Source organism: Syngnathus floridae, chromosome 7, assembly GCF_059516105.1.
Source record: "Syngnathus floridae isolate MCC-2025c chromosome 7, RoL_Sflo_1.0, whole genome shotgun sequence".
Lineage (NCBI taxonomy): Eukaryota > Metazoa > Chordata > Actinopteri > Syngnathiformes > Syngnathidae > Syngnathus > Syngnathus floridae.
Window position 1 is genome coordinate 8,622,690 of NC_142419.1, and position 126,403 is coordinate 8,749,092.

The 126,403-nt window shown below is 40.9% G+C and overlaps 4 protein-coding genes across 7 annotated transcripts in view; 3 read left to right on the forward strand and 1 right to left on the reverse strand.

Moving 5' to 3' along the window:
- The window catches only part of atm (ATM serine/threonine kinase), a 22,676-nt gene extending 11,724 nt beyond the window's left edge, over nucleotides 1-10,952 (forward strand). The window contains exons 35-63 of the mRNA XM_088381031.1: nucleotides 1-60; nucleotides 245-421; nucleotides 501-678; nucleotides 751-847; nucleotides 1,506-1,664; nucleotides 1,838-1,946; nucleotides 2,135-2,223; nucleotides 2,318-2,420; nucleotides 2,594-2,742; nucleotides 2,817-2,921; nucleotides 2,999-3,118; nucleotides 3,188-3,422; nucleotides 3,771-3,941; nucleotides 4,061-4,180; nucleotides 4,314-4,531; nucleotides 4,782-4,989; nucleotides 5,106-5,231; nucleotides 5,304-5,444; nucleotides 5,880-6,018; nucleotides 6,172-6,254; nucleotides 6,820-6,960; nucleotides 7,467-7,583; nucleotides 7,917-8,066; nucleotides 8,360-8,525; nucleotides 8,724-8,810; nucleotides 8,932-9,046; nucleotides 9,421-9,484; nucleotides 9,623-9,765; nucleotides 9,947-10,952. The exon at nucleotides 1-60 is cut by the window's left edge and continues 82 nt beyond it. Coding sequence (XP_088237157.1) covers nucleotides 1-60; nucleotides 245-421; nucleotides 501-678; nucleotides 751-847; nucleotides 1,506-1,664; nucleotides 1,838-1,946; nucleotides 2,135-2,223; nucleotides 2,318-2,420; nucleotides 2,594-2,742; nucleotides 2,817-2,921; nucleotides 2,999-3,118; nucleotides 3,188-3,422; nucleotides 3,771-3,941; nucleotides 4,061-4,180; nucleotides 4,314-4,531; nucleotides 4,782-4,989; nucleotides 5,106-5,231; nucleotides 5,304-5,444; nucleotides 5,880-6,018; nucleotides 6,172-6,254; nucleotides 6,820-6,960; nucleotides 7,467-7,583; nucleotides 7,917-8,066; nucleotides 8,360-8,525; nucleotides 8,724-8,810; nucleotides 8,932-9,046; nucleotides 9,421-9,484; nucleotides 9,623-9,765; nucleotides 9,947-10,127 — 3,951 coding nt within the window. The 3' untranslated portion in view covers nucleotides 10,128-10,952. The remainder of the gene's footprint in view (nucleotides 61-244; nucleotides 422-500; nucleotides 679-750; nucleotides 848-1,505; nucleotides 1,665-1,837; nucleotides 1,947-2,134; nucleotides 2,224-2,317; nucleotides 2,421-2,593; nucleotides 2,743-2,816; nucleotides 2,922-2,998; nucleotides 3,119-3,187; nucleotides 3,423-3,770; nucleotides 3,942-4,060; nucleotides 4,181-4,313; nucleotides 4,532-4,781; nucleotides 4,990-5,105; nucleotides 5,232-5,303; nucleotides 5,445-5,879; nucleotides 6,019-6,171; nucleotides 6,255-6,819; nucleotides 6,961-7,466; nucleotides 7,584-7,916; nucleotides 8,067-8,359; nucleotides 8,526-8,723; nucleotides 8,811-8,931; nucleotides 9,047-9,420; nucleotides 9,485-9,622; nucleotides 9,766-9,946) is intronic.
- Nucleotides 10,564-15,695, forward strand: LOC148395044 (transmembrane protease serine 2-like). Its single transcript, XM_088381046.1, has 13 exons — nucleotides 10,564-10,703; nucleotides 11,228-11,345; nucleotides 11,543-11,635; nucleotides 11,712-11,828; nucleotides 11,959-12,088; nucleotides 12,612-12,722; nucleotides 12,801-12,844; nucleotides 12,972-13,134; nucleotides 13,217-13,368; nucleotides 13,757-13,858; nucleotides 14,419-14,555; nucleotides 14,646-14,798; nucleotides 14,932-15,695. Exons 1-13 carry the CDS (start codon nucleotides 10,689-10,691, stop codon nucleotides 14,947-14,949), a joined length of 1,353 nt encoding a protein of 450 aa, XP_088237172.1. The 5' UTR covers nucleotides 10,564-10,688; the 3' UTR covers nucleotides 14,950-15,695.
- On the reverse strand, nucleotides 15,356-25,236 carry bace2 (beta-secretase 2). The gene is made up of 9 exons (XM_088381045.1): nucleotides 24,715-25,236; nucleotides 20,183-20,271; nucleotides 19,732-19,948; nucleotides 19,023-19,154; nucleotides 18,697-18,831; nucleotides 18,450-18,551; nucleotides 18,009-18,158; nucleotides 17,760-17,928; nucleotides 15,356-16,967 (listed from the first exon to the last, which is right to left on the reverse strand). The coding sequence occupies exons 1-9, from the start codon at nucleotides 25,009-25,011 to the stop codon at nucleotides 16,726-16,728; spliced, it is 1,533 nt and encodes a 510-aa protein (XP_088237171.1). The 5' UTR covers nucleotides 25,012-25,236; the 3' UTR covers nucleotides 15,356-16,725.
- Nucleotides 25,237-35,282: 10,046 nt separating this feature from the next.
- dscamb (Down syndrome cell adhesion molecule b) lies at nucleotides 35,283-118,530 on the forward strand. 4 transcript variants are annotated; one of them, XM_088381145.1, is made up of 33 exons: nucleotides 35,283-35,994; nucleotides 48,407-48,724; nucleotides 48,841-48,987; nucleotides 86,846-86,992; nucleotides 87,819-88,097; nucleotides 88,170-88,445; nucleotides 89,546-89,842; nucleotides 90,657-90,929; nucleotides 92,754-93,032; nucleotides 94,065-94,184; nucleotides 96,860-97,039; nucleotides 101,880-102,076; nucleotides 102,372-102,468; nucleotides 102,834-102,962; nucleotides 103,247-103,414; nucleotides 104,558-104,628; nucleotides 106,118-106,361; nucleotides 107,193-107,339; nucleotides 107,712-107,867; nucleotides 108,100-108,239; nucleotides 108,378-108,531; nucleotides 108,609-108,726; nucleotides 109,315-109,481; nucleotides 109,606-109,704; nucleotides 110,002-110,190; nucleotides 110,279-110,569; nucleotides 111,615-111,791; nucleotides 112,034-112,064; nucleotides 112,149-112,264; nucleotides 112,351-112,500; nucleotides 113,283-113,483; nucleotides 113,589-113,891; nucleotides 117,288-118,530. In XM_088381145.1, exons 1-33 carry the CDS (start codon nucleotides 35,952-35,954, stop codon nucleotides 117,764-117,766), a joined length of 6,183 nt encoding a protein of 2,060 aa, XP_088237271.1. In that variant the 5' UTR covers nucleotides 35,283-35,951; the 3' UTR covers nucleotides 117,767-118,530. The 4 variants fall into 4 exon arrangements, with proteins under 4 accessions (XP_088237271.1, XP_088237272.1, XP_088237268.1 ...); XM_088381146.1 differs by having other exon boundaries at nucleotides 108,100-108,233; XM_088381142.1 differs by having other exon boundaries at nucleotides 35,284-35,994; nucleotides 112,351-112,515.
- Nucleotides 118,531-126,403: the final 7,873 nt, after the last annotated feature.

Consider the following 126,403-nt stretch of genomic DNA (forward strand, 5'->3'; position numbering starts at 1 on the left):
AAACAAAGTAGAGACTCTATGTTGGCATACTTGAATCCATTTAGAAAAGCCAACAGGAAGGTGGGTTTGTGTAAACTGAAAACACAGATGGAATGTGCTCATTTGATGGCTTTAACAAGGTTGCATAAAGGACTATTTGAATCATGACAAATCTATTGCTTGTCATCCTTTGAATCCTTTGGTGTATATTTCAAACAGAAACATGTTGTAGTTATGGATTGGCCCTGTTTGTTCTCATTGTCAGGCGGCTGCTGTGAGTGCTGAGGAACGTTCGCAGGGCAGGGAGAAGCTAGAGAACCAAGACTTTTGGATCCCAAAGATGGGCAGCCACACAGTCTGGCTGAAGTCTCTATGTACCGCCCTGCTGGACAGCGGAGGAGTCAAGAGTGAGGCTCTCCTACTGTCCCGACCTCTTTGTCTGGTAAGCAGCCCGAGAAGCAACTTTTTCCAATACCATCTTTGTGTCATCATCGGTTGATGTGCTCCTTCTCTGCCCATAGGTGAACTTGGACTGTTGCCAGAGGCTGCTTCCGCTCATCATTCATTCTATCCTCCTAGATGACAATCAGGGCTCCTGGAGAGAGATGCTTTCTTCCCATATCCAGGACTTCTTCAGTTTTTGTTCCAGAAGTGCTCAGGCTGCGAGCCGCTCCACCACACCACTCAATGTTGACTCTGGTATAATGACTTGACAGTAGATAACAGTGATTTGTAATATTTTTGTGTCATTAGCATAAATTATTCTTGCAGAGACTGACTCCGCCAGCCAAGGCTTGTACGACAAGGCATCTCTGCGTACCATGCTGGCAGTTATTGACTATCTGAGACACCAGCAGAGGCCCTTGAGGTTTTGATTTATATATATTGTAAACTAAAACTGTATTAATTTAAAAGAGATATATTGTATATATTTTTTCCACAATTTAAAAAAGCTCCCATGCGATAAAAGTTCTCAAAAGTGACATTCTTTTCACACTGGTTGAAGTTGCTCATTGTGTTGGGTGATGATTAAGGATTAAACAAATGCACTGCGCTTAAGCGAAGCCTATAGTGGTGCAAACCTGGTGAATTTGTCACTATATTTATATGTTGAGCAACCAAAAATCAACCAGCCACTGGAAACTTTGAGACTCCCCACAGAGCAGGAAATGTTCACTCACTTGCTAGACTGTAAATGATTGATGCTTGCACAAAGCCCACTGTGTAGTCAAGCACCCATAAAGATCCGACTGAATTTTCCAATGTGGCGACAGCACTTGGTCACCAAACAGCTGACTAACACATCATTTGTAGTAGATCTATGCAGATTCATTGGAAAACACAAATAACTCCCTCCTCCCATGGTCATGTGGGCAAATTCAGAAACACTCGCTCACAGATACATTTTCAGATGATAGAAAATTAGACTTTATAGCTGGGCACAGACCCAATAATTTGTATCGAGTGCTTTAATGGTCTGTCAGTCTGCAGACACTTATTCCATTACTTGCATGTTTATCTTATAGCGAGTCTTGTGGCACAGTGTGTGATTCCAATTTCTGGCTGGACCTGAACTACCTGGAGGTGGCCAAATCTGCACAGTCATGCTCTGCTCACTTCACTGCTCTGCTCTACACTGAGATATATGTGGATAAGATTAAAGCTAATTTGGAGGACAGTAGCAGGTATGTACAGTACTCTAGATTAGTTATCATGAAGTCATTTGATAAAATCCCTGGAAATTGTGGGTTGATAAAGTTCATTATCAATGGCTTTAATAATTTTCTGAGAGATACTACATTGCTTGTTTTCACACTTATATTTTGGTTGTGTTCTGTGATCTCTACTGAATGAGCAGAACTAAAGGAAGAGCAACACGCAAGATCAACTTTGAAGAGAACAGCCAAAATGTCACCATCGCCAGCCTGACTGAGAAAAGTATGAAGGACTCCAATATCAGCTTGCAGGTCAGTCATGTGTCTGATACGGCACTTTCAAGGAACATTACTAGATTTCCTTTTTGCCACGTTTTTTTTTTTTTTTTTGCTGATTAAATTAATTCATCACATTAGAAGGCTGAATTAGATTTTTAGCAGGAGAAGTAAAGCTGTATTTATCTTAGCATGACATAACACATTTATTAACATAATCATAGGAGCTGCTAATCGATGTCTACCGTAGCATTGGAGAGCCTGACAGTCTTTATGGCTGTGGAGGAGAAACGATGACCAGTCCACTAACAAGGTATTAAAAATCATGTCATCAGGCATCCCTTTCAATGTGACATGTTCTCAGCTGGTAATCAGACTCATAGAAGTATGTCAAACTGATTTTGCAGGATTCGAACATATGAGCATGAAGCTATGTGGGGGAAAGCTCTGACCTCATATGACCTTCACTCAACCCTGCCAGATGTCACTCGACAAGTGGGAATTGTTGAGGCAAGTTAAATATACCAGCCCATGTCAAATTGCAGATCATCTGCACACTTGTTCACTCATCTTAAATGTAGATCAGCACACAGTTGGCGTTTAAATTGTTTCTGGCCCAACATGTGTGTCCATGCATTGTACTTATTTTATGTTTGTCTCTCACATATGTATGACTCTTACAGGGTCTGCGGAACTTTGGTCTGAGTAGCATCCTTACCACCTACATGAGGGGTCTGGAGAGTGAAGGGGTGGAGTGGGGAGCTGAACTGAGAGAGCTCCGTTTCCAGGCTGCCTGGAGGAACACCCAGTGGGACTGTGATCTGTCTGAGAGGTGAGGGGAGGGAGATGGGCCTTAATTGTATGTTATGAAGTGAAGTATAACTTGGTATTCTTCATGAATGTCAGTGGTGACAAACACAAGCCAGGATTCCACGAATCTGTGTTCTCTGCTTTGCAAGCTTTGAGGGACAAGGAGTTCTCTATGTTTGATGATACGCTCAAACGGGCGAGGTGAGTTGCCTTTTTAGGTACTGATGTGATGTCATAAAATAAGATGGTCAAAGAATTTGACTTTTTTCCCCCCTAAGGGGTAGAGAAGTAGAGGAGCTCTGCAGAGGCAGTCTGGAGGCAGTGTCGTCACTGTACCCAGCCCTCAGGAACCTGCAGAGCATCAGAGAGCTGGAGAGCATCAAACTGCTGTTCTCAAGGTAGTAGCGGAATATTAGTGTGTGTCTTAAAACTGTTAAAAGTGCAATTTTAATCCTTACCACCATCAGACCATTCTCAGAGCTGGCTGTGAAGAATGTGTGTAACCAGTGGCGGCAGCATTCCCAGCTGCTAGCCAACAGTGAGTTTGCTTTGGTGGAGCCCATCTTGGCCATTCGGTCTGTGTCCTACAACACTCTGATGTCCAAGGCGCTGGACCCCGAGATTGCTCAGTATCTCAGCTCGGTGCTTACCGACCACTTACTGGAGATGTGCCAGCTGGCTCGTAAAGCAGGGAACACGCAGGTAACGTCCACAGAAATTCACATTCGAGAATTGTAATTCACTATAGAATGTTTTGGATGATAAACCCTAATCTGGTTTGTGTAACCATGGGTGACATGATGCTGATGCATGATCATCTTTTCTGATAACCTCTTTGCCTTCTGAGTATTTATCCATTCATTCATTATTTTCAATGGCAAAAGTATCAATCATGTAGGTGTGGTTCAACTTCAATTTACCCAAAAATGCAATTTTAATTGGCATTCTCATTGCTCCACGACCCAGACTAACTCTTTGTAAGAAGGTTTCACATCGTATGAGTGACTGTAGCCCTCGCATTGTTGTCAACATGCCACCTCCTGAGTCCAGTTGGCAGAGCGAGCAGTGTTTCAGATGAAGCAGCATGGAGTTGAAAGACACCGACCAGCATCACCCGTATCACCGTGGCAACTGGAGGAAGCGCAAGTGTTCTGGGTGAAGGGAGAACAGGGTCTGGCTCTTGGCCTCCTGAGACAGATGGTACAGAGGCTTGAGGAAAAGGTAAGACAACTCAAAACTTTTCTTCACACCTTGAACTGTTGATTTCTGTAATTAGAGGAGAACAAGAACTTGAGCAAAAAAGTCGTCCTTATTTGTTGTCTTTTTGTGTCTGTTCACAGATTGACTTCAACCCTGCTCTGGCACCTATCTACACTGAGTGCCTCAGGCTCTGTGGTAACTGGCTGGCTGAAACATGCCAGGAAAGTCCTGGAGTCATTTTGGAGAAGTACTTAGAGAGGGTAGGAGCTTGCCTGCACTTTTGCCCACTTATCTGAACTCATGAAGCAAAAATAAAACCAAAACTACCTGTCCTATTTTATCCAAAACCTTTCACCAGTGCGGCAAATGTGTCTTTTTGTAATATTCTCTCAGGCTGTTGAGGTAATTGAGCGTGAGTCTGGAGTGCTGGACGCCCGGCTTCAGAATGAACGAATGGAGGCCTTCCTGTCGCTGGCTCGTTTTTCAGATGCCCAGTACCAGAGCATTGATAAATACATGACTTCATCTGAGTTTGAGAATAAGCAAGCCTTGCTGGAGAAGGCTAAACAAGAAGTGGATCTAATTAAAGAGCGTAACGTGATAAAAAACAGGTTTGCAACAATACATGTATTTCGATTTTCATTGTGTTTTATTTTGTGCTCTACATAGATAGGGAAAAGTGGTGAAAAATGAGTCAGTGATGCTCCCCAAATTGTTTATTGTTGCTTATGTACGTGTACATGCACATGCTGGGGAAGACTCTCCCTCACTCCACTAACAATTCAAGCTAATTTTAGATCCTCCCCAATTTACAAGCTTTTGAAATTGGTGGCAATGCACTTGTGTTTCTTCTGCAACCAGGTATACAGTAAAGGTTGAAAGAGAGCTGGAGCTGGATGAGAGGGCCCTTCATGACCTGCAGACAGACAGACAGCTCTACCTGTGTAAGGCAGTAGAGAACTACATACAATGTCTGGAGCAAGGGGAGGAGCACGACACCTGGGTGTTCCGCTTGGCGTCTCTCTGGCTGGAAAATGCTGACATTATGCCAGTCAATGACATGATGAAGGTTTGTCACTATAAATTTGATGTTTCTCTGCAGTTTTGGGCTTGTATGGTCTGGTGTACGTATCAATTTGACGAGTTTGCAGTTTGGACTCATCCTCATTCTGTCACATGTTGCAGAAAGGAGTGAAGACGATCCCCTCCTACAAGTTTTTACCCCTTATGTATCAGCTGGCTGCCCGTATGGGAACCAAGATGGCGTCTGGCATAGGGGACGATGTGGGCTTCCATGACATCCTTAGTGACGTGAGTGACGTGAACATGCATGACTTCTGTTGTGACCTTTACTGCTCTTACACTTACTTTGTCTCCTCACAGTTGATCTTCCGCTCCTGCCTTGAACATCCACATCATACACTGTTCATCATCTTTGCCCTGGTCAACGCCAACAAAGATGAACAATTTTGTACTCGTCGGCTAACTAAGAGTGTTCCACATCAGTCATCGCCATTTGATATGGTAGGGCGTTGCAGTTAGAAATGGGCTTTGCGTAGTTGTGTACACAGCCAACGGTTATCTTTCTGGCCCATGGAGGTGGTTCTTCTCATTCCCTTTATATTTGGTGAATGAGAGGCACACGGCGGAAGCAGAAACTGACAATATAACTAATTCATTGATGGCAGTTTTAGTACTTAATGTTTTTGTTCAATTTTAATGAGTAATTTAGTTGTAGAATGTGTCACAGCTTTTGAGTCAAGCTACCCATTACCCCAAATATATTATTTAAATTTAACCAATTGAAGTGGCTGCAAATTCTTACACAAAATTTTCTGGGTAGATTCCATAGGTTGGTTTTTATAGTGTAGTGTCTTTTCAGATTGAATTTGTTTGCAACTGTTTGACAAAAACAAATACATGGATTCAGCTCAACTTAAAGTATATTTTGACTTGTAGGAGCGTTCAGATATGGCCCGGAAGATCACCGATGCCATCAGGAAAAAGAGAGGCAAGATGATCCGGGATATCGAGCGACTATGTGATGCTTATATCACACTTGCTTATTTGGATGCCAGCAGGCACAAGACAGAGAAGAGTGAGTAAAATAGTCAAAGATAAACTGTAGTACAGATTTTCCACAAACAATTCAGGTGGACAGCATTTCACTGTACTGGACATTAGGAATACTTAAGTACAGTTAATGTCTAGTAACAGTGCACTAATTTCAATTCTGTTTCATTCATCACAGAGGCAATTCCCATTCCTGCAGATCAGCCCATTCATCAAATCAAAGACCTGGATGACGTTGCTATTCCCACTCTTGAGATCAAGGTGCTCAACGGCAATTGAACACGGGGGGGGGATAATTTTGAAATAATGAAATTTAATTGATTATTTTAATTGTAATTATTTTTTTAAATATTATTTTCATAAAACATACACAGTGAAGGAAATAAGTCCCCATTGAGTACCGTTAAGTTTTCCTATACATACTGCACTTATATTGTGACCTGCTTGGAAGACTTTATCAAACAAAAAAATACATGCCTGGAGTGAGGAATGTACAGAAACCCCTGCCTTTATTTTTTCTAAACTGGCCCTAATCCTCTTCCGTAGAAGTGAAATCAGCCATTCCCTGATGTCCAAACTTGCCCTACTTAAATGATTTTGTTTGTTTGTTTGTTTTACATTTCCATTTAGCTTTATAGTTTGAATTCCACTTTTTTAACCACAAAACCATCGAAGTTCTATGGGTCTACTGTACCCCATCTTTGACTCAAGAATTATTTTCAACAATAGTGTAACCACGTATATTGCATAAATGGCAACACCATATTTACCAGATTTGTTTAAATATTTTGGAAAAGTTATACCATTTGTTATACTGCTCTAATAGGTTGATCCTTCGGGTTGCTATGATGATGTGGTGACTGTCCGTTCGTTCATGCCTCATTATCACCTGGCTGGAGGAGCCAACCTGCCCAAGATCATAGACTGTGTCGGCTCTGATGGCAAGCTCAGAAGGCAGTTGGTAAAGGTGGGTGGATGTTTATTTGCTGCATTTGCTGGGTGTGTGTGTGTGTGTGTTTCCAGCTCATTTCAAAATCTGGCTTTGATGTTCTGGTTACACTGAGTGCCAGTCACAAAAGTGTTTTTTCTTTCTTTTTCTTAAATGTTTATTCTGGTTTAGTCCCAGGTACTCATCTGTTTGATTGGTGACGTCTCTCATTTTGCCCTCTGTCAATAATTAATGTTGTTTCTTTGTGCAGGCAAACACTAAGTTTGTAGATGACAAATAGTTTTTTGCACCTTTATCACCAATTGTGGAGTGTATGTTTTTAAATGTGTGTATGTGGAAGAACCTAAAAGCTAATCATTTACTATTTGACACAGTCATAATAGAATAGTGACTTATTTTCTCTTACAATTGTAAATTTCCATAACTATACAATGTTTAATTAGTGTTTGGTATTGTGAACAAATGAGAATAATTTCTAACAATGAAAACACGTGATCATCAGAATTGTCTCTCTTTGTGAACAGGGTAAAGACGACCTGCGGCAAGATGCGGTGATGCAGCAGGTGTTTGCCATGTGCTCCATGTTGCTGCAGCGCAACACCGATACTCGCAAGAGGAAGCTCAACATCAGAAGATACAAGGTCTCATACTTTCATAGCTCAGATTCATATTTTGAGCCACATTAGTGACAGATAATTCCTTTCTCTATGAGATGCAGAAAGTTATACATACTGTTTTTCATTTAGTTTATATCAATCAATCAATCAATCAATCAATCAATCAATCAATCAATCAATCAATCAATCACCACGAGGAAGATTCTTTTTTGTTTTGTTAGTGCATCTAAGTGAACAACTACGGCTTGTTGTGACTTTCAGGTTGCGTACAGACTGAAATCTGTCATAAGTGAAGTACCTGCTGTATTTCCTTTCATGATATTTATAAAGGAATGATAATTTTATGCTTGCTTCAAGGTGGTGCCGTTCTCTCAGTGCAGCGGGGTTCTGGAATGGTGCTCCGGTACGGTTCCCCTCGGAGAGTTCCTGGCGAACCCCATCAAAGGGGCCCACAAGCGATACCGACCACAGGACGCGTCCAACCTAGCCTGCCGCAAGAAGATGATGGTACCCTATAATCATTGCTCTGGGCAGTGTTTCCCAACCTTTGTTGAGCCAAGGCACATATTTTACAAAACTCCCACGGCCTACCAAACATTTCAAACAAAAATGAAATTGGACAACCTCTCGAAGCACACAAGATGATCTCTCACGCGACACAAAAGTGCTGCTGCCGAGTGGTTGGGAATCACCCCGTCATGGTTTATGAAATTATTTTTGGAAGACAGGGGCCATGACCATAATTCTTATGCATTGAAACGAAAATAAATCTCACTTTGTGAATTAATCTGTCATTGTAGGAAGCACAGCCACATGGGTTTGACGAGAAGCTGCATGCTTACATGGAGGTGTGCAAAAACTTCAAGCCTGTTTTCAGATATTTCTGCATGGAACGCTTTGTGGACCCCGCAGTGTGGATGGAAAAGCGGCTGGCCTACACCCGCAGTGTGGCCACTTCCTCCATTGGTACTCAAAAACAATTTAACCTTTAATTGATACACGCCAAGTCCAAACAGCTGTTTGGATGCTGAACAGTTTACGATCAGTAGCCCACATTTATGTGGGCGTAGCCTCAGTAAGATCTATGTTTTTATCATGACAATGGCGAAGATGTGATGTTTTGAAATGGCGAGTGAATAATATGGCTGTTTTTGTCACCAACAGTCGGCTACATCGTTGGCCTCGGTGACCGACACATTCAGAACATCCTGATTGATGAGCAGACCGCCGAACTGGTGCACATTGACTTAGGTATGTACATCATCATCAATTCTACAATGAGGATCATTAAATGGTATAAATCCAACACTATGAGTGACTATCATTACGACCACGACCTTTGACCATGATGCTGCGTTATGGTTCCGTGCAGGTGTGGCATTTGAGCAAGGCAAGATTCTGCCCACTCCAGAGACTGTCCCCTTCAGGCTCTCCAGGGACATTGTGGATGGGATGGGCATCACTGGAGTAGAGGGAGTTTTCAGAAGGTTAGGAGGAGGCACTGATGGAGGAAACTGTGACTGTTGTTTAAAATCTGACTGGTGGTGATTGTTCTAGGAGGTTCGTTTTTTGGGATAGAATGAAGTAGTGAAATACAATTTTTTATCTGTGCAGAATGAAATACCAATGTACATTTTTACAGCATGAGGTATTATGAGTCAAATAGCCAGTGGCAACTGTACATAATGACTACATGTGCATCTCAGTAAATTAAAATACCTTTGAAAACTTCAAATTCATTGGATTCATGATAAACTGATTCCAAATATCTATAAATCTAATATAAATAGCCAATCCACTTTTAATTTAGCTGTGAATTAATAATCAAACAACTGTTAACTGTAATTTTCCTCCTGTTCAGATGTTGTGAGAAGACCATGGGGGTCATGAGAGGCTCTCAAGAGGCTTTGCTAACCATTGTGGAGGTACCTCAAAAACTCCCTCACACCCAACTGATTGATTATTCACACTGACATAAAACGTGTCCAATGTTTCTTTTATTGAAATATAAGTCCAGTGAATGTTGTGCTTGTGTGTGACCCTATGTGGTTTCCGTCATGCAGGTTCTGCTCTATGACCCCTTGTTCGACTGGACCATGAGCCCCTTAAAAGCCTTTAACCTGCAACATGACGAGCAGCAGGAGCTCAACGCCATGCTCAGTTCAACCATGGGAGGGGACGACTTGGACAACCATCGTAAACACAGGTGCCACACCATTTGTTTTATTGCATGCTCAATGCAGTAACAGTCATAACAATATTATATATTTTGTACAATATATATTGTTTCGAGATATGATCTCATTTACATTACGGTGGACAGTCTAAGGCACACCTGGGCAATAAATGTGTTACACCATGTGGCACACATGCTCTTCCTCTCACAGTGACAGCCAGAGCTTCAACAAAGTGGCGGAGCGAGTGCTGCTGCGACTGCAGGAAAAACTGAAGGGAGTGGAGGGAGGCACAGTGCTCTCAGTGGGTGGGCAGGTTAATCTGCTCATCCAACAGGCCATGGACTCCAAAAACCTTAGCAGGCTCTACCCGGGCTGGCAGGCCTGGGTGTAGATGGCACACCAGAAGAGGTTCTTACATTATCTGCATCTTCATTTTTACATTCAAAATGGAAAGCTGTTCATTATGAAGTTTGCAAAGGTGCTGCTTGTTGCCATTTTTAAATTCTTTACTGCACTTTGAATGTTTTTAAGTTGACTTCCTTGCTAAATGTCATACATAGTGATGATCCTCTTACTTAGTAATTATATTACATACAGCTAAAATAAAGTTTAAAAAAAAATACACATTTGGAGTGTTTGGACTGTGCACTTGAGCGTGGCCCGGTGTTTAGACAAGTGAACAAAGCTCATTGTGCTTTCTGTAGGCTGAGGTGGAAAACTTTAGATGTCAGATAACAAGGCGTGTCCACGTAGCCTCACCATCATTCATTTGGTCACTCTGGTGACACAGCCCAGTGACATTCGTGAGAGACCTTTTTTAGAAGTAGCCGCTATTCAAGAACTTTCCATTGGGTAACAATAGTTAGTTTTGAACAGATTTGAATGTGGGGCATTTAATCTATCCTGACAGAAAAATATTCTTGAACTGACGGACATAGTACGAAAAATAGAAATGAGCACCAATCGGGTAAGTTGTTTTATTAATGACTTGTGTATGATTAAATCAAATAAATGCTTTTATTATGCCATTACAACTCGTAAGCTGTGTAACACCCTCCTTATTGACATGCCTTTTGTCCTTTTTTGTTCAGATGTCTGCCATTTAATACTTAATTGTGAATCAATTCTGTGTTACAACTGTCTTCAAACTCTTGTTTATAATTTATTCTGTTATGATTAATGAGCCAGGTAAATAAAACTAAACTTTAGAAATGCATCTAACAGTTTATTTTACTAATGTTTTATTTACTACTGTAAAAAAATAATTATTCATGTGATGTACTATTGGGCTAGTGTGTGGTATGTACCTGTATGTTGGATCCATCACCACTTCATTGCTTTCTTCCTTTTCTGATACTGAATCATCCTTAGTTGCCCTCCTGGTGATTCTTTCGACTCTAAAGAATGCTCGTGTTTAACATGAGGGTTGTGCCTTTGACAAAAAAAAAAAAAAAGATTCTCATGATTAAAGTTTTCCTCTGAACTACTTAGTGGGTGGCCATTGACGGGCAGCGTCCTCCTAATCGGTCAGAAATCAAGCCTCAGTATGTTCACCATTTGGCCCCAAAGTCCCTGCCTGAAATTACCCTCACGACTCCACAACGAAAAGGTACTTTAGATTTCAAACAAAGTATAAATACTGTAATGATGATTATCTCTTCTCAATTTACTCACAGATTTACTTATGTAATGAGAACGCAGGGTTTATTTAGTTGAACACACAAATTCCTTTCAAATGCGCTCATGATCTTTAATATTGTGATGGAAATTCTAAAACTTAATCATTATTTGTTTGTTTTGTGAGAGATTTCAAGCAGAGGTGTGTTAAGTGTAGTGTGGTTGCCGTCATCTGCTTGCTGCTGCTCCTGCTCCTAGTGGGTATCCTCCTGGCCTATTACTGTAAGTACGTCCTCCTCCCCAGTAGACTAAACACTCATCTTATGACTTCAAGTCTCTACGCTTTCCTTTCTTGCAGATTCCTCCACCTGTGTGCATGGAATACCATGCGGTAGTAATACAGGCTGTGTGTGGGAGTCTCAGTGGTGTGATGGCGTGGTGGACTGTCCAGGGGGCCAAGATGAAGCTCATTGTGGTAATAATTTAATATAATCGTGAAAACTGATTGTTGTAGGCTAACAAACTCAAAATGAGAGACTATTTCTAAAATGTTTTCATTCCATTATTTAAGATTCCACTCTGCTTTGTTTTCTTTCCGTGGCCAGTGAGGATTTATGGTTCCAGTTTCCTGCTTCAGATCTTCTCAACTCAGACCAAACAATGGAGGACTGTTTGTTCGCATGGCTGGACAGCCCAGCTGGGCCAAGCAAGCTGCCGGGACATTGGATACAGCGGGTAATGTTTTGTTACTTAAATGTTTTGTTTGTCCGTGGACCAATTGGGTGTAATATGGCTTGTCACCGTGGGATAGTAGGAAACGCAATTTCGATCTCTTTGTATGTCTTGACATGCGAAGAAATTGACAATAAAGCTGACTTTGACTTCGTAAAAAGCACAGCGTCATATATGATGGACTAACAATGCCGCTTACTCACTATAGAGAGAAGCGAAGCCACCGATGCTCATCTTGCGTTGCCACTCGCTAAGCACTTGCCTCGAATACATTGATTCATTTTCGGCCTTTTCATCTTTCTTTTTGTCTCACGGCAAAAATTCCACAATATGTGGTAAACTGTTTTACCGGTAAGTCTGGGATAAATGCTACATGCACAAACCAAACAAAAATTGTCAGTAACTGGCAACGTAAGATGGCTGCCCTCTGTTAGTACAGCCATATTATGGGAAGAAGGTATGTAGTGTTTTGCTCTCAAAGGATGCATTTGCATTATGTTGTGTTTCCTATAATGTATTTTGACAGGAGCACAAGTGTTACATCGGGCCTACATGAGGCACACTTGGATGATGCATTCGTGATGGTGAAATCCAACCCGAACCCTCATTTACCCTTAGTGCAGCAGCTTGCTGTCAGGTTGGTGGAATGCGTAACTTAAAAACATGCAGAATAAACTAACTGCATCTCAGTTCTTGTTTTCTTTACCTTCTGCAGCAACGTGTGCCCAAACAACACTGTGGTGACTCTGCGGTGTACAGGTATAGCTTCTCATATTTGGAATGTAGTTCTGATATATGTTGTAATATTTTTAACAAGATAGCTCGGCCTCAAGCCTAATGAGGACAAGCAGTATAGAAAAAGAATGTAAGGATGAAAATGTGTCAGATTGTACAGGTGGAGGAAATTCGAGCAATTCCTCTCGGGGCCAGCACGGCTCCCTCGGAGCATGGCCATGGCAGGTCAGCCTGCGACTTGCGGGCTCCCACCGCTGTGGTGGTGTTATCATTTCCCCCTACTGGATTGTCACAGCAGCCCATTGTGCAGTAAAGTGAGTCCCCAGCCGGAGCTGAAATCGAAATGGACGTCTTCCTGTGTACCCATGCTGTTGTGTTTGGTATCTCCTCTACTAGGGCTTCCAGTCCTAGAGACTGGTCAGTGTATGCAGGACTTGTGAAACCTTTGGGCATTGTGAGCCGTGTCATTGCTCATGAAGGCTTCGACAGAGTTACTTACAGGAATGACATTGCTCTGATGAGGCTGGGCAAACCTTTGGACTTCACAGGTAAGAGACAGCAAAGCTCATCCGAGTTTCTTATACGCCATCCACATGACAGTATTTGCCCAAATACTACATTAAACATGAGTGGCAATGTCTATGCAGAATAAATTATCTGAATTTATCCATCCATTAGCAACCTCAAGTAGCCCACAAAATCTTGGTCATCATTCCTAAGCAAGTGCAAAACTTTGATCAACCACGTTGAATTACCAAAAGGGAAATAGTAATTGAAAGTAACATGGAAGTAACAATTGAAGAAATCAACTGATCAATTGTTTTACCCATACACAAGCATTCAATATATCCTCTCAATAAAAACTGCACTACAATCAACTAGATTAATTTGCTCAATTATGTATTTTTGATGTACTGTATGGCTTTGCCTTGGCAGCCTCTGGTAATGTTGGTTCCGTGTGCCTTCCTAATGTTGGTCTAAACATCTCGGTCCCGCTAAATGGTTGGACAACAGGATATGGTGTTTCAGCCGATGGAGGTGAGAGTGGCTTTTTTGCTTAGTCAATGGAAAATGCACAAAATGTAGCTGTCTTAAAGGAGAAATAGGATGGTCAGTTTTCCCAAGAGTTACTACCATAAAGCAAGAATCATAAAACATCCACATGTTGACTTCGGTTACAATTCTTCTGTTTTGACGGGTAATTCTGTTTTATGAAAAAGCTGAGTCGAGAGCGTTTTTTGCCATGATGACTGAAGGTGGAGCTAGGGTGTTGCCACGAAGCTGGCAGCTACACCGCGTCGCTTTAATTATTGACTCGACCTCTCTGGTGACTATTTTCAAAAAGGCAATTAGCGATTTATCTAGCGATTGTATTAAAAAAAAAACAAAAAAAACTGTCAAAATTCTAAACACTCTCTCCTAGAATAATTCTAATGCTTAAATATATTCATTAAAAAAAAAGGCAAAGGAGATCCAACTATGTGGATGCAACTATGCAAGCAATTAAAAAGTCAAGAGTTACGTGTCACCCGCTTTGTATAGCGTAACTCAAGTCAGTTTAGTGAAGTTGACATATTTGCACATGTGTTGTGCCTCAGATTCTCCATACCTGATTGAGGCTCAGGTCTCCCTCATGGATGTTATGAAATGCAACAGCTCCATGACTTACAAAGGACAAATATCGAAGGACATGCTGTGTGCCAAAGGGGTGCAGACTGGATCGGGTGTATGCAAAGTAAGGGCTGCAGTTCCATTTGATATTTGATTCATAATCATCAGATAATGTGAATTCTGACTTTTTTTTTTTTCGTGTTTTGTTTTTCAGACTGATAGTGGTGGTCCTCTTTTGTGGCAGAGGGATGGCTCATGGTGGCTTGTTGGCGATAACATATGGCCAGAAGGTTGCACTGACCTGAACAAACCTGGTGTTTATAGCAATGTCACCTATTTTTTGGACTGGATATACCATCAAATGAAGGTAACTATCTGTTTATACACCGATGCAAAAGCACCATTGACTGACAATATCTCAAAATGATCAATCAACATAAGCCTATTAGTTTTTGATGAGAACAAATTTTCACGATCACCTTAACTCTTTGTATTTGTAGAAAAATCAAGATGACTAAAGACATGACCTCATCAATTTTACACTTGGATTAAATGTTCATATTCATTGCCAGCATAATGTAAGTTGCCATAATGCATCCTTTTGTGTTTGTGCTTTATGTGGAATTATTATGAATAAGTTAATGGGTATCGCTATTTTCCTAAACCTACAATTTAGTACATAGTGGGTGCAGCTATAATCTGAATCTGATAAATATGTCGCATTTCAACTGCTGCATATCTTGCATAACTTTACATGTGAAATGATAGTATGTTCAATTTAGGTGAGGTAGACAGGCGTTACATATTAGAAAAATAAATACTCCTTGCCAGAGTTTCATATCATCAATCACTGGCCAGACATTCTTCTTGCGAATGAGGATCATTATTTCATCAGTCAAGCACAGAGTTACAATTAACTTGGTATTCAACGTGGTAATAAGGTCTTTATTTACAGAAACTTTAGTACCGAAAAATACACTTTACATAATATAAATAATTTTCAAGAACTTGTAGTGGCTTTGGCTTCGCGTTTATCACGAGTCAGTTGCTTGCAGTCGCCAGTTTTTCCACTAGATGGCGGAAGATACTGCATTTAGGTTTGAAAAGAAGCTGAAACCCATGTTTCGGAGCTGTAGCCTTGATTGTGCTCGAGTCACGAAATATTGCTTTTTTTTGGCAAATGTGCAGCGTGTGCCAAAATTTAGATTAAACTCACATTCAAATAATTTCAGTAATAAATTGAACATAGACACAATGAGTAAAATTACACTAAGACTACATCACAGCATTGACTGGAGATCCACATGGCAATTTTGGCTTCACAACCGCAAACCATAACCGGTCATGTTAAGAGAAAGGTGAAGTTCCCCATTTTGAGCCTTTCAGGTCAGAATGTTGAGGCACTCTTGTCAAGTCTTTCTATAATGACGCTTGTAACAAAATGTCAAGTGCTGAACTGATCTGAGCTGAGTTCCATGAGTGTAGACTGGAACCACAATGGCGGATCAGTTTATTTAATTAAAAAAAAAAGAGAGAATATTTTGGCACAGTTCTGACATACTCCCAGAGGAATACATGAAGCCCCTTGCTTGTGGAGTTTTGGGTCTGTGTAAAGCCGTGTAAGCATGGTGGACTCTGTTTCATGACAGTGTTGTTGTCTAAAAGTGGACAAACACTAAGAGTTTTCGAAGGCACTACAAGCAATGTAAACATATTTTCCAATAATACCAAAGTGTCAGTAATTGTCCTACCTGCTCTTCCAACATGCATTTCACCATAATTTGGGAGTGGATTTAAAAAGGACAGATCTCAGGCAAAAGGCACATTTAAATATACGTACCAAAAATTATTCGGATTTGTTTGCCTAATGATGTGTAATGTACACCACTCCCAAAAGGTTATGCATAGTGGGCTTAAAATTTCAGCATGAACTTTAACTGCACTATGACCATTCTAGCTTTTGATATGTGCAACTGTTTAATGTTTCAGTGCCTTTTGCACCGCTTGCTCTTCCAATATCCGGTTCTGAGGGCAGGCATGTTTCGATGATTCAAAACCATCCACATAGACGCAGCACTTCTGATGAACAATCAAAAATTAAATTACAAACCACAAGTTCATCTTACACCTGCGACAGTGTCTTTTGAGATTTTATCAGAAGGATTGTCCTTGTCAGAGAAGGTGGATGCTTCCACATCAACCTTGTGCAGCCTCACTTCTTTTCCCACCACCTCAGCGGTGGCGCTTTGCTCGCTTGCACCCCGCCCATTTGCGCCTGTTGCCCTCCCTCTCAGTCACTTGATACGGTGTCGCACCAGAGAGGACTGGTCGGTTATCTCCCCGGAGTAGCCCCGCCGTCGACAAGGCAGGACCAGCAGAAGCAGCAGGATGATAAGGATGATGGCGCACACGGCCATGAGCGCGTAGGAGATCACCCAAAGGAGAGGCTCCTTCAGCGCTCGGCCGGAGCAGTCTGACGCCACGTCTGCTGCCGAGAAGGGCCCGTCGATTTCGGACAGAGCCACACCACCACTCACTGTGGGAAAACATCAGAGGAAACCCACACTATTAAAATGTAGCAACTGGAAAAAGCTGAAAGTCACAATAACAGTATACAGGCAGTCCCTATTTAAAAATGAAACTTCAAAACAATAACATTTAGTGTAAAAGTAAATGAGCTTTTCTGGGTTAACAGGATAAAAGGTCAGCACGAATGATTGGCCGCGAGCTCTTCAGCCACGCCTTTTGTCTCTAATTTGTTGGCAATTAGAGGTACAAGATGAGACAGTGTATATATATATATATACAATAATTATGCTTAAAAAAAGTTATTCCATCCCTGAAACATTAGATCCTGTATAATGATGCATAATTGCCGTGATTTATGGAGACCACGAAACAGCTCAAAGCAAAGAACATTTAGCCTCTCATTGAGAGAACTGTTCGCTATCTGCCCAACGACACACGGCGTGTTTCGGGAGGGCAGAATAGAAAGGAAACAAAATCTTCCTACTACAGTAAAGAAATTCAAGCAGAAACACCACAAACACAGGAGCCAAACTACTTCTCATGCCTCAATAAAATATGCACACTAAAAAAATGGTTCTGAATCTTTAAATCTGGCAACGCATCGCTGATGGTGTAATAGGTTGTGCCTTAAAGTAACTCTAGTATTGAGCTCGAATGTGGTGCCCACGGACACCAGGTAGCCCATTAGGACCTCACGAGTAGCCCGCGAGCTTGTCCTAAAAATAGCTTTCCAGTGATAGAAATTCTCTAGAAATGCGACCATTCGACTGCAGGAACTATTCTTTCTACATTTGCTCACCGGCACAGTTGCTGAGGGCAAAGCCCAGTCTACGGTTGGCCCGATCGAACACCACGTAGAAACCCTCCATAACCGTCGCTCCAATGACAAGGCCATTAGCAGATGACGACACGCCGAAGCGGTAGCAGTCTAGCGTGCCATCCACATCTGTGATTGGCTGGATGTACAGCTATAAAAAAAAAAAAAACAGTGATGATGATAGACTGGTTAGGACTCTTTTGAGGAAGCTCCGTGCTTGCATCTCTGTACCTGAGGAAGGATGGTGATACGGAAGGACTCGCTGGTGTTGGTGTCTCTTAGGTAGATGGATAGTTTGGGGAAAAATCTCCAGGGGGTATCGCCCCTCATCCAGCATGCTAACTTGGTCCCATCCCAGAAGCCTGATGAAAACTCCTGGATCTGAATGAATGAAAGAAAAAAAATGTCCCACTAGCAACACAAGAGCTCTAAATACTCTATTAATTGGCATTGATGTATTAACAGTCCATCATGTTTTGGGCATTTTCAAATAAGAAATAAAGATAGAATGTAGGATAACCCCCCCCCCCCCCCCCCCTAGCATATTCTGTATAGTACATTCTGAATTGTGCTATAGAAACTGCGTCCTTGAGTGACAGTGCCATCCGCCCCTTCATCTCTTTTGCACTGACAAAATGTTTCATCATTGCCTGTCGAAAGACGTTGGCGTACCAGAGAGCTGCGTGTGATGGCGTCTACCACTGCGTTGTAGACGTTGACGGGAAGTCGCAGTAGCGTCGTGCCGCTGTCAACTATTGCTTTATCCATGTTATACTGAAAAGGAAAGGTGAGACAGACAAGTACAGCTTGTCAGTTCAGCATACTTTCAATTTTCTTCTGGTGAGGCTCTTTTTCGTTGATTTGAACATGTGCTTTAGGTTGATTACATCTTAAAATGTCAATTGAATCCAACAATCACCTCTCTGCAGTCAAGGTCCAGGTTCTGCTCACCAACCTCCAGCTTTAGAACCTCTACTTGGTAGTACCATTCCTCAACTATAGGGGTGTACCACATTTGCCCCCGATACAGAGTTGGTTCAGCCCCACCCAAGATCTGAAGCATACACACACACAAAAAAAAACACACCTTATGATCAGACATTTGGCAATGGATCGTTGCCACAATAACACTTCCATTTCCTCCACATGAAGTCACTTTTTTTTTTTTTTAACAATCCATCCTTGTGATGTATTATCATTTCCAACTCAAATTCCTCTGTGCGCTAAACCCTGCTGACTACTCACAAGACTACCACCCGGAGGGTCGACTACGCTGCTAGCAGAAATTCCAGTCCCGCACATCTGTAAGGAAAAGACATCCGGGATAGCGAGCTGTTTGACCACAGAGTCGAAGAATGGTTCCACAGATGAATCTGGCTGATTGAAACAAAACAAAAAAGCAAACAAAATCACTTCTTTGTGCTAGTCAAGGCACATTTAGCTTTTGCGATGTGATTCTATTTTCCTGACTGAACCAGGAAATTTCCCAAACATTTAAATTACATAAACAACAACAGTTGCTTTATTTGACAAGTATTTTCCCATTCGATGTGGCCACAAGGCAGTGATACGGGAATGAAATTAAGCTGTAACGACTCCTCCATCACGTAGCACCATTGATTACAGCAAAGGTAATCCATTCAAATTCCCTAAATTTCATTTTACACACGCTTTATTTTTATAGATTTTTTTGCATAATTGATATTTTTTATGTATTATTATTACATTTGAATAATGCCAATATTATTATGTGTTACAGAAATCAGACAGCTTGCAATGGCCCAAAAGCATACTCATGCTTTTTCTTCTGTCTCCAGAGTATATTATCAGGCTGCATTATATATGCTGTATAATGATGAAACAATGTGACCAGTTTAAATTAATCGAATATCACATCGTTTTTTTGTTCGTTTATGTTTGATAATTTCGAAGCAGCACATCTTATTTGACTTACCCGAGACAGCATGGGATAGGCTAGTCCGAGGATGCCCTGCCAGTTAATCCCAGGTAGGAAGAAGCCTTCAGATGACAAGATGGTAGCGATGTTGACACTGATGGTACCATTTGGGCCATTGGGGATGGAGATAAGGTCAACACCGAGCTCCCCCATCCAGTTTCCCTGGGTGTACCTGACAGCTACACTTTGGCCATCTGACCTGAAGGTACTGGAGCTACACACAGACAGAAGCCAAATTCAAACAAACGTTATGATAGTTCGAAATTTCATTATCTGTAACTTTTTACGACATGTAACCGTATAAATAAATCTTTGCATCTGTAGGACAAATTGGTGACATCACAAGAAAATCATGGATAAAATTTGTGACTTATTAAGTCATCACAAGCGTCAAATCACTACATTCATTCAGTCGAACAACATTTCCAAACATGTTCCAGTTACTTACAGTGCAGTGTTGAAGTAGCTAGTAATAAATGGGTGCGGCGCCGCGGCCACTGCAAAGTTACTGCTGCCGGTATCCACCAGGATGTTCAGCTGAAAGACACCAAATAGGAGCTGCTGCGTTAACAAACATTGCCTTTGGGCTACAACCCTGCCCCACCTTAATTTGCACACATTCTATTGTCAGGCAAATTATTATTTAAGATAAAGTTTCACCAAACCACCTTGCTCATAAGGGTTACTCTTCAATGTTATCCTCAAGTCAACCATAACAGACTGCAGTCTCTGGCATGAGAGTGCGACGTGTCCAGCTCTCCCGGTACGTGTTATGCACACAGTGGCAAGCGGCTAACTAACTGCAGTTGAGCTAATGCTGTCTTCCAGGCATCAAATTAATGAGCGGGAAATAATTTGCTTGTGACGTCTTTAACCTTCACCACTAAATGGAAGGCCACATTAACACCCTTATGCAAGTGTCCCTTTACCCTGATGGGGTCATTAACCTAATACGGTAACTCACAGCCACGGAGCTACTCAAGATTTTACCCACACAAGCCGCTCTTTGCAGAAAGTCTCGGCTGATTTCAGGCCAGAAAAAAAAAAAAAAGTTCAAAAACCCATCTGTTGCCAACTCTCATTTATGGCTGTGACAGTATTAGAATGCTGGGCTACAACATCAACACCAGACACAGCTCAATTCAACCTTAGCTGACTACATTTCCGGTTCCAGGGGGTTTTTAGAATGCATATGCCAATAGCCTATATTTTGAACAATCTCAACTACTTCCTCGCATTGTCTTGTTCAGCCCTTCAGATAAGAATAACACTTTGTTATTCATAGCATGTATAAAAACAAAGTACAATTAAGAGTTATTTCAATCAGCAAGGCCATGAAAAATAGTTTCTTGCTATGTTTTAAACAATCGTTCCTAAATGCAAAGAATTCTTCCTCGGTTCATGCTCTGTCCAATTTTCACACAATGTCTTGGCACCTTAACTTCCTTGACGTAGGTTGTTATCGTCAATGTGTTGCTTATCGCTTCCCCCTCAGTGCAGTGGCACTGGTCCACATGCGCTAACTGCGTCATGTAAAATACCAACTGTGATTTTTGGATGGCATCACTGCCATAGGTCTTAACCAGCCAAACAAGTCAGGGGAGTGAAATGGTGCGTTGGGCATTTCCTCATGGTGATCCGCCTGTGCTGTATTCTCGGGTCGCACTTTCCTCACTCTGCTTGGCTACTGCGCCTCAGGCAAACACTCCCACTGTGATGCTGAAGCGGCCTGCAGTCACACGCAGTTGATCTCTCACTGTCTAATTGGTGGCGTCTGTGGCGACAATGTGCATCTGACACCTGTTTGTAGCAATTAGCGAATGCGGAGCTCTCCAGCCGCCACCACCGCCGCCGCCTCAACCCGTGTCGCCGCCACAAGCTAACAGATGTGACAATTAGTGGCTCGTTTAGACAGCGCCTCATTTAACACTGGCGCTGTTAATGTAATCACATCATCATTTCACATTAATAACACTGAAGGTTTAACACAATATTGTGAAATCATATGGATGTTTTATAGCTATATTTATAAATGTGATCCAACGTGTAGTGGCTAATTTTTATCCTCTCATATCTCCAGAGGAGTGTCGTGAGAAGAGATGTTTTAAGTGGGATTCAATTAAAGTCAAATATAAAGTCAATACTGTTACTCAAAACAACTTTGCAGATTTGATTTCCCAGTTCCAAGCACTCTCCTTCCACCCACGCAGAGCGCACTTAGGACTTTGGATGAAATGAAGGTCAGATACCAAAGGCGACCGGGTCATCGTAATAAGGTACCATTGCAGCGCAAAAAAAAAAAAAGTCTCCAATCTAGGATTACATATGAAAGTGTGCCAAGTTGGATTTGAAAAAAAATTGAATTTAGATTGCAAGTATTTCTTCATTGTTGTCAGCACACTTTCTTCTGCAATACTCACAAACTGAGCACTGGCCATTCCGCTTTTGAAATGCAAGCCAACAATACTGGGCCAAACCATACCACGATGAAGCGAAAGCTGTTTATACAAAACATCGTGTCATCTAACACAAATATGCCTGCTGTGGATATTTTTATTCCTACAGTTGTGTTGAAACTACACTTAAGCAAGTCCAGCTCTGAAGTTGACAAAGCAGGGCAGCAACACTGGAGGCTCAAGTGCTAAGTGTCTTCACAAGCTCTCATCTGTGTAACTTGACACGGTTGAGAAGCCTGTGTGAAATTACTAATGAGATCTTTCGCCAGAACGAGAAAACAGAGTTAAACCTACAACACCCTGAAGCATTATGTATTTTTAATAGCCCAATCCGCCCGGGACCATTTAAACACCCTTAAACTTTAATATGACCTTGTTAGGCACTTTACATATCAAGTAAGCTAAACAAAGTCGTTGAAACGAGCATATTTCTGTCTAATCGCAATGAAAAGCACAATGCAGAACCAAGACTAGAGAGTGGCTGCTCAGTGCAAGTACGGGGCAGCTCAGCGCTCATGGGTGCCTCGTAATTCCGGTCAGCTGCCTGCTAAGAAACAGTGGTTCTCACAGGCCAACATCATGTGAGCGCATGTGAGCGGGGCTGAGTCTACCTACACACCTCCAGGCTGTAAAGTGCAGCTTTTGCATGCACTCAACAGAAACCACACTATCCCACCATACTGGTTATACTGATTTATGAAAGAACAATAAGACAATATGTTCTGTGTTAAACTATCAAACGATATCTGTAGCATGTCGGCAAGAGAGCTGGAGAGCATCACATGTTGCTCGCGTACACACATTTGCATTGCGTCAAGCGGCACAACATGAAATGCATGTGAAATGCTTATAATCTAAAATCTATGGTTTTGACATAATATTCTGCTCTTAATTGATATGTACACAAATGATTTATTTGATTGATGCAGTGGAGAGTCCTAATATGAACGGCATAGTGGCTGTAAAATCCAGAAGCCACATTTTTCAGAAAACAGTAGTAGGAGGGCGAGAGAACGTAGCTGTTTTTACAGTTTTAGCTGGGCTTTACCGAAATGACCATTTCATGCCTGTACTGATAATATGGCAGATCATCATAACAATTCTTGTTCAAATTAATCTACGATATAAAGCAACAATAACACACATGCATGCACACCAACTATACACAACTAAAATCAACACAGTACGTGTTGTGAATGATACCTCTGATTTGATCTACTTGCTCATCCCATAGCTTACCAGGCACGTGGAGGCCCTCCGTTTTTAGACTCCTGTTTTCAAGCATGAAAAATGGAAACTGTAACTTTGTTGTAAACTCAATTTCAGGCCACTGACAGCTGGCTTTCAAAAACCAAGGTTTTACTATTTGTATGGTGTTGTCTGTGTTTTGGCAACTTTATATTCAAGTTTGATTTTCAGGAATAACTTGACGCTGAGTCTCCACGTATGAGTAGTACTTCTTTCCTTGATTTGCCATTGTTGTTACTTGGTCTTTTCCGGAAATGACTTTCCTCAAATTGCAGTTACACAATAATGGTGACGTCATCTCACCTGTTGCTTTGGAATGAACTTGACAGTTTGTAAATTGATTTTTATGTGGAAAGAAATTTTATTCATTTGTAATTGGTGTGAATTTGTGTATTTCTAAATATCCTTTAGCTTTTAATTTAAAACTACTCAAGACAATGTAAGAAATGTATACAGTAGAGGTGTTTTATAAAATCTGGAAATTCCGATTGCTTTTGTGTTTCTTCCTCATTTTCTTGGGGTTAGCACGTAATGGAACAACAAAACAGGTTCCACGAGTTGGAGTGGAAATAACTGTGCCCTATTATGTTGCGGTATATGGTCATGCAGACAGACATCTTCAAGATGGGTCCTTCTGATAACCCGGAAAGGGTTAAAACATTTATGTATTTATTTAATTATTTAAAATCACACAGAGCAACGTCAGTTTATTAGGGAGGTTGCTCCATCATGGCGATTTCTTCTTGACCAGGAACTGTCAGATGCACGGAGCATTGTAAGAAGACGCATTGTCAAACACCCACAAGTTATGTCCACAATTTACATTGTCTCATGCACTCTCTGAAACAAACACTGTAGGATCTTGTTGATCTCTATTGTTGGCCCACACTGAAGGGCGGAAACTTGTAGTTTGGCTTTGAGATCTTTTGTTACAAGTCCTGGAATCATTCTTTGTACATTTTTACCAATGACTGGCAGACAGTGAATTAATAAAGTTATGAAAGGTGTTCCCTGCACTAGTGAGAAATGAGTACATCTTTCAGGGATCTGCACTAGTATTTATTTTAATAACATTTTACTTTTACTCCCGCATTTGAAAACAGACAGTTGTAGTTTCTCCATCTTACTTTGTCAAATTAGACTTGTTGCTTTTTTCAACCTCTGAGGATGATGGCACAACAAAAAACAAACATTAAGAGGAGTAATGATTGAGGTCTTGACTGATATAGATCAAATGAGGAAACGTGAACTAATTGAGAGCTTAAACGACACTTACCCGTTGTGCGGGAGTGCCAATCAACAATTCGATGTAGTAGCCTCTGCCGGAGTCCCCTTGCAGGTTACCCACCATGTCCATAAAGTTGACTTGACCACTGGGATCGGAAGCCAGAGAGAGACCCTTCCCATCAGCAGCGAGCGCGACGAGGCGAGTGACGGACAAACCCATGTGCGAGGACACGTTGTACTTCCCCGGGTAAATTTTCAGAGGTATGGACAAATAACTCTTGCTCACGCCGATTAGGCAAACGCTGCAAACAAATGCAAAAATAGGATTGTAAGCGCCGTGTGCCATGGTACTGCTGTTTTCCCGAATTTAGAGAGGCCAGATCTGGGTGAGAGAGATTCCAAGTGCAAAAGTTTGGCTCCTAAGTTTGTCGTGCAGCCATTACTGAAACGCCATCATTGCCGACTTCCGTACGCCAAGTAGAAACTATTCACGTCCTCATTGTGACTATGCAGTCAATGTTTAAAATTGCAACTGTGGGAAAGTGAAACTTCAACATGCTTTGCGTCTTCGGGAGAAATGCATTTAACTAAAACATTAAACACTTCCGGTGTGTACCTTCAAAGCAAAAGCCAGGGTAACATATAAATTCATCCACAAGTTCAAGACTTTACGTAAAAGAAGTAATTACAATCATACAAGTGTGTTAGATATAAATTACAAAAAAATATTTGTCACACACACACATCATGAATCTGGGTGCGTTTGTTTTTTAAAAGTTGTTTTTGTATATCACCCCATTAAAATATGTTTTATTCTGTAGTCAGAGCAGCGGAATTGCTGATCTTAATGTAGCTTAACTTGATTTCTTATGTGCCTTAAGTCAGTAAACGAAACCATGTGATTGAACTCACGCCACATCTCGGGATGGTTCCATTGACACGCCTACAGACAACACAAGTTACACAAATACCCTTTAATCCATTGATACTAGTTTAAAGAGTCTTATGAATGAATTTGATCCAATTTTCGGTCCTTATTCCCTGCTATTTGAAACATGTGAGCCGTTTCTAAATAATTTAATCAATAAGTAACAGTGAAGACATACCTCATTAAATTTTGTTTTGAAAATCATTTAATTTGATTCACACTGAGTATTTTAATTATTGGAGGTTGTTTTCATTGCAAATAATATACTAGTGATAGCAGTAGTTGTAATTTGTTGTATAACAGTAATTGCCTCAACAAAAATGCTAACAATTGATAGAATCAGGTCACTAAAATTGGCAAAAGGTGGCAACAAAAATACTCCTTAAAAACTGGAAGCTCATCGATTGGCAAAACTGCTCCACAAAGAAACACATTTTAAAGCCTTGCAGTATGTTAGCAACATTTAAATGTCTTCATACAATAAGTTTTGTTTGATGATTTCCAAGCTTATGTCTAGTAACATGTGTCTATTATCTTGAGTTTTTTTAAAAACTTATTTTCTTGTCATTCATCTTTACACAAATCTTTAGACATGGTGGTTATCCACATCCTTATCTGTCAAGAGTTTTTTTTCTGATGTAAAGGAAATGCTAAGGAAGTAAATGAGGCTCCCAGCAAGCGGTTAAGCAAGATCAATGTCACAGACCTTTTTCTATGCTGTCTGTTCCTCACAGAGACATCCACTGTTTCACTGTGAATTCCTCATGAATCCACAGTTAGACTTGTCACATGTTCACCGTCATCTTTCTCACTCTCTTGACTCAACCACCATGTTTACAATAACCTCAAAAATACAAGGAAAGACTGTGACATTATTCCCGTGTGGTGCTTGTCATGCATTTGGTCTTGTGAATGAACGAATTGAAGTGTACTTCCTGCTTAATTTGTGATATTTTGTCATGTTTCCATGGTCTGAAAGCATCATAATGAAGAGGAACAAGGATGTGTCGCTTACTTGTGCTACTGAGCATGGAACACATAATTTGGCGTTTCATCATGAATGTCCATTTTTTAAGGGAGTGGGGGTGGGGGGCAGGTTCACAACATCTATCTATCTATCTATCTATCTATCTATCTATCTATCTATCTATCTATCTATCTATCTATCTATCTATCTATCTATCTATCTATCTATCTATCTATCTATCTATCTATCTATCTGTCTGTCTGTCTGTCTGTCTGTCTGTCTGTCTGTCTGTCTGTCTGTCTGTCTGTCTGTCCCTCTCTCTCTCTCTCTCTCTCTCTCTCTCTCTGTCTCTCTCTCTCTCTCTCTCTCTCTCTCTCTCTCTCTCTCTCTCTCTCTCTCTCTCTCTCTCTCTCTCTCTCTCTCTCTCTCTCTCTCGCTCGCCATTTCTCTTTGTCTCTCTCTACCATATCATATTCGATTCACAACCAAATTGTCATTGTTCAGAATCCAAACAGGGATTATGATGAAGTCGAAATAAATGAGTGCAATTAGCCCCATGAGAGTATCATGATGAATCGATTTGACAAAAGAACCTCATTCTTGCAATTCAACAATTGACCACAACAAGGCACTCTACTCCATTCTTAGGCCTCAAGTGTTGCAGGATCATCTGTGGATGAAGAAATTAGGCAGATTAGGAGAAGCAGTGGTCCAGTGCAAATCTCCTTTACTGGGACATCGGTGCTTAATCCTGAGCTGCCATCATTACTGTTGATGGGAGAGGAGAAGAGTGGGCTATATTACGGCATCGTATATGTATACAAGCATCATCTTGGTTTGTACTCCCGCAACACTGAAATAATGAATTATATAGTATTGGACAGCATAGTTCCTGTGGATTCAAACAATATTTTCATACTAATATTTATTCTTTAAGCGAATGTCCCACCATATTGTTAGTATTTTTTTGGCACGTTGACTGTGATTGGCTGGCAACCAGTACAATGTACTCCATCTCTTGCACAAAATCAGACGGGATAGGCTCCACACACAAAGGTGGTCAAGAAATCCGATCGCAGCTGTTACACAGATCTCAGATTTGCTGAATATGCATTTTAATACCATACTGAATTAGCACCCATGCACTTGTATGTGGTCTACATGTGAAACGTTAAAAAGACGCATTTTGGGGGTCATGTTTATTCCAAGTCCCTCACGTTCTACTGCATGTTGTTCATAACGAGCTGTCTCCTCCACAGCCCGAGCTTGCTAATAAGGCGTTGGTACTCATCACTGCCGGAAAGTAGATAGTTCAAATGATGAGAACCTGGGAAGAATATAAGTAGGACAGGCCAAACATCACGTGCACCTGCTCAATTACTGGCAACACATGCTATTATAGTCTTCATTTAACAAATGAATTCAAAACAATGCCTCTCTGTTGTTAGTTTGCCCGAGTAAGCAAGCACGAGTCTTGAACATTTCTGAGGGTGGTGTTGCCTTTTCCGTTGTGTATCTGTTTGTTCGTTCATAGGATAAGCATTAGTGACATGAAGATGAGTCATTTAGGCTAGCGCCATAACACGGCGCCATGGGAGTCAGGATCGCTGCCACCCTGCTGCTTGTTGCCTCAAGGCACCACTCGTGCCCTCACCAGCCTGCCTTGTTACTGTAATGCTACACACACTTAGACACACACACATACGCATGCCATCTGTGTTTGTTCAGATACCCACCTGATGCGTTGGATGCCTCAGAGCAGATGTTGCTGCTGTAGTGGACTGTGAAGCTGTGATTGTCCTCATTAGAGTTCTTTGCTCTAGGAGCAATGTCTGTGTTTTCTACATGTATATGAGGCTGTTAATGAAATTATGTAGAAAAGCTTGCATGTCATTGTATGTGGCCCGTGAAAGACTAACAAATTCCATTGTTGGAGTTTTAATAGCACAATTGGGACAGGTGGTCTCCAAGTTTCATCATCTGCTTGTGGAGTTCTTCTTGTAGTTCCTTATAAACGTACTTGACTTTGCCAAACTGCGTCTGCAGAATCATCAAAACTTTTTCTAGACTGTGTCTCACACTTAACATGCACAGGGCACAAAAATAGGGCCCAATGTGTCACAACAAAGTTCTTTCTCATAAGATTAAAAACAAAAGAGCATTGCAATCCATCCACACCAAATTTGGGAAAGCAAATTTCAGCAAAGTGCTGTCTCTTCAGTTCACATGATTCAATTTTTTATTCTTGCTTTGTTTTGATTTGATCGATTAGTTTTTGTCCTCATATTAACTCTAAAATATGATCTGCTGTGATAGTGTATTTTATACACTCGACTGTTTGCGAGTCCTCTCTGTGAAAAGTGCTTTATAAATACAATTTACTTTCATACCTACTCATACTCCCATTGTGACTTTCAGGTGCAACGCCTGGAGTTTTTTTCTCTCATTAGAATTGGGGCTGAATGGCGAGAGCCAATTAGAGAGGCTGAACTTGGCTCCTTAAGGACTCATGTCGATAGAAACTAGGTTCGTGTCTTACTAGTACTTTGATAAACACAATCCATTAGGGGAAATGACTGCAAAAACTAACCTTGTATTGCGAATCTGCCCTTGCAGTGGTGCATATAGACTATTGTCTCCTTTGAGCTTGAGTGTGTCCCTCTTTTCCTACACCTATCTATCAGTTTCATAGCATGCAATCTCCATCCTTCTGCCTCCCACGTCCACCCACTGGTGCTCTTTCTGAGTTGGTCTGGGCGCATATGAATTGTTCAACTATATTGCAGATTGTGTTTTTAACAAAAGGCTCAAGTGTGTGAGTCTTCGCCCTTCCTCCTGCCATGACTGGGGTAGAGGGGGCTTATCCCTTGGCAAGATGTTCTATGGTGGGGGAGATAAGGGCTTTGAGGGTGGTGGTAGTGTTGATGAAGGAAAAGCTGAACAGAAGCTTGAAGGAGGAGGTTCAAGACAAGGCGATGGGGTGGGGGTTCTTCATACATTTTTATGACCACATAGATAAGGTCAGCATTGTGCTATCGTTACTAGGCAACGCTGCAACCCCGAGTCAGATTGAGTTGCGAAGCTGCAAAGTCAGATATCTTAACGACAACCCTGATTCGATTCTTCAGCTGAAGTCTTTGTCGGAGCACAGGCTGAAAGAAGGGGGGGTGCATAAGTTCAGCAATATGAGGCTGAGAAAATGGATGAAAAATCATGTTTTGGATGTCTTATATATTAAATGATGCAGTTCATGTAGGAACACTGTTCACAGCGGATATTGATTTTTCTCGTTTTTAAGAAGTAGAGGATGGAGACCAGATGCTATATGCACAGAGAGTACAAATCATCAAAACCATTCCACTTCTCATCCTTCCTAAATTCTCTCCCCCTTTCTCTTATCCATCAGCTGCTTATCCTACAATCTTATTTCCCCCACTCCACAAAATAGCCCTGTATTATTATTTTTTTTCTCAGTATAAGATTTCGCTCTAAAATTTCTATCCCACATTATTTTATTTTGGGTTGTTTAAGCAAAAAGTTTTCCCCCTACAACCTGCCCTGTAGCTACGGACAAAATATTGACGAGCTAGTTGTGTTGTTCACATGGCTGAGTGTCATGTAGTTTGCGTGGACCTTTTTCCACTCTTGTATCATCTTCCCCTGGATGGATGGATGTACTGTATAAAATTTTGTGCATTTTTATCCAAGCTGGGTGCAAAAGGAAATTGTTCATGAAAGTTATTTCCTCTCACCTCAACATGAACCATATCTTTATGTTTGATAATTTTGCTCTTGCCACAGTTGGTACATTCCACTTCTCTGATGAAGCCGTTTAAAGAGGACGCCTGGTTCGTGAAGTTGATTGATCCCCGGGGTGGGACAGGTCAAAGCCAAACTTAGTTAAGTTAAGTGGCCACCTCACTTCTGTGCAGGCAACATGTAACCTTATACACACTTCTGTGAGAAGCCACGAGCGGGCCTCATCTCTTATCAATGTCATTGTCTGAACAAACAAAGGGTATCATTATGCCACAACTGAGATTGTTTCTATTTTGAGCTAATGGCTCACATAGTGTACGGGCAACCTGATCCTGCTCTGTGTGACCAAGAAGTGATCTGAGGCCTCACGTTTTGCTGATGATAGGCCAGTCTATGTGTTGTTGTAAGCGATACCAGGCTTCGCAGAAGTTGTCAAAACAAGAGGCTCCATCCTGAGGGATTACCCAGCCGGTCTGCACACACACCAGGGATGCGGTGTGCCAGAGGGACTACAAAAGCTGTGGGTCCTATGGGCGGGTATGCTCCTTTTTCAATTGAATCTGTGTGACTCTGCAGAAATGTTTTTTCTGTAATACTTTGCATCGTCCAATAGTGGTTAATGGGATCACATGCAAGTTTGACCACAGCAATAATGGAAGGTAATACATTTCAATATATGCAAATTACATACTGTATTTGCTCAAATGTAGCTGAGGTTCTTACTAGACAATACTGACCTACAATCAGAGGATGCAGGCGGCCTTCAAGTGTCGACTTTGCAGGAGGCAACTTTTCATCATCTGTGTGTGGGATTCTACTTCCAGTTCCAAAGGCGTTTTACAAGTACTTTGATGTCCAGCACGGGCATGTAGACTGCGCGCCTGTTCTGCCCTGAATTTAATAGGAATGAGGCAAGCCACTTCCATTGGCTGCAGAAATCAAGTCGGCTGTATTTAGTCCCACAACTGCACCTGTCTACAAAAATGCCAAAAGAAAAGAAAAAAATCCACCCATGTGCACAGTTAGACTTCACATTGTGTGCGACTTAATTGCACTGGGCACAAAAATAGGGCCTCTAGACGATAATGACTTCTCCAAAGGCTAATCAGAGTCAGGAGTCAGTCAACCTGGAGTCCAATTAAAGAGCCTACAAAGTGATTTTGGTGATTTGTTTCTCAATCTATTGAATATGTTTAAAGTATTGAAAACATGTGCAAAGACTTTGAAGACTAAATCACATTATAATTCTCATGCTTAATGACTACTCACTTGCAGACGTTGGTTTTAATTGAATTGTATTACTGATTGTAATTTTGCACGTGATCATATCGATAGATGATATTTGTTGACATCCCCCATCCTGTTGCAATATCTATAGTGAGTTTAGTAGTGAAATGAAGAGCACACTAGAGCTCAGCTGCCAGTGTGAGCTTTACTGAACAAGGAATAGTGGCCTTTTTTGCGTGTCGTGTTCATGAATTGTCTCATACGTACATGCACACGCGGCCACACAGCAAGACCAAGACTGTGCAGAAGCCCTAGGGTCTCATTGTCACATTCACTTATCATGGTTTGGCATCATGCTGGGGGGTTAAAATGACCCTCCCACCACCACCCACACAGCAAACTCAAGCCCACCCAAAAATCTATTCTGCCCATGTTTAAAATATGGCTGGCTCAAAATTGAATCATTTTTTATTCATGTTTGTATCATGAGATTGTTTTCATGTATTGCAGGACTCGTCATCTATGCATTTATTATTGTTATTATCTGGGATCTGATGTCAAGCAATTACAATTGTAATAACGTAAACACAACAATGAAAGAAGGCACAAACACTCACAGTTTGAGGTAGTAATAAAATGTAAACAAATCGATGAAAAGATATTTAGCTTCTATTTAGTTTTTTTTTTTTTCAGAAAAGTACCCCCCCAAATGAGAAGAACATTAAATGAATCAAGATACAGATTTGATCTTCTTATTGGTGGAAAAAAAAAAAGTTTATGACCCCCAAACATTTGAATGGCAGTGCCTACTGTATTTACAGTATGACTGTATTCATGAAAAACATGAAACTGACCTCAAACTTTTGAAAAGTAGTGTATGTAATGTAAAAACAATGAAGTATTTACTCTAAACTTGGAGAGTGTGCCGCACTGATGAATCACTTGTGCCTATGTGGAAGAATTGTGATTCATTACCTCCCACCCCCGACCCCTCGCCCTCAGGATTTTATTATTGTTGACGCATCAATATTTTAGGTCTGATGAGAATATTTTGGGTATCTCAATTAATCCTACAAAAACAGGATTGGTCTTGGAATATGTTTCAAAGCTATGGCATTCGTGTTCAGCATCTCGCCCGCATGCCAGAAAGGTCAAGGCTCTTATCTTTGGTGTGAAAATTTTACGTATTGTTTTTCACATAAGTCTATTGTGTTCAGCTGTCCTCCTGGCGTAAGTGATGAACTCAGCACCTGTTTTCCATAGGAGCCGGAAGAGCTTGTGTGAGGAGCAATGGATATTCATTGTTATTTTGCTAAGAGCCTAAAAATGTTTGCAATGTCAATTAAGGCCTCCCAATGTGTTTCAACTTGCAGAGCAGTCAAACACACCTGCTGTCAGCTGGTCACTGCAAAGTCATTGGTCAGTATTGATATTACTCCATGTATGTTTGTTGTCAAACACAAATTGTAAAAGTGTGCTTATACTGGGCAACGTATGGAGTGTGTGGACAGTGGCATGAGTGTGTGTGTGTGTACACTGTACACACACGCACCCCTCTTCAAACTGAACCTTTTGCAATTTGTACTTAAGTGCAACGAGACTGCATTACAGACCGCAAAGAACATGTAGTGCATCCTTAAAGATCACACAAAATCCATTACTAGGCCTTCCAATCTACTTGTTCTAATTAAAAAATAGTCATAAAAATGTAATAATAACAATAATAATGAATCAGATTATCTGTACAGAAAATGGTTTCTTTTGAACATTCATCATTTTCATATACTGTAGATGTGAAACTTAGTTAACCATTGTTCTATTAGAACTTAATAAAACACTCTCTTAACTTTAATGATAAATGACCAAGTTGTCTCATCCCAGTCACACTAGTGTACTAAAAGTTAACAACTGTAAAATCTAAAATCAATGTTGTAGTCTACCTTTGATAGCGGGTAAGATACTAGGTGGCTGGCTCGTGAGCATTTTGTAAGAACAGCTAATATTACCATTTATTCTTTTGAAATTGTATGCGCTTTGCAGCTTTTGGATTTTGACACATCACTAAATTGATTTCTTCTTCACAACTTGTCCTACATTTCAGCATCTGTCACAAGTCTGTTTACTGAGCTGGATTATATTATTTTGTCCCCCAAAATGTCAGATGCCCCCTTGTAATTCCAAACACCCCAGCTCTTTCAGTCTTGAATCCACAGTTGGTGTTATTTTCTTCACTCTCTGTATTTATTTGCCTTGGCAGACTTTTAATGTCACCTTCTATGGCTAGAATAAATGCATAATAATAATAATAATAATAATAATGATAATAAATAAAAGAACTGGCTTTAAATTACCAAAATCTCACACTAAAACACCAGCGCTGTGTTTCTAATCCATTGTCAATGATAGGCGGGATCTCTGACCTACTGCCCTGATTTGCCGAGGGTTTCTTCTTTATCACTCCCACTGAAAATTGAGACTGTTTGGTAATAATTGGTGTTTTTAAGTGATGCAAGAAAATGTTTTGTGGACCACTATGAGACAGTGGACAGAACCTCTGTAACATATCAGGAAAAACTCTGGACTGCAACCAAAAATATGAGCTCTTTAAAGCGGTGCACATGTTTCTTTGTGTACAGGCAGGGATGGGACCAAAACAGACAATGGGCAGACAATGCTGTGAATTTGTTTGCTATACATCCTTTGTTGGTTTTTCTTTCAGAGCATCATTGCCTGAGCCTTAAAGTGAGTTCAGACAATGAATATCCTGCAGTAAATAAACATGACTCTCTGTATATTCTGTCATGTGGAATAGAGAATGAGATGCAGACTACTACCCTGCTGGTAATATCACATCGAGTCTAACCCAGCTCTGTGGACAGGCCCCGCGGGCTTCTTCGGCTACTACAGCTACACCCTTGACTTCAAGGCAGGCATTAAAATGGAGGGATGGTGGCGTTGCCGGTGCTGGCTGGATTATGGGGTTTGAGGGAGGCAGTGCGGAGCATGCATTTGTGCATCATGCGTGTGCCTGACGGGTGGGGGATGCTCCGGTTTAACCCTGCATTTCATGCAACCGTTACTGCATGTATGTACGCTTTCATTTTTCAGAATTATTTCAGACCTTCACTACATTTTAAGATATCATTTAGTATAATCTTTTATTCTTCCCCCATGTGTCTCATTGAATATTTGACATTGGATGACCTTGGAAATTTTTGGCTAGGATCAGGCTGCAGCCAGGAAAAACATGCTTTTTCTCTTATGACAAAGAATATCAAATTCTCATGCGCCTTGTAGACCTGCATTTGAACCACTTGTGATGATATTTGAACACCATTTACTGATGTTTACTAATGTGAATGATTTAATAATCAGAATCACTTTTATTGTCAAGATTGTGTGCAAGCAAGAAATATAGAGATCAACAGGAGATCACATGATAGATGAGGTAGCCTGTGAAATGATCAGCTCTAAGTAAATTATTTAAATTTTTCGTTTCGCATCTACTAATTGTACGGCACTTTATTCTTGACTCTAAAAACTTATGTTCTGAGGTTGAGCACAGCGTCGGATGCAGCCGTATTTTTAATGCAAATAAGTGTCGTCTCCAGTGGCGTGTTGCCCTCAGGACGCGACCGGTATCCGCCTCTGCTCCTTTAAGGCAATGAGGAATTAAAGCGTCTGCAGGGGCAGAGCGGGGAGGAGAGGGGGAGAGGTTTTTTTTTCTTTTTTTTTCTTCAATGTAATGCTCCCCGAGTCCGTGCGGTGCGACTACAGAGAGCGTCACGGGGAAGATGTGCTTGCTCGCCTCTGCCTCTTGCTGGACGCACAGAGGCGATGAAGATGATTTGACTTTGGACACCAAACAACCTTAACCTTTCTTGCGTCTTCGCTTGTTTATTTATTTTTCCTTTAATTTTATCCTTCCAAACATCTTCCCCAAAACTGTTCTAGTTAATTGAGGTAATTAGAGCGTCGGACTTTTTCTTTCTTTTTTTTTTTATTACATTGAGTTAGGCAATTAAAGCCTACTATTGTTAAATGATCTTTTTGTACACGCCTCTGACTCAGCATCACACACGCACACACTCTCGCACACACGCACGTGCGCGCGCACACACACACACCTGGGCTTCACCCCCTCAGCATCCTTTTGAGAAGCAGCAAGGCGCAGAGCAGAGGAGAGTGTGCACAGCTCTCCCCGAGACAATCACAGGGCTCATTGATGCTCCAAAAGTGGGGCAAAAAAAGTAGCCAGGAGAAATTAAAAGTACAAGACTCGGGGCGGCTCGCTTGAAGACAAATGTTTAACATCACCCTAAACGCTCTGAAGAGAACCCCAGGAAGGCACCGGTGTGAGGAAGAAGAGAAAGCATAGCTGTGGGGGGATTGAACGGAGCAGGGCATGTGGATATTGGCTTTTACCTTGTTCCAGAGCATCTTGAATGGTAAGTTTCACTCAGATTATCTTTTTAATGTTTGTATTTATTATTGATTGATGCGTATCACATATAGTGAAGTAGAAAGAATGTGGGCATGAAATTGATTTTTCATGGCTGTCAAAAGGCTGACACCCTTGATAAAGGAAGGTGAAGAAGGCGCAAGATGCGTATATAGAACCCTTCAAAGCTGGCCACCAAAATGCACCTCTGGCCTTGATCAGATAAATTGGACCTGTTCGGCATCATATTTAATGGTTGCATTTGGAAAAATGGAGTTTTCAATTTTATTATAGTCTTTTCAATGAAAAAATTGTAATGTATTTTCATTTCTTTCTTAAAATTGAACTGTTGATGCTACATATTCTCTCAGCGCCACAGTGGCCCTTAGTAATAGGTGACGTACTTGATATAATGAACATTTGATTTGCCACTGTCCTTACTTCAGAAAATTTACTCAGATTTGCATTAAAAAAAGGCTAGAAAATGTTTACATGTAAAACAAATAACAACAAATTGATAGTGACATTTATAGCACATTTAAATAAAATCCCAATTTACTGTTTTCTCCTTTCTCCATCAGTGAGGTTTGCCAGTGTTTGTATTTTTCCATTTGAGGGACGAAAACCAGCACAGCCTTTTATTAGTATTCTCAAACTAAAGTGCAATGTCGTAGCACAGAGGTCACATTTGAATTTTGGGGCCAGTTCCAAACACACACACTAAACATGCATTTTCCATTCAAATGGTCAAAAGCCTCCCTCCATTTAAGTGCATTCAGATTTGCTTATTGTTTCCTTAGACCTACCTGTATATTTGCGTGAGGACTCCAGAGCACACATGCATGTCATGGATGCTGTGCACGCTTATTTGTGTCATGAATTTTCATTTTGATAATCAATAGAAGAAAATTGATAGTTTATTGCATTCAGTTATTGGCCAGCATCCCTTCTTCTACAAGGAGGGGATTATGGCTGCCTGGGTGTGTACGTAAGGCAGGGTCGATGAAGGGGAAGAGAATGTAAAATGTCTGTGCGAAAACACACCGGGCTTAGATTTTCACGCAACTGTACACAATCAAAATGGAGGGTCAAGAAAAGCTGAATGCACAAAGCAGAAATGCGAGGAACATGGCGTTTTACAGGTACGAATACATTTGAGCCGCATTGAGGAGCCGTGATGTGATTCGGTGTGCCCCCAAAATGGATTTTCCCTTCTGCCTGGGACGATCAAATAAGGCTTCGGAATGGATTTAGGCTTCGGCGTCGCCTCTTTTTTTCATCTGGTGCCATATATTGACATTGACTAAAATGGTATTTCGCCTCAGCTTGTGCTGAAGACTCATAAAAGAACAATAAGGAATCCTCATCAATCATCATCATCTGACTGTGACATTACATCAAGCGCGATGCACAATTCTGTCTTTTTATTGTGTGAGGGATTATTGAACCAGCGCCTGTGGCGAACAAGTGATAAGAATTAGACTGCCGTGTGTAGACGTAACATTGCTGCCGTGCGTTTTTTTAATTTATTTTTAAAAAGAAGAACATGTTTCATCATTTACAGCGTGTGTTGTCATTTTATTAGATTTCACCGTAGAGGAGGCCTGCTTTATTAACTATTGTTGATTAGCTTGAAAATGAGCTGCTCATTGGCTGAGCCGGCATCGTCAGACTGAATGAATGACCTTGTAGACAGGAGGCGGCACAATGATTGGTTTTCGAGACAATTCTTGCTGTTTCAGAGTTAGGCCTATCACATGCTCACTGGCCCGTCTCTATGGTAACCTCCTTTATGGCTGTCCAAAAAACATTCACTATAAGTGGTGGAGAAACCTATACCGTGGTTGTTGGATAAAAATAAACTGATTTGTTCCTGTCCACTGATTGTTTACTATTTTATGTCTTATTAGATCACTACACTACAGAACCTTTAACTATTTATTTTATGCTAATTTTTTTGAGACATTGGTTTTGGAGTTCAGTATGAGGAGCTAATTTCAATTTCTCACATGAAAAAGGGGAAGAACCTTTTGTCTTCAGACAGGATTAAGATTATTTTATTTCAACCCATTATTTTGGCCACAGTTACATTTGTTGCAGCATTTTAGCCACTTGAAAAAACAAATCAAGTCTACACATGGTGCCACTTTAACAAAATCATTGGCAACCTGAAAATTAACTCGCCCGCTGTCAGGTGCTGTTCGGCAAATTAAATTGAACTGTAAATCTTCCCCTCATGTTCCACTCTTTTTTTGTTGTTGCCAGATTCCTCTCCACTACACTGTATATTTATGTTGTTTTCCGATAACAACAATAAAAATCATAACATTTACAAAAAAATTTCATCATCGGACAACGATATCTCATTCGTCCTCCTAAAACAGAGCAAAAATCATGAATGAATACATTTGAAAATAAAATTGAAGTGACAAACAATTTGAAACTTTGCTTCCTTACAATTTTGTTAAAGACTGTTTCCGTTCCTAATTTTTTTTCAGTGCACCATTTAAGGCGCAAAATACCTGTGTTCAAGTACACGACCTCATTTACTTGATTCATTAATTGTCAGCGCTCCAAAGTAAACATGAAGACCTCCGAATATTCAAAAGCATATTTCGGTTTCTTCCAGTCTGCTAATGACCCTATTCAGCTATCAATATTCCACACGAATGAAAACAAATTCAATCTTTCCCTGAGAGCTGCCTCAAGGCAAAACAGTATCAAGTTTAACTACCAGATTCACATTCTGGCTGCAAAGACGTAAAGAGGAGCAGCAGCAATGAAATGTAGTCATACACATGAGGCTTAATATGACGCTTAAAGACTTAATCACGTATGTGTTCGATAAGATAACGGTTAAGCAGAGATCAGGAGATTACGCAATCAAATTTTTATCTCAATTATCGCTGACCTTTTTTCAGAGGAAAACCTAGGAAATGTGGAAGCTCTCGTTGCAGCTATCTTATAGTGCGATTAGTTAGCCTGCCAATTCTGTCATGACCTCATATTAGCAAGCTGAAACACCAGCTTGGACTCGAGTGGCGAGATGAATTCAACTTGGCCACGAGTAGAAGGGGCCAAAACAGCATGGCTCTAATATAACCAGGCAACAGAGACTGATGAGAGCCCAATTAGGTAGAACCATTGGATGACCCGAGACATAACTACATTGGCTAGATGTTGTCATTCAGCAATAAACTAAAACCCGAGCAGCTTTATTGTCTTGCACATTAAGGATGTTTACTAGCAAATAATTATGGCTTGATTGCAGACATTAGATCTCTACCCATGAAATCTAATTACATGTTAAAAACATGCAGTCAAGTGATCAATCATCTTGAATCGCTTTGCTCTGATATGAATATCTAATGGGGTGGATTAAGTGCAGCAACGCACTTAACTTGTGTGTGTTTTGAGAGGGTTTGCTGGGTTACAGTCTGAGCACTGTGTGATTCCAGCTGAAAAGGCCGCTAATGTCGGGTAATGGAGACCCTGATGTGTGATCATAATTGATATCCCTAGTTCATTTGCACCAGTGGGATAATGAGGGCTACTCTACTCTACGGCGCAGCGCCTCCTTGAGCCTGTCTAGCACTCCAATTAGGTGCCAGCTTTGGCCACTAGCTTGCGTGCGTACGTGCTTCATCCAGGGCAAAATCTAATTACCGATCATACTGCGTCTGTCTGGATTCCAGCAAATCGGAGGTGTAATTGCACAAGCCGCCGTGTAAATGTCTCTCGCATTAAAATGTTAACGATATCATTTAGCATCTGCGTGGAAAGAAGCCGAGGCAGGAAAGCCCTCAGCAGCCAGATGTAGGTGTTTGATCATGCGTGCAAAGTGAGGTTGTAGTACATCTGGCGGGGGTTCCCCCTCTCAGCCTGGCTTTTCGGTAGAGAGGATGCTTTTCATTCGCTCAGCACCTGTCAAAGTGACATATCATATTCGTGTGCTGCACCACTCACAGGTACTGTAGTGGGGAAGAGGGAGAAAACAGCAAGAAATCGGGTTGAGGAAGTTGAAGAGCACAATAAGAATGTAGTGGAAGAGGAGTTAAGAACATTCAGGAAGAGGCAGATGTCATTCCATCAAGTAATTGATTGTTCTTTGGAGTCCATCTCTCGGTTGGTCATCACTCTAAGAAGCTAAAAATACTTCTTGTAAGCTTGGTAAGAGTCACCCTGGTTTCAAATGGAAAACATAAACAGTAAGGTGTGCCAAGCGCTTGTGTTGTGTATGCCCCAGCTGAGTGTTCATTGTGGAGGACAGGTGGCGGAAGTGTGATGAGTTCGTCATCCATCAGCCACCAAGACAAACATTGAAGCCGGACTTCATAAATACTGACTCTTAATCCAGTCTTGCACGTACCACGGCCAGGCTTTGAACTTGCTGAAGCCCAAGGCTGAATTGATCTCGGGCCTGTGCGTAATGCATGCGCCTGGGTTGCTGTGACTTGTGCATGTTTATTGTCACGTCTACAATTACACGCACACACGCACAGTCTCTGTTTGACCTTCTAGTTTTCCACCAGTTGCAGTTTTGGACGTTTCACTTCTGCATCTCTGCCCAATCTCATTTTCGGGCGATATTTCACTGCCTGGGTGCGTGATGCTCCACAGTCCAAGATAATGGAGGAGGCAAGGCTGGATAGACATAGTGACATAAAGACAAATGGGTCCAGCTTGGTTTTCCTGACACTGCTCTTTATTTTAAAACTACGGCACAAAGAGCAGTACTGTCTATTTTTAGCCCACTATTTCATAAAACAACACTGATTGGAATTTTAGTGCGGTACGTGCATTATTTTGTATTTTTATATTTTATTATCATGTATTTCTTTGTTCAAGTACCTAGAAGCTGCAAAAACAATACACAGTTGAATAAAAAGTCTGCTTGCAAAATGAGCTTAATTGAGGAGCTTGGATGGGCGTGACATGCAGTAGCGGGCCATGGGGCCTGATTTATGTCCTTTCAGGCGTGCATTGATCCCCGAGCCTGGTGTGAGACTGAGTGCATTGTCAATAATCTTAGCACTTTGTGGTATTCCTCGATTTCACCGACCTTTCTGCACGTTTGTGGTTTGCTGCTTATCAACGGGTAATGCCCCCTTTCCACAGCATTGCATCTGCAAAATCAGTGCTCGTAGTTTTCAAACACTGAATTGAGACCTGGTTGCCACTGTATAGTTTTATGTTGTAATCTTATCATCCACCACTAGATGGCAGATATGTCTTGGTTGGACTTGAGGGTGGCAGAGGCGCCCCATGACGATTTATTTTTTTAATGATATATATATATATACTTTTGCGACCCACTCCATCATTTTAGTTGCCCATTCTTGCCATAGTTTGACGTAAACCATTGCCAGTCTTACATTGTTTCAGTGGATATGTCATTGCAACATTCGGATATGGCAAAAATCATTCTTCCAGGGTCTCTTTTGTTGCTGCAATGTTGTATAAAACACATCTTCTTATCATTACTAACAATCTTGTGTCTAGACTTTAATACAGAGGAACCACATCTACTAGAATGCTGATGATTGTTTGCTATTCTCGGTCCAATTCAATGTGTCACATTTCATAGTTTCCGGTGGCTCTATGTTGAAGTGGAAAAGTGAGTGCCTCAAACTGAGGCGACTATAGTCACGCAGAGCAGAGTCGAGCTGGTGCTGTGCAGCGGAAAAGTAACATAATGGAACAGGATCATTTAACAGTAGAAGTGAAGAATAAGGGAGTAATTTGGACCGAGTGCCGTCCTTAGAAGCGTGTCACCATTTACATGGTGCTAAGTGTCCCCATGCACTGTTGTCAGACTGAGGTCTATTATATGTTGCTCTGTGCCTCTCCATCTGGAACATCCATCCCCACCAGTGATTATGCTAATTACTATTTGATCAGATGATTAAATTAAGACATGATTCATTCAAGGTATTAAAATGCTCAGAATATATTTGTGTCTCTTTGGTCTCTGAGAGCCCCCCGTCACTTGAGGAAAGGATGATTGGAGAACAGAGAAGTGTAGACAAATATTGCTCCTTTTTATTCAGCCCGTGGCACATGGAGAGCCGTAATAAACCAAGACGGGGGGCTGAGGGAGAGAGGTGGAGAAATGGAGAGAAATGAGGTAAAGAAGAAAATAAGGCAATGTGTGTACGGTGTGCGGGATTGCTGAAAGGAGCCGTGCGGTGGTCCCCTAAGTGTTGAATAAACATGCTTGGTTTAGAGAAAATGGCTGCGATAAATGTTTAATATGATAAGTCCATAAAGACGGTCAAATGAGTCTGGACTATTAAAATGAGCATGGCACACAGCAGCAGCAATAGCAGCAGCTTTGAGAGGGGGGGGAGCAGCGATAATGGCAGACAGAGCTAACAGGATGAGAGCAGCCAGCTGCCGAGACATCGACATTAACACACTCCACCAGCTGCTGGTCACAGACGTCTCTTGGACAAAATGGGGATGGCAGTATAGCTTCAAAGGCCTGCCATGGTCTGATAATGATGTTATCAATGCAAAAAAAAATTAGAAACATCATGCTCAATTGATTGATTTGTGAAGGGTTTGGTTGGGGTTGCAAGTTTAAGACCCGGTACGGACAAAATATTTAAAAATGAGACTGGTTGTTTGATGGATTTTGCTTCCAGAGACCTCTTCAGAACGTACAGATAAATTCATCCTTGTGGAACAGAGTATGGAGATATTACAGTAAAAATTATGAAATGATATTACTGTTTCGAGAGCATTGATTTTTTTAAAAAAAGGAAGAGTAATTCAATTGTAACACTTTTCATCCAAATGCATATTAAATACTACTTAAAAATCATAACAGCATCATAAAAGTTTACATTATAGTCTTAAAGAAATTACCACTCGGAAAATAAAAGCGCAGTGCATTTTTATGGCTCTGATAAGACTCTCCCAGCTCATGTCTTGAGCTAGGGAAATAATTAAGTAAGATAATTAGGCATGCTCAATAATATTTAAAGAAAGACCAGAGAGACAGATACAGTATCCCCATATTAACTGTTGAGCGCAAGAAATAATATTGCATTAATAAAGCAAATGTTGACCATTCTTTACATACACACTTGGTAGAGATGGCCAAACAAGTGGCCCAAATAAATAGTGATTCTTGTGCTTGGGAAGCACAGCGGTTTCCGTGTGGTGTGCATAAGTGGATCAGGGCAGGCTCCGGTAACTGGTCTGGGAACAGATTTGATTTGCCTAATTTGCATAAGGTGATTTGATCTACAATGGCGCGCTCCATCGCTATGGTTGTACTGTCGACAACCTGGAAAGCTCTCAACACTGGGAAACCCTGTCAAAGTTCAAATTTAGGTTGTTGGTACTACAGCAAAGCAAGACTTATTAAAATAGATTTTAATGCATGATTTAAATCTCTAAAATATTAAAGCCACTCACCAAGAAAAGTCCGCTGCAACTTTATCAAACCTGAGGCCAATCTGTGACACTTGATGTTACCTCAGCAGCTTCTCTTCATCAGGGTCAGTCCAACCTGTGCTGACCCACCACGCACGTTAGCTTCACTTGCAAGTGGACATTGGTCATATTAAGACAACGCATAGCGACTCCTTTGAGGGCCTTTAACCTTAATGACTGCTGACATAATAAGGTTGGCCGTCCAGGATGCGCCGTGACCGACTGAAGTCAGGTCTCTGTCAGCAAGTGTGCAACGTGAAGGCTGCTGCTTAATCATGTTATCAAGAGAGATGATGTATGCTGGCCATTAGATTACTTGGGAAGGGATTAGATTAGTTCCACTCAAATCTCAATCAGATGTCTTTGAGTATCACAGTGAAGCACAAAGGTTCACTGTTTACTGACACACTGTAACAGTGACAATGCGGTGGATGAACTGTGGGCTTGGAATATACTCAAGAAATATGTTGTTAGGAGAAAAGGGTAAAATTATTAACAACTAACAGATACATTTGTTAATCCTCATTTTACGAGTTCATGAGTGGGCAGCGTATTGTGCTGCAAATGCCAGTTAGGGAATTCATTATTAACAAATTCACACCTCCATTCAAAAGCTAATGATATTTATTTTCATGTGTGACAATTTGAGTAAATGGTGAAATCAGATTGAGATGCTGGCAGACAGTGTTGTGTCATACTTGTTTCAGTAAAATTAGTCTACAAGCATAATAAAATTTCCATTCAACAGCGCTAGTGATTATCTTCTTGTCACATGTGAGACTTTACGCTGAAAATGGCACACCTCTATAGACCAAATAAACCATGAATGGCATTTACAATTTCATCCAGTTCTGTCTGTCAAAGGGATTAGGATTTGCATACTATAAATATGTCTCTCTCATTTTTCTTCTTCAAATTCTGGTTAACTAGGTCAAGGGGGGGGGGATACCACAATAAGATTCTGGATGGTTCTTGACAATACTTGATGGCAAACTCATGATCAATATCCCTGATTAGTGCAGAATAAGCGCTGTTCATTGTTTGAATGATCGATGTAAAGGAACCACACCTCAGTCACAAAAATAATGCAAATATTTTTGCTAATTTGAAAAATTTGTTATCCTTGAAATCAGGGGTCACCAATTCCGGTCCTCAAGGGCTCCAATCCAGCCTTTTAGGTGCAGCCCTACTACAACACACTGGACTTGATGACCCCTGCTCTAAATAGTGTAACAGATCCAGGTTTAATTATAAAAAAAAAAAAAGGCTGGTGTAAAAAAAAAAAACGTGTCGTCTCATTCATCTTTTGATATCAAAGCCAAATATTTTCCATTTACAGGAGCAAAAGAGTGTGTTCTCTCTCGTGAGCTCAAATGCAGAAGCAGCGAGTGTATAATTTAGACATCGTTTAAGCATATTCTCTTAAACATCACAGGACAGATCTGTCGGTGAGAATCAGCGGCATGCACGCAGCCAACGCTTTCTACTGTCACAGCGCTGCTTAATATTCATGAGAGCAAATTGGAGGACAGTCATTTAGCTCGGGCGCATGGTGTATCGCCTCGAGGCAGATCACACGAGTGGGAGCGTTTAGTCACTTCGGACTGCTTGGCATCTGCCTGTCTCAGAAATATTTTTAGGGTTACATTTAAAGTGGGGCATATGAATGACTTGACTTATTGTTTTTTTTGTTGTTCTGCAGAATTTTCTTTGGCTTGACTTGGCAGGACAATCTCAACTCACTTCCCAAAAAGAAAGACAAATAGTGACCAATTCTTTGATAAAGAGGCCTCAAGCTATTTATTGATATCCAAAAGGATGCTTTAATTACGCAAGGTTTTTTGCTCTCACTGTCACTGCAATGCCATCCGGCCATGGATTCATCCCCGTTCCGTGGCATACATGACAATGGAAAGAACTCAATAGATGCCCAAAGAAAGAGAGAAGATTGAATCTCACCAATGGGTTTACGTTTTTTTTCATTCCCCTGTCAATGTGGAATGTGTAGAAACTGCACAAAATAAAACGATGCAACAAAAGATGTGTAAGACTTTTGGCGCAAAAAAAAGGTGAACATCTTTGAATGCAAATTTACTGAACACTTATATATATATATCCAACATAGAAAATTCTGATCTTCCCATTTTTTTGATTGAAACCTTCAGAAACGCATTAATCTTGGCTGTTGTTTGGCGTGACACTAAAAAGTATTTATAATATTTTTAGCTTTGAATATGTTGAGCTTTTTAATATGTGCCACTGGACAATGGGGTTGAACCATTTTGGGAAAAGATAGAACTATGTTTTTTCTGTCAGATATTGCAATCTTGATTCAATTCCCAATATCTATTTTCTTTTTTATTTGTTGTTATTTTTCCCCACATCAAAGTTAAGGGCAATATTTACGCTTATGACGATGAAACAAATTTCAAGATGGAAATCTTTGGAAGTTGACAGTGTGCCTTCCACTGCCGACTAATCTTGGTGTACACTACCTCTTGTCCAAATTCAGTGACGATAGATTCCAAGTCAGTTGTGATTCAGAACATGAAACATGAACATGGACGTCTAGATGGAAGATTTTCCAATCAAAGATAGTTCAACAGGAACTACAGTAAATCTTTACATGATACAGCACAAAGGAATGTGTTTTTTTCCCACTGCAGTACATCGTGTACCATAACTTGAAGAGCACATTCTACACAAAATTGCTTTCTTCTCCTCAAAGACATCCAAGCAACTACAGACGTAAAAGAATCAGTCAATTATAAATGCATATTATTAATTATAATAATACATAATGGGAGAGTGCCATTTATTTCACCTTTACAGATGGGCTCATAAAAAATGACACCAATTATGCATTTCTTCCCAGGCAAAGTGGCTAGGTGCTGAGGCCGTTTATTGGGGCGTGACACGGTCTTCTTTGTGAGGTTTGAGCAGGCAATGTACCTGCGTCACCGGACCATGTGCTCCCTTGCTGAGGGGAGCAAAGTCAATTAAGAAAACGAGCAGTGCAGTGAAACAGTCAATTCCTCCATTTTTTAATTAAATCAATCTGGCTTTTGCTCTCAGCCTAGCTGAAGTGAGTCGCGCTCACATACTTTTCATATGTGAAACAGACGAATATGAAAATAGCCGGGACATAAATCCTAATCCAATTTCTCTGATGCTAGAATGGAATAAAAGCTTTCACGGCAATCACACTTGTCTTTGATCTACTTCTCTACCACCTCAATTAACTCAAGCACCTAAATTGTTTGGCTGAAAACTACTCTTTCTGCCAGTTATACCTGTCGCTGGGTTTATAGAAGTACTGTAAGTCACATGAGAAAAAGAATCCCCGTGCCAATCAATCAATCAATCAATCAATCAATCAATCAATCAATCAATCAATCAATCAATCAATCAATCAATCAATCAATCATCTTTTTCCCTTTTTACCTTACTCTGTCAACATTTTCGAAAACTTTCTTGTGTACAGTAAAAACAATTTACAATACATACATATGTAACCATTTCACTTTCCATAAAGATTTGATTTGCTGAAATGTGTAGATTGGTGAAGGGGAATCTTATTGGCGGTTTAAATCTACTGAAGCAGAGAAAAAGATGGAAAAAGTCTGTAATTTGAAACCTTGTTAGGAATTTATGAAGTGCTAAAATGTTTTTCTCCCCAGGGAGGGTCCAAGCCTGCTGTCAGTGTCACTGTAAGCCATTTAGAGCACAGCCACTCTGCTTGTTGCTAGACTCAGATGGCAAGCTAGTAACATGAAGCATGTACTGCAGGAACAAATATTTTGGCTCGACACACATGGTTGCCAGTACTTGCTCACAGGTAATGAAAGAAAGAAAAACTACTGGCCTCATCTATCAATCACACACATCGACACATTTTGATTGTGTACCATAAATATTTGTCAAAAATGGCGGTCGATGCGATATCCATGCACTGTATGGGTGCCGGGCTGTTCCGTATGCATTTTGGGTTGTGTTACTTCCTGATTAAAGGAAGAGGACAAAGGAAAACTCTATTCATCATAGATCCGTCACTGTTGTTTATCAGTCTTGTCATATTACAGGACACTTAATATTGCTTTTTGACATTCTGCATAATTCAGAAATGTGTTGCTGGCTATTGGTCACTTTTTACGTCCTCTGGGCTCTCTGTACTTTCACAATGTGCATTTTGTAATGGGGACGGGCGTCTGCCGTACAACATGAATGACTCCAACCAGAGACAAATACCTTTTTTTGTTTTAGCATACTTGGCTAGTAAAGGTGATTTAATTTCAGTGAAACGCTGGGCAAATTTCCCACAACAAAATTTTGATGTAAACCATATAGACAAGACAAGGCAGCTTTTTTATTTGTAACATTTTAGACACAATTCTGTGCTTCACATAATTGAACGTACTGCATTTTAAATCATTCACAAACAAAATAGTTAAATGCGTTTAAAACCAAAGAAATAAAATGTGTCTTGCTGAAAGAACTTGCTCCAATGTCACCTGTGATAAAATGATGTTTGACACACCCACTTTACCCACACACACTTTTATCCAGATTCATGCCAATTTTCTTTTTTCCCTTAAATATTGTCATGATCTATATTTGTTGATTTGGTTTTGATTTAGAATTTAGGGTCTGGCTATTTTGCCTTCATTATGCAAACCAATCAGCTCCGTCCAACCCTCAGTTTTTTTGTCCAGGTGTTCCTCCTTGTTACATCAGTTTGTTTGCATCTAGTTTCCTGCTTGTCGCTTCACTGTCCTTGTTTTTGTAGTTGTCTTTGTTTAGTTTCTCTTGAACTTTTTGGGATAATTTTCTTAATTCATCGATTTTAAGAATCAGATTACCTTTTGTTTTGTTCTTTTGGAATGAAATATATTTATGGTTCTGAAAGGAGTTGAGCAATGTAAATGGTGTCAACAGAAAATGTGCTCACAGCCTGTGTCTCTTTTCTGCTTCCACAGTTTTCAGTGAGGACCTACATTCTAGCTTATACTTTGTCAATGCATCGCTTCAAGAGGTAGTATTCGCCAGCACCACAGGGACCTCAGTGCCCTGTCCTGCTGGGGGTGCAGCTCCTGCCTCATTACGCTGGTACCTGGCCACCGGTGAGGAAATCTATGACGTCCCGGGCATCCGCCATGTCCACCCCAACGGAACACTCCAGATCTTCAACTTCCTGCCATCCAGCTTCAGCAAGCTGATCCACGACAACACGTACTACTGCACTGCCGAAAACCCCTCGGGCAAAATTAGGAGTCAGGATGTCCACATTAAAGCTGGTAAGTCCTCTATGATGGTGAAGGAGATATTTGGGAGATTTTGTCCAAATAAAGATCAGAGATCAGGAAAGTGTTCAGTATTTAAAGTGGTTTTATTCACTGTTTATCTTGTGTAGTTTCACGGGAACCCTACACGGTTCGAGTGGCTGACCAGAAGGCTATGCGAGGCAGTGTAGCGGTCTTCAAGTGCATTATCCCTGCTTCTGTTGAATCCTACGTCAGCGTTGTGTCATGGGAGAAAGACACGGTCTCAATCAACTCAGGTAAGACCACTATGAAATTTCAGTAAGGAATTGTAATGTCTGTCTGGATTATGTGAAGATAATTTGCAGTGATATGGATGATTCACTGACTTTCTTTTAAACGTATCACCTAATTTTTGTGTTGCATTTGCACAAACTCTGCCACTTTCTAAAATCAAATGTTTATAGGGGAGCAAATGTTAGTTGCGATTTGCAAATATGTGAATTAGCTTCTTTTGCTCCAAATCATGCAGTCTATTCAACTTGAATTTATCGTACAGTGGCCAGAGTGGCTTTACCATGAATTACACATCAGAAATTGAAGGACTATGTTAGATATACTGTATTAAGAGACAAGTCAGAGGAGAATAAAGTTGATATACAGCAAAAATTTTGATCTTCTAAGGAGAAGGTTTTACATGATCTATTCAGTGCTGAACAAATTTATTTAATCCGACCTGTCTTGAAGTGCAGACTTTAAGTTTAAGTGAGTAACCAAATTTTTATTTTGGCTTCTCTGAGCAACAAAATAATCAAGCATAACTTGTCCTTTCTATTTCATCTTTTGTGTAACAGGAGCTATGAAATTCCACAAATAATAACAATACATGTAAGCATTAAACATATATTTGGAACTAGAGCTTGTACACACTTGTAAAATAACGTAACCAAAACAAATGATTTTGAGTCATAACTACACTACCTTACATTGGGTGTCAATATATATCCAAACACTGTTTATTCTGAAAATGAAATTCTACTACTATGAAAAAAAGTAATTTTGCAAGAATAAAGTCTGAATTCTTTTTCTCTTTTCTACAAATACTTGGTTTTACCCCAAATTCTGACTTTTCTTGCAATTTTTGCCTTTTTTTTCTCTTAATACGACAACTTCTACTCCCCCCCCCATGTGAGTCATCGTACCGGTTTACCATATCGGTGTGCCAGCACAAGGACTCACCCGTTCCCTGTAACTAGTTTCTTCCTGGTAGCCAGGGGATGTTGATGTATGTGCCTTCCTCTTGTCTATACACATTCTCAACCTGAGCCCAGACAGAACAATTTACATGGCATCGCAGAGCTTATTTTTCTTACGTCATGCAATTCGGCATGACAACAAGCTTTGACTTTTTACTCAAGTTATCGGTTCTTCTCTGTGATTGCTCCGTGTTCCGCCTACGGTCTGATTCCGCTTCATACCGGTGCATTCAGGGACCTCTAAGTGAGCACTTGATGTCATTTGACTGAGGGCAAAATCTGGGACGGTGTTTTGGTGGCATTTTAAATGTGTCTGCTCGAGCATGAAGCCGTGTCCTCTGATCCATGCCCGAGACGTATTTACTAGCGAGCTCTCCTGACTTACTCACTGCAAGCTGCCAGTTAAAAGACATTGCCTGATGTCATAGAGATTTGGCGAAATATGCAGCAAGCAGATACGAGTTGGATGTAGTGAATCATGCAGACAACACCAGGGCTGGTATTCTTTTCATCTGTGTCCTAAAGATAAAATACCATAGCATCTATTTCACAGTCTGGAATTGCTTTAAATAAAACAAATCACCTTTATTTTACCGGAAGCAATTATATTTTTCCAGCTGATCTGGCAGTGTTTATGCAATCAAGTTGAATGATGAATTATACTATACGTGCGCGGTTCTCTTTTGCCTTCTTTTGCAAGGACGACAATATTGGATTGTTTGTGTTTACTCCAGTAAGAATTGCGGCAAGCGAGCGCTGTCAAAAGCATGAGCACACGGTCAAAATCACTGCTGCTCTCTGATAAATATTTGATGGTGGATTCTGATGCATGGGCAGATCCACCAGCTCACGCTGTTATGGAGAGGTTGTGTTCACTCCTAGGGTGAACAGGCTGCAGGAAGATACCAACCGAGTTTTGATAGTGGCAACCGGGTGTAGTTTGGCCCAGCCTGAATTTCCAACTGCTTCTCCAGTTGACTTTTTTCCTCTCTGGCTCACTTTTTTTTTCTCGATTGTTCATGAAAGAAGACCAGGTCTCAATGGACATACATACTAAGATAAAGCTGTCTCGGAGCCTTGTTGAATTATTAATCTCTGTTTTTTGTTTGGAATGGGAACATCAAGCACACTTCTCTTGCATTAGAGGGTGAGGTAGGAGCAATCAATGCATGGTGAGATACGAAAAAACAAGGGTGAGTGTGAAGAGTGCTGAATTGACTTTCACCCCAGAGAATTCAAAACAATGCTCTTCACTGGAGGTAAATTAAATTTGACCAATCAGTTTTGGACCAGTCACAGAGCACAGATGGACAAAAGGTAATATTCATACTCACATTTACAACAAATTTAAGCCTTCAATGAACATTACGTGGGTGCTTTTGGAATTTGGGGAGAAGGTGAACGACTGTCACGCAAGCACAGGGAAAACATGCAACCCAAAACTTCAGAACTGTGAGGTGGACGTGCTAACCACCACCTCAATGGAAATGGTTTTGTCCATGAAGCAAGCTGGAGAACATGTGAACCGAAAGACCTTCATGTCAGAGTGGTCCTTGCCGGAATCAAACCAGGGACGTTTTCACTTTCCATTTTCCATTGTTTTACTATATTGTTCCGTGCTGTTGTCTTACGTGATTTACTGATGTCTTTATGGTCCATTTAGAATTATATAGTTAGATAGGTTATGTTGTAGTTTGGTTTACACTGTAGCAACGTTGACAATTAGACAAAAGTGTGCCCCCCCCTCCCAAAAAAAAAAAATCAATGACTAACCACTCATGGGTCTAAAATAGATGCATAATTACAGAGTAGGCCCTGTCCTAATAAATCAGCTGTGATTGAAAAGTTAATTAGAATATGAATTACCTCCTAGAATAAGGACTGCTTAGTAGTCATTTGAAGCGGCCTGTTTTGAATGTGAATACTGGTTCATTGGGTCCTAACGTCGCAACTAACATACCATTAACCCGTCATGAATTTTAAAACGGGTCTTGCATGTACAAGCTTTCATATGCCCTGCTGCTGCTTTTGATAAACAATTGATGGAGCTAATGGGGAGATGAAAGAGACAAAGGGAAGAAAGGCAGTGAACCAGGATGGCCATGAGTTGTGCTGTGTATGAAATAGTGGAGCCTTGTTTTGAAGTGATGCTGTATTGCCAATCGCACTGTTGGGTGTCAGCGTGCTGTGCGTGGAGTGGCTTTTGAAAGAGAGTCGTTTTTGTGTTTTCCCATCTACCTTCTTACTTTCCGTATCATTCAAAATGTCCTTGGCCTTGGTAGCAGGAAGAAGAGCTGACAAAAAATGGATGTTGAAAAAGTAGCAAACAACATGTCAGTGAGACCTTGCACATTTGGCTTGTGGAGTTTAGCAAGTGAGAAAACATAGTTTTTTGAGAAATGGGAATATCATTAATCAGCTTGAAAGTTTCAAATATATTAGGTGTGAACTATTAGCCCAGCGCTGGCACTGATCTGTACAGCTTCCAAACTTTTGAGTTCTGACTGATTTTTCTTGCTTTTTTTTTTTTTTTTTTTTATGTTCGCCCTTCACCCTAGGCTGCTTTCAAAACTTTTCTTGAAATGATTTGGCTTGCTCAAACATTGTGCAGTATTTGTGAGGTGACTTGCATTGAAAATTATTGGGCAAAAACAACAACAAATGCAAAGAGGATATGAGAAAATGCAGATTACTTTAAAATTTAAAAGGGTTAACACGTTGAATATGTATCCTGTAGAGGTGGTCAAGAGATGTCTAAATAATGGATGTGACACGCACAGTAATGTAACCTTGTATCATTTGAATTAATTTCCCATTAGAAGCCACACACCTCTAATTCGTGCATTGGCTCAATATTAGATGACTTTTTCTTTTATCATGTACGATACATTAAAACAGAATGATTGAATTCATAATTTTTCAACTCGAGTTGAAGATGCTGTTTTACATGTTTTATGTGTTTTCTATTACAGAGAGGAAATGGTCATGGTCTAACCCAGTGTGCACTAACCTCGATTGAGCCAAAGCACATATTTTACATTAGAAAAGTTTCACAGCACACTTTCAAACAAAATACATCAAAAGTATGACTACTGAAATGATGCTGTTTTGTCAATGTATATGCCAACTGATTTAGTCGGTGTGAAATGTGGATCTTGAACTCAAAGCTGATGAACTCAAAAGAAGCCATGATTTATATTGCATGAATGGCGACAGCTTTATTGTACCTTTTATTTTTCATCTAAAAGCATTTGATTCTTCTGCCTTTTTTATAAACATTGGAAATGATTAAAAAATACAAGTATGGTATCACCTGATTGAAAAGCAAGCCATCATGGCTCGTTGCCTCTTCCCCTTCCACAAATCTTCATCTTGTCTTTTTTCCTTTCAATTATCTTTTCCTTCCATCCACCTCCACTGGCCTTCACCAATGCCCTCTTCTCCTTTGCATCTCATTGCATAACCTGCTTGGCAAAGTGCCCTAGTCAATTTCCTCTTGTGTGGAAAATGCTGCTTTCTTTTTTGCTTTATGCAAATGACTCCATCCAATACTAAGGGCATCTGTTAAAAAAAAAAAAAATCTCTCAGTTACAGTCGTACTGAAGTCGGCGGCTGCCCACCTGCGCGTTTTAAGAGCCGAATGTGCCTCTTGCATTCTGTGCAGGCCTCCTAATGTCGTTCTTCCTTACAGAGTGCTTAGAGAGCCTAATAAAACTGTTGGCTAGCTAATACAGTCACAGTCTTAACCACACTTAGCAGCAGGGATGTTAAGGATGTCTTCAAATAGGCTACTATAGGTGTTTGGCTGTAACGGATCATTGCTCCCTGGAATTTATCATGCCGGCGATGTGCCACCGCCTCCGTTTTTCACAGAGATTGACAGTGAGGGCACTGAGCAGCCGGCAGAGACGGGGGCTGTAAATCCAACACGCCCAAAGTCAGACCAACCTTGAAAGGAGGCCACCGTGACAGAAATAAGCTCAGGAGGGAACAAGATGCAAAGCAATGTAGTGTGCGCATTAGGACGGAAGGAGGCAAGTTGTGGGAACAAGAGAATAAGAAGGAGATGTGAAAGGTAGAGGGGAGGTGAGTGGGCGAGGCTTTTTGCTCGGTAAACAAGGGGCTGCGTCACGTCGGCCACATGATCTCTTTCTCACTTTCCCTCCCTTCATCTCGCGCTCGCCCTTGTAGACTCCATCTCTCTCCTCGTCGCACAAACATGGCCTGTTGTGCTTGTTAGGGAGGCTGAAAATGGGTCAAGGCTCAAGGATAGCGCAACACTGCAATCACGCGTAAACACTTGTGCATGTACACTATACAGGTACACTTGAAGGCTTCTCATTCGAATGGAAAATTGCATTTTATACACCTTTTAATTTATAACGTGTATCGATTTAGCATATGCACTGTATTGGGATATTGCTCTTATGACAAGTATTAGGCTTGTGGGCTCGGACCAAAAGCTGAAGTCTTATTGTGGTACAAAATATTCAACATTGTGTCCGGTTGCTGCAGGATTGCTTCTCGAACATTTTGAGGTGTGCTTGATCAAGACAGAAAGCATCTGGGATCGCTTTAAAACCTGCTTTGTTTTTTTGGGTGCATAAAAATGAAGTTCTACAACGATTTCTTTGTGCCACACCTCGGTTTCCTGATATAGAAACAAAAAATAACTAATTATTCAATGAAAGACATGCCGCTAAATATAGTTGTTGCAATTAGTCGGATCCCTGCACTTGTTGGTGCCATCTTTGGGTGATCTTCAGTAGTTTTGATGGCTTCATTGGCTCATTTGCAAGCCTGTCAACACGTATTAAGCAGAATGGGTTTGGTGCCATGTGAGTTAACTCGCAATAAAGACATTAAGTAGTACGACTGATATTCACAGTAAGAAATGCAAACTGTCATTATAGAAAGACCCTTTGGTTGGTTGGTGGTTGGATGTACTCTCCTGAAATGAATTTGAAAAGACGGAGGGAAAAGAAATCAATAGATGTGTGCATTAATTACATTGCTGCCACAGAGAATGATGGGACCATGAGGTGAAGGGTGCTTTTTGTGCATTTGCAACGTATGAGTGCTGTGTGAGAGGAGTTTGGGGAATTGGAAGAGGACAAGTCGAGACCCTTTTAGTGAAAAGTGACGTTTGAAAGCAATAGTTGCTTTCGTCATAATACGTTGTCGGAATTGGAAGAATAGTATGTATAATAATAATAATAATATATTATATATATATATATATATATATATATATATATATATATATAAATAATGTAAAAACATACAAATATAAATATAGTTTGTATTTTTATAAAATTGCCCCAAAATGCAAATCAATAAAACGTTTGGTGTTTTCAAGTGTTCGTGAATAGTAATAGAATTGGGATGGCATGGATCGCATATCTTGAGCTGATGTTGGGTTTTATAGTCTGGCCATGTGAGGTTGTGAAGAAAGATATTTTTTTTCCTTTGGCTCTCTGTTTGATGCGTTTGAAGTCTTCCTCTTAGCTGTGGTGAAGGTTTGAGGACGTGATACATATTTGATAAGGATCGATAGATAGAAGGGTTACTGAGACAGAGATGGAGGGAAATCGATCTCAGGCTGGCGTTCCCAAAAGCATCTTAAACCTAAGGTCATCTGTAACTCTCTTCCTTCTTGCTCTTACTTAGACAAACTAGTGTGAAAACTTATTTTTGCTTCATCGTTGTAATATTACTAGTTGGCTTAGTTGGCTTGTTTTTATTTACACTTGTATGTATTGTAGAACATTTCCCTCTTTCGACGGTCTATGACACTGGTGTCAAACTCAAGGGCCGAGGGCCAGATCCGGCCCGCCACATCATTTTATGTGGCCCGCGAAGACAAATTGTGCATCGAATTCGTGTGTCATTAGAAGAATCTAGAATGTCTAGAATAGAATTGCAAATTGTCTTCACTTTTAATAATATCTGTTTTTTTTAAATATTTGACCAGTTTATACTCGTCTGATTTGAAAACGAGTTATTTCAGTTTATTTCGTAGCTTTTACTGTATATAATATGAGGTGCTCATACATTTATTTGGGTTGACAGTCATAATGGCCCTCCAAAAGAAGCTATGACTACAATGCGGCCCACGAAAAAAATGAGTTTGACACTCCTGGTCTATGAGCTCTCCATATTTCTCATGAGAACAAAAAATGTAAATAGATCAACAACCCCAAACAGATTGTATTTAACCTTGGAGATTCCACTGTATGAGTTTTACTGGAGACATCTGACTGTGTCTTAATCACTGTGCACATAAAGCAATGAAGCAGTTTATTTAGTGACAGGGGATTGAGCAACAAGTAACGAGCTGGCATGATGGCTGTGATTACCAGCTGATACTCCATGCGGATAGACAAAATCAACAACTGTTGAAGCCGGCACTCTTCCATCAGTGTTTACTAATAAACAGTAGCAATATGGCAGCCATTAGGCTGTTTGGGTAGGGAATGATTAGGGTGCTGATAGCTGCACGCTTTGGGAGACTGAGCAGGCTCTCATCTTTAATAGGTAATTTGGCTTCCTGTGATGGGGATGCCCATTTTTTTTTTTCTAACTTGGACTGACGACAGATTTTTAAATGAGCCTTGGTTTTGACTATTTTGCGCTATTACATCTTCTGTGTGGCCAGGGCAGGAAAGCATGATTATTATATGACACATTTAGATGGCAAAAACACTGCTTCATATTTAATGTTTAAATTTGGATAACCCACCCTGTCTGATTTATGGATTACTGCCGAGAAACACTGGCGAAAATGGACTGGAGAGGTGCCAGAATTAGCCTGGCGCTATGCCAAAGCACAGATTAGTAATAGGCATGGTGTTGGCTAATTACTGGCAGAACAAGCAATTAATTTCTGTTTATAAACTCTCCTGGATGTGGGATTTGGATGGCTGCTGTTTGTATCGGCTGCGCGAGTTGGTGACAGGTGGCAAGTTTTGAGCTGAAGCCTTCCCATATGCTGCCTACGGGAGGGGAAATGGAGTCAAACTGGGTCTTTAGTCACATCCCGTATGCAAAAGTGTCTGATCCCATCTTAAAAGTGACTGATTAAATTCTTAAACGCCACTTATGATTCTAATCACCCTGCTGACCTAAGAAGGGTTTTTCACCAGATTTTTATTTGTCTTGGCGTCGTCTTCCATCCAGCCAAGGATTAAGAAGCGGCCTTATTCTGCTCCCAGGGTGGCAAATCTGGAAAAATACACTAAATCGCATTGAGCCTCTTTAAAACTTTCGTACAAAGCCTTGGTGTCTGCGATCTCACGCTGGGCATCTGTAACACTGATTAAACATGATCCTGCTTTGAGAGCACCTGCTGGACACCAACCAATCACAAAAGAGTCCCAGTCTTCTTAGTGAGCTGTTCATTTTTTTAATCACACTCCTAGCTAATTGTGGTGAGTGCGAACTTTAAACTACTATAATGCCAGAATATTTTGGAAGCATGCACAGAGTTAGACCATGATGAAGGGTTATCAAAGAATGAATAAAAAGGCAACAAAAAATCCACTGAGCTTAGTAGTCAGCACATTCATCTCTCCCTCCTCTTTTGCACAGGAACCTTAACGGTATATTATTTTCTGGGAAAAAAATCATAGCAGAAGATTTTTGGCTTTGTCCTACAGGACATAAATAAACCCCATGTATCCTACTATTTTTTTTCTCAAATCATCCAACCCACACAACGATCACGTGCCTGCTTCTACCTCCGAAATGATCAGCTGACTTCACTACAAGGTGACCTTGCATATCTTTTACTTGAACGAAACGTTAGGCATCATTCTTTTTTCTTCAAGGATCACTTTCTCTCCTCTTTGCTCTTCTTTGTCGTGAGCCTTGAGAACTCTCACGCACGCACGCAGTCACGCACACACGTAGTAGACTTGCAGCCTGTCATTGGCCTCACCTTGCCTTGCACAGCAAGCATCTAAGATCCAACCACCCGAACTCCCTGCAGGCTGCTACTTAAGCAGTGGGGAAAACAAGAAGCCAGGCAAATCCTGCCACAGTGCCACCTCACTGTAGACATAATTTCAAAGATACCAGAACGTCTGTGATACTCTTACACGATGCTTCCGTAAAGGATGGGAGGATGCGGCTTCCATTGTGATCCCCACCAGTCAAGTTATTTGCGGTAGCGACATCACGAGGTGACAGCCAAGAACCGAGTGGCCTTTTTGACTGACGCACCCTGCAATCTTCACATCAGCGTAGGAGCAGAGCCAGCCAATCAGAGGCAAGCGCCCATTGCTGCACATGCTTATCACCTGCCTGCAGCTGCGGTCGTACCTCGGAGGAGGCGAGGTGGTGAGGAGGGAGGATGGGGGACGGGGAAGAGACAGCAAGAAGGAAGGATGGGATGGAAACAGTGGGAGACTTGTCTTGTGGTGTTTGTAGCACATCCACACTGGCATCTCTCACTCACATCATTCGAGAGGTTTGAATTTGAAGACATTTTTTTATGTGAATATGTAATCCTCGTTTGTCATTTGGGGAAAATGAATAGAGGGAATGATTGTTTGCCGAGACGAGAGTAGCGTCGGCCTTGCAATTGTGAAAACGCAATTCGGAGCGGAGACGTGCTTTGTAGCCCTCGTGAAATGAGAGGGGAGGGAGCGAAAAGCAGAGATAAGCTCACTCTGAATTGATTTTCCCGTTACTTTCTGCTGTACTTGAGTTTCCATGGCAACGTGGTCAGGTTCCTTCTGCTGCCTAGGGCAAGTGTAATTGTTGCCTTTCTCACAGCCAAACTCTCAATTTGTCTTTCTTTTCCTTACATTCGGAATCATTTGTCATGGCTGTGGATTTTTCAGTAGCTTCAAAAACAACTTTTAATTGAAAGGTTGACCAGTACACCAACTCTACACATCCAAACGTACTGTAAATGAAGCCTTTTTTAAACTGCAACATAAATGGTTAATGTCTGGCTGCAGAGCCATGAACCATCAATCAATCACTTCATTTTCTATACCACTTATCCTATTCAGGGTTGTAAGGAACTGAGCCTTTCCCAGCTGTAGATATATGTTCCCTGTACATACAGTACTATGTTTGCATATTTTTCCGAAATAAGTTTAAGCATAACATAATTTTATCTTTCTTCAGTGTTTTTTTTTTTTATTCACCAGAGAAATAATATATGCAACACATGCAGTCTAATTAAATACGATATTGAACTGTAGCAAAACAAATGTGCATTTCCTTCATCTATTTATCAAAATAAGATGGTAAAATCCAAGACCAAAATTTAATACATCCAGAGCTGTACCACTGAAACCTGCAGCCACAGTAACACATTTTGTTCCATGAGTACCGCTCCAACAATACAATACAATTTCAATACACTGCGATTGTATCACACTATATTAGGCAGGTGTAGCTCATGATCTTGGACCCGTAAACGTAACTTTCCAGTTTTTGTAGACATCCGTGTAATTTCATCTCTTGTCCTGGCTCATTAGCATGTACAGGTTCTGAGTTCTCAATTCTTGCATAGTCACTAACAAGCACAGATCCCACTTGTGCTTAGAGAGATGACACTCCATGTAACTCGAGCCAGCTTCTGTAGCAAGGTCCACCTTTGAGCATAACTCAGCTCACAATGCACCTACCCCCGCAACACATTGGTGGACCTAGCCGGGCCTCATGAGTCAGTCAACCAGGCACTCACCATCAAGTCAGACCCGGTTTCCCTGGTGGGCCGTGTCTTGGAAAGTGAAAACATGTTACATTTTAATAGGCAGTTCTAAGCCGTACTTTCTGTTCCTTCACCTACGTAGGACCTGTTTGCACTGAGTGACCACCAGAGACATACATAAAGTCCCAATAACTTTGCTATGATGATCCTGGGACAAACAAACGCTTACACCACTGCAAAGTGACGGCTCAGGCAGGAGTTGTCACATACAATAAGATGTTTTAAAAGGACATTTAAATTGGATATTTCCAGATCTGTCTTTTCTTCTACTGATTCATTGCTGTGAGCATAACAAGGCAGTATGAGCTGTTAGCATCCTAAATGGCTCACAAAGGAATCGTACATTCAGCAAACTAGTTGCAATTTGACTGAGATTAGAATTGCTCATCAAGATTGTTTTAAATGAACATTTTTAAGAAAAATAGCTGTCCGGATCTACATCTGAGGGCCAAAGGGAACTTATCCATGCAGATTCCATAGCGTTCTGTCCTAATTTTTTCAATAACCATACAAATTATTTTGCATAATATAAGTTTCGTCTTTTCACAGATCATGGCTTTGTTTTGGAAAATCATTGATGACTTGTTTGTCGTAATTTTATTCTTATAGAATATGCCACTGAGTGCTTTTCTTGCCAGTGAGTTACCTGAATGATCAAACGTGATTCGTGTAACACATAAGATCCCACAGCTGCGAGAGCCTTGGACCCGTCCCAATCCGAGTGTGTTTTCTTACTCCAGATCAATGTTAATTAATGCACTACGTCTCCCTCAGGGACACTCATGAGGCCAGGGAGAGAATCAGAAATCGCTGACAATCTTGAAGTTTGATTTTTTTTCTTTTTTTTTTTTAAGAGTCAAACCTCCAGCAGCATTTGAACCTCACCTTGTGCATTCCCCTTGACTCTGCCACCAAATTATTTGCTGTGTACCAAATCTTATTTCTTCAGCACTTCTCCAGTGCATGATGATTAGTTGGTTTGAAGAGCGTAACACTTTATCATAACATATTTGTGTTAAACTGCACTAGTCAGCATGAATACACAAGACACACTGTTGCGCTACTCCCTCATATTCCTGTTAAAACAAGTAGAAAAAGGAAATTGGGAGGCACATTTTTGTGGATGCCTGGCGGATAGACGGGCGCTGCATCACTAGCAGTTTCCTCTGAAGTAGGGAGAAATCTATTTGCTTGTAGAAGCTGCTTGCATAATCCTTTAGTTACACTTGCCAGCTGTGAGCAAAGATAGGGCACTGCAGGATTCGGCATGAATATCATTGGGAGGACAAAGAAATGGAACCGATAAGTGTTTGTGCACCAGGTCCTTTGCATAATCCAGGATAGCTCATCATCTGATTGTTTTTGTTTTAAATCATGCCCAAATGTATCAAGTCATTAATGAGTATGTTATTTTTGAAATGCAACCTCCGAAAATAACTGCTTTCGAAGCAAGTCTGAGTTATGTTGGATTTTTTGTTTGTTTGACATTTGCAGTCAATGGGAAGCCTTACCGTGTTTTATGAAATGTTTCATCGTTCTTCTCATGTCTATCCTCAGTGTATTGCCTTCCCGTTCACACAGTGGCCTTGTTGATGTGTTTAGACGCGATTGAAAGGGGTCTTTCTTTTTCTGTCAGTCTTAAGAATGTTTGTCCTTTACCTCACCTTGGGTTTTGTTCAGGAAATTATCCTTTTGTGTTATTCTGTATGTGAGAAGAATGCCATGCCAGTATAAAACAAAATTTGAGTCTATTAAGAGCCTTAAATGAAACATTATAATCGATTCTCAAAATCTAGTCATTTCAACCTTTTATTTATTTATTATTATTATTATTATTATTATTTTTATGATACACTCAGACAGCCTTGGTCTACTTGAGTTTCACAAAATGTCTGTCATGACTGTTTTGGCTGAGTGTTTACAGAATGCCCAAGTAGCATTAACATTTAATTATGCAGAAGAAACAATAACTATGTACATGATAAAAAAGGGGAAGCCTTGACATACAGGTCGACTAAAATATTCATGTGTTTGTGAGGTAAATGGCTGAAAAATCTGAGAAGAAAGGGGTGAAAATGGGAGCTATATGAGGAGAGAGAGAACGATGGAGGGCAAGACATTGCCCGTGTGGCTATCCTCTGAGGAGCTTGGACGCATACTCAATGAAGTGGCTTGTGTGTTGTATCCGAGGCGTCGAGAAAGCTTTACAGAGGCCAATCCTATTTTTACAGGATAGACACGTCTTGTTGCTACGCTCGCCAAGAAGGTCTCTTGCAGGTTGAAGATGGCGGCCATCCACTCAGAGATCTTATCACACCTTCAGATTGGACGCAAGACAAAATATTGGTAGAGGAAAAAAAAGGGAGGTGTTTCTCCTGTGTGACATTCAATTGATTATTGATGATTTGATCCATTATACACTTAAAGGGACGTGTTGACACCAGCCAAAATAGACTCTCGACTTATTCATTGCTTTTTAGCAGAGGTGTGAATGCAGTGTGACACATACAGTCTGGAAAAAGAGGAGCTACGCAATGAGGGGTCTGTTCTGTGTGTGGGACCGGTAAACTTCAGGAATTTGAAATTTGAGTCTATCTTTTTGACTATGAAGCAGACACCATTTTCATCAAATTTAAATTAAAATCAGAATGGTGAATCACATGATTTTGCAAATAATTAAATATCAGTCCAAAGTGAGGAACAAAAACAGTGATGGTTTGTCAATTGTCTCTCAAGAAAAGTGTTTAGTGGGGATCAAGTTTTTATGAGCAAAATTACTGTAGTGGACAGACAAGATTGCGGTGCCAGAGCAAGTCAGATTGTCTTGAGGTCATCCTTTGCATGTTGTCTAGTCCAGATGTCGTCAATTAGACGTCAGATTAAGAAGACTGGTGTCGGATTAGCCAATCCTGAGCCAGAACATTCTCGATTAGATTATAGTATATGGACATCTGGGCTGCTGCAATGGTTCTGCTGGAGCAAAATAGCATTAAGTCAGCGAGACTGTACACACACTTGTAATCAGCCGCCAGGCAGGAGGAGGGGGAGGGGATAAATCTCACAGCCATTTTTACAACTTCCAAATTACACTATAGCAACTGATGTTACAACAAAAGTCCCACAACCAATGTAAAATGGGGATTGTGCGCATCTGCCGATATTGTGTGTTTGAGTTTGTCTATGCAAGTGATGGGTTCTCAAGTACAGACAACTGTGCCTACTAATAATAATGGTTATTGCCTCTCTCCTTGCTCAGCGTTTGTGCGCAGGTCTCCCGGTGGATAAATGTACAGAGATTACCTTGTAATTGCTGCCAGGAGCCCAGCGTACCCAGTGGAGTTTAGTGCTGTGTTGACTGTTTTTGTAGTGTGTGTGGCGTTTCGGACATGGCATAAGAAAGCATGTCATGGAATCTTTGCAGATGAGAGAAACTGACTATTATTATTGTAAGTCATTGTTGTATTTTTTTTTAAATATATATTTTCCAAATATAAGTCATAACAAGGTCCGCCGTAAAGACCACGAAACAATTTGCTTTTACCAGCTGAAGATACTTTGTAGTATCTGCGAACACTAAAACGTTGATGTAAGATGCTTTTTTTTTCTTTTTTTTTTTCCTTCAATGGATACAAGAAAATGAATGCTGCATTATTTGCCACAGACAATGGGGAGGTCTTCATTTCCAGAAACCCATTTTGGGGAATAATATTAAACTTTGCTGGTGATATACGTATAACAAATGATGTTAATTAAAACAGGAGTTTGTTACAAAATGAAAAGGACCTTGATCGGTGCTGCTGTTTTGGATCACAACAGAGTTTAAACGGCTCTGAAGTAGAAGCTAACGCCTCTGTGAACAATAGCATTTGTGAACTGAGAAAATGATGCCCATGGGAAAAGGAAGATGTCAATTTATGGGAGACATTTATTTGTGTTAAGTGGATGACGCATCCTACGTCTATTAGAGGGACGGTTACTATTTGAGGAAATGCAGTAATGGTAGATGTGAGTGGTGAAGCACACAAGCTGGATATCACCACAGACATTAAGTACTGTTCCAGTGAATTGTTTGAGCGCGTCAGCAAATTTTGCATGCGAGTGATTCAAGCCTAACAAATACGTGACACACCTCTTAGGATGAGTGATGAGGATCCTAATATGTGACATCATTGAAGGTGACAGAGTGATTTGCTGTGGATCGATGCAGCGTTGTGACGACGTCTCTATTTCAGTCATCGGCATTGATGGCTTCAACAATTTTTCCGAGCCTAAAGAATAAAATCTCATCCCCATATCCAAATGTGCTGCATGCGGTATAACAAAGTACGGTATACACACACACAAACACACACGTGTGCCTCAAGTTACATTTGTCACAATTTTTCCCGAGGTGTCTGCATGTGTGCCACGGCTGATTCGAGTTAACCCCTATGAGGTGTCTGGTGCACCCTGTTCCTGCCTGGCCCATCCCCCGCTCTCGCCACCCTTCAATCACTCTATTCCTTTTCTCCTTCCTCCTGGCGTGCTGACAGAACAGGAGAATGCTCCCTCAAGGTCTCACATCCACACCGCACCCCACCCGCTCCCACTCCCGAGGGTGGCGTTTCCTTGGAAACAGTGTCAGAGTTGACTGGGTGGATGCAGATAGATGGCTGCCCTTTATCGGACCGAACCACTGGGTTATTGAAAACAACCAGACTGGACCTGTGCAAACACACGCACCCCTCTGTTCTGATTCCAAATGGACCGTTCCACCCAACCCAAGCTGAAAGTGGGCCTGTTTGTATTCATTTTTTTTCTTTTATGTATCCGAGTCCATTACCGCCTATGTACTGTGATGTCCGTGTAGACTGATCAGCACTTTGTCTCATTGAATTGGATATTTTGGGGAGCTTCACCGTGCAAAATCTCTACTCCTGTGTGTCCTTGACAGAGAAACAAAATGGAGACGGCGCTTGGCTTTGCATTGTCTCCCGCCTCTTTCAAGGCACCATGCTCCAGTGAGATTGAATTTGATCTGTCATTTTCAACGACTTTATTACACCACCCGGATATACGACTTCAGTCACTGCCTGTTAAATAATTGAAATGCAAACAGTCGCAATGTGGTATTGAGGCCACACATCACAAGGCAAACCTGATGCTCTGCTATCAAAGCGAAGCTTCTTTATTGTTCGGTCTGGGAATAATAATCCGTCCATCCATCTATCCGTCCGTCCGGCGATCTAAAAGCACAAAAAAAGTCATTCTCTCAACTCCTCAATGATGATGTCACTCTGTCATTATTTCCATATCTAATACCTGTCAAGATTAATTTCATTTCACATAAACTAACAGCATTTTTATGGACACACTTTTCTCATGCTGTTGAATGAGAAACTATACCTCCACTTTTGACTGGTAGTGTACCACCAAAATGAAATATTTTGTTTTATTTTTCAACTGACAGACTCCTCGACACGGATCCTTTAAAAAACATTTACAAAGTGTGTTATCGATGGGCAGCGTCCTCAAAGAGTGAAATAAATATAATAAATGAAAAAGGATATAACATGCTTTAATTTGACAGTCAGACAAAGCAATCCTAGTGCCTTTGGAGATTAAATGCAATGCAATGCAAATGCTAACATTGAATGCTGTTGAATTCACACAGTTTTGAATGTGACCTTGTTTCTTTAGCTTGTATGACAATATATAATATATACATATATACGTGTATATATGTATTGCATTATATATTTTCTTATTTGTACATTATATTCCACATTAGAGTGAGTACTATATCGCAGCGGTTCCTTTTCAGTTCACATGGAATTGAAAAGCCTAATTAACAAGGTTACAATTCGATCATGTCTATAACGCATCATTTCAATGGACCGGTATGCACGCACGCACGCACGCACGCACGCACGCACGCACGCACGCACGCACGCACGCACGCACGCACGCACGCACGCACGCACGCACGCACGCACGCACGCACGCACGCACACTGCATTATATACTGTGATTAGCTCAGGGCTGATCCAGACTGAGTTTAGTACTGTGCAGTAATCCATCTAAGCAGCATATGTGCTAGCCAGGGGAGCAGGATTAAACATCCAGAATAAAATTAAGGTATGACAAGGGTCCGTAGTTTTGGGGGGGGGCTGAGCAGAATTAAGGCGTGCTGTTTTTATGAATATCTTCCAAATGTAAATGATGTGGCAAGTAATCCAAGGTTGAGTTTAGGTAAGTGGTCATGGTCACGTGCCGTTGATGCAGGTCAAAATCCTGTCCTGGAAGAAGTGTCATGCTGTGATCGTAAGTGGAAGGAGGCGGTGTTTGCAAAATGATGTCTTGCGCTGCAAAGCGGTCAACATAATAGCATCAGCTGTTTGATAATGAGTGCATGCTCTTTCAGAGCCTTTTCCTAATTTGGATAACAGCCCTGCCTCAGAAAGACTTTTCATCAATGTTGTTATCATTTCATCTCTTTTTTTTTGGCACCAGGATATTTTTTCCTGCTTGAATTGCATCAATAAACCTCAGTAAGCAAGGCATTGTAATGCCTAATTGGGCGGTAATGAGCTGTCGCATTATGCAGAGTGCTGAGGTTCAAGCTTATTAGTTGCTTGGTTGCCCATAACATTTTCCTGTCTTCCTTCTGTTGCTTGAGTGTTGCATGTTGTCAATAAAATCTCTCCCCTGGCTGCTTCATCCCTATTCTTCTCAGCCGTACCCTCTCACACCGGCACCCTCTCGCCCCGGGCTAAAAATAGTCTCCTATTATCCGCGAGGCCGAGGCCATGTACAGTGAGGCAGCAATCAGCATGGCGGCCATTGCACATCAAGATTCGCAGTAGCTGTCATGCTGCTAATGGCATTCTCCCCACGTTATTCAGAGCCCCCTCTGCACCAAGAGCAGGGTTCTATTCTACTCTAGGATCATCAACATCAATTACAATGAAACACTACACAATTGTTCCGCTGAAAATTGTTCACCCAATCAGACGATGTGATCATTTGCGATCATTCAAAAATGAAAGTGGCTCTATCGTTACTGCAAATACTCTTTAGATTTTTCCCAAGGACATCAGACGCCATGTTCCACTTGTTTCAAGTTAAAAGGGCCATATCGTCTATCCTCTATAGAGAAGTTAGCAAGGTAAATATATTTGTTTGTGATGCCTGTGTGCTAAGTCGTACACCATGCCAACGCCTCATGACCTTCAGGCCTCCTTGTGATGTCACATTTTCATGTGGCAGTCAAAGGCGGAGGCGCCGTGCTGCTCCCTGCAACAATTGACTCTCAGCAGATAAAAGCAAATCTTTTTTGTGTCAGATTTGCGATGCTCAGCGTGGATGTGATCTAAGGGGCGTCGCATTGACGCTCTTCTCTTTTCTTCTCGGAATTATGCGCGTTGTTTCAGTCCCCTTGTCAAAGGAATCCCTCTCACATTAGACAAAAGCAAACAGTTAGCAGCTGCTTGCTGTTTGAGAGTCTTGCCCGCAGGTGTTTTCCAGGAAAATTGTGACTTGAAATGCTTCTGCTTCCAGAGGGCAAAACACAGCGTATGTGTACCGAAACCTTTCCCTTCATATCAGTTGAATTGATGACATTGGACTATTTACATTCCCTTTGACAGTGTCAGTGAAATGATTCCTCTCACATGTTGTCACATTCTCAAACATGCAATAAGAGAACATCTGGAAGCGTGAGCCTGGCTGTCATTAGCCTTCATGAACGGGTGCTCCATCATTATCTTGTTGACTGACTGACTGACAGCAGTGTCTGATTAACATATTGACTGTAATTGACTGTCCGGCTGGCCTTCTAAATGACTGACTTAAGTGGAGATTTACTGACTGGCTGCCTGGATGAGCAGCCTGGTGGCCAACACAGCCGCAATGTCTGTGCACCGACTTCAACATTACCGAGTGACCCACTGAATCTTCTGACTCTCCTCTCCTTAACTGATTGACTCATCACACCTCAAAGGAAGCGCGGCACTGATAACAGCATGACCGGTCAAATGACAGCCACATTTCCATTTTTTTCCTTTTAACTTTGATGGCAAAGGAAATTGTCAAATATTAAAATTGCATGGGCCTGAGTTAAAATGGTATGCACTCACTCTTGCTGCCTCTTCTATTCATAACTGCTGAATGCAAATAATTTATATATAATTATTTAAAAAGTATTCTACATATTTCATTTAATACAATTTGTGATCACAAAAGGTATTTTATTTTTTTTGTTTTGGTGTTAACTTTGAAGTAGCTGCTACTTTTCATAATCTATAACACTAAGATGGCCTGGCAAGGCAAGGGCATTGTCTGTAATGTGCTAATATAAGCATGATCATTTATAATTATTTTGAGTTTGAGTAGATCTTGTGTTGTTGGTCTGGTGTTTTTCATGTTTTGGTTACCCCGTTTCACTACATGAGAGATTAGAAATATCTCAGTAGGATGCAGTACAGATTTATTCCACTGCAAACTACAATCACAAGAATAATCCTACTGGTGAATAATAACTCAGAGTGTCAGTACCTTGTAAAAACATTTTAACACAAATCTATATTTAATCAAGACGTTGATCCTTGCATGTTGTTTTCCACCGTAGTCATGGTGAATTAAATCATGAAAACACATTTATATTTGTTCATGGTATTTATTTAGAAATGAAAGGTACTGAAGCTGGTGTTTGGAGGTTTGCATGATATGCCTCAGAGGAGACATTTGGTGGCAGTAGAGAATGGGGGCTGAAATGGGAATGTGCACTGTTACCAATCAGGTCATGTTTCCAATCTTAATGCAATCATCAATTTTTCAAGTTTTGATGATGTTAGGCAATGCACCTGAAGAAAGTGTTATAATTTCAATTCATGGTGACTTCTCTGTGGTTGTTGAATCCAAAATCTTTGGGCACATGGAGCACATGTGGTTACATTTGTGTATGGATGTAACCATGCATGTGCATGTGTGGTGACTCATAAACCACAACACCGAAGTCTGTCTGTGACAGCTGCTACATAATCAGATTAGTGTTTCAATTTGGGCCTGTTGTGTTTTAATGTGTGTGTGTGTGTGTTAATGTCTGGTCATTTCCACTTGGAAAGGCTCTGCTAGCATATCTGCCCATGTTAGCGTATGTTACCAGACAGGAACCTCTATTGAACACAATTCTGCCATGCAAATTGGAGTCTGCAGAGAAAATAAATGATACATTTTTGTGTATAATTTTCTCTTCTCTTCTCATGTTCTTGTTTTTTGTTCTTCTACTTAAAAAAAAATCCAAAGAAAAAGCAACAACACATTTAGAGTTAATCCTTTGATGCTCTCTGATTTAGCTCAAATGTCATTTATGTTACTGTATTTATGCGACTTTTGCGACACCGGGTTTAGTAAATTGTTTGTAGATTTTAAATTTTTACATCAATTTTATTATTATTATTATTATTTCATTAGTGTTTTACAGGTACGTGGACTTTCAATTTGAGGCGTTTCACTAGTTTAAACTGTCAGTATGTTAATAGAGCCCTGGTCTGTTCTTATGACTGTACACACATGCGCTCAATAATCTGAGGCCAATACGGACAAATTTAACTGCAAATGTAGCGTGTCAATGTATTGCACAGACTGCTTTACATATTCTGCTCCATTTCATAGACTCAGCATGTGCATCTGTTCCTTTTTGATACATCTGTCATTTTTCCCTGTTATGTGCAAATTAATGTTCACAGGGGCTTTGCATGTTTTCTATCTTTCCTTTGAGGCCAACTTGTCACAAGGTGATCTTTCTTTATTCCTTTAATGTGAAAATTGATATCTGCCTTATTTATCGTATCGCGTACTCGTGAAGGCTGCCGATACCTGTCACAGATATCAGATATCATCGTTACTTCAATTTGCACGGTATCATGTCTTCCTCCATTACAATATTTTATGCATTTACATAAACATTTACCTGCTTTTTACTCAAGAATTGAGCATTCGTACAAATATTGGTTATAAAAGTGGTACTGACCATCTCTTAAAAAAAAACCCATCCTTTAATCATCATTACTTTAGCAAAGATGAGCATATTATACATACAGCTGACATACTTGTAAAAATGACACTAGTATGTATTCAAGACAAATACCTGCTTTCTGCCAGCTGTCATGTTTGACCTGCAGTCACACACCCTGCTGTTTGAAACGGAAATTGAACCCGTGACCTGAACCAAATGATATTTCTAGGCCAGCTGGTTGCCCCTGTGTGTGCGTGCATGTGTGTGGGTGTGCTGCGTGTGTTTTATGCCTCCAGTGTGGCCAGTGTTTCCACAAGGGCATTGTATCATCTCCCAACTGCTCTTTATCAAAGTCTTGCAGAGCTATGTGGCATTGCAAAAAGGTCAGCCACACCACAGGAGGCAGCATCCACGTCCCACAACAGTGTTTGCTCAATGCATTTTTGTGTCTTTTGGCGATAGGCCTTGTTTCCTTAATTTGGATTTATTTTGAGTTCCCTCAACACTTCACTCATTTGAAGTCAGTGTCACTGATGCAAAGCCTAAAAAAAAACGCTGGTTTTAATTGGTCGATTATGTTCTCGTATACAATAGTTGGCACTTGCTTCTCCGTTGCTGTAAGTAGACTATCTAAAAGCACGGATGGCAGAATTCCAGTTGGCTCTACGTACATGTCAATCAGTCTGTTCTAATCTTAGCCCTCCTCTGATAGCGGGTTTATTTTGTGTGTCTACTTCTCTTTAAATAGATAAGACCTTTAATGGGTGACCAAGTCAATTAAATTCCACTGTCAGTTTTCCATTTTGTTCATCTCTGGCCTGTCCAGTTATGTTTGTTCTCTTCTTTGGATACGCTTTACTCCTATTTCTCCCTTTCTGCAAATAACCATGACCCGGAATACTTCAGTGTCTCCTGTCAAATTAAGTCGCATTCATCATCAATTTAGCCATTAACAACTTTATAACTCAATTAAAAAGCTGCAGGGGTAGCTATACAATCATGAATTCAATAGATCTCACATTAACAGGAGCATGCCACTCGGTCAGTCATTTTTTGCTGTTGTCACAGTAACCATCTCACCTTCCCTTCGCAGTCCCGCCCTAATGAGACCACTAGAGGACAGAGAAGGAGAGAGTCGCAAGGCAATGGAAGGGAAGAGTGGTATCACAGGGGAGATAAGCAAGATGGAGGCAGCTAATGTCTTGTATTTGGTCGATTGACCCCAAAACAAAATAACTGCCCTGCATGCAACACCGCATGATTACCTTGTCTCCCTCCGCATGGCCACGCTAATTTGCTTCTGGCGCATTTACATATAGATCCAATGAATTTATTGTTCATTGATAATTACGCGGCACGGTAGGATTTCTGGCCTCAAAAACACAAATTAAAATTTTTATTAAATAGTATCAGAAATTGCACATTTAATGAGTATTCTATCACTAGGCCACATGCATAGTAGAAAACTCCCAAAATTGTAGACAGTATCTGTATATTTACATGTCTGCTGATCCCGTTTCAGTTGCTTACTGTTGTATTTACGTGTGAATGTGGTAAAACATTTTAAAATTACCTCATCTATTTGAGACGTATCAATCATCTCCTGGTGCTCGAGCAGAGTCAACTTTTTTAATGCTCGAAACTACGTTATTAATTGTTAGGTGGGATGCAGCAAATGTATTGTAAAATCCAGTGAAGAACACACATCCGTGTAGGATCCACCCCGGCAAAATCACCTTAAAAAAGCATTTTTTTTCCTTCTCTGTATTTGTGTATTTTACGGTCCCCCGGATTGCTGATATTCTTTATTATCAGAGTGAATAATACTACTGAATGGATATTCAAAACATACCAATTAAGTACAAATGCTTTTAAATTCGGGGTAGACACTCTGCTCTTTTCATACCTGTGATGAAATTCATTTGAAGTATTTTTCAAATGTGATACTTTTTGGGGGATTTTAGCAAGCTTTTTTATATTGTTTTACTTTCCTCTTAAATATCTATTTAACTGGTTTTAAATGTACTACTTTTAATTACAGAATGTGAAGCAGATCGGGTTGTGCATGATTTTTTCCACAGAACTCCTAAGTTACCTTTTGTGTCTTATTTGGCCTCATTTATTAAAAAAAGAAGGAAAATACCTTGATTTTTGTTTATTTTTTGTTCACGGGTTTTTACAATAATTAAAATACATTTGCTACTCTTTGAGTTGACCTTGTTTGCAAAAAGTGCATCTTGACTGCCAGGTCATGAAAAAAACTTCCATCAATTACCGTATTTTCCGCACTATAAGGCGCACCTAAAAACCTCCAATCTTCTCAAAAGCCGACAGTGCGCCTTATAATCCGGTGCGCCTTATATATGGACCAATATGGATTCGTGGATGAGGACTAATTTATTAAAGTAAGGTTTACATGTTTATTTTGTGTGTTGTGTGATATTAACGTTAGAGCAACGTTGAGTTATTGATGTATTGAGTTATGGTTTTCACTATTTCAAGTGTTACTATATTGTGATTGCATTAACGTTTGAGCAACGTTGAGTTATTTATTCTATGCCTTTTATAATCCGGTGTGCCTTTATATATGGACAAAGTTGTAAAAAGGGCCATTCATTGAAGGTGTGCCTTATAATCCGGTCTGCTTTATAGTGCGGAAAATACGGTACTTTACAATTACAATACTTTTTGGGTCACACCGAACCCTCAAAGCAAATTTCAGTCGGGACTGGGTGAACCTCGCCTCGCTATAACCAGATGATCACCAGACTGAAGAAAAAGAGAGCGACACTATGTGAAGTTAAGGGACACCAATCTGGTTAAACGATTTTAACATCTGTTCTTTTATGTACTGGAAAAGACTCTCCGTCTGTCGCGCCACTATAAAAGGCCTAAACGAAGTGAACGAGGCCTCTGGGTTTAGCACAGATTGGCAATTATATACCTCAACATTTCAGAAGACCTTTAGCCATGCAGGTATTTCATGTGGGAACTGCACATCTGCCAAATGTTAATAGGCCAGGCTCTTGGACTGGAATATGAGGCCGTGAAACGGGTGATAAGAGGCTGTGGAGTGTACATAATGTATGAGTACTTTGACATGGAAATACTGTAGTCTGATTCCATTCAGCACTGATAAATTATTTGGGATATTTGCAGATATCAATACCACACGAGGTTAAATTTTCACCTTTTTGTTGATTTCTCCAACCATCGTGTTTATTTTACCTTATTTCCTATGGGCAAGTTTTTATTTATAATATTAGAACAACTTCATGTGTCAAATGTGATTTTGGATGTTTTACGGTACCCTCAATTCTTTACCACACTGACATTCTATTGATGATCTTATTTGTGTCACTATCTTATTCTGTCATTCATAGTGGCAAATTAATTTATACACAACACATATAGCCGGTGTGCTATATGACAAAATGAAACACACCATTATCACCAAATGATGAATGCCCTGAAAGAGCTGCAGATCTACCAGTCGTTCACCGATCCAATTCTGTTCACCACTCAACCAATGAAGTTCCCATGTCAATATTTACCATCGTCTTCCTCTGCCGTTTCATCAGCCGCCTTTGACGCGCTTGTGTTTCTCACCGTCAACTTAATTAGTCACGTCTCTCCGCCTAATTAAATCAAGTGGAAGGAAGTTGCAATCTCAAGTAGATCAAATTAAGATCCATGCAAATCCTGGAGGTCGTCACTCGTGGTCTCTGTGGCAACAGTTTTCCCGTCTGCCTTAGTCAAGTGCTGAATGGCCGTTTGAGGCTTGTCATCACTTGTTAAATGAAATACTGTGCTGAAAATCATCCCTATTAGACTGGTTAAGTGGCTGACTGTCTGAGTTACCAGTGAAAAGTGACTAATCATTAACACACCTTCGGGCAAGTGCTCTTATGAGACTGTACAGGGGAATTAAAGTGAGCACTTTAAGCTATCCAAAGTAGTTAGCACTGGCATACATCGGTGAGGGTTTTAGATGATAGCTGAAGGGCAACAATGTAGCATTTAGGAAGTAAACAAACATTTCCCCAACATCAATCTAACCTCCGCATTGCTAAATCCACTGGGGTTGTGACCTGATCCAATCTTGAACACAGTCGAGCCATCGTGGCAGTTATGGAAAGCCATCACAGGTTTTTTGAGGGCCATTGTTGTGGAAATGATCTTCCACTTTATCCTAGCAAAAGTGGCAGTCATTGGAAAAAGCTGAGTATTCTACCTGTGCTTTCCAATGCATACCTCTCACTCTTGCATTCTCTTCACACAAGAAATGCATAAAGCATGCGATGGCACAAGCACACAAAGTAGTGTTTGAAAGTTAGGAAAGGATAAAAGTGAATTTGGAAAGGGCAATAGCTTTGAAGAGCTTTCCTCGCCACAAGCAGCTTCTCTTTTGAACAACACCCAACCTAACCTGTTTTTGCCAGCCATATTGCATTGCATTGTTCAGATGTGCATTCTTTTGTGACTATCTCACCTTTACAACGAGAACTCATTTTTCCATTGGCTGTCAACAAATAAGGAACAATGGCGCACAAAAGGGTAACCTTGAATTTTAAGACCCTAAATTTGAAAAGAACAATATGGTCCATCTGTGCTGTAATTATGCAACTTATGTTTAATTTATCGTTCTTACATGAACCGACTGTGTGCCACATAAAGGATTTGTAATCTTTAATATAAAATAGTCTTTTAATCTGCTCCATTTACTTTGCATTCATAAGAAGATTTCCCCTTTTATTCTTCTTTGTTAAGTCTGCGGTCTTACTTCAATCCAATTTCCTGACAAGACTTGGCCATTGTTCACCGTTGACCCGTATGATCATCAAAGATTAAATAATACATGATGAGGCCAGTACTGAACACCCTTAGCGTGCGGCTGTCTTTTTGTAATGCACACATACAGTAGAAACATTATTTCACTACAAATATACATAATGAAGGACTCCACTTGGGGCACACACTTCCTAACCAGATGGATAACAAAAAACAAAAAAAAATGGTGCAATTGTGATGAAAATTGTGCAAAAACAAATAATAATAATAAAGAAACGCTGATACAATATACGTTTTCCAAGAAAAACAGCGGGTGGCTCAGGAGACCAGAGCATTCAGAGTCTTCCATTGTTTATTGCAATTGATAAATTGTTTTTTCAAATAACCAATTAAATAAAAAGCTACAATGCCATATAGGAAGTAAATAAATGAATGTTCACCAGGTTCTTTGTTGCTCTATAGTGTAAATGATGGGAATCCAAAAAAGGGCTTTTCGTGTGATTTCATCGTGAAGCGTGTGTCGTACTGCGTGTTTGGCTGACACTTTAATGGCTTCCATTAATGATCAAAAAGAGGTAATTTGTGTCATGAGTCTGACATCAATGACGAGCTGCGTCTGGCAGCTCCCCACTCTGTGTATTCAGACAAGGCAGGAGGAGCAAAAGGGAGGACTTTGATGGAAGGAAAGCGAGAGGGAGGAGGAGTATGTTGTGCTTCCTCCTACAGCTGGTGATGTGCAGCTGTCTTGGAGGGCGGAGTTCGTCCCAAAGTCTCTTCTATGAGGGTGAGGCCAGGGGGAGAAGAAAAGAGGAGGGAGGAGGTGGTGGAAATAATGACTGAAATGGGGGCAGAGGAGGGAAGAAACAATGCCTGTAAAGAACAATAAAAGACTCACTACTGACATGGATAGAAGAGCGAGGGAGGTTGCATGATAGGAAGTACGGGATAAACGCAGGAAGAATGGAGATCAAAACAAGCTCGTGTTCATCCCACGCGTTTTGTCTGCATCTGATGCTGACATACACGCCACATGAGCATATTGTTGCTGTCCATAGAAAATCATGCGTCTCCACTCTCCATTGATTTCAAATAAGCAGTTTTGCGTCATAGTTTACGGTGCAAAATTTGAATTTTCTGCCTCATCAAAACACAATGAATAGTAAACCTGAGTAAATAATTTCCAAAAAGCTTTGCTCACCTTACCTTCGGAGATCAAGTCAAGCTCAGTGCTACTTAGTATATGCCACACTGGCTATTGCTCCCACATCAACAATCAAAACCTGGTATAGTATTGTGCAAAGTCTTGTAAATGTAAATTTGGCAGTTAATGCACATTAGAGCTTTTTATTTGTCCCTCTGACACCTGATTTTGTAGCTCAGCGTGTGTGTTTTTCATTGTTGCTAGTAGTTAAAACTGGTGGGAAAAAAAAAATAAAAAACCCCTCATAGGTTTTCAAGCACCGTGCAAAGGCTGCAGTCAAGCATAATGCTTGAGAAAAATAGCTGGGCGGATGGATAATCATCACAATCTCATGTTCCCCTCAGACCGGCCTAATATAGTTTGTGGTGGGTAACGATGCCGAGATGCAAGCTCGCATTCCCCTGTAATTGATTCCGCGGCTACTGCCGAGCACTAATGAGCTAAATGAGGACGACAACCGATGGGGAGAGACAGTTTGAGACGTGGAGAGGCTTAGCCAAGTAAATATGTAGATGCATGTGACTCCAACTAGGGAAAAGCGTGGAGAAAAGCCTCTAAAACAAAGATACTGTCGTGTCAATCTGTCATGGCGGCAGCGTGCTGTACGGAGATCAAAGCAGGTGGTGTAAAATGGCGCCAGAGCTGTATGAATGATAACTTCCCTTTTATTTTGGCGGTGTTGGGTAGAGAACAAGCAGCGGTGGAAAGCACGGCGGACACAGCACTGCATCATTCATCTATGACAACATCTGGGGGGCTGTTGTGAATTCGGAGTGAAATGCTAAAACTGTTCAAAGGCCCGTTGGAGCAGTCCGGCCCGCTTCACCTCGGCTCGGCCTTCTCGTTTGTGTTTTGAGAGATGAAACACACCTGGTTCTGAGCCTTCGCTCTGATTTGACGGCTGTTTGAAGCCGAGGCCTCGGGCGCTCTCTCGTGATGCTGGTCTTGATAGGCAGAGCTTATACAGTATATTCTCTTGGTAACTTTACTTTGAAATGAAGAGCGTGCAAACTCTACATATAGAGGTCCAAGGCAAGACTTGAACCCAGAACCTTTGACTGTGAGGCATGTGTCAAAATTCATTTTATAGTTTCAAGCCACCCAAGGAACATGCAAGACAATGACATCGAACAAGATTAGTCCTTTAAACTTAAACTCAAGGAACACAAATTGAATGTTTTACTTCTTTCTTGAATGCATACAGGTAAGTCTTAGGAATAGATACCTGAAGTTTGAAATCTGCTCCGCGGATTCCTCTTTTACATTAAATCAATATTTGACACCGTAGTAAAGAGACACAATATCAGGGACTGCAAAAAGCTATTTTTTTTATATATGTGTGTTCACATTTCTGTATTTTCCCTCTGCATGTGTGCGTGCAAGTGAAAGTGTGGGCCTAGGAGAAGGCAATTTATTCTGTATGCATTTAGGCAAGGCTGAGCAATAAAGGTTTTGTTGCAGGCTGGCGAGAAAAGCAAAGACTGTGTGTTGTGTCGATGTAGCGACATCAGTGATTTAATGGTTTGAATCTAACCTAGACCAATTAAAAGGCACGCCGCATGCGCCGGGGTGGGCTCCCATTCATTTCAGGGGAAATCGAGGTTGAAATGAGCCATTGTCAGGCCACATGGCTGCTGTGCATACTGAGAGGTAGGCCTGCAGCGCCTCTGCTGAACACTGGATAGAGCACAGAGGAGAGTCTTTGTCCGAGGCAGGAGGCCGTGGACAAGGAGCGCCAGTGTTCACTTTGAGATGGAGAGGAAGGAGAGAGGAAGCGCTGGATTAAGACAATAGCCAGGGATGCAGACAGATGCAGGCAGAGGATAAGAGGAAGAAGATGGCAGTGAATGACAAGCGGCCTGAGATGAAGGTGCAGGGAAAGAGTTTGCAAATACAAACACAGGAGGGAAGAAGGGAAACAAATATTCAGTGCTGTCGCTGTATAGTGTGTCAGATCTTATTTGGGCAGGATGTAACTTCTATCATTAATAGTGAGGCAACAGGCGACAATCTGGTCATCATCATCAAGACCTTCACCTGCTAATAGAGAGTTAATGCCTGGAAAAAGGTCAAATCAAAACAAATTTTAAAGTGTGCTGCTGGTGTTACGTTTCATCGCTCCATTGTGAGACAAGTGGCAAAATTGTAATTCATTTCAAACTAAAACAAATCATCCCAAAACCCATTTTAACCGCCAATTGTGTTTTTTTCCTTTTAGCATTTAAATTAGGAGCTGATATCACAATTTCTTTTTCTGGATTTACACCAAATTACAATGGCGTCACCCTTGTGTTGTCCCGCCATAAAGTTTCAACATGTCAATCAACATAGAGTAAATAAAACATCACCTTTATCTTTTGTGCTTGGCTTCGGTAAAACCGATTCTAGGGAATTTGTGCTGATGTGAAATGAAATTGCAAGAGCATGAACTGATCCATATGGATGCATAGAGCTCTCATAAGGCAGGATGGGGATTGCCTGCTACAGTAGCTCCTGCACCCCTGACGTCAGCTGGAAAGCACAGTGTGTAAGTGCTGACTTGGCCCCTAGACACACATGCACACACACGCAGAAAATGCCTGGCAAGACAATGCCTTCAAATTGTACCCACAGCACATCATGCAAATATGGGTACATGTAACAAACAAAAACCTCCAAGTAACTTTGACCACATTAGATCTTTCATCACATCCTCTAATTTGCTGACTGCTGCCTTATTGATGGTCATCTGCTTTGCAACTTTATTCAAAGCAGCCCGAGGCATTTGTGACACGTTGTCCAATGCGGACACTGATCCTCTGCAGTTTGGAGTGTATCACTTCCTGTTTGGCTCTCCTGTCGCGTGATTGGGAGATGGCATGAGGCTCGGAGCAGTGACGCCCGTGGAAGGAGTCTACACGCGACCTTTGGTTGATGTCAGACGTCACAAGCTTTCATGTCTGCTGATGACAACGTGACATGACAGCCATCTTCAGCGACTCCATTATTGTTGTGATTATTATTATGGAGTGGAGTCTCTTTCATCGAGGGCCTCGTCAAGGGTATTTTAGGAATGAATTATTCTTGTGGGATTTGCTTTGGGATTATAAGTGAGGTCCAAGATCAGTATGGTGATGTGTTGCCACTTTCTGCATTTCATAGGCCTTTGTGTTTTGTATTCATTTTTACTTTATTTTTTTGTTAATCGAACAAAGAAAGACTTTCCATTACCGTCGTGGCAGAATTTCCTGTCTTTTCCAAACAAAGCAGAGCACTGTATAGCACTGATAATCAAAAAAAGGCATCAATATTTCAAACCTAAAAACTTTGCAGGAAAAGTAAAATGTCATCCAAGGGCGAATGAAAAATATGTTTAATATTAAAAGGGAACAAGCAGGCTGAACGTCTGATTTTGAGTTAATCTCACTGCTAAGGCACTGTCTGCAAAAAGTCATGCCTACTCCAACAGATGACATATGGCAGTCAAATATTGTGTATGTCGTCCACTTCAAACATATATGTGCCTCTTTCTACTCTCAGATTCTAAATGCTGTCAAATTGAATCTATTGATAACACAAGTGTATGAAGTGAACCTGCTGTACCTGTTACCGACAAAATCTTTGGATGTTCACTGCTCAATCAGCCTCAACTCGAAGGCTACATCATAGGTATTGCGTAGTGTTTTTGACACAATCAAATTCATGAACAGTAAATATGATGTTGGTAAAATGGGGGGGAAAAAAAATCACAGAAAGGCCTAAAAATGTTTCCTCACTTATAAATTTGCAGGTGTTTACTTTCAGTGTTTGTGTGTGCTGTGTTGAATGTATGTATGTAGTATGTACTTTACATGAGCTTGAAGGGCTGCTTGGCATTCAGCCTCGGTATGTTTATGACATTGTATATCAGCATGTCATCCTACGTGCGCTTCTGCTGGTTGCAGAGCAACCCGAGGCATCGATTATTGAGGGGGCTGACAGCTCCACTCGCCGGATGCAGTAGAACACACTGTCGCAAGGGAGCACCATCGGTTGCCCTGACAACACCGGCGCCTGTCAACACCTTCGTCTTAATAGTGACAAACTGTACTTATTACATCACCCCCCCCTCCTTGACCCCCCTCTCCCCTCCCCCCCTTAGATGAAGATACTTAGCCATGTGCTGATCAAATTGTGTCAGCATAATTAGTGGGAAGTTGAAACAGAGCCCTAATAAAAATCAGGGCCTCAGACGCAAAGTCCAGTTTCATCCTCGGGCCTATCGCTCAACATGCAGCTTTGCTTATGGATGGGGGGGTGATTGCGGAGGTTGATGATAAAGTGGGAGGGGCAAAGGTTTTTTAGAATGTCAAGGCTGTCGTATGAACATACACTGAAGATTTGGAGTTTATGATTTGCTTTTCTGCATTAACACTGGGCAATGTGTGATAGGATCAAACTGACATCCATACATTAGACCAGGGATGGGCAACTGGCGGCGTGTGGGTTGAATGTGGCCACCGACCACAGTCTGAGTGGCCCCTTGATTAATTAGAAAAAAATAATGATAATATAAAATGAAACTGCAGTTGTCTGCATATTTCCCCACCATAATTCAGTTTGTTTGTATTTTATCGCTTGAAGGTTTTATTATAAACCTTTGTTACTTGAATATCCATCCATCCATCCATCTTCTTCCGCTTATCTGGGGTCGGGTCGCGGGGGCAGCAGTTTTAGGAGGGACTCCCAGACTTCCCTCTCCCTAGCCACTTCATCCAGCTCATGCCGGGGTATCCCAAGACGTTCCCTGGCCAGCTGAGAGACATAGTTCTCCAGCGCGTCCTGGGTCGTCCATGGGGTCTCCTACCGGTGGGATATGCCCGGAACACCTCCCCAGGGAGGCGTCCAGGAGGCATCCTGATGAGATGCCCAAGCCACCTCATCTGGCTCCTCTCAACGTGGAGGAGCAGCGACTCTACTCCGAGTCTCTCCCGGATGACCGAGCTTCTCACCCTATCTCTAAGGGAGAGCCCGGACATCCTGCGGAAGAAACTCATTTCGGCCGCTTGTATAGGGGATCTCGTTCTTTCGGTCACGACCCATAGCTCGTGACCATAGGTCACCCATAGTGACTTTTTTACTTGAATAGCAGTTTGGAATGTTAAACTACTACTTGCCTTCATAACGGATGCAATTGCACTTTTCATTTTTTTGTTGTATATGATTTTATTGTACAGTGTAAAATGTCTGTTTTAAGGCCTCTAAGAATTCTTACAATGTAACTTAAAACATTGTACAGTGAATATATGACAGAATCTATTTAATGATTGTTTATTTTTGTTTATTTTAAATTTTAACATTAAAACATGACACCACGTAACTCCAGACCTTAAGTACAAAGCCCCTTTTCCTCAATTTGCTGTTGTGGCTTTTCCACAATCAACTTTCTTCAGGCTTTAGTTAGTGGTTATAGCGCCCCCTGTTACATTGGTATCCGCTTAAGAGTGTGCCAATGCATTTTCATTTGAACAGGACCCTGGTGCAAAGATTTGTCAATTCTCAGGCTGCATTCCCCAACTATTTCATTCGAAGATCTCCTTCTACTTTTGCGTAGTTGTGCTGATGCTCACCCCCACATCACCGCATTGGCTTGCATAGCAACATGCTGTTTAATGGCAGCGGGTTTCAGCGGAGATTACTGGATTGCTAACCTCATCAAAGACATAAACAACCCCATGACTCTTTAACCTCGGAGACCCAACTTTCCTTTTCAGCAGTTTTTGTGCTAAGAGCTCGTGTTTGTGTATGCTCAGCAAAGTAGTATACATTAGTGTGAAATTAATCCTTTCTTCAGTTGCTCTGATATTAAGTTGCTCCCACTAAGACATACTGTAAATCTGCAACTCTCACCTTCTGGGATGCTAGAAAACATTGTAGCCCACTTTATTTCAGTAGTATGAACACAATTGCTGCCAAATAAACAAAATTACAAGTACATTAGATTCGTGCAGAAGATCAAGGCTGTTTGGAAACAAAGCATATTTATCTGTGGTCATTTCATCAAGACGGCACATTTGCAGAAGTGCACAGAGGGTATTCTCCAATGAATCTTTAATTGATAGTAAAGACAATTCGGTGTTTCTTTGTTTTGGATTTGACTGGAGAATTACAAAGCCATGCCAAAAAGCATTTAAATGTTCTCACTCAGCAGTTACAATAATCCCATTACTGTCGCAAAGCAAATCTGAGCGACCAGGACCAGTACAAATCTGAGACGGTGGTGGGGGCGGTCTCATGATTTATTTACAATGACAACCCTCACTTGCTCGCTTGTTTATTAAATATGAATCGTTCAAGGCAGTTGGACATTTTTTGCATGGATTACAATGCAGCAATAATTTATGATAAATGAGAGCCCATTTTCAATATAAAGAAGTGGCTCAATAATGCCACTTGTCACAATAGTTTCCACTGTAAATCATGTCTGCATCGTAAGTGTGTGTGTGCGTGCGTGTGTGTGTGTGTGTGTGTGTGTGTGTGTGTGTGTGTGTGTGTGTGTGTGTGTGCGCGCGTGCGTGTGCGTGTGTAAGTGTGTTTGGTAAGTGGGTAAGAATGGAATATTATTTCCAGTTCTTGTTCAAAATTTGTTGGGCATTGGATAATGTTTATTTGAGGACATTTCATTAGAGGCTTGTTTGCGTGAATATTTAGATGTCAAGATTTAAGCTCTTATTAGCTTTTGCTTTTTTTTACACTTGTGACCGCAAATCACGGCCAATTTGCATTCACGGCTGACGGTGTAAATTTGTCTTCCTAACAAGCAAGTAAAAACCATTACGTATTCTTTATTTGCGCTGCAATGATTTGATGATTTGTTGGCGCTGCAAAAACAATAATATTGACAGGAACATAACAATCAGACTCACGAATATTGATTTTCATCCCTTCAGTCATTGGATTGAGCGTCTTGCCCCAAAACACATAACATGCACTTTGCAAAACACTAGTATCTTGAACATTTAAGATTCTAATGCCTTTCTGAACATTTTTCAAATATAAACATACCCAAAATCGCATGTATAGAAAGGAAGGTGTTTGTTTATATGGGCATCTGCAGGATTGCAGAGTTCCAAGCAAGCTAAACACTGATTTAGCATTCAGGACACACACACTGCTGGAGAGAACATGCAGGAGACAGGAGAGGAAGTGGAATGAGCCAAACAGGAACACAGAGGTTTTTCAGGGTAAATAAGAGAGACTCTCTTAGCATTCTAGCATTAATGCCAAAACCCTCGCCTAAATTCAAGGACGCCTTCTTCAATGCCGTGTCAATGGCGGCTCTGTCATTCTTTTGCATTGCTAAAATCTATTCACACAGCAGGTGCATTCACAGAAAGACACTTTTACAGGTGCAGGACGGGCTTTTCAAATTGACTTGTGATAATGCTTTCAGATTGTGCATCCATTTGATACGCTTTAAAGACATTTGATTTAAAACAGATTATGCCACAAAGTAGATCATTTCAGTATGTTCTATCGCAAGGTAAATATCATTGTGATTTTCAGTCATGAAATTCAAACTCGAGTGATGCTCACTGACCTTTGTTTTTTGTTCTGAATATTTTGTTTCTTTCATAAATGGTGAAAATCTAATACAAAAATAATTCACAAGTAATACTATAATCACCATAGTAACATTTAAAACTGTAAAGTTGAAGGTAACGAATGGCGCGCAATGACTTAGTTTGCGCAGCCATATAAGAAAAGTTGGTCATGCCAAGCGCACTTATTGTACTTGTTTTCCATTTCTACTCTTGACAAGAATAATAGATTGCAGGTAAATGGTTAATAGCTTGTATTCACTTAACAGTGTTACTGATAGTATGTTACTTTGCTTTTCATTTTCTCAAAAATTCCAAATTCAAAATATTCTGATATCATGTTGCTACAGTAAGTGAAGGTCAACCATGTTGTTCCACTGGTCATCGTCCACCATGTCAGCAAGCTCACACCATTTGCTGTTTTTCTGTGCATTGTCAATTTTCAGTTTATTTCTAAAACCAAAGTGTGACCAGTATGATAACTGTCCTCTCACTTGAATAGCGTTTATCCACCTGCAAACGCTTCACACTGACTTCTCATCCATCTACTGATGACCATGTCTAAAAAGCCCATCATAATTTAGTAGAATGAATATGAAGTCCAATGGCACCTTATGATGATTATGCAGTCGCTCCAATTATGTTGACACAGTTACAGTAGTTGCTTTCATGTGTAACAGAATTAGCATAAATGTACAGTGTAAAGATGATGGTGTCATTTGGCTAGAGAGATGTACAAAATAGACCTGAGGTGATTTGGCGTATGTTATGTAAATAGTCCCATTTAAGTTTCTCTGCATGTAGCCACACTGTCCCAGAGAGCTTGGCAGCAGCGGAGGGTTCAGTCCTGCGATCTGACCTCAATCAGCTCGGATTAAAGCTGCGATCAAAATGTTTGGCCCCTTGCACCCTCTCTCAAGACACAGCGTAGCACCGATATGAGCGGACAGAAATTAGTCTGTGAACTCATCAGTCACTCCTCCACAGGATGCATGCTTCTGGTCAAAGATATTGGAGAACTCTCCACTCTCTGAATGTAGCTTGGCTGATTTTATGTGAAAAAGATTCCAGTCCGGTTTCAGCAGAAAACATTTGGTCATTTTTTTTCTCTGCTGATGGACCTGGACTAGACAGATACCTGTTTTTGATTTTAATGACTTGCTGCACGGAGCAGCGGCATTTATAGGCTCATTTATCATGTCTGTCTCTCCACACCTGACGAGAAATGGGTCTTTCTTTGCAGTCAGCTGCAAGTCCAGTCCTATTCTATAGCATGAAACCAAAGACAACTTAACACTTTGGACATTAGTATCCAAACAAAAACTTGCTCCTTAGCAGCTGCCATGATAAAAACATATTTTAGTTGCCTAATGTGTCATGGCTAATACGTAGTTCACTACACTGACAGCTTTTAGATGTTAAAAGCTAGATTTAGATCAATTAGCTCCAGCTCAACTTTCTAACATTTATTTTATTTCAGAGTGCATAATTAATGAATTGAACACAATTAAGGCTTATTATGGTGAGCATAAATAAAAATACCGATTGAGGAGTATTATTCTTAATGATCACCGTTATTATGTGTGACTGTTTTGCTCTGCTTTTCCGTGAGTTTACAACAAAGAAACATCACTTGATGTACCGATCGTGTGAGCGGGAATTAGTGATGCAAGGTGTTGACAGAATCCATTTGACCACAGTATGGCTTATTGTGAAGACCCCCCCATCCCCCCGTCGTTCTGTCATAACACAATCAACCGAGCTCTGATGTCTTAAAAAAGGCTGCAGTCTCATTGAGGTGCATGAGGAGAAAATTGCGGTGTCTGGCAGCGACTGCGTTGAAATACAATTTTGTCTCACTCAAGATGGATTCCACTGTGAGATTTCAGAGGACCAGTACAGAATCAAAATGGAGAAGCCAGGAAGGGAGGAGAGAAAAGAGGGAGAGCAGCAGCACGGCGTGAACAGCTTTGAAATATGGACTTATGTTGTGGTCGCTACATAATGGTGGACACTGGACGGACAGGGGAAAAACATTTGTAACTTTTAGCCCTTTTAATACCTGACTTGTTAAATATTGTGAGGCTTTGGCTAATTGAAATGAAATATACACACAGCCAGAAGGTTTTGAAAAATTATAATTTGTCGTCTATTTGCTTTTGCATCTGCCCCTCCCCTTCTGCTCATGCCCTGAGAAGATGTCCTCCCACCATTGTCAAGCACGCTGCCTGCACACATGCACACATGCTGCTGGCACTTATACACACACACACACACACACACGCACACACACACACGCACACACACACAAACACAGTCACACTCGCCCAACTTCCCCTCCACCTTCATAAATTTTACTTGCTCCGAGGATATTCCGCAGCATGTAAACCAGTAAAAGCCCTTCAGGTCATCAAATCCAAGGGATCTGTTGTCTATTCTATCTAGGTCAACGCTTACAATAGCTTTGCCATTCCTTCGCCTCTGCCACTTTGTTCTTTAATGCCCCCCCCCTCCCACACACACACTGCTTGAGCCCCACAAGGTCTCTTTTGTTTTGTAAGTATAATCATAAAAAATAAAAGCATATTAAACATGCTTTGCTTTTCTTCCATACAAATTAGTCTCCAGTGGAATATTTAAGAAAAACTTTGGGCGTTTGATATAATTACTGTGGATTTGAATGCTCCTTATTAACATTTTATGGCTAATTGCTTTGGACTTTGTTGTTGTTAATGTGCTGGTGTTGCATATGAAAACCAGAGCAGCAACGCAGCCATTTAGTGTGTGATAGTTTCATGTGTCATGTATCGAGGTTGACGTTATGTGACCTTAGGGAGGTGGCATCTAATCTGTTAAGCCACACAGAAAACAGAGCTCCATGCAACTGCTTGCCCATGCATTTTTCATGGAAGCTTGAAGCACCTATTTGGAAGACCAGTTTGTCAAAAAATCAACAATAATAAATATTAAAACTGCTCCACTTAGCAGTCCAGATATAATACTAGCGATGGTACCCGCATACATACACGTGTCTGAACTTTTAGAGACAAGAATAAGACAAGAACACCCACTGCTCCTGTTTATCGACTAAACTGAAGCACCCCATTCTTATCTTTTTTCGCCCCCACAAAGCCTCAGTTTGTTCTACTTCTCTGTAAATCACCCTTGCTGCCTTCAACCATTGAGTGCAATCAAAACAACTCACTCAGTAGAATATAATCTACAGCTAGAGACCTTTAATATACATACTTCACAATCACATTGTCTGCTCTTGTTAGGTACGTATCAAACAACAGAATATATTCACAATGTTTTAGGGTTTCATTTCAGCCAGTATATGTTAAGAATAAATATTTTTTATTTATTTCATAAAAAATACAGTTAATTAATCAGATTTCATTGTGTGGAAACTGCTTTATGGCAATCTTAGGCATTCACCACTGACCAATTTGCAGTCTTCAGTTAACCAAATGTGAATGTTTTTGGACCTGAACTTCTGACTGTGAAGCAAACCAACCTTTTTCCTTTCCTAAAGTCATGTTGCTAGCTGGACATTTTATCATAGTACTCCTTAGTTGATGTATTCATTTTGTTTCCTCTTTTTCTGTGTATGTATGTTGCAGGACAAAGATATCTCATCACACCTACAGGAGCCTTGTACATTTTGGACGTCCTGCCTGAGGATGGGCTGAATAACTACCGCTGCACCACACGTCACCGCTACACTGGGGAGACTCGACAGAGCAACAGTGCACGTCTCATTGTGTCAGGTACGTATTAAGCTACAATGCAAACTCGAAATGCTGCATATGCATGGGCACAGTAATGATACTGTCATAGGTTATATGGTCTATGAAGGTCTCTGATTCCACTAGATTAGAAGAATGCTGAAAACATTACGTTAGGGTCAACAATCATGGTTGTCATTTCCAAATTGAATGTGGATTTAACTCTTGAAATCTCAATTCTGGATGTGATTAAAAATCAACAGCATTTACTTGTTATTTCCTGATGAGCTCACCTTTGATTTGAGCTACATTATTATACGGACGACTTGCTTAGTTTGACATGAAGAAAAAAAAAATCACAAATGAACTTCTTGCTTTGAAAAAAAAATCACAAATACTATAATATAAGTGTTTGAGTCAACCAGATTTGTACTGTAAATTCTCCATTCTCTATCCATTCTTCCTCCCATGTAGCCCCCCCACCCACCTCCCGCCCAGCCTTGAGAAAATCAGCTTGTAGTTTGAATGTAATCCTGCTAACAGATAAGGGGACAAAGCAAGGCGTGTAAAAAAACAAAGTGTCCTTGGCCTAATATGCATGATTTGTGTGTGCTACAAGTGAAGCTTAAGCAAAATATGACTGTAGTGCTGCTCTTTGATGCATGACGACTGAGAAAGGCACCAGACTGTTGTGCTTCATTGGAATTGGCTATAACAGACTAACCCCATATCCCCCCGCCCCCCCCCCCACCCAACAAAATATCCGCCTTTAAACAGTGAATCTTCACCTACAGAATCAATATTTGCTTCAAGTGCCCAGCAACACTCACAACTAATTAACGCCAGCTCTAAACTCCCCTGCTTCCAGACCCCACCAATGCCGAGCCAGGCATCTTGGACGGTTTCGACCACCGGGACGTGATGATTAATCATCGAGTGGAGCTGCCCTGCAAGGCGTCTGGCTACCCGTTCCCCAAGTACCGCTGGCTCAAGGACAACAGCCCGCTTGAGCCCGACAGTCGCTTCCGCCAGACCGTCACGGGTTTGCTGATAGAGAGCACTCAGCCGAGCGACTCTGGGACATATGTTTGTGAAGTTTGGAACAGCTACGGCAACGCCGAGGTCATGGGCCACCTGCATGTCAGACGTGAGGCTTTTTTATTCTTCTAACTTGAGTTGTATGTATGAAGTGTATCTGAATGCTCCTTTGGATCCTCAGAACCCTTGAAGGCAATGGTCAGCCCTCGGAAAGTGAAAGGCAGCGTGGGAAGCAAGGTGTCTCTCTCCTGTAGCGTGAGCGGATCTGACGAATACGAGTTGTCTTGGTACCGTAACGGAGAGATCATCTACCCCGGCAACAACGTCCGTTTCACCGGCCTCAACCGGGAGAATCTCATCATGGAAGGAATGTCAAAGAGCGACGGCGGGGCCTATCAGTGCTTTGCCAGAAAGGGCAAAATGTCCGCTCAAGACTTTGTGCAAGTCATCCTCGAAGGTAACAGTGCAATAAGCATTTGTGTACATGCATACACATGCAGTACCTCACAGAAAAATAAATTCAGATCTGAGCCATCAACACAAGATTTGCATGTTAATGGCATCCACCCTGCTTTGACTCTCTGCCATAGGCCACCACTATTATTGGCGGAGAGTCCACAAACAAAAGCACATGCACATAATGTGGAGGTTACCTCGGCAATGTTGCTCAGACAACTGTCTCCTGCGGTCACGGACCTGTAAAAAGAAGATATTGATTATCTATAATCACGCACAGCAAACTCAGATTGTCTGAGAATAATAAATGGCAGATGTTTCAAAAGAGACATATGCTCTTTGTTGCCTAAGCCTTCCTTCCACATTACAGATTCGAAATTGTCCATAGGCATGAATAAATTTGAGTGCTCTGCGATTGACTAGCAACCATTCCAGGGTGTACCGTACCTGCCAGCCAAATTCACCCCATCCATTTCAAGGAATGGAAATAATGGGACAGTCATGAGACAACTCATGGAGACAGGATGGGCAAATATGCCATGCCGTGAATGCGTGAATTTGGCATCCAACTTGTGGTATATTGAATAAGATATCCTTAAGCCTGAGTTACTCTATTAATTAATGACATATGAAAATTAATGTTTCACTCTCCTTATCAGTCAAGAGTCAAGTCGAAGATTGTCAGATCCTAGTGTTTTTGTTTAACCTTCAGTGGTTGTAATTAAAAGATGATCCTGTCTTGTAAACTGGGATCAAAGATAATATTTCTGTTGGTGCTTTGCTGTTTTCATCTAATCAGTGATTGCACTCTCAACATTGTAGCACAATTCAGAAATAGAATAGTTTTTTTTGTCCCGCAGTGTGATCTCAATAAAGACAATCTTCACTTTATTCTCTGTGGTAAATATTACCACATTATGAAATAGTAAATGGAATAAATATTGCAGATTTTCCACAAGCAAGAGTAACAGGTGGTGATTATTTCTATCCACCCAGTGAATATGATTGCACCCCGGTGATTGCTCCCTCCAAATAATATGTAGCCTGCCTCCATGTTTTATTCATCAGCGTATACCCATTTGGCCTTGTTGTCCTCCACAGATGGTACGCCAAAGATCCTCTCCTCCTTCAGCGAAAAGGTGGTAAACCCAAATGAGCCCGTCTTCCTGGTGTGCAACGTCAAGGGCACGCCGCCGCCCCGCTGCATGTGGTCGCTGGACGACGACCCGGTCATCAAAGACAGCCACCATCACCTGGGACACTACGATAGCCACGAGGGCCACGTGGTCAGCCAGCTCAACGTGACGCACACGCAGGTGCAGGACGGCGGCGTGTACCGGTGCACGTGCAGCAACTCAGCCGGCCTCGTGTACCACCAGGCTCGAATAAACGTAAGAGGTGCTTGTCAAATCAGCTCCTCCAAGAACAACAATACACATACCTGTCTGTCTCACTGTATGTTTGTCTGTCTGCCTGAATGCTGCACACGTCTGAAAGTTGTGTGAAAAGTGCAAATTGAGTTAGTTTGCATTTGATGTAGTAACTTAGTTTTCTTTAGTCCAATGTATCTTAATATTTGTTTACTATTCTTCCTTATTTTGTTTATTCTTCTTTTCTGCAAATGTATTCATTTTTATTGTGCTTTTTCAGCACCCTCGTACCTTCAGGTCAAATGCATTTTCCTGGTTTGCTACATATAATCTGGATATTGGTCTCCCAAATGCGCAAGTCAGTAAATAGCCAGAGGATATTTATTCTCTTTACATGAATGTATCTGTGGTGTGCTTTTGTGTGTGTTTAAAAGGCCGGCCAATTCTACAATTTAAGATCAGATAGTCCATTTTTTGCGACACCGAATTGTTCTGAGGGGAGCAGCAAAAGCAGATTTACGTACATAAAAGTATCATCGTTGCATTCTTATCTCAATTCTCCCCTCAGATGTTGAGCACTTGAATCTGCTTGTTATTCTGCTGCCCTTTGCTAGGATTAAACAATTGAGAGCTAAGTACAACAAACCCCAATAAGTCTCTAAGAAGGACAACGTAAAGCTAGTCTGTGTTTTTAGCATTTAATATTGTGTCGTTTAATAACCTGCAAAATTGACTGTTTTGTGTACACATCACTGCGGCAAGTGTCACAGCTCTTGCAGCTTAACACCACCACTAATAAATGTCCTCATAAGGAGGTCTTTCTGAACCCATCTCATTCTCAGGCCGTGCCAGCATCCGTTCGATGAAAAACGTCACCGCCATCGCTGGACGGGATGCCTTCATTCACTGCCGTGTGATTGGCTATCCTTACTATTCCATCAAGTGGTACAAGAACTCTGCATTGTTGCCATTCAACCATCGACAGCGGGCCTTCGAAAACAACGGCACGCTGAGGCTTACCAATGTGCAGCAGGGAGACGCCGGAGAGTATAACTGTAAAGTGATGGTCCAACCCAACAAGATGGACTCCCAAAGTGTCCACCTCCGTGTGAGAGGTAAGTGTATTTTTCCACCTGTGTGTCATTTTTTTGGTATGTTTTGTCCTCATTAGGATAGGAACACTTATACCAAACAACACAGAACTATTATTACTATTACTACTACTAATTACTACTACTAATGGCCTGACCTACACACTACAAAATGTTGTCTTTGCAGATTCTTGTGTCCTCAGGAGAAACAAAAGCAAAGTAAAAATTCTTCATGTTTATTTTTAGCAAAGGCCATTGTCATTTAAACATGTTCCTCTTGGCTTCCAAAGTGCATCACAGAAAAAAAAGCAAGAAGGCAAACAGATAAATAAACTCACACAGGAAAGCAAGCAGCTCTTTAAGAATATTTGACTTTCATCTCAGACTAATAAATGAGTCTACCTGCTACACCTCAGTTCATCAGACTAGCTAATGAAGACTGTATCTGTGCTAATAATATCACAGAGCTGATCTCCGCCGAGATCTTACAGGCTGTAATTGGAAAGACGAAGGAGGGCTTCCCCATTATGCTCCATTTCCTTCCATCTGATCAGTACGCGAGGATGACACCGCCACATTACACTTTGTCATGAGCGAGGGGAACAGAGGGGGAGAGAGAAGAGTGAGAACGCAAGAGAGGCCGATGATACACAACAACGCTTCCCAGCGGTGCCATGCTGAGCGAATGCATTTGTTAATTTCAAGCCGCTCGTGCTTAAAATACGCGGCGGTCTTTGGGGACCCCGGGAGTCCATTATCTACACTTTGTTGAGAATTAAATAAGCAGCTAAAGTGCTGCTTATTTTCACAGTTATTTGATCTCACTGGACACTCAACCACAGATGACTTGTGCGATTGCTGATGGTTTCCAAGAGACACGTTTAAAACCGTATATTGCATAATTCTGGTTTATTATGTTGGCGGGTTGCCTTTCTAGCCTTGATTTCATGTGCTATTCTTGTCATTGTTGATCAATGTCCTAACCACCCACATAGGAGTATGGGATACATTAATTATGGTCCAGCTTGTGCCTCCTTAATCACTGTAATCATTTCAATAAGCAGGCCATTTAGCAACATATGTTATGAAGGCATAATGTATAGGTTAGGTCGTGTAGATGATTGGTAGGAAGCTCCATTGCCAGAGAAATCCATTTCTGCCCCTAAAGCACAAATGTACCCCACATTCCACAACTTTTTTCCTGTTCTTGATTTTTTTTCCAGTTTTTTTGCACCCTGTTGTAAAACATCTGTATTTCCATTGAAGGAATCTCTTGATTATATAATTGTGCATGTTGACAATTATGACTACCTTTTGCAAGCCATTGCTTGTGATATGCTTTGGCAAGTACTGAGCAACTATGGATAAAGTAGATGAAGTCTTATGAGTGTGCAAGCTCTTAAATTAAAGGTAAACATCATCCCTTCAATTACATCATCCCCCTTCATTTACAAACGTCATCCCCTCAAATACATATTTTAATATATTAATATTTCAATTGCTTCATTTTAAATCTATTACGATGACATGTCTACCTACAAAGAAAGTGCTTTTGGGTGTACCACAAGCCTTGCTCACTTTTTAGAGCTAGCTACTCTACTGTATATATATAATAGGTCGTTAAGGAGGCGGCTCAAATGCAACAATGCAAAGTCCCTTGACGTCATCTCCTCTATGCTAGGTTCATTATGTTCGTTGATGTTTTACAAAGCAACGTACTTAGAAAATTACAGGATGTCATTGACTTTAAAGAAGAAAAATGTTCCCTGACAGCTGAATTTATTTCTAATTGTAGATTCTCTTCCTTTGTGTATCCCCACTCCCTTCTCTCCACTTCTCTGTCTTCAGTCCCTCCCTACATTCAGCCCTTTGAGTTCCAGCGCTTTACCATCGGTCAGCGTGTCTTTATCCCCTGCGTGGTCATGTCAGGTGACCGGCCTCTGGACATCACCTGGCAGAAAGATGGACGACCTATCCCGACTAGCCTTGGCGTGACTGTGGATAACATTGATTTCACCAGTTCACTGAGAATCTCCAACCTGACGCCTGACCACAACGGCAACTATACTTGCATTGCCCGCAATGAAGCGGCCGCTGTGGAGCACCAGAGTCAGCTCATTGTTCGAGGTGAGGCCAGTGGCAAATGTACCACCAGATACTGCTGTGTTTTTCAAAAATGCAATAGCATTATTTCTATATTTAATGCAGAGTAGGGACTCAATTATTGTGTGTAAATATTACTCATATGCCTCACATACTTTCCGCTGCACTACCTCTACGGCTCACCATTGCGCCATTTCCTAGATAAGGTCTTACAAGATACTATTTCTGGTATCTTGTCAGCCGGGGTTCCAAACAGGCCGAATGGGTGACCTACACCATTGCTGGTTGCTCACCGGTGGAGCTGAATCATCATTGCCAAGTCATTGTAACATTTAGAAATACAAGATTAGAAATAACAAGTATGTGCAAACACTGTTGTTTTGTTTGAGCTCTGGACATGGCCGTTTTACACTACACGATCTCCATATTGCTGTCTTCTGTCTTTTCTCCGATAGATGCATGCAAGTACAATATAAATGCAGCAGACCCTCGTTCTCCATGTATAAAGTTTAGCATGCATGATGCATACAATGTGCCGTAGTTTTCCAATGTTCATTTTCAAATTAAAAACGGCAAGGCGAGTTGAAGTGAGCCGGTAATAGAAAATCTGTTAGCCTGTATCTGTCTGTTCCTACCTACACATAATCCAGAACCATAATGTAATCAACTCCTAATTATTATTCAGACACGGCTGTAGGTGTGACTGACAAATGACATTTCTCACAAGCCTATGGGGGAGTTCTGATTGAGCCCTGTGAATACTTCTGAGATGACCAGGAAGAAGAATCTGAGAAATTCTCTTAATGCATGTTGCTAAGACTACTAGATAGCTTTTTTATCATCATGAAATTTATTTGCTGTCTGTGATTTATTGCATAGCTCTTCAACACACACAAAAAGCCTATCAGAGACTACTGTAATTTCCCTTATATAAATGCTTGGTGCTCCACTCTAGTACTTAAGTCACAGTAATAGTGATTAGTATAGTTTTTTCCCCCTGCCATTGAAAATGCAAACAGAAAACAAATCATTTCATGAATTGTTGTGTGTGTACAGTTCCTCCTCAGTTTGTGGTTCAGCCCGAGGACCAAGATGGGATCTATGGGAAAACTGTCACTCTCAACTGCTCTGCTGAAGGATACCCACCACCCACCATTGTATGGGAGCACTCCAAAGGTACAATACATGACATAAATGTATACCTTCACCTCAGATACCGGACACTTATCACAGATGATTCATTGGTGGGGATTTTTTTTAATTTATTTTCCAAATGGGGTAGGTTTAGCTGTGTTTACTTGGATGGTGCACACGGATGCATGCACTTACACACATCAAGTGCTTGAGGCATATTGATGCCTCCACAAGTGCACACATCCATCTGTTCAGCTAACATGGTCTAGCTCGGTGCCATCCCGAATCCTAAGAGTGTTATCGCTGAGAAAGACCCTATTATAGAAAAACAGACGACACGTCCGGGTGCAGAAGAACAATAAAGCAGCCTGGCGTACAGACAGGAAGGCAGCAGGTGAGTTCAGCCACTTGAGTGGAAAACATGAAGCAAGGGCCCAGGTGTTTGCTACCTCATCCATATAACCAGGGATGAAAGCTTCACCAACAGAAAGACAACAACCAATAGAGAAACGTGCAAGTGGGCGTGTGAGTGTGACCATGTGTGTGTGTGCGTGTATACACAATGTCCCTCCTGAGGTAAGTCGAAAAGTACACATGCACTGGGTCCTATGATCAAAACAATGAAATGTCTGTACTTCAACCTTTGACGGGATTTTGTGCATGTGAGGGGTGAAACAGCGACAGACAGGCCTCATGCCTGATTAACACCATTTGACCATTCCTGATTGGTATCTAAGATTTGAGGCCTTTGTCACAGTTTTTCAAAGCACCCACAGGACATTACGTTAGTCAGAGTAATGGCAAATTATAGGCATCATGCAGTTAAATTTAGTCAAGTAAGTCCAGTATAAATCCAAGGAAAAATACATTGAAGGACAGTTTTAAGCAGGAACTGAAACTGTTCTTCTGTTTAAATTGAAGAAAAATGCATAATCTAAAGTAATAGATAATTACAATATTTTCATAAATACTACCCTACTATGTGGCAATACATTTTAATTTCTTCATATGTTCCCTCTGAAATGTCATGAAATCTGCTGTGGCTTTTTGTGTGAAATTCTAATTTCCCACATTCTGGGCCTTTCAATAGTATTGCCCAATTTCTTTCATGTCAGTCATTTTACAGCAACCTTGTTAGATGAGGGCCAGATGAATATCTGTGGGAAATATGGAAGAGTAAGTAAAGGTCACCTGCTATTAACATAACAACCAGCTCTGATTGGATATGCAAAATCCATAATTCAAGGAGGAAAAGCGTTCAGCACCAGGGGAACAGAAACAGAGTCACCGCTTGACCCTGTGCTCTCTAGGCCGCCTGACAGCCTTTTAATTAAAATGCGGGGGGAAGATAAACACAGCTCACTAAGTAGTCTGATCTTAACATGCTAACTTTATGGAGCGTCTTTAACATCTGACACATTTCAAACACGTTTTACTGTGCAATGTGAAATACTATTTCACTGTGATTCTATAGGGACGTTACTGTTGTACCTCAGTGATCCACATTCAAGACTACTAAATCAAAATACACAATTCATGTATATACAGTATTTTATGAGATTTACTTCAGTAGGACGTCCAAACATTGTTATTCACTATATTTGTTGTCAAGACAAATCCACATTGTTGTCGTCGTTTAAGGGACATAACATAATTTTAAAGTCATTAACACGAATAATTTTTATCATCTTATGTACAAACAATAAATCCCAGGAGTTGTTCACTCACACATGGATATTAATCCTTCTAAATACAGTCAATCTGACTGGCAAAGCCTTACATTGGAACTCTCTCTCCGCCACCAATCTGTCGTCTTGTTCATCTTGAGCATTACGTCCGCTCTGATTGCATCACATCGGCAGCTCAGTTTTCGACGCTGCGCTCGGCATCTGTTGGCCGGTTTAAGGATTTAGACCCAGTGTTAAGAAACATGTTTACAATCCTCCCAAAATCTGACAGGCTTTGTCGTCAAATCTGTAAACATGTGCTCAAATGAAAGCCCACACGGTGGGCATCATGATCATCGAGGTCTGGTTTATGTCAATATAGGACAACATGTATTTACTGGGCACTTCATTAGGTATGCGAATGTTGTAAGACCCAGTACAAAATCTGTGAATTCATCTTATTTTGGTTTGAATCTGCACTTAAATTGTCCCTGTTATTGCAAATCCACCTGCGGCATAGTACACCCTACTTCAGTTTTGTTAATACGATCTATTCATTATACACTATAACTAACTAACTAACTAACTAACTAACTAACTAACTAACTAACTAACTAACTAACTAACTAACTAACTAACTAACTAACTAACTAACTAACTTTGTATTTTTGCATTTGTACCTCCCCAAAAATATATATAGCCCACAGACCATATATGGCATGCACAGTTCTTTTATCCAGCCCACCATTTAGAAAAATAAACTATTTTACTTGTACATTTAGTATTGGATAACGTATGTAAATTTGTGATTTTGTAAAAAAAAAAAAGTATAATTAATTAAACCTTAATGAATTTTAAATTAGTACGGAAAATTATTTTATTATTAAAAATGTTTTACATATTCTACATCTGCAAATGTACTGGTGCAAATGGCCTGGTCAATTAGTGCGTTTTTAAAATCAAATGTGGCAAAAACGTTTGCCCACCCCTGATAAACAATATGCCATTCCCTGAAAAGTAGACTGAAAAGTGTCTGTTTCTATGGCCCAGGTGCTGGTGTCCCTCTGTTTCAGCCCATCCTCCTGAACAGCGGCTCTCGCATTCAGCAGCTGAGTAACGGATCCCTGCTGATCAAACACGTGCTGGAGGACGACAATGGCTTTTACCTGTGTAAGGTCAGCAACGACGTGGGTGCTGACGTCAGCAAGTCCATGTACCTCACTGTCAAAAGTAAGACTCTTTACCTCATACATAGGCTACATGATATAGGGTCGGTGTTGCAAACTGTTACCAAAGAAGATGCTGAAATCTATCATTTTGTGACATGAGTGTTATCATTTGTTTTGTTGTGTTGATTTAAAGCATTACAGAATTCAACATTTAATTTCCTTTATTCAATTGCTCAGTGTTTATTAACATTAAAAATATCAATGGCATCCGGTTCCCTGAAAAAAGGTTTAAGCCGATTTAATTAAATAATGTCATAACTAGCGAGCGCGCTTCCATATGGGACTCACCGTATCCTAATGAGGACACACACTCTAGAAAATGGATGGATCAAATATTTTTGCGCAGAGTTAAAACTTAAAAGATCATATCAAAGCATATCTTTCTTTGCTTTTACCTTGGCACGATAATAGTTTCACCAAATGAAAATATTCTGAATGGGATGTGAAAAATTTTCTATATAGCTGCGCCTTCGCCTTCCCTGTTAGCTCCAAAGATAATAATCTGTGTAGAAATCGCCCTGCGAGAGAAATATTTGACAATTAATGCCGCCTGGCATGTTATGGATATTCATGTGTCAGTATAATTAAGCCTCGCCGTGCACAAAGGTTCCGATCCGCCATCCTGCTTGTGCCTCAGCTGCAGGCTCTTACACAAACATGAACTCTGACTATCCATAGGTCACTTTCATGACTACAGCAGCCAGTTGCTATGCAGCAAGCGGACCTGTGCCTCTGACCCGGTTTCTTCCACTTTTCACCGCCCACTGAACAAACACTGGCAGCAACTGAGTTTTTCTTTGGATGCATTACAATTTTATTGTTTAGTATGTTCTGACCGTGCACTCAACACTGATTGTCCTATAGGAGCAGTTTTTACCGTGAAAGGCAAGATTAGATGAGTTTGATGTGGGAGAGTGTCAAAATTGTTATAGCTGTAAATGTGGAAAACCAAATGTCATTTGAGCTTGATGGACACGTCCAATGACTTTTGTCTTTATCGTGTATCCAGAATATTAAAATCCCTTAAATGCAGCTTTGACCTTCCAAGACATTCTTTAAAAAAAAATCATGTTAATATATAACCACAGATTTGTCAATGCAGATTTTTAATTTCTTGTTTTAATTTGCACTTTTATGAGTGTGTGCGTTTATGTGTGTGTTTTAAGACCGCGCATCTCTTCCTCGTTTAAATCTGTCAATACATCAATAAGAAGCTGACAAGGTGCTCTGGGGAAGAACGGTGCGCATATTTATCTGCTTTAGTTGCAATCTCCGGCTGCCTTTCGTTCCACCGTTTACACCAGTGAGAGGAAGTTGAAAACGATAAAGACGGCATTATTTCACAATTTGTCCTTGTTTCATTGCTGACACATTTTCAAAGCGGACAAACCGAGCAGGCCACTGTTTATTTGGTGCTCACAAATCATTGTCTTAGCGCTTATTGCCAGTGACAACACTAACAAAGTGCTTTTACTCTTAAATGACTATGAGCGTGATCCATGACATGAATGTGTGCCTCTGTGCATGCTGAAGTGGTTGCCATGCTTTTTAAGTGGCACATGGAGTATTATTGTGGTTTTGCATATAATGCATGGATGGTTTGAAATGTTCTCATTTTATGTTTTGAACAATATTTAAGTGTAATTTACCAACTGCCCCAGTTACTACATCAACAATCTAACGCTGCTTACATCTACTTTTTTGGAATGTATGAGTAATGTAATGTCTTCTTCAATCCTTTCACTGAGCAAACATCACCGTTATCTTTTTCAACTTGCTTTGCCATGGCTTCACATTTCAATGGCAAAAATATCCCCACCCCCGTTAAGAAACAATAACATTTAGAGTGAAGACTTTTTTTTAATAGGACTTACTTGAAATTCAGAGTTGCCATGCAAAATAAATCAGCAATTTCTTTCGCGGGGGTGTTGGAAGGGAGATGATGGTGTAGGGCACCAGGGAGGAAGAAGGAGGGGCTGACAGTGAATAAGAGATGAGCTTTAAACGTCAGCAGTCTTAAGCCTGTCACGGTCCATCATTATATGGACACACACGTGCATTAAAATAAAGCCATAAATTGAATAATACATTTAGTACATTTGGAAATATCAGCACTAGTAATTGTCATAAGATTTGACAACGGTCAAGACGTACCACACTTTTGAAAATCTGTATGTTTTACTGATATGAGTATTTGAATTGTTTTCAGTTATCATTCAAGTGGTAATAATAATTTTCAAGAAAAGTATTCTTAAGTAATATTTTTCACTTGAGGTTTTATGATTTGCAACTTGTTTTCTGAAGACACTAGAACTCCATTTTGGATCATTCTCCACCGTTACTTAACATGCCTTTCCCCTCACCACTAATGCATCTTAAGAATTTTCCTTTTTTTACAAATGGTCCGTCTTTGTCTCTTAAGCCCTCTTTACACTTAATGCCATTAGAGTAATTTGTGTACTGAAGTGCCAGGACGAGGCAGTCGTTTTACATTTACATCATACTGTTTATCTAGTGTGTAAACATACATGTCGTCCCCAATGTGTATGAACGTTCATTTTCGACTAAAGTCTTATTTAGGCCTTTCTAAATCACGCAGGCGTGTGCGTCTGTCTTCATGCACGCATACGTATTCAAAGTGTGCGTGAGACACCAGCATGCCCAGCGGAGCAGTCTGCTGCGTATGAATAATCAAAGCGGTCTCTCTCATCATTAAATCATGGCTGTCCTGGTGAGAGCCTGAGGAGGCACATGGAGCGAGGGAGCGAGAGGGATCATAGTTAGCGCTGCAGGGGTACACGCTCTCTCGCCATCCTCCATCGTGTAGTGTGGTTGAGATGTGTCATGAGAACCAGTCGCTCTACTTGCCCACTCAGCCCCACAACGTTGCTACTGCTCTCACACACTCATGCATTTGCACATGCCGTGTAACAATCAGGCACATGCATGCCAGAAGTATTCATTGAGGAGGGTGCCAACTTCAGACGTGCAGGCCAATTCTGAATGTCCGTGAAAAGCAGAGGTAGAGAATCCAGTTCCAGAAAGTAAAACCCTTGGCACAATTTGGCTTTAGCCACAGGTGCTTCCACTGTACCGGCAGGTAAATGAGCTCCATTGGTATTTTTTTCCAGCACAGCCAAATGATGACTCTTACCCACACTAAAACCATTTCTACCTTGTATTAGCAGTTTAGCTAATTTTGGTTTCTTTCTTTTTTTTGCATTTGCTCTATTATAGCCCCACACTGCCCTGGTTTGTAAATTTCTACCCTTCTTGTTGTCTACCAGTCGTTCCTATTTCTAAGCAAGTATCCAATTGGCGGTACACTCTTGCAATACAATTTGTGGTTACCCTGCCTTCCTCACAAATCTGAGGTTAAAGATTCCAATTTGGGATCCTTCCTATGTGGATTTTTAAACACGCTTGTGGCGATTTTATTTGGACTACTTGGGCTTCCTCTCTCGTCTCCTTAAACATGCATGTAAGACTTTTTATCATCCAATAGTGTGATTTATTTTATTTTTTTTCCTGTGTCCCCTGCAACTAAACGCATTGCACTGTTGGCTACTTTTCTCGTCCAATCTGACGATGAGATTGAGATTATATTACGATCTCGGCAATGTAGCACACTTCAGAGATAGATTTACATAATTTTACCTGCACTGTGACATCTCTAATATGAATAATGACAATACCTATAATTCGCTCGGTGATACAGATTATCACATTCACGCTCTCTGCTCAGAGCTTCAGAACTAATATGGCATAATCCAATTCAGCAGCTTCACACTTTCGCCTGATCATTATGGCCCAAAATCTCTGGGCTAATCGAGCTCGTGAGACAAGTATGAAAAAAGGTGTGAGAATGAGTAAAAAAGACTCTGAGCAGTCTGGGTGAAAGACATTAACAACAGATACACATTCTGCTGAATCACACACACACACACACACACACACATACACTTGCACACACACACTTGCAGATGCACAGGCACACACTGACTAGATGTGTTGATAATGAGTCCGGTGTGTGGTTACGGCACTCCGCCAGACAGACTCCACGCTCAGACCGATGGGAGTTCAATCGGGAGTCACGGCTTTCTTCTTCGTCTCGGCAGCTTCTTCCCAGTAAAATGCACGTTACCGCTCACTGTCATCATCAAAGTAGGCGAAGAGAATTTAGTCGAAGGTGTATGCTTGCAGTGCTGTGTAGGAAATACGTTTTTCAATATACATTTATGAATAATGATACCAAACCATATCCTTTCTACAAACTGTGCGGCAAAACCCAACCCTTACTATTAGAAACATAAAATCTTACATTGCCTTTCCATAACAAGGAATAATGTATCCCTAAAATTTGTAAAAAAAAATTTCAGACCAAAATACTTTTTTGCATCAATAAAAAATGGGTGATACATGCATACTATATCAAAAACAAGTAAATGCAAAATTACTCAAAGATGTGACTTTTTCCATCTAATAGTGCCAGTGTACTGTATTTTTCCATTAGAAAGCAGTATGTTCAACTAACCAGCCTCAGATTCTGTAGTGTGTGTGAAAGAAAATAATAAGCAAGATTATTGACAATCTACCTCGGTATCTCAAGCAATTAAAAAAGATGACTTCATTGCTTTTGTTTGTCTTTTTTATACATAATCTAATGTCTTATAGGCTGTTGTAATCGACTCTATACGCTACCCAAGATAACTTTGGGTGAGAGCCTGTCTACATCCTGGACTGGTTGCTAGCCAATCGTAGTGCGCATCTAAATAAACAAATCAAACATTTAAATCTTCATCCTCACCAGTTCATATTCTTTCTGCATGGTCCACTTTCAGTCCCGGCCATGATCACGTCGTATCCCAACACCACCCTGGCCACACATGGGGAAGAGAAGAAGATGAGCTGCATAGCACATGGGGAGAAGCCCATCATGGTGCGCTGGGAGAAAGAAGAACGCATCATCAACCCTGAGACCAGCCGATACATAGTCAGCGTCAAGGAGGTGGCCGACGAAGTTGTCTCAACGCTGGTGGTGAGTCTAAGCGTGTCAAAGAGTCCAGACAAAATACATCGGCATCTTACAATCCTCAAAATGAAATATGTACATATGTCTCTGAGAAAGTCACTGTATGGCAGAATCTTCTAAATTAATCTAATGCCTCCAGATTATCATGGTATTTAAGATTCTGGGTTGGTTGTACAGTATAAAAGTGTTTTTCCTCCATTTTACTTCAAACTTCCAAATCTCCTCCTTGATGCATTCATATTCTAGCGTGATAGTGTGACTCTCTTTCTTGATCACAAAATTGTGTTTTTTCTCTCTACAGATTATGCCCACTGTGCGCGAGGACTCTGGTTTCTTCTCCTGTCATGCCATCAATTCTTTTGGAGAAGATCGAGGAATCATACAGCTTACAGTGCAAGGTAAAAGACTACAAAAGTGATTTTTCAATAATGTTCAGTTAAATGACATCACTTGCAAATGTTTTATAAACACTGGTATTTTAAAAACGTACATTTTTTGTGCATGTCTTTATAGAAAATTTTACTCGCTTGAAGCCTTTCCAAAACATGTCACTTGAGATATGTCCCTTGGGAAGGAATAAAAAAAAATATTAAATATGCAGCTTTAGTTATATACTAGGTAATTAATTCTTGTGGCCCATGGAAGGTTGTTTGTTGATTCTCACACGGAATTACAGATTAGAACAATTGCTGTCTGTCTTCCCCAGTTGCTTTATAAATTCAAAGCAAAAGTATGTTCTTAGATATGTTTTTCTTTACCGCAGAACCTCCTGACCCTCCTGAGGTGGAAATCCGGGAAGTCAAAGACAGGACCATAGCACTTCGCTGGACCATGGGCTTCGATGGCAACAGCCCCATTACAGGATATGACATAGAGTGCAAGAACAAATCAGGTACTGATCGTCAATTCAGTGTTGAACTGAGAAAGAATTTAAGAAAAATAAATAAATAAATAGACATTCGCATTTGGAACAAATAATGAATGTAATGTAGTATAATGAAAACATTACATGAAGAATCTTAAGCCAATCTGCTTCACTAAAGATCCAGAAGTATATGTAATGTAAAAAAGCACAAAATCACAATTCTTTTCATTTGATAAGAAAGTGTCTTTTCATTTGGTTTCCGTCCACATTATGATGAGGTAACATTTCTGATTTCTATGTTTTCCCTCTAGCTTCATGGCTATCAGCCCAAGTTACCAAAGATGTGTCACCACAACTCAACCAGGCCACTATCATTGACCTTCACCCTTCTTCCACCTACAACATCCGCATGGTTGCCAAGAACATCATTGGCAACAGCAACCCGAGCAACGAACTCACCATCACAACTGATGAAGCCGGTTAGAGAAGCGACTTACTCTATTTCGTCATATCATGACAGGAGGAATTTTGTTTTTACTCATCTACGGTGAGGCATCCCTCACCGTAGATGAGTATTGAATGTTTAAAACTAGAAGGCATTAATGCATTGCAGTTCTGCAATACAATGCAATATTTTTTCTCTCCGAATCATTTTTAACCATAAATACAGTAAATACAATTTTTGGACATGATCCACTTTGTGTTGCATACAGCAACTTCAGCTTTACGCATGCCACCTCTGATCTGCAGTGGTGCATGTTGCAGCAATGGCATTTACTGTGACATACGCCAATACCAAATCCCTTAGGAAAGGTAATTACAGACTCCGATTGGCACCCACTGATTTTTCTCACAGGGCAATGATTATACATCTATTTCAGGTATAGCATATTCAAGTCTACAAAGAACTCAATGATTAGTTGGCACACTGAGTCTCGGCAGAGATCATCATTTGAGGATATATGTTACGTTAAAGATCTTTTCCGGCATATTTACATTTGTTTTTTGTTATTTTTTTACTGATTAATGTGCATTGTCCCAGTTTGAATAAATAGATAGATAGATAAATAAATAAATAAATAAATAAATAAATAAATAAATAAATAAATAAATAAATAAATAAATAAATAAATAAATAAATTCAATGCACTTTTCAATTAATTGATGCATAGCCTCAACCTGTTCCAGCAGAGGCCACTATCATCAAATACAAAAATCTATTGTTGAATATGAGTGAAAGTTTGTCATGAAATAACTATTTAAAGTTGACTGTCACGTGCTTTAATCTTGCTCATCATTGTGCGTGTTAGCCACCTCAATAAATGTTAATTTATTTAGATTCCCCTGCGAGCACATTAAATTAACTTGTTAAGATAAAGCATGAAATTCAAAGCAAGTCAAGTATTTGTCACATTTAAATGTTAATATTGTTGGTTTTATTATGTTATTAAGCTGCGAGGCACATTAAGAATAGCGGGCACTTAGATTTTACCTCATTTTTAACTCGACGGCACCCTCTAGTGAAATTAAAGTGTCAACCAAATTGCCCTTGATGGTTGATAATCTGACTCATTTAAGACTCAAGTGCCTGGTAATGTTGACTGATGGATTTCATTCTGCAGCTCCTGACGGCCCTCCACAAGATGTCACTCTAGAGCCCACCTCCCCGCAGAGCATCAAAGTCTCCTGGAAGGTACAGTGACCAGTTCAGGGCATATTAACGATGGAGTCCAAAGTCTGGCCTGGGAGCCATTTGCAGTATGCTGCATGTTTGATTTATCTCATTATTTATTTATATATTTTCTATTCCATGAACTAGCAACATAATCTTGTAATATATTAAAAACATGAACTGCAGCATTTTGTTTAAAATAAAGTTGAATGGTATAAGACAGGGGTTTTTGACTGGTATTGGTTCAAGGGACCACCATTATAACCAAGAAGCAACTTGGGGACCACTGCTTTGGTGCAATATTATTTTATTTTGCATCGAAGGAGGATAGACCCATACCGGCTATTTATTTGTGTCTATTTTCGGAGTCTCAGCTACATTTGACATAATTTTGATGGGTAAATGATTCACAAAATTAGCTGGAAAATAAATCAAATTTAAATAATAAATCAGTTTTATTAATAATAATAATTAATAATAAATCAGTTTTATTTTCCAATTTCTCCAATCCCATTTTGCAGACCACCTGCAATACCGTATTATAATAATAATAATAATTAATAATAAATCCGTTTTGTTTTCCAATTTTTCCAATCCAATTTTGCGGACCACCTGCAATACCACCAAGGACCGCTAGATGGCCGCGGTCCACAGGTTGACAACCCCTGGCATAAGACATCACTTTTTGTTAAAAATTTCTTTTTAAAAAATATTAATTGAAAGTTGCTCAAATTATATTTTCAAATTGTAAATGAAAAACAAAGAAAATAACGGATAAAATGGATAAAAATATCTATAATAACACACCATAGTCCTTTATTTAATGTCAACTGTGGCCATACTTGGAAAGACTCAATACATGATATGTTTACAAGTTTATACAAGCTGTATCTGGGCTCTTCAAGCTTCATCACATGTTGCTTGTTTGGTCCAATTGGAATGTTGCATTGTCCCATCAGTACAAGACGTTCATTCATAATATCAAATAGTTGAAGGGGGTCACATGTTTAACAGGGCACCAAATATTTTAGGATTGGCCTTGGGAGCTACAAAAGAAAAAAAAAAAAACGTCAAGGCTGAAGAGCAGTGAGCTAAAAATTCATTAAAGGAAAAAGAAAAGCGTCCATGTGAGGAGAATTCTGCCAAAGGGTTTTGATAATTGAAAGCGAGTCTGTTGAGCTTGCGGTTCAAGTTGTAGAATGACTATTATATTATCCTAAGCCAAGCAAATAATTGTGATACCTTAATTGAATCACTGAAACAGTAAAGACAACAAGATTCAAACTGAATTTTCAAACTTTCTTCACCTCGGGGAAGCTCTGTCTTCTTCCACTAACAGGAAAGTACAAATGTAACCTCCCTGACCTCAATAAGGGAAGGCATGTTTAAAATAATGAAATGCAATATAAGAAATTGATACAAATGAGTGTTTTTATTGTTGTTTTAATTTTCTTCATTTTATAGTCACAAATGCTTACAATGGTGATTACTTATTTGCCGTCTCCGACAGCCTCCCCACAAGCACTTGCAGAACGGTGTGATCCGAGGCTACCAGGTGGGCTACAGGGAGTACAGCCCTGGTGGAAGTCACCAGTTCACCATCATCAGCGTGGACACCACAGGAGACACAATGGAGAGCATTGTGCTGGACAACTTGAGGAAGTTTACGCAGTACAGCGTGGTAGTCCAAGCGGCGAACCGGGCCGGGACTGGTCCATCTTCGCAGCAGGTGGTCACCAAAACCTTGGAGGATGGTAAGTACAGGATGACTGTGACTCTGCCAGTTTTATTCAATGTGTTAACCTTAAGCAATGCTACCACCAAGTGGACTATTTTAGGACACCAGAAGAGTGGAATAAATCCTGAAGACTTCCAAATTGTTTGAATTCCAAAACGTTTTTCCCATATGAAATAATGTAACATAAATGAATTCATCTTGTGATTGCCATCAGGAAAAAAATAATTCATTTATTACAGGCTGTGTTTATCATTAAAGTAAAACAAGACACAAAACTGTCAAATGTAAGACTTGCCAAATTCATCATCACATATGAAGATGGATGTTCAAAATTCATTGTTTGGAATGATTTGACTCCATATTGTACCGCTTTTGTGGCCTTTGACAATGTTCAAATGTAAAGTGGACCGTCTGTGCGTTTGAACATTGTCGTAAAACATGATGTGTTTGTGTTTTAGTCGCTGTGTCAACATGGCCAGAAATGAATGCAAGAGGTTATGACAGTTTTTTGCCCATAGATTCAATTTCAGACAGCTAATGATTTAATTTGAGCTGACCTTATTTTTGGAAAGTGATTGTTTTATTGAACAACTTCTATTGTACTACTTCAACTGTATCTTATTGGTAATACCTATTTTTAAACCATGCATTTCTCATTTTCTTTGCATTTGTTCAAAGTGTTTTATCTGTCTTATCTATCGAAGAAAATAATGAGTGATCAGTGATTAAGTACAGTTAATTATATAGCCATCTAAATGGAACATTTAAAAATGCTACTATCTTCAAAACCAATTGAAGTCCATATTTCTTTTTGCATTCAAGAATACTGAACTGTTCCTTCTCTCAGTGCCATCTCGGCCTCCTGAAAATGTGCTTGCTGTGGCCAAGTCCCCCGAGGTTATCTCCCTCTCCTGGATTCAGCTTCCGAGAGAGGCTCTTAATGGAAACTTGCTGGGCTACAGAGTCATCTACTGGGCAAACCTGCTTGATGGAGGTATTAACATGCACACTCTCACATTATACAAAGATCAATCCAAGTTAATTGCTTTCAAAGCTGACATTTAAAGTCTAAGTACGGTATATTATTTTCCAATGCTGGATTTTTATAAGTATTCCACTAGAGGGCACTCTTGCATCGTTATACTGTATTGTAACGTTTCTCAAAAGGTGTTATAACTTGGAGGGGGAATACTTAATAATAATACAAATTCATAGTAATAAGAACAAAGTACAAATACACTTTATATCTGAAACTTAATTATTCAACTACAATAGTGTGTTACCCTTGTTTTGTTGTATTTGTCATAATAAAAGTTCATTCAGTATTATGCATGGTCTCCTAAATTAATTTCTCGCTCTGTGTTAGAACTCGGTGAAATCAGGAACGTAACCACCAGTCAGCCATCTCTGGAGCTGGATGGTCTGGAGAAATACACTAACTACAGCATTCAGGTGTTAGCCTTCACCAGTGCTGGAGATGGCGTACGCAGTGAACAGATTTATGTGCGGACCAAGGAAGATGGTAAGAAATGGAAAACAATAGACAACAAACACAAAAGCTTTCATGATTTCTTTCTTGCTCTCTGTAACCTCCTCCCTTCAGTCTTCTAATTCCTCAAATTACTTTTCGCACAAGTTAAATTCAGTGGATCCATTACAGAAAGTGTGTCAGAAAGAAATGAGGTGATGCTGTCTTCCCTAATATTGGATGTATCTTTTCTTTTCTGAGTTTGACTTGTTTCTGTCCATCCCAGTTCCTGGTCCCCCTGCAGGTGTTAAGGCCGCTGCCTCCAGCAGTTCTGTGGTGTTTGTCTCCTGGCTGCCTCCTCTCAAGCTCAACGGCATCATTAGGAAATACATCGTCTTCTGCTCGAACCTGCATCCGATGGTAATAGTGTTTGTGTTCCACAGGATTCTCTCTATATTTCTTTGACACTGGGCTTGACTCAAATCGCAATATTGAGCGACAAGGCTGTCAGAATACTGTGGCTCCACAGTGATACAGTAATCTCTTCTCTTCTCGGATTTGCAGGTAATGAGTGAGTTTGAGGCCTCTCCCGACGCATATTTCTACAGGATCACAAATTTGGCTCGAAACAGGCAGTACAGCATCTGGGTGGTGGCTGTGACAGCCGCTGGTCATGGCAACAATAGTGAGAAGATCACAGTAGAGCCTTTGGCTAAAGGTACAGCGGGGCCAAGGATAGCTGTTCTTCCCTTTGCATCCTTCTCCTGTTTTGACATCAATTTGTTTCACTTCTAGCCCCAGCCAGAATTTTAACCTTCAACGGTACAGTGACCACTCCTTGGATGAAGGACATTGTCCTGCCGTGCAAATCTGTTGGAGACCCTCCTCCCACAATCAAGTGGCTCAAGGGAAAGTAAGGCAGCCTTGAAAATAAATAAAATAAAGAAAGCAACACAAATCAAAATAAGAATAAACCTGCCTTTGTTATATATAAGTCAGTGGTTGCTCCTTCAAACAGGCATTCAAACTTGTTTTGTTTTTACCGTCTGTCCCTATTAATCCAAATAGGACCAACTTCAATTTTGTTGGGTCACCATTTGTAAGAAAGATTGTTGTAAGATATATTTTTAGTGATTGTTGAGCATGCACATGATTTTTTTCTTTCTGATTTCACAAATTATTTTGTTTTGTGTTCTTGATGACTCGGGTATTAGGTACTGGGTATGTGCAGTATAAAGTTTGAATTCTCTGAAAATTAGATTTAAACAAGTGGCTGCGTAAAATAGATCTCATCCAGATGCTTTTATTTTGTACAGCTACTTGACGAAGTAAAATAAGCAAATTTAAAAAAAAAAACATTCTGTGTAGTATATAGTAATTGTGTGCTCTACTGCTCCACAAAACAAAGGCTGGACAGGGAGATTTGAACACCTATATTGTAAAGGGTACAATTATTCATATAAATGTGGAATATAATGTAGTCCATTCTATTTCTCTGCAGCACCAATGGGACTCCTACGCCTGTCCTGGTAGATGGTCGGCGGAGCGTCCACGCCAATGGTAGCTTCATCATCCGCACAGTTAAAGCAGAGGATTCCGGAAACTACAGTTGTGTGGCCAGCAACAACTGGGGCTCAGACGAGATCACGCTTAATCTGCAGGTTCAAGGCAAGTCACCATCATTACTTTAAAAAAAAAAAAATACTTTGACTGCATAGCAAGTATGCTGGGGTCTACTGTACAGCAAAATATTCTAGAATCCAATGAAGTGTCTTTATTTTTCTATTCTCAGTGCCTCCTGATCAGCCACGTCTCACTGTCACCAAGACCACCACAACTTCAATCACGTTGTCATGGATACCAGGAGACAATGGCGGGAGCTCTATCAGAGGTGAGACATTCTGGCACATTAATCTACAACCTATGATGTAGATTCAGCATGCTATGCACATTAAATACGTTAATCCAGAGTGCCTGCAGATTTTCCAAAAGTCTTAAATTTGATTTCCGTAATCATCCTTTCAAATGACAATTTATCCTTACATTTGATGTTCAGAAATGTCCTAAAATACTCCAATAGTAAATGCATCTTTGCAACAACAATAGTATCATTGTTGCTAAAGAAGGATATCGTTCTAAAGAACTGGAAAGATGTCCGTGGCATAATCTGTCACCTTTTCATCGGCAGGATACATCCTGCAGTACTCAGAGGACAACAGCGAGCAGTGGGGCAGTTTTCCCATCAGTCCCAGCGAACGCTTGTACCGTCTGGAGAACTTGAAGTGCGGCACCTGGTATAAATTCACCTTGACCGCCCAGAACGCTGTTGGGCCGGGCCGAATTAGTGAGATAATTGAAGCTAAAACCCACGGGAAAGGTACGATGGATGGCTTGGTGGATGGATGTTATGAAACGCTGATGAAGTCCAAAAACCAAGCTTAACCATCTGTGTGTTTGCTCCTCAGAACCGCAGTTTGCCAAAGAACACGAACTCTTCACCAGTATCAACTCCACCCGTGCCAGACTCAATCTGGTTGGCTGGAACAACGGCGGCTGTCCAATCACTTCCTTCATTCTTGAGTACAAAGCCGTAGAGTCAGCCACCTGGACCACGGCACAGCGCACGTCGCTGACCAAGAGCTACATCCTGTACGACCTGCAGGAGGCCACCTGGTACGACTTGCAAATGAAGGTCATCAACAGTGCTGGCTCAGCAGAAAAGAAGCTCACCTTTGCCACTCTCAATGCAGATGGAAGTGAGTTTGAAATTTTGACCGAGTGATGTTTTGTTTTTTTAATTATAGGGAAAAATGATGCTGTTATATCCTTACATAATACAATTTTTATTTTAATGGATATTTTATCTATACTTTAATGAACAAATTGCTGTACCTGAAGGAAACCCACCCAAGCACAAAAACCTAACCACAATCCACGATTCAATCTTGGTTTAAAACCAAACAAATAAAATCCCCAAATGCCATACTACCCTTATCATGAAGAGTTTCTGGACACTGCGTGGAAAATGTTTTCCCACTCTTCTATTTTAACTGCTTGAACATGTCTTTGTTGTTGCGTTTGTGAGTTACAACATATCCAAAAGTCACGTAATGAAATTTCACTGTCACGCTTCTTTTGGCGTAAGAAAGCCGTGCTTCATAAGAAATTCTATAGCTTTATTGTGCAACTACAGTAGACTGAAAGGATGCTTTTGAGATGGACAGACAGGGGGTGATGAGAGTGCCGTACTCCACACTACTCATTAATTTACTTGTTTGCTTGAGGAGTTGAAGCTGCCTGTCAGGATGGCGTATGTGTGCGTGGAAGTGCTTTTCTCTCTGTGTGGGCAAACATGATTTTGTGGGAGAGCTTGTCAGTTTGACAGCTTAGCTGCTGGAATTAAAGCCAACATTCAACACGAGTCTCACGTGGATCAAGGCAAACCAGCTTTCTTTAACTGGAAGAATTGTAAACAAATGCCTGATCATTCTGAGATGTATTAAAGGATGTAAATAGAAATATGTGATTAAATTCATTATCCACATAGCAGTTTAAATATTTGTATTGGGCTTTTCTTATATAGTTCCATAGCTCCACAATTCCACAATAAAGTGAATATAGAAAGTGACCATTCTCACCCCCAAATTTAGAAACCAATTAGATCACAATAAATGGTTTCAAAACAAAAATAATTATTTGACCTATAACAATTTAATTCAACAACAACAAAAATAATAAATTTGAGGGAAATAACTCATGATCTTCATTTAATGTCACTAATATGTCTGTGCTTCTTTCAAGGTACCATTCCTCCTCTGCTGAAAACAGGAGATCCCATCTCAGACAACATGTCAGGCAGTGGAGGTCTGAAAATGGTGGTGACCATCACATCCATCCTGGTTGTGGCTGTCCTGGTGTTCATTATGCTTATGGTGCTAAAGAGAAGACGCAGGGAGCAGAGGCTCAAAAGACTTCGAGGTAGGCCCATGATGAAATGATTTTTCTGCACTAACAATGCCAAAGCCTTTCTGTGCAGTGTTTGTCTATCTGATGTTTTTATGGTAAAACAGTACTCGTGTACTCATGTATGTAGTCCTATGCTTTTACTATTATTTTACTATAATAAACATTTACCATCAAACGTGCAATGAAGATGAACGACGGATTTGTGCCGAATATCCTCTGCTTAGTTACCAATTTACTTATTGTTGTCATAACAGATGCCAAAAGCCTGGCAGAAATGCTAATGAGGTGAGTATATTGCATTCTGATCTATGCCCTATACTATGCAAGGCAACAATAACATACATTTTTCTTCCTTATCAATGTGCACAGTAAGAATACACGGACGCCAGAAAATGTGAACAAGCAGCAACAGACACTAAGAATGCACATCGATATTCCGAGAGCGCAGCTGCTCATCGAAGAGAGGGACACCATGGAGACAATCGGTAAGACCTAGAGTGTGAATTCAACTATATGAAATTTGCCCACATGATCTAATTTTTGCTCGACATTTCTTCATTTTACCGCACAGATGACCGATCCACGGTGCTGCTGACTGATAACGACTTTGGCGACACAAATAAGCAAAAGTCGTCCACAGTGACGCATACTGTCCACTACCAGTCTCTTTCCCAAGCCACCGGACCACTGGTGGACGTGTCCGATGCCAGGCCCGGAACCAGTGAGTCCCACCATTGTTAGTGCCCATTTCTATTTTCTCTTTCAAAAATATTCCATAATGTTGCATTACTAATTGTGATCATGAAAGCGGGTACTTAATGTCCATTCAGCTACCGCAACACGAGCTGAGTCGCACTTAATTGGTCATTTCATTCATCACATATTATCTCATAGCCAAATTTCACATTTTTAAATTCCTGCAAACTCATCATCTCATCAATGAGGTGACTTCCAGATGTGATGATGATTCAGCAATAGTGCTGCAGGGGTAACTTGGTGTTTGTGCTTCGCTGAAGCGGAACTGATGAAGAGTAGTGGTCTCTTTACTTCCCCTTGACACATACTCACCCAAATCTCCCCTTCTTGCACTCAGTTATGGATAATTGTGCAGTTCCTAGGTGAAATGGGACTTTGTATTCAATCAAATACTGTATACATTTAATAGAATGTATAAAAAATACATTTTCTACTGTGAGACTTTTTCAATTGTAACAGTGAGGTCACACGTCGCTAAAAGAGAGTATGTAGTAAACTCAAATGAACTGAAATGCTACTGAGTAGAGCATCCACCAAGGTCAAGATTTTAATGTCTTATTTCAGCACTGGGGTACCTACTCTGTCAATGCCCCCACCTGTCCTCAGAAAACACAGAAAATTACACCAACAAACATTAATGATCACAAAAGTAACCAGCTCCATCTGAGGAATTATCTGTTTCAACCTGTACCACCTTTTTCCTCACCGATGAAACGATAAATTGGGCACCCTTCTCTTCTCCCCAAGACCCCACCGCCAGACGCACTGCCAAAGCCGGTCCTGCCGCAGCACGAAGTCGGTACGCCAGCCAGTGGACTCTGAACAGGCCACACCCCACCAGCTCGTCACACACCCTGACCACTGACTGGAGACTACCCACGCCACGCGCTACTGGATCTGTGGACAAGGAGAGCGACAGCTACAGTGTCAGCCCATCACAGGACACAGGTGGGTGACCAATAAATGTGTTGACAATATCAACAATAGATTGCAATGTAAGTACATATATGATATTTTTGAGTGTTGCCTTAATATGTAACTTACTGCCATCAGATCGAGCGCGAAGCAGCATGGTGTCAACCGAAAGCGCCTCCTCCACCTACGAGGAGCTGGCCAGAGCCTACGAGCACGCCAAGATGGAGGAACAGCTCCGCCACGCAAAGTTCACCATCACCGAGTGCTTCATCTCCGACACCTCTTCCGAGCAGATGACAGCGGGGACCAACGACTACACCGACAGCCTCACGTCCAGCACGCCGTCTGAGTCGGGCATCTGCCGCTTCACCGCCTCGCCACCCAAACCTCAGGATGTCAGCCGCGTTATGAATATGGCCGCGCCCAAAGCGCACAGACCTGGTAAGGATGTCATTGGTTCTGTGATTTGAGCAACCACTCGTGCTTGCTATATGTGAAGTTGCTGGTGCAGTGAGTTCACCTGACCACAGTGTTGTCTGAAACAGTAAATCCTCATCTGGCTTGTGGTACATACGATGGTGTCGTGCCGCCTAAACCCCATTCAGTCAGCCTGGGTTCAGTTCCCACTCAGTGATGGTGTGAATGCAGTGATTTTTAGCATTAGCAACACTTTCAGAAGCAGAAACTCACATTTTGAGCCTTCTAACTGTTCCGTGAAATATTACTTTATTCCCATTTTTTTGTGGGTTTTTTCAGATTTCAGCATCCATTTCAATCTAATCTGCCCAGAGCTTTCAGAATCAGTAGTTCTGGCTTTTGTGACATGAACTTATATTCGCCTGTTTCTTTAAGCAGTCGAGCTCACTGCAGCATTTGTCTGTCCTCTGATTGGTAGTCAGCCTATGCCAAGTGACTTGAAAAACATTTGCAAATATATATTTTTAATAATCTGTACTTGACATTTTTTCTTTTTAAAATGTTTAATACGAGACGAAAATTGTGTTCTGACAACCTGTGTTCTTCCACCCCTGCCCCACCCCAAAAAAAACTAAGATTCTCCATTTGTTATGCCCCACCCTATAAGTACCCCTGGGGTTAGTAACTCATTAGAGGGTGCCAAAAAGAAGTATGGCACACCATTACAACGTTTGATATTAGCAAGGCAAAACATTGTATAGACAATGATCTGTTAATGGGGAGGATCTGGAAATTGAGCTTTTGAGGAAAGGCATATCAATCTCTCTACAGGTCATCCATCTTCAATTTGTGTGTGTGTGCGTGCGTGCGTGCATGCGTGCGTGCATGTGTGTGTGTGCAGCACCACTGAGTGAGGTAAGGTGATCTGATTTCCTCTCTCCAATTTCAGGTCTTATTCTCAATGTCAATGTCTTGACTGTTTGTGCTCCAGACAAGCAGATCATATCACCAAGGGATCAAGGTCGCACAAAGGCTGTTTGTCACTCGAATGTTCCTCATTAAAACCTTCCAAAACAGCACTTCAGTGCTACATTGGAGCTCACTTGGTGTGGAAACCTGTTTGCGTTTCAGTTTAGTGAGGCGTCACTGAACACTCAGTGCTGGCATCAAATAACCAGATGCACTGAGAAACGTCAGCAGTGACCCCAGAGGTCAGTTCAGGACAGGTTCAATGAGAATGAAAGGCTGCAAATCCATCTGTCAGTCAAACTGAATGAGACTGTTGGCATATTACATTTTATTTAGAATTGACATGAAAGAAAGAACACTTTACAGTCTGATCTGCACTGGTGCAAGAGTTTTATATATTTCCTCCTAATGGATCTTTTATTGAGCTTGTGTTCTATTAAAATTTATTCTGCTGCACTTTGCTCATAAAATTTAACCTTAACAGATGTTGTGCCAGACAAATCACAGAACTGAAGAGCACCAGCAGATTAACAGCTTGTTATATTCTGTTTCACATCTCATCACTTAGCAATTTGCCGCCTGGTGAATATCACAGCTATTTTTCAAAGAGTAAAACATTTCCATCTTGATTAAATCATCCCTAGTGGGAGATTCATCCTAATCATAAGCATTAATAGAGATGCACCTGCAATAAGTGCAAATCCATTAAATCATCCTTCAAGGTCATTGTTTGACCGAATGTAAGAAGTAATGTGCATTATTTTTTGGTGTAGCGTGTGCTTTGTGGCCACGCTGTGTAGACGAAATCTTCATGGGTTATCTGACTTAATGAGTCTTAATTCTGAATGTTACAGCAAGTTCAGGAAGTCGGGTCTGTTCACGCCCACAGTGTCGCAAACACCCATTTCTTGGAGCCTGTAATGTTAATGCAACAGACATACCGTTTTTGTTGCATTTGTTTGTTTCCTGAAATGCGATTTCCACCTGTCAACAATAAGATGGTTGCTTTTTAGTTTTGTTTTTTATGACAGTACTTGGCGAGTTAAGTATTTTCTTATGTATTTGGGAATCACTGATCAAATCAGTCAAAGCTGGTTGCTGTATCCGCAAGTGTAATTGTCACAGAAAAACATTGAATCATGATACACAGTGCTACTGAAGATATATTCTAAATTCTGTCTTCCATTTCCGTATGTGCCGCACAGTTTTCCCTCTATCACATATTATTAAATCAGATAGATTCACACTGGGAGAAGATTGGTTCAAGATTAGAATAATAGTAATGTGAATCAAAATCCCATAAGCCCCAAGGTGAACCCGTGTCGCCGTGTGAACAGGACTTTAATGAGATCTCCAGCTCTCGGTATGTTGTCGATTTAAGCAGAGCATTTCTAAAAATGGAGAAAAGATGTCAGAACCCTGACCCGCTAGGAGCGTGCATTATCCGCAGAGGGCACAACGTAGAATGAACAGTGTGTGAGGGCAGCCGGGTCTGCTTAATGTCATCATTAGCCCAATTTGTAAAAGCGATACTGGGCATAAAAGCTCCGTGGTTTGACAGTAAGATAGATTGTATGGCTTGTCTTTGTCAGAAAATTTGATTATTTTTGGCACTATGATTGATTGTGATTGTTTTTTCACTAATGTAATTTTGAAATTTAATAAAAAAGTTATGGGAGACTTTTAAAATGGGATAAATTGGTGGTGTCCCAAAGAAATCAAATTTGAAATAATCAGCTTGCGGATTTTACATTTCTCAACGGAATATTTTTGCACGTGTTTTTGCAAGAGTTAAACAAGTGAGAAACGTAGCTTTGGTTTTAGGTTGTTGGACATTTTTTTTAAATCACTGATGGCTCTCATTATTACAACTATTGTGTTTTTAGATGTAGTTTGTTGAGGACCATAATAATAGTCCCTGATGAAGTAGATTTCGCACAGTATGACTTGGCTATAATGACTCGGCATGGTCGCATATTTGACTATTTTGTAATATTTTCGCATCCCTCAAGTCTCTCATCACTAACTGGCCACGTTCCAGAGCTGAGGTGCGCTTTAAACACTTTCTTAACCTTCCTAAATAACCAGCTAAGCAGATTTGTAGGAGAAATTTAACAACCTCTAAAGGCTTGCAGAGCTGCCTGCCGTTGAGGGGTTTAAGAATTAGATGCTGTGTCTTTCATGAGCATGTCGAAACAGATGAGTCTACAAATACATGTGGAATGAGCCAAAGTAGCAAAATTGAGGGATGACTAACTTCAAGGGTTCTAAAGGTTCTTGGACCATGTTTAAAATGAACATCCAACACTGTGACAATGTCAATAAATATCAAGCCGAATGAATAAGTGTATAGACCTTCTCTGGTGCCAAACATGTTGGTCTGCAATGTGATTGATTGATTCTCTAGTCTTCACTTGTCTGTCTATTTTTTCCGTTGTCGTTCCTCCTCAGGAGGAGAGCTGGTACACTTACCGCCTTACCTCCGCATGGACTTCCTTTTGAACCGCGGTGTGCCCCGGGGCAGCGGGGCGAGCAGCGGCGGCGCAGGCGGAGGAGCGGGTGGCGGAGTGGCCGGAGGTTCTGCTGGTGCTACGGGAGAAACCAGAGGAGGCGCCATGGGCCAGACCTGCCTGGAGCCCCAGAGGAGCCGTACCCTAAAGAGGCCCCCTCCGATGGAGCCCACCATGGAAGTGCCCTCACCCAGGGAGGTGCAACAGTGGCAACCGGGAACGGCGTCCACCCTCCCGCACAGAGATGTCCGGGAACGGGGAGAGGCTCGGGGTGAGGTCCGAGCAGAAGTCCCCCCCACTGGGGACCTGGCCCAAGCACAGGCTGCTAAGCTCAGCACCTCCCAGGAGTCCCTGCTGGACTCCAGAGGACACCTGAAACAAAGCAACAACCCCTATGCCAAGTCGTACACTCTGGTATAACACTTGGATGACTTTGGAGACACACTGTTGGACGACGGGCACACCAAGGATGGTTTTCCACAACACACTTTGTTGTATATAGAGTCGTTCCCGACATGCGTCTGATGGTGATGCTTTTCCTTCATTCTTTCTCTCTTTCTTTCTTTCTTTTTCTCTGGTCTGTCTCTTTTGCTTTCATTTCTTTCCTCTCTCGTTCATCTGAGTTGCTTTGACACTTTTCATTCTTTCGCACCTCTTTGGCAACTCACCGCTTTTATTTTCTACTCGGCTATTCTTTTATTCTAAAGTGAGGACACACCAGGATTGCCGAAATGATTTATTTAATAATTGAGATAGAGAAAAATGTTATTGAAATTATATCAAGGACGATTAGAGTCATGATTATGATTACTATTATTATATATATATAAAAAGAACATATTAAAAAAAAGTGAAATGTAATGGAGGAATATCACAAAGTGGAAGGTGAACAATGCTTTCATAATTTATTTTCATTGTAAAACTAAGTTTGGTGATTGACCGACGAGAGGGTTTTTAGCACTCTGAAGGGCCAATAGAGAAGAATGATGCCAGTGTCGATCAACCCTAATGTTTATCAACCTCTCCTGGCGGCTGCATGGCGGGAAATCACAAGAAAGATCTTTTTGTTGTCACTATAAAGAAAAAAAATATACAATGTGAATATATATAAAGAGATCACTTTTATTTGTGGATATTATGGGGAAAATGATTTGGTTAATAAAGTCCTTAGTCATGTTTGCACACATCTGTTTTGAAGTCCTTTGGCTTGAACCCAACGTTATTGATTGGTTTTCTTTATAACAGACATTCATTTTTTTTCAATCCTGGCCAATATTTTATTTTTATTTTTATATTTTAGGATTATTTTCAACTTTTTTCCAAGCTTCATTTACTGATATTCAATGAAATGTAAAAACACTGGCGGAGCTAAAATATGCTTGGACCTCTGATAATTGCCTTCTGGGTATTTTTCTATTTTGCCTGGGAATTTCGCCCACATATCCACCTGCCTGTAGGAACATAAAATTCATATTGATTTTGTGAAGAGTTTTAGGGGGTTTGTTAAAAAAAAAAAAATGCGGACTCCCTGAGATACCCTTGGTCCCCCCATGTTCCACTCAACGAAAAAAATCCTAGCTCCGCCAGTGAGAATAAAATAAAAACAATGTTCCCCTTTCCCCATATTGTTTATAATTTAATAATAGTAGACTATGCCGTCATCAAAGGAAGCACAAGTGAGCTGATAAAAATTGTTAAATACACTGATATCCCGTAAATGTAAATAAAATAACATTGACAGCAACAAAGTATATTTTGGTGGATGCCGAATGTAATTTTATACAATATTGTTAGCTTGTTTTTAACTCTACATTTAACTTTCCCCAATATGGCCAGCTATCCACCCATCCATTTTCTATAGTGCTTGTCTTCTGCAGGGTCATGACTGAAATGGAGCCTCTCAAATCTGAAACTTGGACGCCAGTCATTCGCCAGGTATCATTCACACTCACATTCACACCCGTGGACTATTTAGTCTTCAATAAATCCAGCATCCAAGTTTTTGGGAGAGGAAGCCGGAGGATCAGGAAGGCGACTCATTAAAGCATACCTGTATTATATATATATTAAATTGTGCATATACCACACGTAAATTAGTAATCCTTTATGCAAATTTGGGGATTTTTCTAAAGAGACTATTCCACATTATGATTTTGTGACACTTCAATCATTCAAGATTGCTGCTTATCTCCTTGCTTTGGTCAACAGATGGCGCTATGACGTCACTAGTATTTTTATATGGTTCACTTAAAGTTTGCAGACTCCAGCAGGTGGACAGAGGGTCAGTGTGCAGTAAAATCTGTCTGACAGGCTAAAGTGAGACATCATCAAGGGTGACCGTGCAGCCTGTACCAGTGTGTGCTTTTGTCACTTGCATTCACACACCTCCTAGAACACTATGAATAATTCATGCCACAGCGCACACCAGGTGACCAAGATCAAGTGTACACTGTCACGATGAACTATGTGGAAGAGAATGTGGATGTAAAATCTCTTCACAATGGTATATCGTCAAAACTGATCACATTTTACGGGAAATATCACTTTTATAAAATGTAATAAAACACGTCATGTAAGGAAATAATGTGCTATCCTCTACACCCCAAAAAAAACATTGGGATTTGTGCACACTGATTTGTGAAAGTGTGACAAGTATAAATGGGCGACCTCTTTTCTGGGAGTTTTTCTTGACCTTACACATAAAGACAGGGCAGCACAAGTCCTCTTCTGACAGCAGACCATTACCACTTGGTCCAGCCACCGGGGAGGGAAATTCACAGACACTTTTCTTACCATTAGAGGTGGCCAACCCCTTTTAGTTTGCTCGGCATAACCCTGTAGGATGACACCTTTAAGCACTGAATTTCGCAGTCGGTTTTGATGTTTTATTTGTCATCAATCTTCAAAACAGTAGAACCTAAAAATTGGAACCTAATACCATATTTTTCAGAAAATTATATGTCCTCTATGCCAGTGTTTCCCAACCAGTGTGCCGCGTCACACTGGTGTGCCATGAGAGATGTTCACCTGTGCCGTGGGAAATTGTCCAACATTAAATACCAAGCGCATTGTAAACAGGATCGCCAAACCACAGGTCAGTTAGTGCAAGGCCTGGTCAGCCACTAGGATCCATAAAACCATATATATTCCTTGCAAAGTGAGTGAGGGTTCCATAGTGTAGTGGTTAGTGCTCTGGATTCTTATCACAGCGACCTGGGTTCAAATCCCAGTAAAACTTAAAATATTTTATTATTGAAACATTTGCAACACAGTTGCTCGTGTGCTGCCCCATACAACCATTATAGCTATTTGCTTGTGAGCTGCTCTATAAAACCATATATATTCCATTCAGTGTAAGCAAGGCTTCCATAGTGTAATGGTTTGAGCTCTGGACTCTCACCCCAGTAACCTAGGTTTCAAATCCCAATGAGACCTTAATTATTTTATCATAGAAAAAATTGCAGCACAGTTGCTCGTGTGCTGCCCCATATAACCATATATATTCCGTACAACGTAAGCGAGGTTTCCATAGTGTAGTGGTTAGTCCTCTGTACTCTCACCCTGGTGACCTGTGTTCAAATCCCAGTGAGATCAAAGTTATTTTATCAGAGAAAAAATGTTTTATCATAGAACATTTGCAAAACAGTTGCTTGTGTGCTGCCCAATGTAACCATTATAACTACTTGCTGGTGAGCTGTTCCATAAAAGCATATATATTCTGTGTAACTTCAGCGAGGGTTCCATAGTGTAGTGGTTAGTATTCTGGACTCTCATCTCAGTGACCGGGGTTCAAATCCCATTGAGACCTCAAATGTTTTATTGTAGGGTAAAAGTGAAAAGTGCCACACCCGTCCTCACCCCCACCTCCTGATTGGCTGTTTGATCTGTGACGTCACTTGGACACTCCATTAGGTACACTGCCATTTTCAAGTGTACCTAATAAAAGGCCATTTTATTTGGGAAATACCATGGTCCAAGGTCACAGGGGTCAAGCTCTAGTCCTCAGGGTTGCATTCCAACATGTTTTCCAAGATTCCCTCGTTAAGTGCACCTGCGTGAAAAGTTTTAGCTCCTTTCACGTTCTGCAGGAGCTAAAACTTTTCACGCAGGTGCACTTAACGAGGGAATCACACGGACACTCCATTAGGTACACCGCCATTTTCAAGTGTACCTAATAACAGGCCACTTTATCAGGGAAATATCATGGTCAAAGGTCACAGGTGTCAAGCTTTAGTCCTCGGGGCCGCGTTCCAACATGTTTTCCAAGAGTCCCTCGTTAAGTGCACCTGCGTGAAAAGTTTTTGGTCATTTTCATGTTCTGCAGGAGCTAAAACTTTTCACGCAGGTGCACTTGACGAGGGAATCACATGGACTCTCCATTAGGTACACACTTTATTGGGGAAATATCATGGTCAAAGGTCACACGTGTCAAGCTCTAGTCCTCAGTGCCGCATTCCAACATGTTTTCAAAGATTCCTTCGTTAATGCGGCCCCAAGGACTAGAGCTTGACACCTGTGACCTTTGACCATGATATTTCCCTAATAAAGTGGCCTGTTATTGGTACACTTGAAAATGACGGTGTACCTACTGGAGTGTCCAAGTGACGTCACAGATCAAACAGTGAATTAGGAGGTGGGGGTGAGGGCGGGTGTGGCACTTTTCACTTTCACTTAGCTTTTTCCTTATGATAAAAAGTTTTATGTCCCAATGGGATTTGAACCTGGGTCGCTGGAGTGAGAGTCCAGAGCACTAACCAGTACACTGTGGAAGCCTCGCTTACGGTGCGTGGAATATATGTGGTTTTATGGAGCAGCTCACAAGCAAATATTTTATATTATATATATATATATATTATTTATATTTTATAGCAGCACACAAGCAACTGTGTTGCAATTTTTCTATGATAAAATATTTCAAGTCTCACTGGGATTTGAACCCAAGTCGCTGGGATTACAGTCCAGTGCACTAACCACTACACTATGGAACCCTCGCTCACATTGCATGGAATATATATGGATTTATGGGGCAGCTCACAAACAAATATATACATGGGGTATCACACGAGCAACTGTGTTGGAAATTTATCTATGATAAAATAATTTAGGTCTCACTGGGATTTGAGCCTGGGTCGCTGGGGTGAGAGTCCAGAGCACGAACCACTACACCATGGAACCCTTCCTCAGATTCAATGGAATATATATGGTTTTATGGACTCTAGCTCTAACTCTAAGCCTAAGCCTAACCTTAACCCTAGCTCTAACCCTAACCCTAACCCTAGCTCTAACCTTAACACTAATCCTAGCTCTAACCCGAACCCTAGCGCTAAACCTAACCCGAGCTCTAACCCTAACCCGAAATCTAACCCTGGCTCTAACCCTAACACTAACCCTAGCTCTAACCCTAACCCGAAATCTAACCCTGGCTCTAACCCTAACACTAAACCTAGCTCTAACCCTAACCCTAGCTCTAACTCTAACCCTAACCCTAGCCCTAACCCTAGCTCTAACTCTAACCCAACCCTAGCTCTAACCCTAACCCTAGCTCTAACCTTAACCCTAGCTCTAAACCTAACCCTAGCTCTAACCCTAACCCTAGCTCTAACCCTAACACTAGCTCTAACCCTAACCCTAGCTCTAACTCTAACCCTAACCCTAACCCTAGCTCTAACTCTAACCCAACCCTAGCGCTAACCCTAACCCTAGCTCTAACCTTAACCTTAGCTCTAAACCTAACCCTAAACCTAGCTCTAACCTTAACCTTAGCTCTAATCCTAACCCTAGCTCTAACCCTAACCCTAGCTCTAACTCTAACTCTAACCCAACCCTAGCTCTAACCCTAGCTCTAACCCTAGCTCTAAACCTAACCCTAGCTCTAACCCTAACCCTAGCTCTAATCCTAACCCTAACTCTAACCCTAACCCTAGCTCTAACTCTAACCCTAGCTCTAAATCTAACCCTAACCCTAGCGCTAACCCTAACCCTAGGTCTAACCCTAACCCTCGCTCTAACCCTAACTCTAAACCTAACACTAACCCTAGCTCTAACCCTAACCCTAGCTCTAACTCTAACCCTAGCTCTAACCCTAACCCTAGTTCTAATCCTAACCCTAGCTCTAACCCTAGCTCTAACCCTAACCCTAGGTCTAACCCTAACCCTAGCTCTAACCCTAACCCTAGCTCTAACCCTAACCCTAGCTCTGACCCTAACCCTAGCTCTGACCCTAACCCTAGCAATAAACCTAACCCTAACCCTAGCTCTGACCTAACACAAACCCTAACCCTAACCCTAACCACAGCAAGAGCAAGCCTAACCCTAAGCCTCAGCACAGCAAAAGCAAGCCTAAGCCTAACACAAACCCTAACCCTAACCCTAACCACAGCAAGAGCAAGCCTAACCCTAAGCCTCAGCACAGCAAAAGCAAGCCTAAGCCTAACACAAACCCTAACCCTAACCCTAACCACAGCAAGAGCAAGCCTAACCCTAAGCCTCAGCACAGCAAAAGCAAGCCTAAGCCTAACACAAACCCTAACCCTAACCCTAACCACAGCAAGAGCAAGTCTAACCCTAAGCCTCAGCACAGCAAAAGCAAGCCTAAGCCTAACACAAACCCTAACCCTAACCACAGCAAGAGCAAGCCTAACCCTCAGCCTCAGCACAGCAAAAGCAAGCCTAAGCCTAACACAAACCCTAACCCTAACCACAGCAAGAGCAAGCCTAACCCTAAGCCTCAGCACAGCAAAAGCAAGCCTAAGCCTAATACAAACCCTAACCATAACCACAGCAAGAGCAAGCCTAACCCTAAGCCTCAGCACAGCAAAAGCAAGCCTAAGCCTAACACAAACCCTAACCCTAACCCTAACCACAGCAAGAGCAAGCCTAACCCTAAGCCTCAGCACAGCAAAAGCAAGCCTAAGCCTAACACAAACCCTAACCCTAACCCTAACCACAGCAAGTGCAAGCCTAACCCTAAGCCTCAGCACAGCAAAAGCAAGCCTAAGCCTAACACAAACCCTAACCCTAACCCTAACCACAGCAAGAGCAAGCCTAACCCTAAGCCTCAGCACAGCAAAAGCAAGCCTAAGCCTAACACAAACCCTAACCCTAACCCTAACCACAGCAAGAGCAAGCCTAACCCTAAGCCTCAGCACAGCAAAAGCAAGCCTAAGCCTAATACAAACCCTAACCCTAACCACAGCAAGAGAAAGCCTAACCCTAAGCCTCAGCACAGCAAAAGCAAGCCTAAGCCTAACACAAACCCTAACCCTAACCCTAACCACAGCAAGAGCAAGCCTAACCCTAAGCCTCAGCACAGCAAAAGCAAGCCTAAGCCTAACACAAACCCTAACCCTAACCCTAACCACAGCAAGAGCAAGCCTAACCCTAAGCCTCAGCACAGCAAAAGCAAGCCTAAGCCTAACACAAACCCTAACCCTAACCCTAACCACAGCAAGAGCAAGCCTAACCCTAAGCCTCAGCACAGCAAAAGCAAGCCTAAGCCTAACACAAACCCTAACCCTAACCCTAACCACAGCAAGAGCAAGCCTAACCCTAAGCCTCAGCACAGCAAAAGCAAGCCTAAGCCTAACACAAACCCTAACCCTAACCCTAACCACAGCAAGAGCAAGCCTAACCCTAAGCCTCAGCACAGCAAAAGCAAGCCTAAGCCTAACCCTATCCCTAACCCTAAGCACAGCAAGGGCAAGCCTAACCCTAACCCTAGCTCTAACCCTAAGCCTAGCTCTAACCCTAACCCTAGCTCTGACCCTAACCCTAGCTCTAACCCTAACCCTAGTTCTAAGCTTAACTCTAACCCTAGCTCTAAACCTAACCCAAACCATAGCTCTAACCCCAGCCCTAAGCTTTAGGGAGGTGTATGGGGCAGCACACGAGCAACTGTCTTGCAAATTTTCTATGATAAAATATTTTAGGTCACAATGGGATTTGAACTCAGGTCGCTTGGGTGAGACTCCAGAGCACTAACCACTACACTATGGAAGCCTCACTTAAGTTACCTGGAATATATATGGTTTCATGGATCAGCTCACAAGCAAATAGTTATAATGGTTATATGGGGCAGCAGACGAGCAACTGTGTCGCAAATTTTGTATGATAAAATATTTGAAGTCCCAATGGGATTCGAACCCGGGTCGCTGGGGTGAGAGTCCAGAGCAGTAACCACTACTCTATGGAATCTTCGCTTGCATTGCGTGGAATATATATGGTTTTATGGATCAGCTCACAAGCAAATAGAACACTTAAATGGGGTAGCACACGAGGAACTGTGTTGCAAATATTTCTTTGATAAAATACTTGAGGTCTCATTGGGATTTGAACCCAGGTCACTGGGGTGAGAGTCCAGAGCACTGCCCACTACACTATGGAAGCCTCGCTTAAGCTATCTGGAATATGTATGGTTTTATGGATCAGCTCACAAGCAAATAGTTAAAATGGTTATATGGGGCAGCACACGAGGAACTGTGTTGCAAATATTTCTTTGATAAAATGTTTTAGTTTTCACTGGGATTTGAACCCAAGTCGCTGGGGTCAGAGTCCAGCGAACTAAATACTACACTATAGAACCCTCGCTCGCACTGTGTGGAATACATATGGTTTTATGGAGCAGTTCACAAGCAAATAGTTAAAATGGTTATATGGGGCAGATTCCTGTGAACGAATCTTTTGAATGAACTGATTCTGAAGATTCAGTTCACTTAAAAGAACTGGAATGCACATCACTGGTTGCTGTGCTTTTACTAACAGTGACACTGACGTAAAATACACAGTTAAGTTGAGACACCTCGACTGTGATCGCCACTCAGCCGCTGTCAGAACAGCAGAGCGTCTTTAAAAGTGACTTTGTTCTTAATGTTGCAATATTTTATAGAGCTAGTCAAAAACAGTAAACAAAGCCATATTGATTCTTTTGGATTTTGATCACAATCACTTTCAATAGTTTATTCCTTACACTGTCTAAAACCTTTTTTCAAAAACTGTCACTTTCATTTACAAAATAAATACAATTTAAAGAATATTTTGTATTTATTTTTATTCAATTAT

Excerpts from the sequence above, each read along its gene's own strand:
- LOC148395044 (XM_088381046.1), top strand. Across the intron at positions 11,346-11,542 it reads CACGACTCCACAACGAAAAG|ATTTCAAGCAGAGGTGTGTT; the intron begins GTACTTTAGATT and ends GTTTTGTGAGAG. Across the intron at positions 12,723-12,800 it reads GTGCAGCAGCTTGCTGTCAG|CAACGTGTGCCCAAACAACA; the intron begins GTTGGTGGAATG and ends TACCTTCTGCAG.
- bace2 (XM_088381045.1), bottom strand. The coding sequence starts at position 25,011 with ATGGCACACGGCGCTTACAATCCTATTTTTGCATTTGTTTGCAGCGTT. Across the intron at positions 18,159-18,449 it reads CCATCACACGCAGCTCTCTG|ATCCAGGAGTTTTCATCAGG; the intron begins GTACGCCAACGT and ends TCATTCATTCAG. Across the intron at positions 16,968-17,759 it reads TGCCCTCAGCAACTGTGCCG|TGAGTGGTGGTGTGGCTCTG; the intron begins GTGAGCAAATGT and ends GTTTTCCCACAG.
- dscamb (XM_088381142.1), top strand. The coding sequence starts at position 35,952 with ATGTGGATATTGGCTTTTACCTTGTTCCAGAGCATCTTGAATG. Across the intron at positions 103,415-104,557 it reads CATCACAACTGATGAAGCCG|CTCCTGACGGCCCTCCACAA; the intron begins GTTAGAGAAGCG and ends TTCATTCTGCAG. Across the intron at positions 108,727-109,314 it reads ATCAAGTGGCTCAAGGGAAA|CACCAATGGGACTCCTACGC; the intron begins GTAAGGCAGCCT and ends ATTTCTCTGCAG.